Genomic DNA, 136,394 nt, shown 5'->3' with positions numbered 1-136,394 from the left:
AACGTCCACTCAGCACAAACCAGGTCATTTTGTGACTAACACAATTCAATTTTATTTCAATAATTTTCTTGCGTTCAGGGGTCTTTAGCATTGGGAGGACCTGGAGAAAACCCACAAGGTTGGACAGGCAACCCTACTCCTTGTCACGTAAAACCAGGGAATCGAAACCACGTACGCCAGTTGACACAATGACAGACCTTATGATACAACGTGCACACGCTAACCATTCGGCCATCCAACACCCCCCCCCCCGAATGTTACAGAGTCATTCCTATGTGCGCACAGAAAGACTGCTGGGGTGAATAATATTCGCCTGTGTACAATATATCAGGAGAATTTCATAAACCCGAGTATCACGAATAAAACAGACTTTTTTATGCTAGATTCCCTATGTCGTGCGATGCGTTGCGATAGGACTGTCTCTATCTAGTCCACGATCTTGTACATGTAGATACGTTCGGATACATTTCAATACAATCAACACGACTGACCACAATATATGATAAGACCTGATAGGATCATCACAATTACTCCACGATTAAAACTACGATTTCATTGCAGCACGAATCGTGATAGTCAGAAACCTAGCATAAGATAGTACACGATAAAAGAGAACGAGAAATGGGGTTTAACGCCAACTCAACACAAACTAGGTCATTTCGGGACTAACACATGGTTCAAATTTATTTCAATAATTCGCTTGCTCATAGGGGTCTTTAGCAGTGGGAGGAAACAGGAGGACCTGGAGAAAACCCACGAGGTTGGACAGGCGACCCTACTCCTTGTGTACATGATAAAATAGATCTACTTGCTTGTATAATTTCGATATGGCCATCATCTCACAATGTATTGGTATTTCCTGTAATAAAAACATGTCACCGTTATTTTATGTATCTTACACAGAATATAAATCAATGTTTAAAGGAGAAGTTCAGCCAATGTTTATATTACATTTATTAGACAAGTTATAAAAAGATGTCTATAAATTATCAAATTAAAGGGAGATTATGGGAGATTAGATAAAGGGTTGACTGTTCTCACTATAATAGTTAAAAAAAATAGATAACGTAAATAGAATATGCGGAAAATTTCAGTCAAATTGCTTTATTCTAAACCGAGATATTAGCTTTTGAATTTTAAGTTTAGCCTCGATCATCATTACTGAAGTCAGTACGATAAATAACAGTCTTGATTATCCATTTTTGGATTTAATCATCAATGAGCGTTGAGCAGCGGATCGGATTCAAATCCAGTGAAAATCTGACACATAAGATGATTATGGTCTTGTTTTGTTAATAAATGTCTAATAATTATGGAAGCCTATAACTACCATTCATAATTTCTACTTTTCGCCTCTTCAGAACACGAAAGTCGAAAAGTCGAAAAGTAGAAGTTACGACAAAATGTGAGGCGACAAGACGGTATACAAGCCAAAATCAACTCGAAAATAGGAAATTAAGAAATAACACACCGCGATAATAGCGCCCCCCGTTTTTTCTTAGGTCGCTAATAGCGCAGTGTGTTAATTTCCTAATTTCTACTTTTCGAGTTACATTTTGGCTTGTATAGCGTGTTGGCGCCTTCTTACTGACATCAATAAATACAAAAATATGACCAAGTCGAAAGTCGACAAGACGGTATACAAGCCAAAATGCAAGTCGAAAAGTAGAAATTAAGAAAAAATGGGGGGCGCTATTATCGCGGTGTGTTATTTCTTAATTTCCTATTTTCGAGTTGATTTTGGCTTGCATACCGTCTTGTCGCCTCACATTTTGTTGTAACTTCTACTTTTCGACTTTCGTGTTCTGAAGAGGCGAAAAGTAGAAATTATGAATGGTAGTTATAGGCTTCCATAAATAATAGTTTAGATAACATTTCAGGCCTAAAGAAAGATCAGCTGCAATTGGCAGATTTAGCTCTGGAATAATGTATGTTGAAGATGCTGAATGTAAAGTGGCTACAATTGGTAGTCACTGATGCTTTGCACAACTAGAAATAGCCTCAAATGAAAACTATTCAACATATATAATTTGTATTGTAATAAATGCTTTAATCATAATGTTTAAAACAACAACCAAATAGTCTATCTTCGTGGCATTTTACATGTTCGAAGCAGAGTGAGAGAGTGAAATGACTGGTGAAGTCTGAATCTTTGTTTTACTTACTGTAAGAAATTCGTCTCTATGACTACATAAATATTCTAAACATTTCTTCTGTACTACTGTATGGTAGGTTTGAGTAAAATACACCTAAAAATATAGAACATTTCAATAAATGAACCAAGTCTTTAACTCGATATCATCCACAGTCTTCGGCATTGCAACCTTGACATATTGATGTTATCTTACCGTGAAAAGATGGGTTTCTGATTTCTAATATTAAAGACAAATGAAAATTTTAAAATTAGCATACGAATTATGTGCCAGAATGCTTTCAGGTGCAAGTGGTATGAAGCGACTCGGTGAACAAGGCTATCCATATCCCATGTGAATACTACCGGTGTAGACTGAAATAACCAGAAGCTAGAGATTGCCACATGATTGAGATTCTGCCGTATTTCGCCGAACATAACTGATTAGAAATTACAGTATAACAGAGACAATTGAATGTAAATCAGTTTATATACATTCATATTACATTATTATATGCAAAACTATACAGTTATATGGGACAACAATCACTGGTTTATTGTACACAGGCACGACGTTTCGATAAGTATTCTCTTATCGTTATCAAGCACAATGATAACGATAAGAGAATACTTATCGAAACGTCGTGCCTGTGTATAATAAACCAGTGATTGTTGTCCCATATAACTGTATAGTTTTGTTATGTTTCCAATTGCTAAATGCCACTAAAGGATTATTATATGCGTTGCAACCTATAATTGTGTCCATGTCTAGGTACCAAAGAATAGCAATTTAGCTCCTTTAACCAATAAATTAACTAGAACTCTGAAAAATGGGTGATAGTCTACGAAACAGAAAAGGCAGCATTTAGAAAATACAATTTTTATACGGCCATATTAAAGTGTGGGCGTATTATGCCATCACTCAGTCTGTTCGTCAACAATTGTCTTGTCAACGTGACAAGAGTTCCATTTTTCAATGGATTTTTTTTTTTCAAATTTCGTGTGAAGCATTGTGGTCATGAGAGGACAATTAACTAATTCAATATTCAGCATTCAATCTAGAGTTATGCCTCCTTTTCCCAAAATTTGATGTAAATCATTGGGGTCAAGACAGGGCAAAATGAAATGAAATGGGGTTTAACGTCCTACTGTTCTGCTTCAAACTGGGCTAATGAAGACGGGCATACGTCATATAGTGTGCATGAGGGAAATTTTGCCCTGACAGCGGCACTACGGCCTACTCTTATATCGAATTCCAACTGTCAAGGGATCTTTTACGTGCACGCCAATGTGTACACGGGACCTCGTTTTTTTGTCCCATATGCACGACTAGACAGCTGTCCTTGTCATGCCCTTCTTCCTGCATCACTGACAAGGGGGAACCACGCCAGAAAATCTGGATGAAAATCTCGGCCAATGCATGGATCGAACACCTGACCTCCAGGCTACAGAGCCAGCGTCTTACCCATTTAGCCGAAAGACAGGACAAACTCAACCAATATTAAACATAAATGGGATAAGGGCTACAATTTTTTTTTTTTTTTTTTCAAATCTTATGTGAAGCACTGCATGGGTTCAGATTCAGAAGCTGAACTCCATTGTTATTTAGTGTTCTGCAATCTTCACTTACAAAGTTATGCCCCCTTTATGAAACCCGTGTAACAATTATTTTCAAACTGTGTGTGATAAATTGAGGTCACGAGAGGATGAAACCTATCCATGTTCACCTGTTCCACCACCTTCTGTTCAGTAGTTACCTGCATTTTTAGAAACCTTGTGAACATGATAGAAGTTGCATTTTTTAACAGATTTTTTCTAGTTTTTGTCAATGCTAAATTATTGGAGACATGCGAGGACAAACTCTATTGATGTACAGCTTTCCACAACCTACTGTATTCAACAACTAAATATTTGAAGGAAGTCTGAAAACACTTGCTCAGTAATTACAATTTATCATCAATCAATAGCAACTTATAATGAACCATTCTGCACACAGCGATCCATCTACTTCATACTTCGAGAATAGATCTCTGCTCTGAATTGTGGCCATGTCTAAAAATTAGTATATTATTTTGTAATGCGGTTTTACTACGTTTCACATCTGACATACAAAGACTAAATAAATCCTTTCAATTCCATTAAATGGAAGCAGAATAAATACTTCTCAAAATTCTCGAAGTATACTTAATGTTTTCAACTAAAATCGTTGATTTAGGAATTAAAATGTCGGTCAACTAGCTTAGTGTCTGTTCTCAAGAGGAGCTAACTGTAGACAGACAGCCTACGTTTAGTGTGCTAATGAACAGGCTAACTTTTACGTGCAAAAGGCGAGGGAGTGCTTCCCCCCCCCCCCCAAGAAAAAAAAATTGGTACATGGGAGTTATTAAATCCAATACGGTATTGTTTTTTTTAATATGGGGTTTAATGTCCTACTTCACTGAACCATCTAGGCTAATGAAAATGGATATGCACCATGCATTGTTCTACAAGGAACATTTTGCCTGTACGATATTTCCATCTACTTATCATCAAATTCCAACTGTCAGCGGTTCTTTAACAGCACATCAACAATGGCACCTTGGTTTTTCCTTCCATCCGAACAAGCAACTGTTGCGTTTGCGTGCCAGGCCCTTCATTCTGCATCACTAACAAGGAGAGATCTTGGCTCCCAGTTGTAGCCTACAAACTGGATTGTGATAGATCCAGTACGACCCAGAAACAATAGCCATAATGTACCAGTATACCAATTGTGAAATGAAATAAAATGAAATAGGGTTTAACGTCCTACTGTTCTGCTCCTATGCTGGGCTAATGAAGGCAGGCATACGCCATACAGTGTGCTATGAGGGAAATTTTGCCCGGGCAGTGGCACTATCGCCTACTCTTATATCGAATTCCAACTGCCAAGGGATCTTTTACGGGACCTCGGTTTTTCGTATCATCTGAAGGACTAGACTGCTGTCCTTGTCAAGCCCTACGTCAGGACAAGGGAGAACCACGCCGGAAAATCTGGATTAACTTTCTCGGCCAATGCAGGGATCGAACACCAGACCTCCAGACTAGTGAGCCAGCGTCTTACCCAGATACCAATTGTATCGGGGGTGTTCCAGAAACAATAGCCATAATGTACCAGTATATCAATTGTATCTGGGTGTTCCAGAAACAATAGCCATAATGTTCAAGTATACTATTCAAAAAAAGTAGGGGATATTTGATTTTGGGGGCATAATACTAAAATATGCAAATGACTACGAAAAAAGTCACTATAGAACCTAACAGAAGAAACATTTCCAGTTACATGTGACGCCCAAACGCACCAATAGCTACCGCATGGAATGCAGGTGATGCTTGGGATCATCATGGGGGTCCAACCCAAGATTTGCACGACTCTGACTTTGAATGTTACAGTCATTGTGGCATTGAATTCCAGGGTGGAAACATCAGTTTAATTGTTTTAGTGACCAGAAAACAAATTTTGATATGCGTCGGCTTACCCAAAATGAAAGGTTACATGCCCTTGGCATGCTACAGATCGGCACAACACAGGCGGTTGTGGCGCGGACGATGAATAATTCTCAGTCTGTCATAAGCAGGCTATGGTCCAGATACCGTGATACACAATCTGTACAGGACAGACCACGCTCAGGTCGACCAAGGGCGACAACTCAAGCCCAGGATCGATTTGAGAAATCACAGCAAATCAGATCAGCGCTCGTCTTCAAACAGACACTGATGTGAGAGTGAGTGGCCAGACGATTCGGAATCGACTGCATAGGGGTCACCTTCGCGCCCGACGTCCTCGCGTGATCCCTTGTTTGAGAGATCATCACATTCAGGCAAGACGTCGTTGGTGTAGGGATCGTCAACACTGGGATAATCGACGCTGGAGCAATGTGATGTTTTCAGATGAGTCAAGGTTCACTGTTGATTTTTTGAACAGACGTAGGAGGGTGTGGCGTCGTCGAAACGAGCGCTTCCAAGACGTTAACGTCATCAGACATGATCGATTTGGGGGTGGTTCTGTTATGGTGTGGGGAGGCATCACTGTTGCTGGAAGAACGGCTTTACATGTTGTTGCAGGGCGTGTTACAGGCCAGTACTACCGGGACAACATCTTGGCAGTCCATGTTGTGCCGTTCGCACGACGTCATGGCCGCCGTTTCATCTTCCAGGATGACAACGCAAGATGTCACAGGGCCAGGATCGTTACAGGTTACCTCCAACAACAGAACATCACCACATTACCTTGGCCAGCACTGAGTCCCGACCTCTCCCCCATCGAGCATGTCTGGGACATGCTTGGACAGAGGTTACGTCAACGTCAACAACGTCCTGCCAATGTCCAAGAACTTGCTGCTGCGTTGCAACAGGAATGGGACAATCTGGACCAAAATGACCTTAGACGTCATTAGGAGTATGCACGTCGGATCAATGCTTGTTTGGCAAACAGAGGAGGATTTACCCGTTACTGACTTGGTTGTGATGCTGTGGTAACTTTGCTGTTTGACCCGGGTATCATTTTACCCTTATAATGGTCAGTCTGTGCCTTACTTAGTCTAACGATCATTTGGAATAAATCGATGAATGTGAACTTCATTTCATTTTGTCATTTGTTTCTTCGTCAGTTTCATTAGGTGACTTTAATAACACTTAAAAATCAAATATCCCCTACTTTTTTTGAATAGTATATAATAATTGTATCTGGGTGTTCCAGAAACAATAGCCATAATGTACCGGTATACTAGTCACTTTAGACAGTAACAGATTGTTATCAGCTCGCTCTTTATCCGAGCAAAGTCGAGATAAGAATCCGTTACTAAAGTAACTACCGGTATACCTACCAAGAAATATACACCATCTACAAAGATGTGACAAATCGTATCTGGGTGTTCCAGAAAGCAGCCTGAATATATACTGGTAAATTCTGGTAATTATCACTTGCACCTGTGTGCACATAGCACAATGACATAATATGCTAGCAAACAAATGCTTCAAGAGTTCAGGTTCTATGTAAAATACTTTTTCTTGAAAACTGTTATCATGTTACAAATGATAGCCATTTGTCAAGTTTTAAGTGTGACTGTGAGGCTACTGATGATTGCGGACCGAGTCAGATAAGAATCCGTTACATAATAACTACTGAGTGAGAGACATAAAAAATTATATAATTCACTGTTCATTGTATGAATAACCGTGTCGTACAGTTAAGAGTTAGGCCCATTTCAGTTCTGACACGTAATTAACAGTTACCATTCATTGGTGTTAGTTTCCCACTCAGAACCAACAATTGTGCTCACCCGTGATTTGACAGCGAGATAACACGTGAAATGGACACCTACCTGCTCAGAAACTATACGGAATAAACAAGAACTGTCTCGGACAATTGTTTTTCGACAAAAGCCAAGTCGCAATAAATAGTCGTCCATATTTGCTGTAAATTTGGAACAATTGTGCATTTTGAATCTTTCTCTTGGCAGTAACATAATAAGCTTATCGTTGTCGCTAATGAAGTACTGGGACGCTGCATGTGGAATCTCCCTTCGCACGTGCGTAACCCCGCGAATTGTCTCGGCTGTTCTGATTGGTTTTAAGTTCACGTTCAGACCGCCCATAAACTGTAAACTGACGAAGATAATTAAACAATGTAACATTTTCCTTTCATTAGTGAATAAATGCCGCAAAACTGAATCAAACAGCGTGTAAATATTTTGAAACATTGTCCAAACTTTCGAAAAGTAGAGTTTATGAATGACATAATTTACTACAAATAAATACAATGATTATAAACCAACGACTGTGGTTATTGTAACAATGACTAGATAAATAAATAATTACAGATATAGCTCAGATAAAAACATTTTTTAATTCATAAATTAAAAACAAAAAAGAATTTAGTTAGGCTACCTAAATGTCATTGATTTATTGCCATTGCCCTCGTCAATTTATTTGTCAGTTCTCTGATAAACTTGTAATATCTCTATTTTTTTTAATTATCCTTCATTGGGGTTTTCGTAATACTACACTTGTCTAACAGAACTTTCGGAACAGTGTTGTTTTATTTGGGTTTGGGAGATAATAAAAAAGACGTGTCGAAAAATTAACATGTCAAGCTTTCAAACATGTTTAAATTGTGCTTTTATAAACTACTTTTGCTCGACCTGCAGTTTGGACATACGCAATATGCAATTAATTATTACTGATTATAAAATATCAAACGGCACAATCAAATGCAAATTCAAAATCAAAAGAACTGGAAATTGTTCATAACGTTGGAATCCGATGAAATTTCCTACTAGAGAATATAATGGGTGTGCGTGTGTGGCTATGTGCCCTTCCTTCCGAATGTGCCCTCTCTTCTGAAAAAAATTCTTAGAATTTCGAAACAGTTACCTCAAATACTCAAGGAAATACCCACGTCAATGTCTTTATTTTCCCATTGCCTTAATGACATTGTATGCCCCTTTCCTGTCGCTCTTGTATACCAAACACATCCAGAGATACTAAAAACCAATCGCGGTCAATGTACGTACGTGCACCATCGATCAATCCTCCTTGTTTTGTTGGCTCTCAGCCTCAGTGTGACAGGAATCGAGTTACCGTAGCCTTTGATCGACTGATTGTGGCTGGTATCTCTTCTATACGTTCTCTGATTTGCGGTTCGATTTTTTAAAAAAAACTTTGCCGTGCGAAACAATTTATAATTTTTGGGAGACAACGATGAGGGCTAATATTTTGAGAGATTTTTTAAAAATTTTATAACAGTGCTGACCGGCCAAATAAATCTATCTATCAATAAAAACTGACAGAAAAACTTTAACAACAATTCATGAAACCAGGATAACAAGATCAAATGGGATGATATTCGAAGACGTTTGGGAATGATGATGTCTCTGCATCGCATCAGGAAAATAAGGTTACACTTTACATATTTATCCTCCAATCTGTTCACTGTATTGATAGAGGATACTGCCTTGAGTTGTGATAGTTTTTGTGTGTGTTACTGTATTAGTTTGATAACGTCGAGAGAATAGAGAGAGAGAGAAATGGGGTTTAACGTCCACTCGACACAAACTAGGTCATTTCGGGACTAACATTTGGTTTAATTTTATTTACATAATTCGCTTGCGCGTAGGGGTCTTTAGCAGTGGGAGGAAACCGGAGTACCCGGAGAAAACCCACGAGGTTGGACAGGCGACCCTACTCCTTGCCACGTACAACCGGGGATTCGAAACCACGCCAGTCGACTCAATGACAGACTTTATGATACAGCGCGCGCACGCTAACCATTCAGCCATCCAACCCCCCTCGTCGAGAGAATAGTCTTCGAAACGTCGCCTAAATAAATAATTAGCTCTTTTTCCGAAGTATGTGTTATATATTAAAGTCACCAGAGTGGGGGATTGGATTAGTAGCATGCAGGGGTTTTGGTGATGCCTGGGGTCAATTCCTTGATTGTATATTATGCCAACAAGACTCAAGTATAGGACAAAGTACTCAACTCATAAATGAAATGAAATGAAATGGGGATTAACGTCCTACTGTCCTGCTCCTAACCTGGGCTAATGAAGACGGCCATACGCCATACAGTGTGCGATGAGGGAAATTTTGCCCGGGCAGCGGCGCAACGGCCTACTCTTATATCGAATTCCAACTGCCAATGGATATTTTACGTGCACGCCAATGTGTACGCGGGACCTTGATTTTTCGTCCTATCCGAACGAGTAAACAGCTGTCCTTGTCAGGCCCTCCATCCTGCATCACCGACAAGAGGAAACCACGCCGGAAAATCTGAATGAACTTTCCCGGCCAATGCAGGGATCGAACACCCGACCTCCAGACTAGCGAGCCAGCAATTCATAGATGTGAGAAAGGAAGATATTTTAAATGTCAAACAAATAAAATAAACTTTGTATTCAAATTAAATAACGCAGGTTGTACAACAGAGTTAACAGCTATAATTTCAAATTTCAAACACACTTTTAATATTAAAATCTAATTACAGTTATTGATTGGACGCCCCCTTAAATGGGTGTCCGGGGTCATTGTCCCCTTTGCACCCTCTCTACATGTTACTGTGTGAAATAAACTATGGGGTAGAACGTCTTGTCGACAACAAAGAAAGGTTGTTGGTTCCAACGATTTGGTACCTAAAAGGAGAACTCGAACGTGGATCAGACCCCTCAGCCAATGCAATCAATATTGCTCGATAAACTTATAGATTATTTGAAAATGTCAAACTGAATTTAACACAAAGTTTTACATGTATTTACATGTACTTTATTAAATTAACACAACAATATGTTAGCAACCCATGTAGTCAGGAGAGTAGTGACCTATGATTTTGCATGAGAAACAAATCCTGTCCGGGCTTCAAAAACTATATTTATATGTGTGTGCGGGGGAGGGGTGGGATAGCAGTCCCTCCCAGTGCAATTGGGCTGTGTTCAACATGCTAGTGTCGATTTGTAGTATATCTGACCCATGGTATATGTTTAACACTGGTTGGGCATTATAATTATGATTATAATGTTGAAAACCGCAATGACACCGCGTGTTTTTTTGCCATTTGCAAGGGGGACGCAAAAAAAGCAAACCCAAGACGAAAAGCTCGTCATTGCGTCCCTCTCACTTAGCCCCTGTATGTAATTGAGTTCTAGTTATGTCCACGTTGAATCATACTGGTGGAATTTTCCATACAAAATTTCAATTATTTCTCAGAATTTGATTTTTTAAATAAAAATGAACCATATGTTAGTCCCGAAATTACTTTGTGTCAAGTGGACGTTAAACCCCATCTTTTCAATTCATTTCCGAGAACTTTTACATTGTCACTATGATAAAAGAAAACGAAAAAATTAGAAAAAGTCCGTGCATTAGGCCTACCAATTCAGTGGCGGTGGTTGGAGGGGCAAAGTCCAAGGTTAAGGGGGCAAAGGGACGAGCTTCAACTAGGTGTAGGGGGGCTCCCCCAGAAAATTTTGAAAAACAAGTTGCCGGAAATGCAGCCTGACAGTATTTCAGGAACTGATCGTTGAGGTAAAGTGTCAAACGAACGGACTTGCGAAACTCGACGAAGCCCACTCAGGAGCGTCAAAGTAGGGAGTCTTTACGGAGGGTATGGGGGACCTCCCCAAGAAAATTTTGAAAAACAGACTGCCGAAAATGCTGTCTGACAGTATTCAGTCAGGTACCGATCGTTGAGATAAATAGATCTGACCAGATACCGTCCGTCGCCTGATCACTAGTTTATCCGACCTGAGAACAAAATGTCAAATGAACGGACTTCCGAACCTCAACGAATTCCCCTTGTGAGCGCCAAAGTAGCGAGTCCTTGTGGGGGGTATTGGGGACCTCCCCAAGAAAATGTTGAAAAATAGACTGTCTGAAATGCTCTACAAGATGCAAGTCTATGACTGAGTGGGGATGTGGGATTTAATCACCGTAGAAGGTATTGATTACCGAAACGTATCACAAATACTTTTTTTTATATTCTAAAATTATTGGGGGGGGGGGGGGCAAACAGAGGGCAGACCAGATTTATGTTTTATTAAGTACAGAATGAATAAAAAATAAGGGAATGCACGGGCCTTGTTCTCGTTTTCTCCTATCTAGTGACATATTCCTGTAGCAATTGCCCGAGAAATCCTTCTCTGGCCATTGCTGGATTGACTTCTGATACTTGAGCGTTTGAGGGAGTGTGTCTATTCTTCCCCTTCAATCAAATCTCTCCTAAGTACAACAACATGTATAGTAATATTGGTAGTATTTTGCTTTTTAGATTAATAATAGCATTATGTTGTACCTTTAATTATTATATTCACCCATTGTATAGAAGTCATGTCTCATATTCACTTAAATCAAAATGAGTGAAAGGTTGACATAGAAAAAAGATTTATAAAACGTTAACATAGCTGGTTCCGTGGGAACCAGAATATCATGTTTAACACTGTAACCATCCAATCAAATTCATTACTTGCAGAATCTTAAATCATGACGTAAGCAAATCTGTTTAAAAGCCCAAACCAATGATTTTACCTGTCCATAATATCATATTCATTGTATTAGATGTTAAATCTGTAATAAACAACAACATTTAAGATTTAGATATCATTGGGTTCCGGAGAGACTATGCCATCTGAGTTCCTAGACCCTATGATGTAGCGGTTTCTCGAGTCTAGCCATGCTGGTTAGACTTTTACAAGAGTTGAGGTTGAGAGAAAGATGTTAATTTTAAGTATGCTAATGTAATCTATAATGCATTGTAACCATGTGTATCCAGCTTGACATCAAAATGTAGAACTGAACTGATGCATTGTAATTCCTGGTAAGACAAACGTCTTAACTAATGACAAGATAACCGTTGTAACGGCGGGGATGATAAGAAAATACACAACGTGAGTCCTAGCCAAAGAAGAGAATTACAGATCTATATTTTTATACTTTCGATGGCCTACACTAAATGAAGATCTGACCAGTTGTTTTGGAAGGTCGCGTTAGAGGTCATTCGAGCGGCTTTTGATTAACCAATCAGCATTGATGTTTCTATTGGATTACCCACAGTTCTGTGCACCTCACGCCAAAAGCTCTCCGTAACCGACGGTTTCATTGGCTAATCCCTCACATCATTCAGAACACGTCAATGATAACAACTCTTCCAGATCGTAGTGTAGTAAAGACAAGTAAAATGAAATTTTGAACTATAAAAAACGAAACGAAATTGGACCTGTGTCTTAATCAGATTGAAAGATCATGAAGGGCTGTTCCAAGAAAAGAGTGCACTGGTCATACGTAGGATGTGGCGACCGGATTTGGAGGCCCGCTTTCCATGCCTGACAAAAGACCCAGGGTGCTACATATTTGGTTTGGTTGCCGTAATTTCAGGCTCGACCTTCAAGGGGATCTACATATTTGATCTTGTGTACGCGACCAAAGGATCGAGTACCCAGGAAGAAATCTAGAAGATAAGAAAACCCGTAAAATCAGTAGCCTATCCAAACGAAATCTGGTCGAAAAAATTTGGTCAAAAAGAAATCTGGTGGAAGAAAAAATTTTTGGGAGTGGAAATATTCGCAAATGGGTAAATACGTTTTTTTCTGGAAATTGAACATTTAAACATGCATTATGCAAGAGCTAAATCTGTCTATTGCAGGTCTTTCTTTAGGCCTGAGATGTTATCTAAATTATTAATTAGACATTAATTAACTTATCCAGACCATAATCAACCCTACATGGCATCGCTAGCCTACGATAGATGTTTACTGGATTATGAGCCGATTTACTGCATAACTTTCCTTCACGATTTAACGATGAAATGGATAATCGAAACTAAGCTGTTTATCGTACTGACTTTAGTAATGATGATCAAGGCTAGCCGGAAATTTCAACCGTTTAGTTCTCGGTTCATAGTGGGAGAGAGAGAGAGAGAGAGAGAGAGAGAGAGAGAGAGAGAGAGAAATGGGGTTTAACGTCCACTCGACACAAACTAGGTCATTTCGGGACTAACATATGGTTTTTAATTTTATTTCAATAATTCACTTGCGCATAGGGGTCTTTAGCAGTGGGAGGAAACCGGGGTTCATAGTGGATCAATTTGAATGAAATTTTCAGCAAATTGCTTTTACATTATCTAGTTTTTAACTATTATAGTGAGAACTGACAATTCGTTATCAAATCTCTCATAATGTATCTTAAAAGTTGTTTAACAGATCAAATAATATTAATGTAATATTAAAATTCAATGTTTAAAGAAATAACTGTAGGGAATAAATATAGTCATTAATAAGTTTTGATGGATAGTTTTATAAACAATGTATATTATCAGGTTAACGTGGCCTATAGTAAGTATTGTTAAATTGGAATTAAAGTGGGCCTAGGTGGTAGGATAACTAAGGAATAATAATAAGGAAACAGAAAAGGGAATAAAATTAAGGAATAAATGATTTCACCGGGTTCAGTGGAACGGCAAAGACAAGAATAGGAGTATTCGTTCTTAACTCATAATCCTCTTGACTGGGTCCAATCTCGTGGGTTTCCTCCCACTGCTAAAGACCCCTACGCGCAAGCGAATTATTGAAATAAAATTAAACCATATGTTAGTCCCGAAATGACCTAGTTTGTGTCGAGTGGACGTTAAGCCCCATTTCTCTCTCTCTTCTCTTGACTGGCCTTTAGTACCGAATTCGTTATTTTATGTTATGTGGTGTTTTGCGTTGTTAATTAGGTTTAGCAAAGTAGAGTTAAGTTTATGAGACTTTTAGTTTTTAGTCCAAGTCCAAAATTATAATGTGAGCTAAGTAAGGCTAATATGGCTTTGAAGGTATTAGTCAAAGCTTAAAGTTATAATGAGAGCCAAGTGAAAGCTAAAATAAGTAATTTAACTTTTGAATATAAGGCTAGGTTATGGTAAGATCCCATGTGTTTAAATCTAAGGATTTAAGTATAGTTGAAAAAACTAACACTGACGACTCGTTGAATTTGTGGGATTATCGCAAAGTCAGTAACACAAGTTAAATGTGCCAAGCGTACATTATTAATACTAGTTGCAATATTGGACCCGCGTGATGTATTTCATTGAAATGCACGTGCTGAATAGTGTCTGTATATTAGGTTGTTTAATGGTTTCGTGCAAGACATTGCATAATATATACATAGTGCCAAGGAGTAGGGTCGCCTGTCCAACCTCGTGGGTTTTCTCCGGTTCCACCGGTTTCCTCCCACTGCTAAAGATCCCTACGCGCAAGCGACTTATTGAAATAAAATTGAACCATATGTTAATCCCGAAATGACCTAGTTTGTGTCGAGTGGACGTTACCCCCCCCCCTCTTAAAAACCTTCACCCTTGATCTAAAAAACGCGATCCCAACCAAATTCCGATGACCGTATCTGAACCGTCGTTACGAATCTGCATGTTTAATTTGTTTTCAAATTGTGAAATGCTTTTGCCATAAGACATATTAAATCATTGACGTTTATTATAGCCAATTTTATATAATGCTTATTAATATTTCCGGATAGTCTGTCACAACAGAGCATCGACTGTCTGTAAACGCCTATCTCCCTCTGTGTGTGAAATTCTGAACCAACGGCGTTCAAACTATGATCACCGAACACCTTTTAGTGTTTATTGTTTGTTTCGTGCAGTTGAACACCTTTGTGTATTCTAAAAAGAACACGTGTTGAAAAATTTGGTGTGTGTGTGGGGGGGGGGGGGGTGAACGTATAGTGCAAATTTCTAAAAACAACATCATTTTACGCGTCACGAGTGTTCTAAAATCCAGAGGGAAAGACATTTAAAACTGCACACATTCTGTTCTGAAAGTAAACACATATAAGTGTTCTGAATGAGTAAAGACGCGTCTGACCAATATCTGTTTCGCATAGGGATTGCGAAGACCTCCTTGTAGCGGCCTAGCTAACCTAGCTTCACTGCTATCACTGTGGCGTCTAAAGTGTTCCAAAAGTGTTCCAAAAGTGTTTTAAAATACTGTTCTAAAATGGCGCCTTTAGTGTTCTAAAAGTGGACGCCGATTTTACAGTGACTGAGTCAATTAATATAATTATTATATCAAATGTGTTTCAAAAGTGTTTCAAAATACTAGAAAATAGTGTTCTAAAATGGCGTCTTTAGTGTTCTAAAAGTGGGCGCCGGGGTTACAGTGACTGATCATTGATCAAATATTATGAAACACCAGATGGTATACAAGCACCAGTATTATGTAAATTATAATAAAATCGTTAAAAAGTTTCCGTATCTGAATAAATCAGCAGTTTTTCTTTCTTATCTTTCACACTAACACTATTTATGGAATAACAATTACTGGTTTATTAACATGCAACGTTTCGACGATGATACTCACGTCTTTATTAAGCAACGCTTCGACGATGATATTAAGGTCTTTATCAAGTTGCTTGTCGATGAAACTCTCGTCTTTATCAAGTTGTTTCATCGACAAGCAACTTGTTTGTGTGTTATTGTTCAATTACTAAATGACACTTAAAAAGAAGTTTCTATATCTTTGCTCGACTCAAAGCCCAATATTTATATTGCGTGAATATTAGAATAGAATAGAATTTTATTGCATCGACACGTCCTTTGAGGACAGCATCCATATACAAACAAGTACAAAAAATTTAGACGGGTACAAAAATTCAGACGGGCATAAATTCAGAGCACTCATATACTAGACCTATAAAACCTGCATACGGTACATATGATGAAAGTACGAAACAAAACTTACAAAGTATAAGCGACACCAAGAATATGTCAAAATTGAAATTCCGCTGTTTGGTCGAATTTGTCGTTACTATTTTTATCGGAATATAATCAATAGGAACTAATTAACTAAGAAAGGTAAAAAAAAAAATGTTTGGCCTCTCGATCCGCTCGGCAAGAATCGGATTTGCCCCTATACCCTCCTTGGGAAATTCCTGTATCTGCCTCTGGCTCTAGACTCGTACAGCGCAGGGAAACATAATATATAAATAGATTTATTACTAATATTATTAGAGCCTCAAATCGGGTATTTTGTTCAGCTGTTAGACTGTGTATTAATAAGGTAGTTTTATTGAATAAACTTTCCCTTATTTAGCATCCTAATTAAACTTGTTGGACCGCTTCCCAAAGACCACAGACAAATTAATGGATTTGGGTCGCTTGCTTTACATGTTTAGCCACGCGACACCCGGCCGATTGACCAGAACGCCGTGCTATCCGGCGAAGCAAAAAAATAATGGAGGAAAGATAACTCTTACCAAAAAATCCGGAAGTCGATATTATGTCAAAACAAGAAAACGTGAATACAAATGTTTTAATAGGTATGCATATGAAGCTTTGGTAATATTTGTAATGAGGATAATATTTTCTTGAGATATATCGTCAAATAAAGGTTTGGACACAATCAGCGTCAACAAACACTAGAGTCTGGAGGGAAGAAGTTGCAAGACACTAATTCAAAATTGACTTGAGTCTCTGCTGACTGCTTTCTTTAGATTTTAAATAAATGACTCTTCCTGATTCTGCTTTCCTTTGTTTTAGCATGTTTCTTTAATTTTTAGTCTTATATTGTCAATTGTTATTATTATTAAACTACCGGTATATAAATTGCACAGACATTGCCTGTTCTTTCACCAAGTCCAAGCAAGTAAATAATTTTAATAAGATAGAATTTTATTGAATCAAAATGCCCTCTTCATCAAGAGGCAGCATATATAAATATAGATCTGAAAACATGACTCACATTGTTCTGAAAATACATTGTGTATTCATTTAGTTCTGATGTTATGTATGGTATTAGTTTAGTGAAAACATGATAAATACTGTAATAAAAGTATGGTACATTCAGCAATATACTGGTTAATGTATACTTCTCCAGACATCAAAAAGTGACACAGTTGCAGTTGGCTATATTATAAAAATACTGAAATGGGCCTGATGTGATTTTTGTCTTGGTAGACCCACTCTGTGTATAAGCTTATATATCCAAATTATGAAGACTCACTCATTGTAATTTTCTTAATTTTGTATTTTTTCTATTCACAGCCTTTTGACAGCCTAAAAATAAATTTAAAAGAATGGAAAGCTAACATTCTACAGAATGAAATTAGCTGTTTTACTCCCACGTATATGAGTTCATTGAATATGATTTAAAATTCTTTATCCATTCAGTCTTCTAATGGCTAAAGGCTTAGATCAAATAGTTGAGTATGCTGAAGTGAGTACCGTACTAGTACATACATTGGAACACAAAAATGCATGACATATTCAAAATGCATGACATATTCAAAATGCATGAAAAAAATAAAAATAGATTGCAGTAAATGATCTATTGATATCTTAAGAGTTACAACGGTTGCCATTAAAATCTATACTAGTCCCTGATGATCCAACCTTCGTTCTTCAGGTGATTGTAGCATTTTCAGGATTCCTAAATATAATAAACATTCTGGTGAATATGTTTTCTCCGTCAGAGCAGCTAAAATGTGGAATGATCTTCCAAAAAACTCTTCGAGAGCCCTTTCCATCCAGAGTTTTAAGACTAACCTAAAAACATATTTATTTCAAGAATGTTTTTGTAACCTAAAAACATATTTATTTCAAGAATGTTTTTGAACTGTTTTGTTGTGAATGCGCTTAGAAACAATCATGTGTAATGGAACTCTATATAAATTGAACAATAATATTAATACCCCCGGTAATATATACGTTTAGTTTACCAGATCTTGTTTTTTTATTGTAGGATCATATCACAACTAGCATATTTAGTATTCAAATCCAATCTGATAAAACCCCAGATCTACAGTACATTTCGTTTCATTTTTTTGTATACTTTTGAGGGCCTACACTACATGAAGATCTGACCAATTGTAGTGGGAGGTCGCGTCAGGGTTCATATGAGCAGCTTTTGCTCATATGACGTGATTGACGTCAGACTTTTGATTAACTAATCAGTGTTGATGTTTCTAGTAGGATACCCACAGTTCCGTGCAATGCATGCCAAGAACTCACCGAATCAGACTGTTTCATTGGCTAATCCCTCACATCCATCAACAACTCTTCTACATCCTAGTGTAGTAAAGACAAGTAAAGCGAAATTTTGAACAATAAAAAACAAAACAAAATAGAATCTGTGTTTTAATCAGATTGTATTCGAATCTGAATGGAAATCAAGTATACTATACATGTAACTCTTAGGATAAACACATTCTCATCTAACTAGTAATTTTTAAAAAGATATCTCGATTGCTAGACATTGCAGATTATTAAAAGTATGTTCTGTATTTTTTTTCTAGTACCTGCTCCAGTGTTCTAAGCAGCAGCCATCAAAACTTTTAAAAAGTAAACCTGGTGACACAAGCTCAAGTAAAAGGTGTGGTATAAGATATTTAGTGTAGTGCCATATTTCATCTGTGGTTTCTATATGTTGCCGTGTAACATTTAGAAAATCAAAATAATTTAAAGGGGCATTATGGGAGATTAGATAACGAGCTGACAGTTCTCGCTGCAATAGTTTAAAATAGATAACGTAAAGAGAATATGATGAAAATTTCAATCAAATTGCTCTACTCTGAACTGAGAAATTAGCGATTGAATTTTAGGCCTAGCCTCGATCATCATTACTAAAGTTGGTATGATAAAACAAAGTCTCGATTATCCATTTTTACATTAATTCATCCATCACAAAATGTATTCAAATCCAGAAAACTTTGGAGGCTATAGCGATGGCATCAAGAGCTGTTTATGGTCTGGATATGTTAATTAATGTGTAATTAATAATTTAGATAACATTTCAGGCCTAAAGAAAGACCTGCAAATAGGCAGATTTAGCTCTTGCATAATGTATGTTTAACGGCTAAAAATGATTGATATAATGTTTTATTTATTTGCCAGTAAATCTATACACCAGAAATTGTTAGATTTATATATAGAAGAAACAGAGCGACAGCCAGATGGAAAGGTATGTCAAATTACCTTTGAAGACTCGGAACATTTTCTTTTAATTTGTCCCTTACGTTCAGATGCACGATCTGCAACAATATCAAAACTTCCAAAACATTATCAAAATTTATTATTCGAAACTGAAGACAGAAACAATTCTGAAGAAATTTTTTCGGCAGTACATAACTTCCTCGACATCTCCCAAAGATTTTGAAAATTCGGTATGTAAATTTATGAAATATAAACATTCTGATTGTGGTTTGTACATATCCTGTATATAGTGTATATAGCCATCTTATATTTTAATCGTTTATTTTACTTTTCTTTACTTTACTTTACTTTTCATTATATATTTATGTTTGTACTTTTATGGAGAGGGGGTATATAGGCTTTTGCCTGTTCTCCAATCCAGTTTCTGTGAATAAATATTGTTTAGAAAAACAAAAAAAATTACCATATTAATTATCTACTTCAGAAACAAACATCTTGTATTAAAGGAGCTAAAACCCTAAAATTTGGGACCTAGAAATTGAGACAAATGGGTCGCAACGCATATAATAATGTAATATGAATGTATATAAACTGATTTATATTCAATCGTTTCCGTTTCTACCGTAATTTCAAATCAGTTATGTTCGCGAAATACGCTAGAAGTCTCAATCGAATGGCAAACTTTAGCACCTGGTTATTCCAGTCTACACCAATAGTATTTATTGTATGTGCTCTCCAGATAAGAATATGGCATCCCTTGTTACAAATGGGGCTGAAATGCATTATTGTACACTATTCATGTACGAATGGTAAAATGTTTATTTTGTCTTAAAATATTGGATATCAGAAGCCCATCTTTTCCCGGTAGGACCACAACATCAATGTTGATTTAAATTGACAAATAATTGGTGATTTCAATGTTGAAAACTTTGGTGAATGATATTGAGTTAGACACTTAGCTACTTTAATATTTAATAGATTAGTTGAAAAAATAAAGATCAATCTCATATATATATATCTGTCTCAATGTCAAAGACTTTGGATGATTTGAGTTAGAGACTTAGCTACTTTAAGTGGTCCTACAAAAGACAAACGGCTTGACTGGCTTGTGATAAGTCACTGAATATTATGCAAGTTATAAGACTTTGCTTGTGACTGTAGAATAGGAACTTGGAGTTTGAAATGATCTTTATATATTATAGGAACTGGATTATTCTACACACCTACTGGCGAAGCTGGTTAAAAGAGACAAATTAAATACATTAATCCTTAATCTATACCCAGCTAATGAGGGATATTCTATTATGGTAAAAACTAAAAATGGTGTGGAAACAGAAACTATTAAATTACCATATGAGGTCTGTACATTGGCTCTACTTGTCCTTGGACAATTCTTCCCTGGATAATTCATTCCTGGACAATTCGTCTCCGGACTATTCCGCGTTGGGAATTATTAGTCCCATAGGACAATTCATCCCCAAGGGCTATTCATCCCCAGACTATTTGTCCCCATGGACAATTCGTCCCCTAGGAAGTTTATCCAGGGAAGAATTGTCCAAGGACGAGTTGTCAGGGGATAATTTGGCATGTTTGTCTGCAGATCTTATCTTAGTACATTGTAGTGCAAATGTATTTGTACATGATCAAGAATTTCCTGCATACACGAGATAACAACATCGTAAAAAACATTCATCCATACTCACTGTTTGTTCATACTCTCCTCTTAAAACCTGTCTTCATTAGCCCAGTATAGGAGTAGGACATTAACCCCCATTTCATTTCATTTCGTTTCTCTTCTTAAAATCATTTAAGGGAAACTTCAGTCGTCGATTTTATAATTTTTTGCATTATCTGATAGATACTACAAGGCACAACCAGAAAATTGAACCATTTCGCCATTGATTAACCGGAGAAATTATTTTTAGAAGCCATTTTTGTCACCTAACTTGATTGAGGGAGGATCCATTTTTCAGAATGCATTTTTCATTACTTACTGTCCATTTACCATACATATTGAGGCCTAAGTGAATTCTTGAATTATTTCTGCCAACTGCTTTTTCTGCTGTCTGTTATACGTTTACACCCCTCAGTTTTTCCAAAGCCGGAAAACCCTTTGATCAAGAAATAACGATTGATCCCTATGTCAAGCTGACAGACAATAAGTCGGATTGCCAGTTAGTGATACCCTGACATTTTTGGCGTCTATATATACTTTCCATATATGTATGTTTAAAGATTGAATTTTATTTGAGAGATTTACTTCCGTACTGAATTTGGTAGTCAGCCTTGGAAAATTTTATGCGTATGTTCATAATTTTGTTCTATTTTACAGGAATCTGATTTACTGGAATATGTTGATGATGCACAGGTTAGCTAAGTTTTAATTTATATAAAAAACAATTAGGATTTTATGAATATGATTAATTTTTCATTTGACAAATCATAACTGCTGATCCAAAATTCATGAACCGTTTCTTGGTAGAGAGAAAAAGAGAAATGGGGTTTAACATCCACGCGACACAAACTAGGTAATTTCGGGACTAATAATAGATGGTTCAATTTTATTTCATTATTTGACTTGCGCGTAGGGGTCTTTAGCAGTGGGAGGAAACCGGAGGACCAGGAGAAAACCAACGAAGTTGGACAGGCGACTCAATGATAGACCTTATGATATGACACGGTGGTGCTAACCATTCGGCCATTCCCCCCCCCCCCCCCGCCCATTGATTGAATAGTTGTACAGTTTAGACAGGTTCCAATTCAACTGTAATTTAAAATCTGATTGAATATGGAAGTACAACTTGTTCAGTTGGTATTTGTAAAAGAATTTCACTTATTTATTTTAAATTTTTCAGTTACCACCATTTTTAGTAGATTTGTTAGAAAAAGCACATGTAAGTATCTTGAGTTATTTTTTTTTTTCAAACTTTTAATTAATTGATTTGTAAGGTTTTTGTTTTAATTTAAGTTATATTTTTTGTTTTTGTCTTATTTTTCTAATTTTCTACACTACATAAGATTTAATATACAGTGGAGCCCCTTTTTTTCTGGACTCTTGGAAACTCCAGCTTTTGGAAGAATATTAATGAGAATGAAACTTTACACTCTAATCCAAATAATAAAAATGGGTAACCAAAAATCCCATTGATTTTATTTCACAGACTAGTTAAAAATGGAAGATGAGATTAAGAGCTGGCAGTTCTAACTAAAATAGTTAAAAACTAGATAATATAAAGGGGATTGAAATTTAGGCCTAGACTCGATCATCATTACTAAAGTCGGTACGGTAAAAAACATAGTCTCAGTTATCCATTTTTGGATTTAATCGTCAATGAAAATTGGACACATAAGATGCCATCGAAAGTTGGTTAAGGTCTTTTTATGTTAATAAATGTCTAATTAATAATTTAGATAACATTTCAGACCTAAAGAAAGACCTGCAATTGGCAGATTTAGCTCTTGCATATTGTATGTTTAATAATGTATTCAATATCCAATAAAAAAAAATATTGGATGGGCCGGGGGAGGAGCAGTTGTCCTAGGGGAATTCGAATGGAAGTTATATAGCCATCATACAAGATATTAATATTATTAGAAGCAGTGTTTGTTTTCCCATAGAAAAGCATGAAAATTAAAAGGACGATTTGAACTATATTTCAGTATCGGTCAATATCCATAAATATTAAGTATGAAAATTCAAATGATTATGTGAACTATATAAAGGATGTCAATATCAGTCAATATCTTTTTCTTGATTAAAATATACACAAATTGATTATTTAAAGTAGCTAAGTCTCTAACTTAATATCATTCACAGTCTTTCGACATTGAAAACACAAATTATTGGTCAACTGAAATCAACATTGATGTTGTGATCTTACCAGGAAAAGATGGGCTCCTGATATCCAATATTTAAGACAAAATAAACATTTTACCATTGGTACACGATTTGTGTATCGGAATGCGTTTCGACATCATTTGTAATAAGGAACTCAAAGAATGAGGTGAGACATATTGCACAAGTCAAACGGTAATGCCATACTCGTATCTGGAGAGCATGTGCAAAAAATACTACTGTTTTAGACTGATATAACCAGACGTTAGAGATTGCCATTCGATTGAGACTTCTCACATATTTCGCCGAAAATAGAAATAGATTAGAAATTAGAGTAAAAACAGAAAAGATTGAATGTAAATCAGTTTATATACATTCATATTACATTATTATATGTGTTGTGACCCATTTGTGCCAATTTCTAGTTCCCAAATATTAGCGATTTAGCTCCTTTAACATTATCCGCATCTTTCTAAATTTTAACCGTAATTCAACCATTTTTGAAGATTCAGCTTTCGCAATATTGAATTTTACAAGGGATTCCGAATCCCTGAAATGACGGTCCACAGATTAAATATGTTTTCTATAGTGGTTGTGTTGTTTATATATTACAGATTAATGTTTTCTATAGTGGTTGTGTTATGTTATATATTACAGATTAATGTTTTCTATAGTGGTTGTGTTGTTATATATTACAGATTAATGTTTTCTATAGTGGTTGTGTTATGTTATATATTACAGATTAATGTTTTCTATAGTGGTTGTGTTGTTTATATTTTACAGATTAATGTTTTCTATAGTGGTTATGTTGTTTATATATTACAGATTAATGTTTTCTATAGTGGTTGTGTTGTTTATATATTACAGATTAATGTTTTCTATAGTGGTTGTGTTGTTATTGAAGTACGAGATTATCGTAGATCAACAAGTGGATCACATGATTCCCAGTATGTCCTCCTCAGACCAACATCTCAGGTATGTGTAATGGAACGAATTTCCTTCATTGTTTAGCCTTTTACTCAGTATTTCACGTACTTCTATTGTTGTCTTATCATCGATTTTTAAGCCTTAACCTGTCCTAAACTGCCCTTAAGAATGACCTACGTCATTTGACACTAAGATTGTAAAATAGTGTTATAGTTGTAGTGTTAGAGAGAGAAATAATTTTTGCAAGAAGAACAGCTGAATGTCTGTCTACTCTTCTTCAAATTCCAGCTGTTAAATGATCTTCTATGGTCATATGTTCCTTACCAACATATCAAGTTGTGAATTGAACCTTTTTATCCTAGCAGTCAATAGCAGAAGAAGAAAAAATTAAAATTATTGCAATCTGATTAAAACAGATCCAATTTCGTTTCGTTTTTTTTTAATTGAAAATTTCGTTTTACTTGTCTTTACTACACTAGGATCTGGAAGAGTCGTTATATAACCCACATTCTGGATGCAGTGAAGGATTAGCCAATAAAATGGTCTGTTACGGTGAGAGTTTGGCGTGGGTAACCCACTAGAAACATCAGGGTCAATAGCCGCGTGTACGATCTCTGAAGCAACCTTCCACTACAACCGATCAGATCTTCATGTAGTGTAGGCCATCGAAAGTAAAAAAGACGAAACGAAATATAGATCTGTATTTTAATCAGATTGAAATTATGGGGAAATATTCTAGTCCTGAGCTCTAAGTAAATGACTACCACAATCTGACTACTGACTACTACAGACAGTTAATTATCTGAAGGGGGGCGTTGGAATGCTGAATGGTTAGAACTTGTGCGTTGTATCATAAGGTCTGTCATTGAATCAACTAGTGTAGTTTCAATTCCCCGGTTGTACGTGACAAGGAGTAGGGTCACCTATCCAACCGCTTGAGTTTTCTCCGGGTACTCCGGTTTCCCCCCACTGCAAAAGACACCTACGCGCAAGCGAATTATTGAAATAAAATGGAACTATATGTTAGTCCTGAAATGACCTAGTTTGTGCCAAGTGGATGTTAAACCCCATTTCTCTCTTCCTGAAAATTGTAATGTTTTTTTGTAATTTCAGTCATTGCTTTGTGATATTAATACCATTATTAGTGAGAATAGTACCCTTACTCATGAAGATCATTTTGCTCTTGAGAGTGAGTTGCTATTGGCAACAGAGGAACCATTATGTCTGGACCCCTCACCTGCTGTTTGTCTTATCAATAATAGAGTACAGTTTGAAGAGAAGAAATTATGTAATCCTTCTTTAAAACGGTAGGAAATATTGAATCAAATAAAACGGTAGGAAATATTGAATCAAATAAAACATTTATTAACTTATGTCACTTTAATTGCGTAAATAATCCCACACCAAGAGGAAAATACGAGGTGGCAGAAATCAAGTATCACGAAACTGTGTATATATTGGCGTGCGTGTAAAAGATCCCTTGTCAGTTGAAGTTCAGTATAAGAGTAGGTCATTGTGCCGCTGCCCGGGCAAAATTTCTCTTATTGCACACTGTATGGTGTATGCCCATCTTCATCGGAGCAGAACAGTAGGACATTAAACCCCAGTTCATTTCCTTTCTGTAAGTCCATTCTAAAGAGCTATTTAAGTTTATGAAAAACAAAATATATTGCAGGTCTGTAAAGAAATATACTCAAGCTGCAGTCAACAGGAAACGAAAATTAGCACAAGCTCCAGCACCTAAAGAACTTAAATTATTTGATTTTATAACCAGAAAAAAAGAAAAAAATCGCAATAATCTTCCAGTCAAACAAAATCTTAAAATGGCCAAGTCGGTATGTAAATAATCATTCACTACAACAATAATCAGCGGGGGTCATGGTGGATAAGTGGGTAAGATGCTGGCATGCTGGCCTGGAGGTTGCGTGTTCAATCCCTGCATAGGCCAAGAAAGTTCATCAGGATTTTCCAGCGTGTTTTTCCCTTGTCAGTAGTGCAGAACGGAGGGCCTGACAATGACAGCTGTCTAGACGTTCGGATGGTGTGAAAAACTAAGGTCCCGTGTAAACATTAGCGTGCACGTAAAAGATCCCATGGCAGTTGGAATTCGATATAAGAGTAGGCCACAGTGCCACTGCCCAGGCAAAATTTCCCTCATAACAGTAGGACATTAAAACCCATTTCATTTCTTTAATCAGCAAGAAACATATCTAATTTCTCTGTGGTGTAGTGTATTATATCAGATATTATGAGGTTTATTAATAAAAAAAACTTTGATATAATAGCTAATAGCTTGTATCAACTGTGTATAAATTATATATGGTTGATGAAAGAATATATAGAGTTATTTTTCCCTTGTTTGATGTTATTATGATAGTAATAAAAACATATTTTACTAATTTCACTGTGTGATATTTTCAGTGTGTTGATGTATGGAAACAGAAGAATCCTGTTAATTTAACAGCACCTTCAGTTTTAGAGGTAAATTATTTAACTGGATAGATAGAAGGAAGATTAACCCTTAAACATACATTATGGACTGGCCCTGGATCCATTCACTTGATTTGATATTTGTTTATTTTTTGCAATGTCTTGTCCGCAGGTTTATCTTGCTATTAGACTAAACCTACAATCAAGGCTTACTTTTCTCATCTTCTGACACAAAACTATCAAAATCTACAACACCGATAAAATCTGAATCACTGTTATTCAATATGGATGCTAATCAGCCATTAGTAGAACATTCTCGTGTAGGCCTAGACATATCTTCATTTTTCAAGAGGAAACAGTACGATTTTTAACTGTCAAAACACCAAACACGAAGTAAACAAACAAGTGAAAGTTGTTTGTTTATAGGGGAAGTAACTCTGATTATGCTAGGAATGTTGAATTCGGCTAACTGGGTTTGTCGACACAGTAATGTTATAAGTATCGATCTAACCTTGTGGGTGTTCTCCGGGTCCTCTGGTTTCCTCCCACTGCTAAAGAGCTCTTACGTGCAAGTGAATTATTGATATAAAATTGAATCATATGTTAATCCCAAAATGACCTAGTTTGTGTCTAGTGGATGTTAAACCCCATTTCTCTCTCTGGTCCACATGACATCTATGTTAACTTAATTAGTACCAATACCAACTCTTTGTTCTGTTTAGGCCTGGGGATCACGTGGCTAAGTGTGTAAGATGCTGGCTCGCTAGGCTGGAGGTCGTGTGTTCGATCCCTGCATTGGCCGAGAAAGTTCATCGAGATTTTCCGGGGTGGTTCCCCCTTGTCAGTGATGCAGGATGGAGGGCGTGACAAGGACAGCTGTCTAGTCCTTCAGATGACACGAACAACCGAGGTCCCGTGTATACATTAGAATGCACATAATAGATCCCTTGGCAGTTGGAGTTCGATATAAGAGTAGTCGATAGTGCCGCTGCCCGGGCAAAATTTCCCTCATAGTACACTGTATGGCGTATGCCCGTCTTCATTAGCCCAGCATAGGAGCAGAACAGTAGGACGTTAAACCCCATTTCAATTCATTTCATTTCTGTTTAGGCCTAGAAATAACAATTTTAGTTGTTCCTAGTACCGGATATTTTGAATTTTGAAAATATCATTAAAAACACAGAAAAGATAGTATCTGTTATTGTATAAAATTGAGACAGATATTGGTGATGCTGTAGACCGGTTTAAATCGGTGTCAAGGGCAGTAATATATAATGCACAGAAATTCAAACGATCAAGATGTTAAACTATTTTTTATTTTCAGGTTGATAAATTTACCAAAATATTAGAGAAATTACCACCTGGTGTTGAATATCCTAAGGTAAAATATAAAAATTTATTGATGTAGTAGATAAAAAATTGATAATTAAAACTAAAGACAATACAAAAAAAAAGAGTAAGCAAATGAAATGAAATGGTTTTCAGACGTGGTTTCCCCTTGTCAGTGGTGCAGGACGGAGGGCCTGACAAGGACAGCTGTCTAGTCGTTCGGATGGGACGAAAAACCGAGGTCCTGTGTACACATTGGCGTGTACGTAAAAGATCCCTTAACAGTTGGAATTCGATATAAGAGTAGGCCATAGTGCCACTGCCTGGACAAAATTTCCCACAAAGCACCCCATATGGCATATGCCTGTCTTCATTAGCCCAGTCGGAGTAGGACGTCAAACCCCATTTTTTTTATATTTACAGGTGTTTGTAGAAGAACATACATTAGAACGAGAACCTAATCAAGAGAAACATATGTTAGCTAAGATAACTATTAGTAAAAGATCATCAGATGAGACGTATTTCGGTGAACTGTATTTAGATTATGAATACAGTGTTAATAAAGCTGATGGTGGATGTTCTTGTCAGTAAGTATACAGACGATCTCATTCAAGTCGTTTTTGGGGGGGTTGGATGACTGAATGGTTAGCACGTGCGCACTCTATCATACTGGCATGGTTTCGAATCCCCGGTTGTACGTGACAAGGAGTAGGGTTGCCTGTCCAACCTCGTGGGTTTTCTCCAAGTGAATTATTGAAATAAAATTAAACCATGTGTTAGTCCCAAAATGACCTAGTTTGTGTCGAGTGGATGTTAAACCCCATTTCTTTCTCTCTACAAGTCATTTTTTATATCAATGATTTAAAGGAGCTAAATCACTAATATTTGGAACCTAGAAATTGACACAAATCGGCTACAACACATATAATAATGTAATACGAATGTATATAGACTGATTTACATTTTATTGTTTCTGTTTCACTGTAATTTCAAATCAGTTATGTTTGGCGAAATACGGCAAAAGTCTCAATCGAATGGCAATCTCTAGCGTCTAGTTATTCCAGTCTACACCTATAGTATTTATTGTGTATGCTCTCCAGATAAGAATATGGCGTCACCGTTTGACATGACTTGTGGAATATGTCTAGCCCCGTTCTTCAAGTCCCTTGTTACAAATGGCGCTAAATCCCATCTTTTCCTGGTAAGATCACAACATAAATGTTGATTTAAATGGATTGGGTATGGTCTTCAACACGTGTGCTGGAGCTTTAAAAAGTGATTCAATTGTTATTTCATATCGTGACAAATTAAGTTTAAAAATGGTTAATTTTTTTAAAGGGTACAAGATTAGAAAAACTTTGTTTGAGTATGATTAACAATCATCAATACTAGCATATATATAATTTCTAGAGGATAGTAATTTTTATTTTATATTTCAGGTTTATTTTAGGATGTAGAGATGATGTTGATAAGTAAGTAAATAGTAATCAAAATAAAAATCAATCAAATTACTACATTTATCATAAGATTAACTTGACACCAGTCTAACAGTAAACAAGATAAAAATCAATCAAATTACTACATTTATCATGAGATTAACTTGACACCAGTCTAACAGTAAACAAGATAAAAATCAATCAAATTACTACATTTATCATAAGATTAACTTGAAACCAGTCTAACAGTAAACAAGATAAAAATCAATCAAATTACTACATTTATCATGAGATTAACTTGACACCAGTCTAACAGTAAACAAGATAAAAATCAATCAAATTACTACATTTATCATAAGATTAACTTGACACCAGTCTAACAGTAAACAACTAAACAATAATTACCATTTTTATGCACCCACATTTTCGTCGCCTCTTTCCATCCGTTTGTCCGTTCACATTTTGTTCGTGGACACTCTACAGGTCCCAATTTTTATCCGATTTTAACGAAACTTGAAATATAGGTTTATCTCCCAAAGATCTCAGTTCCTTTCGAAATTGTCATGTATCGGGCCGTCACTTCATGGATTATGGCCCCTGATTGTACGAAAAATCACGTTTTTAGCTTGTGACACTCTAGAGGTCACAATTTTTATCCAATCTTGATGAAACTTCAAATTTTCCTGCATATTGGACTGTAACTTCCTGGATTATGGCCCCTGATTGTACAAAAAATCACATTTTGTGCTAGCTTGTTCTCTATTCATCTCTTTTTCTTCCATTTAATGAAAAGTGTTCTTTAAATAGTAAATTAGACGACTAAAATAAAAACCTATGTGATCTCTATGTTCATGGATAGAAATTAATTACCCTTAAGGACTTCAGTAGCAATAAAGATGGCAGAATGAAATCAATAAAATTAATATCAACTTTAGATGACAATAACTGATGTAATAATTGATTTCCACAATTTCTTGTGGACACTCTACAGACTATATTTATCATCTGATTGTGTTGAAATTGATATATGTTGTTTACATTAGTGAAATGAAGATGTCTATTTAATTTCAATAATTTCCGTTGATTTCGTCTAGAGTTATGGCCCTTGTTTTACTTTTGAACATTCAAATGACAAAAGTTATTATCTGATCTGTACGAATTTATATGCAATATTTAAATTAGTAAAACAAAAAATGATTTTGTCGATTTTCAACAATTTCTGTAAATTACTTCCAGAGTTAAGGCCCTTGTTTCAGTTTGTAGAACCTTTTTAACCCTTAAATGACAAAAATTACAAACTGATCTGTATGAAATTGTCTTGTAAATGGCCCCCCATTACCTACAAAGAATAAATATACCTGCTGTGGGCGTATGTTTTGTAGCCTGGCAACCTATCTTGATATCTTTTAGACCAATATGGTTTATGGTAAGACTACTTAATTGTCCCTTTAAATATGACTGTATTGTATATATTTGTTATTTTAGATATTTAAAGCAGTTTGAACAATTGTTTACTGAGGAAGGTCGTAGATTGGTTAAGATAACAATACAGAAACCAAACTTACCACCTCAAATAAACTATACACAAACTCCACAAGGACTCAATTCTACAAATATTTCTATCGCCCAGGCCTTCTTAAAACAAGCCAATCTTACTGCTACTCTTTCCTCACAGGTATGTTAATTTGATGAACTAAAATTCAAATCAGAGATAATTAGAGAGAGAGAAATGGGGTTTAAGTTCACTTGACACAAACTAGGTCATTTCAGGACTAACATATGGTTCAGTTTTATTTCAATAATTCGCTTGTACGTAGGGGTCTTTAGCAGTGGGAGGAAAATCTCTCTCTCTCTCTCTCCCTCTCTCTCTCTCTTTCTCTGTATTTACTAAGGCATTATGACAACTACAGGTATGTTTTGTTACATACCCTGACATGCAGATGGCGCCAAAACAAGACTTGATTAAGTGATACCGTCTTGTATCTGTTCATTAAGACATAAAATAGTGTCCTGATTTATAGTTTGAAGTACTCTTTAATTTACAAATACTCAATGAACCAAGTAATTTATTGTTGTTTGTTTTATTGTAGAATCAAGGCGAGAGTGGTGGTAGTAATAATTTATCAGTAAAACGTAGTATGCCTATACAGTTATCATTATCTATAGGTCATCCTCTCGTATCACAAGCTAATAATCTCATCAATCAACAAGCTAATATCACTTTACCTAGTAAGTATTTTAATACTTTATTTTACTTTATTATACATGTGAAGTATATGTAATTAATACTTTATTTTAATTTGGAGCCACGGTGGTTAAGTGGGTAAGACGCTGGCTCGCTACTCTGGAGGTTGCGTGTTCGATCCCCACATTGGCCGAGAAAGTTCATAAGGATTTTCTGACGTGGTTTCCCCTTGTCAGTGGTGATGGACGGAGGGTCTGACAAGAACAGCTGTCTAGCCCTTCGGATGGCACGAAAAACTGAGGTCTGGTGTTACATTGGCGTATACGTAAAAGATCCCTTGTCAGTTGGAATACGATATAAGAGTAGGCCATAGTGCCACTGCCCGGGCGTATGCCTGTCTTGAATAGCCCAGTCGGAGCAGAACAGTAGGAGGTTAAATCCTATTTCATTTCATTTCCCTTTATCTTAATTTATTATGCATGTGATGTCATAGTGATTAGGACACATGACTACCAGATAAAAGACATCATCCTGTACAAAAGAATGAGTGTATTTGAAGCTGTTTGAATTATTGCCCTTGTACACTTAAAAACAAATATTACAGATGCTCTACAGGCAAAGAAACATATTGATCTTAAAAAAAAAAAGTAGTAGCAATTTGGTAAAATAATATTGAGAATTTTGCCAAAATTTATACTTGTTTTTTTTTGTTTTTTTTCAGCAACAATTCAACAAACACAGCTTGCTCAGCAGATGCAACTTATACAAGCACAAGCCAACCAATCACAGAAACCCAAACAAACGGTTCATCACACGCCAACTAGGTGTGTGTATATATATATTATACTCTTGTTTTATTGGAACGGGGGGTTGGGTGGCCGAATGGTTGGCCCGTGCACGTTGTATCATTAGGTCTGTCATTCAGTCAACTGGCGTGGTTTTAAAAAAAAAATGTATGAAATATAGGTCAGATTGCCTTGAATTTTTTTTTTCTGTACTAGCTAAGAAAGAACTGATGAGTACACAAAATATGAAGTCTGCCGATTGAACCGGAAGTGCCACCATCTTGAAACATGAAAAATCCATAAGGCTTTTGCAATATTTTACTTACAGACATGGGAGTTACATTTTCTGAATCCTTGCAGGAATGCCTAAATATCTATCGGATCAGAATTATTATATCGGTCAACTGATGGTCATCATCTTGAACTGAATATGAGAAAAAGTGAAAAATCAACGATAACGGACATGAAAATGAAAACAATAGGCCGTAGTTTGGAGAATATGTCTCCTATTTTCAAAATGCGTACATTTCTGGGTAGCCCTGATCAGGGTCGAATTTATGGTACTTGAAAATGTCAAAATTTTGAATTTTGCCTTTGACGTTTTCCGTGCCGACAAAGTTGTTTACGAATGAAAAATCGCATTAACTTCGCGAGTTTTTGATCGATTTTAATGATTATTTTTTCTTGTTCAGATTCTTTATATGACCAATGACATGTAACAGGAAGTGACTGTGAATATGAAAGCTTTCATATCTGCTTCGCAGATCTAGTTATTATTATTATTATATTATTATAGGATACCGAGTGCAAATAAAACACCAAATGATAGTCCAGCTACTACACCAACTCATCAACCAGCAGGTATATACACATGATATTTACAACTTTCTTTCCTTCATCTGTCTAGAAAAAAACATTAAAACAGCTAAATCTGCCTATTGCACGTCTTTCTTTGGGTCTGTTTCCAGCGTGGTTCTTCCTTGTCAGTGATGCAGGACGGAGGGGCTGACAAGGAAAGCTGTCTAGTCGTTCGGATGGGACGAAAAACCGAGGTCCCGTGTACACATTGGCGTGCACGTAAAAGATCCCTTGGCAGTTGGAATTCGATATAAGAGTAGGCCGTAGTGCCGCTGTCCGGGCAAAATTTCCCTCATAGCACACTGTATGGCGTATGCCCGTCTTCATTAGCCCAGGTTAGGAGCAGAACAGTAGGACGTTAAACCCCATTTCATTTCATTTCATTTCTTTGGGTCTGAAATGTTATCTAAATTATTGATTGGACATTAATTAACTTATCCAGACCATAATCAACGCTCGATGCCATTGCTAGCCTGTGATATTTACTGGATTAGAATACAATTTGTGACAGATGATGAAATGTAAAAATGGATAATCGAATGTTTAACGCGTGCACATTGGATCATAAAGTCTGTCACTGAGTCAACTGACGTGGTTTCGATTCCCTGGTTGTACGTGACAAGGAGTAGGGTCACCTATACAACCTTGTGGGTTTTCTCTGGGTCCCCCGGTTTCCTTCCACTGCTAAATATCCTTATGCGCAAGCGAATTATTGAAATAAAATTGAACCGTATGTTAGTCCCAAAATGACCTAGTTTGTATCAAGTGGAGGTTTAGTCCCATTTCTCTCTCTCTCTCCTTGGACCATTATCAATTTGAATAGATTGGTGAAAATGCAGTATTTCTTCATTAATTTTATATAAATGTTAATAGGCCTACATCCAATTGTAACTTTCCTTTCAATAAGGTTTTGGTGGAATTTCAATCACCCCACAAAATCCACCATCTCTTCAAAAAGCACCAACGCCTACATTAACACCTCCACCTAATTCCCGTACACCTACGCCAACGTCATCTGGTAGTGGACGTAAAGTTAACGAGCAGACAACCAACCCTACAACATCTAATATACCAGCCATGAATCTGACGACCTATATTCAAGGTATGTACCAACGTAACTGGCAATTAAAACAGTTTTTAGAATTGATTATTGCTTTTCCCATTCTATTATTTAATTATCACTTGAAATTAATCTTGTTCATAATCTATTATTATACACCCACATTTTGATGTCTAAATGTTCACCTGTGCATAGCATATTTGCCCATAATAATGTTGATGTGTATAAAATATACCTGAAGTTATTAGTCGACAAATAGGTGTTATTTTAAAATATACCTGAATTATTTCCTAGGTCTTGTTTCATCAGCACCAACTTTATCTACTTCTTCTACACAAGGTAAAACTTTTATTAAATTCATTTTCATCTGTGTAATGTATACTTATTCCATTATCAATTGCTATATTAAAATAGAGGGGTTAGATTGCCGAATGTTTAGCTTGTGTGCGTTGTGTTATAAGGACTGTCATTGAGTCAACTGACATGATTTCGATTTCACAGTTGTATGTAACAAGGAGTAGGGTCAGCTGTCCAACCTTGCGAGTTTTCTCCGGGTTGTCCGATTTCCTCCCACTGCTAAAGACCCATATGCGCAAGCGAATTATTGAAATAAAATTGAATCATATCTTAGTCCAAAAATGACCTAGTTTGTGTCGAGTGGACATTAAACTCCATCTCTCTCTTACTCATAGAAGGCAATCTTGATTAAAATACAGATCTATATTTCGGTCCGTTTTTTTATTCTTTCGACCGGTTGTACGAGTGGCTTTGAACCAATCAATGTTGATGTTTCTAGTGGGTTACCCACAGTTCTGTGCAACTCTCCGTAACAGACCGATTCATTGGCTAATCCCTCACATCATTCAGAATGCTGGTTATATAACAACTCTTCCACATCCTAGTGTAGTAAAGACAAGTAAAACGAAATTTTGAACTATAAAAAAACGAAACGAAATAGGATCTGTGTTTTAAAAAACAAAACGAAATAGGATCTGTGTTTTAATCGTATTGTCATAGAAGGCCACTTAACAAGTTACCCTAAACTTTACTTATCAGAGATTGCCTGTTCTTAATGTCAAAGATGAAGCTAACAAAAAAGATGTTGAAATGAATTGATTTTTTTAAACTTTATTAATGATATTTATTGAATGTCATTTCAGCCATACATGCCGAATCAGGACAAAATGTGGGAACTAATATTAACATTACAAATATTGGTGGATTACCACAGAACTTTAATATCCAAGGTCTTGGACTATCAGGAATGAATCTGGCAAATTTACAAGGATTACAGAACATGCAGGTTTCATTAACTGGTGTTCCTAGTGGTGCTATAGCGGTGCCGATATCGATGATAAATAATAATCCTTCCATCTTACAGAATCAGACCGGTTTATTTGTAAGCTCCCTACCTACCTTATCAACATCTACATCATCAGCTGAACACACACCAGTTTCTACAATTCCTTCAGTTTGTCAGGTTTGAGCAAAGAGATTTTTTAATCCCATCCCACTTAACATTGATCGCTAATGGTTAAAGTTTACGGTTAAATTTACGTTACTTTTACGTCAGAATGGTTATGGTTAATTTTACGTGAGAAAATGACTAAAATCTAACGTAAATTTTATAACGGTTTTCTAACCATTTTTTTTTTCGCTTTGAATACTTGTGGATTAAATAACCATACCAGTGTGTCTACATTCTAACAATTAATAAATAGTTGGAATTCAGACATAATAATAACATATGTATTATTGGTTATAACTCGAACGTTAATCTAACATAAATTTTACGTCAGGTTTCTAACCGTTAGTTTATGGTTAGTTTTCATATTCCCTGTCCGTCCTCTGACATATTTCCAATGCTCGACCATTAACTTTGTGTTTATGGATTTTACGTAAATTTGATAGTTATAATTCCTTCATGAGAATTTCACTGCTGAGGCTGCTGAGAATCGGCTTTGACGACAACAATATACTACTAGTTGGTTTCGGAGGAATTGCAGCATAGAATGATTAAGTGGATTGCTTATTGTAATCACAAGTTTCCTATCAACAAAAAAGTAGGAAAACGATCAATCCTCAACAAAAAATGAAATTGTAAGGGGTTCGAGTCAGAAAACCTAGACACTATCTGATCTATCACAGCAAATAAAATCTTTCTGGAAATATTTGTCTAGTATTTGTTCATAATAGTCTTGAATACCTTCTTATTCCAGCTGACAGACCTTCCTTAAATGATGTCTGGTTCAAGAAAGCAATCAGCTCTTCAAAATTGTGCAGGTTTATTGTTTAAGGGACTTAAATACATTTATATTTATTTATTTCAGAATCCATCGTCTGCTGTAACTACGTCATCTGGTGTTGTTGTTTCTATAGTAACAGGTCTACCCACATCATCAACTACATCAGCCATATCATCAACAACAGTTTCACCACAAGTCATTATGTCTACAGGTACATAACACTTTTATCATACCTTTCAAATCTCTTTGTAACTTGGGTTTGGGTTTTCATCAGCTGTTCCTTCAATCTACTGATGAGATCTTGCTTTATTCCAATGAAAGTCTAGTATCTGTTTAATAAGATAATCCCCGATTGCTATAAGTTCAAGAATTACTATATGTACAAGATTAATAAGAGATCGTTAAATCAGTGTAGGATAAAGCACGAGACTGAGGTTATTCTGGGGGAAGAAAGATTGAAGAAAATAACCTGAGAAAAAGAAGAACCAAGGTTTTTTTCTGTAGTCTTTCTTTTCCAGCATAACCGAAGTCGAGGACTTTATCTTGCTTATAAACTGTCTATGTTTACATTAAGTAAAATGAGAATAGGACAGAATTCCAGTAAGAAATACCTTATATCATGTTTTCTTATGAAAAAAAAACACCCTATCTTGGAAGAATAACCCGTTTCAGTTTTAAAAAAAAACTTTCAGAAGAATAACCCCAAATTCCCCTGTATATATTCAAAGCCCCCCCCCCCCCCAACTTTCAGACCGAAAGTTATTCCGGGCATAGAATATATCCCAAAGATCAAAGAGATTTACCTTTATAGGTTTATAAGTGTAATGAAAAAATAGATATCAATCTGCATTAATTACAAAATAAAGTGGCTCAACATTTATTATTGTAGAAATACTATATGTTTCGAAAAATATATTTAAAGTTAAATAAACATGCGATGTCAGTCAAACTTATATTATTCTTATTTACTACTTTATATAATGTGTCGAGGGGTTGGATGGCCATGTGGTTAGCCCGTGCGCGCTGTATTATAAGGTCTGTCATTGAGTCAGCTGGCATGGTTTCGATTCCCCGGTTGTACGTGACAAGAAGTAGGGTCGCCTGTCCAACCTCTTGGATTTTTTCCCGTTCTCCGGTTTCCTCCCACTGCTAAAGACCCCTACGCGTAAGCGAATTATTGAAATAAAATTGAACGATATGTTAGTCCTGAAATGTCCTAGATTATGTCGAGTTGATGTTTAAACCCCATATCTCTCTCTCTCTTATATGATGTGATGAAAAGGGATTTATATGCCTTCATATTATGTTACACCCCATATTTTGTTTAAAGGATTTCTTCCAATTAGATTAATATACAGATCTTTTTTTGATGTTCTCGCACCCCATCTGGGTTTTGTTGGAGGTTATGTCATGTGTCAAGTTGGTGGACTTTGACAGTGACTATATATTTAATGCGCCCAGAGTATTTCATTGGCTAATAAGAACTAGATTTGTAGAAACCTCTTGTAGGTCCCAATGTAGAGAATATGAAATTACCTTAAATTGGTCACAAAATGATATTATGTTGGTGAGACTTTAAAATCCATTTCATTCCATTCCACATATCTAGATTTTAACTATATCAGTAACAAAGAAAATGAAAGTAGGATCTGTGTTTGCAAGCTTAAAGGTCACCTGAAAACCATCATAAATCTTCTAAATAATGCAAGTAATTATGTCAACATATCCTTTCTATACGTTTACCTCGAACCCGAATGTGAATATTACCTGAAACAGGTAAATTTCAACATTAGTAATTTCCACCCTACTCTATGAGTAGTCGTAACTTTCCATCAATAAACAATCTGTGACGTCATTTTAATCCTTCTGCTCATATTCTAGTCTATATTTCTGTGAGCAGAAGGACTAAAATGACGGCGTGGATTATTTATTGACGGAAATTACTAACGTTGAAATTTACCTGTTGCAGGTAATATTGACATTCGGGTTCATGTTATACTTATGAAAAGGATATGTTGACATAATTACTTGCGTTTTTTAAAAAAATTTAAAGCTTTTCTGGTGACTTTTAATTTTTCAAATGATTATGAGAAAGTACATACATACTTATTTATACCTTTCAAACATTTTGTCTTTGCTTCAATTTTTATGTGAAAATTTCCTGGTTTAAATTAAAAGTGAAAAAAAGAGTGGATTCGACTTTCTATCTGTTCCCATAATTGTATTAAACAAGTTTATTAAACATACATTATGCAAGAGCTAAATCTGCCTATTGCAGGTCGTTCTTGAGGCCTGAAATGTTACATAAATTGTTAATTAGACATTTATTAACAAAACAATACCATAATCGATGCCATCTTATGTATCCGATTTTCATCGGATTTGAATCCAATCTGCTGTTCAACGCTCATTAATGATTAAACACAAATATGGTAAATCAAGACTTTGTTTTTTATCGTGCCGACTTTAGGAATGATGATCGAGGTTAGGCCTAAAATTCATTCGCTAATATCTCAGTTCAGAGTGGAGCAATTTGCCTGGAATTTTAAGCATATTCCCTTTACATTATCAAGTTTTTAACTATTGTAGTGAGAACTGCCAGCTCTTTATCTAATCTTCCATAATTTCCCTTTAATTGGTCTACATTAATTTTATAAAATCTACATGTATATAAGAAAGTTTGACTGTCAATGTATGTCTTTATGTGCTAAAGTGCCAGTGATTTTTTTTTTTTTATATTGTGTGGTGCTTGTGGCGCATGTTGTTATGGTTGTCTATCTTTGTCTCCCTCGCAGGACTCACTTCCAACCCTACAACAGTTCTACCACAGTCATCTAGCATGTTGTCGCTGCCGATTGGACTCACACAGTTTATGCCTGTTGGCTCTAAAGGTCAAGCGAGTACGGGACTTCGGGCGTCTGCATCATTGCCACTGCTACAGGTGTGGGTTTATAGCTTTTTGTAATGCTCTATTTGTTAATAAGTACACTCATATTTATTTTTGATTTCTTCAGATATGTTTAAATTAAAACCACTTTGTCAGTTTAGAACTTAAATTATTTTGTGGCCTAGAGCCAAGAATTTAAATTCCTCATAAATTTTTAGGCCTCTGGTTTGATTTTTCGTATCTGAAGAAGATAAATATGAGGTTGTCAGCTAATTTACATACACATTCATTAGGTACAGATACAAAGTACGACCTGCCCTGTCTTCTGAAAATGATCGGCCGAAAGTTAAAGATGATAGAAAATAAAAAAAAATACATATCAGTACATATTGGTAAAAAGTACTGTAAAACAAAAAACCCAAAACCTTTCAAATAACCTTGCATTTTACTTTAGTAGGGTTAATCCCTTTTCAGAAATAGAAGCCATAAATATACTGTTTTTCATGTCTTGCTCACAAGCTGCAACTATTCCAGCGGGATCATGGTGGCTATGTGGGTAAGGTGCTGGCTTACTAGCCTAGAGGTCGGGTGTTTGAACCATTACTTGGCTGAGAAAGTTCATTCAGATTTTCTTGCATGGTCCGCCCTTGTCAGTGACGCAGAATGGAGGGCCTGACAAGGACAGCTGTCTAGTCGTTCGGATGGGACAAAAAATTGAGGTCCTGTGTACACATTGGCATGCACGTAAAAGATCCCTTGACAGTTGGAATTCGAAATAAGAGTAGGCCGTAGTGCCACTGTCCGGGCAAAATTTCCCTCATTGCATACTGTATGGCGTATGCCCGTTTTCATTAGCCCAGTTCGGAGCAGAACAGTAGGACATTTCATTTTTTTTTTTTTTTTCTTTGCAACTGTTCCAAATATAATCAGTCTAAAATCCAGTGTCTGTGAACTTATATAATGTTACTCTTGTTACCGAAGTAGCTGCTGTAAAAATACTCTATTTTATGACATTGTATTATTTTATTGAGATCAAACAAATATTAATTTTTGTGTGGAAATAGGTGACAAGGAGTAGGGTTGTCTGTCCAACCTTGTGGGTTTTCTCTGGGTCCTCCGGTTTCCTCCCACTGCTAAAGACCCCTATGTACAAGCAAACTATTGAAATAAAATTGAACCAATTGGACGTTAAACCCCATTTCACTCTCTCAAACGTAACTTTCACTTCAAATTTTCTCTTTAAATACCACCAGATTTAATATGATTGAGATTACGGCTCATCATAATTTCTTGCTGCAATATTTTCTTGTTTTAAAGTACAAACATTGTAGCATGAGTTGATCGATAGAAGATTTGGGTAATCGGTAGAAGATTTGGATAATCCATAGACGATCGGCCGATTGTACGAAGAACATGAAAGGGATTGTACTTTGGCTGAAGCTGCATGACAATATGCCTATATATATCTATATCTATCTATGTGCTATAATAAATTATACAAATAAAAAGGATAACATTTTAACGATACTTTAAAATAGATTAAGCTTGTTCATCTGCTGTGTGATCCATTTACCATATGTTAAACAAAATCTGAGTAAAATACAGATCTATATTTCGTTTTTTTTATACTTTCGATGGCCTCTACCATTTTGGGCACCAAATGCTTGGAAAATTTGGGCACACAATTGTACTTTTTAAAAGTTGTATAAAAAAATATTGTGTTCTTGAATGTGTCCAATTTAACAGCCAATTTATTATTATTATGTAACATACTAAGAACCTAACTACATTTTTTGGGCACCAACCACCACCGCCCCCCCCCAGTCAAAAATTTCCCCGTACGCCTATGGCCTCTACTACATGAAGATCTGACCAGTTGTAGTGGGAGATTGCATCAGGGGTCATGTGAGTGACTTTTGACCTATGACGTCAGAAATTTGATTAACCAATTAACCAGCATTGATGTTTTTAGTAGGATACCTACAGTTCCGTGCATAGCACGCCAAAACCTTGCTGCAATAGACCATTTCATTGGCTAATTCCTCACATCAACCAGAATGTGGGTTGTATAACAACTCTTCCAGATCCTAGTGTAGTAAAAACAAGTAAAACGAAATTTTGAACTATAAAAAACAAAATGAAATAGGATCTGTGTTTATAACATTTATTGTCAACATTTGAATGAAAAATTTCAGAAACAAATAATTAATCAAGACTTTAGTAAACTATTGGGTTTGTTTTTCAAGTATAATAGATTAAATCATCTTTCATTCAATTAATTTATTAATTTTCATCATTCATGTGTTTGATTTCAGTTGCAATTTGTTTGATGTGGGTTGAATTTCTGGGGTTTTTTTTGGTATTTGATAAAAAAAACAACACCCTGGGGAGAAATACTTGCATGAGGAACACTGGGTTTTTATTTGATGAATTAAATTCTTTCAAAGACTTGAATTCTTTATCCAAATAACATCATTTCGTATCTCTTATAAAAAGTCGATTGTGATGTTATTTCACTAATACATGTAATCATCTTTTTAGCCTTTCCAGGACACGTTTCTTAGATAAAATATTTGTTAACACTTCTCTTGAAGGCAGTATTTTGTTCGTATTTATGTGAAACTGGTTATTTTGTTCTAAATCATATAATTTTATAACACAAGGTACAATTTTATAGATACACAATACTAAGCGACGTTTTGAGGAGGATACTCTTGTCTTTACCAAGCAACGTATAACCACAAAGTATTATTAATTTGTTTGATAATGACGAGAGTATCATCGTCGAAAAGTCGCTTAGTATTAAACTCAGTAATTGTGTATCCATAAAATTGTACCTTGTGTTAATATGTTCAATCACTAAATGCCAATCAAAGAAGATATAATTTTATAGATCGATGTTTCCTTTCTCAAAGTATTTATAAAACTTGCATACATTTAAATCAGTTGTTATACAACTCTATTGAACAATATCAAACTTGCATATATGGAAGTTTTCAAATGTTTCATGAAACGTGTCCAAATGTTTCTATTATGTTTGAAATTTGAACAAGTGACAAAAGAATCTTTAGGAAAATAAAACCAGATCATGCATTTAACACAATCTTTTAAATGTTTAAAAAGTTCCAAACAAACTTTTATAATTTTCAACTCGGCAGCATTTAAAATGATTTTATATGTGATTTATATGTGACTTTTTCTACAGCTACCAGGCCAACAATCTATACAACATTTAATCCTGCCACAGCAGAGAGCTCAACTCAAAAATCCTGTAAGTCAAGGTCATCTGAACGTTGGTAGAGGTCAAACCACATCTGGTACATCAGCAGTTCCTATATCTACAGGTAAGATTCCATACAGGATCAGCTCCTGTAGAATGAGAAGCAATGTTTGGTCCATGTATTTTTGTGTAAGAAGTTAAATTTGCAGACAGAATTACCTGTTAATATCCTTTGTGGCTAAATCTATTAAGACCAGCTCTATTTTTGTTAAGGTCGTTTAGATGTAAATAAGGTTAGGGCATGTCATTGTTGGCGAGATGCAGGTTAGGGTTAGGGTAAGCGTTGGGGCTAGGTCTAGGGTTAGGGTTAGGGTTGGGATTAGCACTAGGCCTCGCTAGGCCTGTTTACATCTCATGACCTATGACAAAAAATTGAGCTGGCCTTGTCATTTAGTACTAACCATCATTTGTCAAGTATAACTTCAAATTGACAATTGTAAGGGAATGAGAATTTGTTATATTTCATTGTGTAACATTAATCGATGACCTCAATAAATTAGAGTAATTGAAATTGACTTTCTTTTTCAGTTTTAACTCAGAGTCAAGTAGCAGCACTTTCTTCACTCAAGCACGGACAAGCTACACAAGGTACTATCACAGCTCAACAATTTATGCAACTAACTGGTCAATCAGGTGCCACCATACAGCAATCACCACAGCATCCTACCACACAGCTAACATTTCAAAAACCTCAACAAAATCAGCCATTACAGTTTCATCATTTACAAGTCAAACCCAATACAACCATACCAACACAAAATGTCAAACCAAAAACAAAGAAAAGAACGACACCAACTCCGCCGAAATAATGTAGAACATTTTCTGTAGATCGTGTATCCGATAGTCTCTATCATCCAGAAAAATATTCTACGAATATTAGTCTGGATGCGTTGTCAACATTTGAGAATAATAGGTCATTGACTAGATTAAATGGTCTTTTACATTATCATAAACAAAGTCTAAGGGAGGTAACTAGTCCTAAACAAAGATGTTGATGCCCATGAAATTAATTTAAAAATGCCATTAATTTGATTGCATTGTCAGTTCAGTATCCATCACTCTTAATTTTATTTTTTTTGTAAAATTTCTCTTCATGGGCCATATCTATGTTTTTTAATTAACCCTAACTCTTTGTCACGATTCATGTTTGTTTATAATAATGCAAGAATTGTGAGATTTATTGTGGGAAGGGGCGCAAATCTTATTTGACTTGGCGAAAAATACTGGATGGGCATGGGCAATAAAACTTTTCGTCAAATATTGACAACGGTCCCAGACTCTCCGTACCGATTTAATTCTCTCAATCTTATGAATGGTGACATTCTGAGAAACCTATGCCATGTGAATACAATCATATCTCGATCATCAAGTCCATAACTGAAACAAGTTTCCATGTGTGATTGTGTCATAATTTTAGTTAATCCTTGGGATGGTGAATAGAACCAATCTGATTAAAACAGAGATCCTATTTTATTCCATTTTTTATTATTCTGGTTGAAGTTAGGGATTAGCCAATGAAACGGTCTGTTACTGCGAGTTCTTGATGTACGATCCACGGAACTGTGGGTAAACCACTAGAAATGTCAACGTTGATTGTTTAATCAAAGCCTGACGCCATAGGGTCAAAAGCCCCTGACACGACCTTACACTACAACCAGTCAGAACTTCATGTAGTGTAGGCCATCAAAAGTATAAAAAAAACGAAACAAAATATAGATCTGTATTGTAATCAGATTGATTCAGAATGTTCTGGCTCAAAACTCAGAATCAAGAAATCCCCATCTTCGCTGATTTGGTATCATGAATTGTTTGAATCTGATTAAATTGAGGCAGTGGTGATTTTAAAGGAGCTAAATCGCTAATATTTGGGACTTAGAAATTGACACAAATGGTTCGCACCTCATATAATAATGTAATATGAATGTATATAAACTGATTTACATTCAGTCATTTCTGTTTTTACTCTAATTTATAATCAGTTATGTTCGGTGAAATGCACCTAAGTCTGAATTAAATGACAATCTTTAGCGTCTGGTTATTCCAGTCTACACCGATGGTATTTATTGCGCATGCTCTCCAGATAAGAATATAGCGTCACCATTTGACATGACTTGTGTAATATATGTCTAGCCTTGGTCTTTGAGTCCCTTGTTCCAAATGGTGCTAAAATGCATTATGGTACACGATTCGTGTACCAATGGTAAAATGTTTATTTTGTCTTGAATATTGGATATCAGAAGCCCATCTTTTCCCTGTAAGATCACAAGACCAATGTTGATTTGAATTGACAAATAATTCGTGTTTTCTACTTTAAATAGGCAATTACATTTTGTTTTTCCCTTTTATAGATACATGAATATTGATAGAATATAGCATGTCTTCCATTTGATTGAGGCAGGTCAAACATTCAATGAATGGGGTTTATCATCCTACGTAAGGCCTAATGAAGACAGCCATATGCCATACAATGTGCTATGACTACTATGAGGGAAATTTGTACGCAGGACCTCGGTTTTTCATCCCATTGGATCGACTAGGCACTGTCCGTGTCAGGCCCTCCGTCCTGGATCACTGACACCGGAAAATCCTGAAGAACTATCTCGGTCAACACCGGGATGGAACCCAGGACCTCTAGGTTAGCGAGCCAACATCTTACTCACTGATTGAGAAATTATTTGTTTTTTTAATCAAAATATTTATCAGTAAAAGTTGATAAATATTTTCTGTTCCTGAGTGCCCATATAACACAAAGTATTTATTTAACAAATAAATGAAAATATTTAAATCATTGAAGCTGCTATGTGTTACTTAATAAAAAGTCATTTCCATAGAAATTTAATGGAGTTATTAGATATATAGTCATAATATACAATAATGTTTTTTTACGTATACAGTAAATAAATGTATTTGATGTTTTGATGAATAGATTGATGTGTTTATTTAATGACAAGGATTCTGTATGACATGTAATAAACTATTATATTTTTGAAATGTTAAAGATTATGTGTGAATTAATTGTAAATAATGTTTTAATAATAATGTTAGTATGTAGACTATACATACATACTTAGATTATCACTTCTTTTGTATAAATAATTATATCATTTCTGATCATTTTACCTATTTTATCTAGTAAATAATGATATTATTTTAGTTCACTATGTATATATATATATATATTATGTTTTTTATTGTATAAAGAGTTATTCATTAAATGGCATTTAGTAATTGGAATAGAATCAAATAACTCAGTAATTATGGATAACAATTACTATGGTTTATTTCACTGTGATGTTTCAACAAGATTTCACAAGTCGTTATCAAGCATGTACACAAATAGATAAATAAAGGAGAAAGATATGAATATATATATACAAACATCAGTGCGAACTATCCAGTGGAATGCTAGGATACAAAACCATAGTAATTGTTATTCCATAAAAGTGTCTTATTTGATTATAAAGAGTCATAACAAACCATAATACGCAAAACTACCAGTCAATAACATCATGTCTCTATACATTTTGGAATTGCGCAGAATAATTTTGTTTGTTTTTTTGTAGCTTCCATGTTCATTATTTCTCAGACAAAATGGAAAATTCTTAATCCATATTGAATTTTCCATGCTGGAAAAGCACTAAAGTATTGAAATACAAGTCATAAAACACATGTAAAGGAAACACATTTTTATATGCCCACATTGAAATATGGTTGTATATTTTCTTTGCCCTGTAGGTCCATCCTTCAGTCCGTCCGACACATTAAGTTCTTGAGAAGAAGAAACCTATTGATATTTAACGATTTCAATTAAATACTGTTAGAGTTATGGCCCTTGATCAATTTGAAAAGTTTTGTGGACTCTCTAGTGGCTATGGTTATCAGACAATTTACTGAAATTTATACAAAGGGTTTATTATGTTCATTCAGTCAAAAATCCTATTGATTTTCAACAATAGTTACGAGCAGATATATGGCCCTTCACAATATGAAAACTCTTGTGGACGACTTGGCTACTGTGGGCTTATATGCCCACATTGAAATATGGTTGTATATTGTCTTTGCCCCGTAGGTCCATCCTTCAGTCCGTCCGACACATTAAGTTCTTGAGAAGAAGAAACCTATTGATTTTTAACGATTTCAATTAAATACTGTTAGAGTTATGGCCCTTGATCAATTTGAAAAGTTTTGTGGACTCTCTAGTGGCTATGGTTATCAGACAATTTACTGAAATTTATACAAAGGGTTTATTATGTCAATAAGTCAAAAAGCCTATTGATTTTCAACAATAGTTACAAGCAGATATATGGCCCTTTATAATATGAAAACTCTTGTGGACGACTTGGCTACTGTGGGCTTATGATTCATTTTCAAATAATAATAATCTTTATTCAGATCTTACAATGAGACATGTGAATACATTTTGGTTTATACTTGTACAGAAAAGAATAAAGAAACATATCTAATAAAAGTTGTTAGTTTTCTTTTTTAAAATTATACTGTTCCTTGAATATGTATTATTGGCTGAAGATTTTATTCAGACAGACTGGCAGTGGAAACAAAAAAACAACAGCTTGAGCAAGTAAAAATAATGTAACTTAAATTAAACATACATTTTGCAAGAGCTAAATCTGCCTATGCAGGTCTTTCTTTGGGCCTGAAATGTTAATTAATTAGACATTAATTAACTTATCCAGACCATAATCAACTTTCGATGTCATTGCTAGCCTGCTATATTTAACTAATTGGAAAACATTTTCTGAAAAATAAACGTAAAAATGGATAATCGAGACTTTGTTTTGTATTGTACCGACTTTAGTAATGGTGATCAAGGCTAGGTCTAAAATTCAAAAGCTAATATCTTGGTTCAGAGTGGAGCAGTTCTATTTATGTTATCTATTTTTTAACTATTATAGCGAGAACTGTTAACTCTTTATCTAATCTCCCATGATGCCCCTTTAAACCCTTTGAATCGATACCCTGTATGGCTAATTCTGTGTGTACAGGGCATTAGTGAAACCTATTTTGTAATGGCTGAGAATTGATTTATTAATTGGCTCCATGTTTTGTTTCATTGTCTTTATGAAACACTCAACAAGAGTTCTTTTCATCAATTGTGTATTATTATGATAAATATCTGATTTAGAGTTATATTGATTTCTGGCAATATTCATTTAAAATCGAAGTCTTGGATACATTTTAGAGAATAATAGACCTGTTGCTTAATAGCCTCTTAGAAACATTTGTCCTAACTAGACCAGTGAAACTATCTAACGCTATATGATAGACCTACTTTTTTACGGGTTCTAAAAATCTTTGTAGGCCAGGGCACTCGGATAACGATGTATATATTTGCCGAATTTATAGTGGCCTATTGCAGGTCTTTTTTTTTTAGGCTTCAAATGTTATATAAACTATTATTTAGACATTTGACAAGCCTACAATCAACTCTCTGACATTTAAATGGATTGAAACATGCCATTTAATAATTTAATTTAAAACTGGATAATCTAGACTTAGTCTTGATTGTCAAGTAGGCCAACTGTTACAGTTGCTACGATAGTAATCAAATCACCATTACATCTTCAAACACTTGATAACTTTGCTCAGAATAAAGTAATTTGAAAACATTTTTCAATATATTCATTTTCTATTTATTAATTACTATTGTGGAAGAAGCGTGATATTATGACAAGAAGGGCCAGCTCTTATCTAAATCTTACATAATCTTTAAGGAAATCTAATGATTAATGACTAAATATTTTAATTTAAAGGAAAATGGGTTATTTCTTCGCATATTGACTATGATTTACATACCGGTAAACAAATAGACTTTTATTTATGGTTTCCTGAGAAATATGGGACTGTCTCTTTAAACTTCAAAATTCAAAATTAGGCTACCGCCGTAGGCCTGTACACCTTTATTTAAAACCTGTGGTAAAACTAATAGATAATAGACTGGGTTAGATGCATTTCATATTGTGGGCTGCAGAATTGAGATTGTGGAGTTGACGTATTAACCCGTGTTACTTTAATTTTTGTCTCCAATTAATTTATCACGCTAACGTAACCAAGGAAACATTTTAGAATCCCGTGTCGCTACTTTCGATTGAATGTCAGCGGAACAATTATTTCTACCAATGAGAAATCAGATTTTTCGAGTCTCCTATCTGGCGCATGCGCACAATGAAATTCCTGAGTATTTTGTTTTACTTAGAAACATTACTATTATCGTGCATGATATTGTGATAAATTTGTAAATAATTCAAATCGATCAAACTTTGAACGGGAGAATATCACGCAGTATGGGGTGCTTTTTTTCGAGCTGTAATTTTGGCGGACGCGAACATTTGGAAGAAAACTTCGAAGATGCAAATGAACAGCAAAAAGTCTACTCGTGGGATAAACGAGATAAAGTGAACGTGCAAGACTTCATTATAGATGGCATAAAAAACGACACAGTTGGACGGTTACCTGGTGATGTCCATGGTCAACAAATAGTTATACAAAACTGTGAAAATTGTAATATTTATATATTTGACCATACAGTGACATTAACTGTAGATGATTGTTCTGACTGTAATATATTTTTAGGTCCAGTTAAAACCAGTGTTTTTATAAGAGATTGTAAAAACTGTAATATTGCAGTTGCATGTCAGCAGTTCAGGACAAGAGATTGCAGTAAAATAAATGTGTATTTATGTTGCGATACACAGCCTATTATTGAATCTTCTAGAGGAATGAAATTTGGATGTTTTCAATATTTTTATCCAGAATTAGAGGGCCAATTCAAAGCAGCAGGTTTAAGTGTCTATAACAACAATTGGAGTAAAATTCACGACTTTACTCCGGTACCAGGAGAAAATAATTACAGTTTGCTAACATGGGAGGCAAATTTAGAAGATGTGTCTTTGTTAGTGCCATCTGTCTCAGCCGAAAAATTTTCAGGCATTCAAAGTCAAATATCAACAGAAAACAATAAAAGTGTAGTACCGTATACGTTGGGTAGTCGCAGAAAGACGTCGAACGAGTCTTGTCTTGTCGTGTTATTTCCTGACCGGGTTTCATGTGTCAGAGCAGCGACATTCATTGAATGTCTTAGAACGAATGGCATGTTCACACTAGCACAGACTAAAGAGGTTGCTATGCTGCCTGAAGATTCTGTGAGAGTATTTGGTTCGGATATGTATTCAAATGCAGTGAAACAAGGCAAAGTTATAGGATTCGAAGTAAATGGCATTGGATGTATTCAGTTTTGTCAAGAGACTGTCAAAGATCTTCTACAGGGATCTACAGGAGTCGCGTTTGTCAGTCAAAGTCAAGAAGAAGCTACTCAGAATATTGACAATTTTTATAATTTTGCAGACATGCAGATGGGTGTGTGATAATAATAATAGGCCAAAGCACTGGCATCTGAAAATAGACATTTTTTACTTTTATGTCACAAATTGACGCAAAAAACATAAATTCGCATAATTATTGTATATTGAATGATTTAATTTATCAGTTACAAATCCATCCAATTATTTTTAATAAACTTGTAAATGTGAACTATGGTGTTAATGAGTAAATGACAGCATTTTAGCAGGTGTTTACTTCTCAGGTGTGGTACACACCCATAATCTTAAAAAGAGCCATTGTTTATTGCATAATATTTTAAAGTTCTCTGTAACTTTGATGTTGGTAAATAATATTGACATGAGTTATATAAATATTATTTCATTCTCGTTTTATTTCATTCTCGTTACCAGATGAGTTATGTTATTTCATGCTTGTTGTCAGATGAGTTATGTAATTTCATTCTCGTTACCGGATGAGTATATCAATACATCACCTTTATTTTGTCAACACCAAGGTCAGCTTTTGTATAATTCATTGGCTGTGTCGTATTCATGACATAATTGTTTGATATGGTTATTCATTTTGATTCCCAAAGCACACTATGAGGTTAATTACAAGGGTAGGAGCCTAATTAAATATATATTGTGGGAGATTAAAGAGCTGGCAGTTCTGACTGTAATAGTTAATAACTAGATAATGTAAAGGGAATTTGCTGAAAATTTCAGTCACATTGATCCACTCTGAGTCTGAACCAAGAATTTAGTAAATGTCACAGGCTAGCGATGAGATCGATGCCATAGAGAGTTGATTATGGTCTGGATAGGTTAATTAATGTCTGATCAATAATTTAGATAGCATTTTAGGCCTAAAGAAAGACCTGCAATAGCCAGATTTAGTTCTTGCATAATGAGAAGCCACTGATATCAGGGATGGTCACTTGGGCTTTTATTCTAATGAATTCTTGTGTAGTAGGCTGTTGTCATTGAACTTGTTTTATTAATGTATTTGGTGAATTCTGTTTTGTTCATGTTTTTGTTTTGATTGGTTTATAAATACATGTACTATAATTGCTTGCTTCACACCTTTTTGTCAGTGTCAATTTATATTGGTGACTCCACAAACTGTTGTAGCAGCAGCTTGAGATTTAATTGGAGATAACATACGTTTTGCTTGGATGGAGTTAAACCCCAAATTTCTTTTCCCAATGACACAGTCTTCGTACATTTCATCCTTATATTGCAGGGCGGATGGATGGCCGAATAGTTAGCACGTGCACGTTGTGTCATAAGGTCTGTCATTGAGTCAACTGGCATGGTTTCGTTTTCCCGGTTGTATGTGACAAGGAGTAGTGTCGCCTGTCCAACCTTGTGGGTTTTCTATGGTTCCTCCGGTTTCCTTCCACTGCTAAAGACCCTATGCGCAAGCTAATTATTGAAATAAAATTGAACCATGTGTTGGTCCCAAAATGACCTAGTTTGTGTCGAGTTGACGTTAATTCCCATTTCTCTGACTCTCCCTTTTATTGCAATATCATGGTAATTAATTTTTTTATTAGAAAAAATAGATAAATTCATCCAACTATTAAGAAAACATATACGATCGTACTATGGACCAGGAATTGATCAAGTTGTTGGATGAAATTCAAAAATCTAATTCGCCAGATCATTGCAGAATTGATCAAATAAGAAACATGCCAATTTTCATGTCGATTGGACTTGAATTGACGGAGCGTTAGGCTTTTCGAAGAGCATCACCCCAAGAACAAGGAGGAGATGGGAGTAGCAGTTAGCGACCAGTTCCTGGTCCCAAGAAAAAAAAAAAAAAAGATTTTTCAAATTCTCTGCAGAGGCTTCCAGAAAGATTGAGAGGTATGGGGAATACTCACTAGTCCGCGGGTAAAGTAAGTCCACCGATATCTATTATTAGGGTTACGGTTGGGTTAGGTTTAGGGTTCATTAATGATTAGTCTACCAATATCTATTATTAGTACCAACTGATCCATTGCAGAATTCGTAACAACAAAAGTAATTTAAACTTCCATAAATTCCTTATGAATATTAGTGATAACCCAATGTGCCCATGTGGCCATCAAATAGAGAGTCCCGAACAGTATTTTCTGTACTGTAATAATTATTCAGCCATCCGCAATGCAACTATTAATAAACCGCCATATGACAAACGGGCTAAGGTAACAATGATCTTGGTGATGATGTAAACGAAAATATATTATAGTTCACGATTATTTAAAACTAACAAAACGTTTTGACACATAGAAAATCATTTTTGCGAACGACTGGAATACGTCTTTAAATAAATAAGTAATAAATAATTAATCTTCAACATTAACTGTATATCTAATGTAATTTAATTAGTTGGCTTGGTGGTTAGAACGGTTTGTTACTCATTTATTTATCTTATTAATTTACATTGTTGAATTGAACTTTCGTCGTCAAGATACAAATATATTATCATATTCTTGAAATATCAAAAGTAAATAACATAATGAAGCAAATTTATATAAGCTTTTAGCTTGTTTTTGTATCATCTTTAAAACTGTAATGTATTAATATTGTTTAAACCATATCTATTATTAGGGTTAGGGTTAGGCTGATTGATTTATAGTATTTCTTATAGTGCCGGACTGGTGAAACCCTCTCGGGGATACAGTGCAATCAAGTAATAAAGCCCTAAACAATCTAATATTAACAAGTCTAAATTACAGAATGTCAGTTATGACAAGAACTTTAGAAAATTACGTTGGATGACCGTTTGTTTAATGAATGGGGGGGGGGGGTAAACTAACTTACTTCAGGCTTGTTCTGTATATATGGTGGCATAATAATTTTTATTGATATATTTAGAGATATTTATTATTTTTATCGTGGAGCACCCTACCCTGGGGGCTGGGATACGGGTAAAGTGAACGCAGCTACACAAGTATGATTGGGATTCAGGTCGACAATATTCAGTAAAGAAATATTGTACCACTTCTAGAAGGTGTTGTACTCCTGGGCTCGAATAGCAGGAAACCGCGCTATCTAATTTTAGATATTTTCTCGGGGAGCCCTACCATAGCTGACAAAAGCAGTCTGCACCCACAGCGCTCTTTATCTAGACACCGGTTTCGCAGATCGATACTCCGTGTACTCTTAAACGAGAATGTTTTCGGCATTTCATTTATGGTCCTCTCCTCCAAAATCCAGATGGGTATAAGGTGAGATTTCGGTTGCAAGACAGACAACATGAATAAGGCTGCGTATTGGGCAACTTTAATATATTGTATACTTTCGGCCTCGAAGAGTATGGAAAAGCGCTCAACTTTGGTTTGAATCATTGGCTTCATGAGAGGACGACCCCTATCGATATTCAGCGTTCCATTGTCTTAAAATCACCCCCGCACCCCCAAACAGAACAGTTCTTAGTCAAATTAACAATTGCCAGATTTTTGGTACAGCTTCAGAAATATTGCAAGACGAAATTGACTTCTTATTTGTTTTTTTATCACCCTGCATGTAAAAACGTTTGGTGAGCCTCATTCCCTGTTACATCTTATACACCCGAAAGACCAGTGAAACACACAAAATAATGAAACTTGCGCAAAGTTTTATTCAAATTTATAATTTGTAAACAATCAACAATTAAAATAGTATTTATACATTATGGTTATATCAGCATTCATTACAGTTACATGGTATGCATCGTCATCATTTCCCAAATCCTGAAAAAAATTAAAGATACATTATAGAAAATTAGATAAAGAGCTGGCAGTTCCCACTATAATAGTTGAAAACTAGATAATGTAAAGGGAATTTGCTGAAATTTCAGTCCAGTTGCTTCACTCTGAACTGAGATACTAACGTTTGAATTTTGGGCCCAGCCTCAATCATCATTATTAAAATCGGTACGATAAAAAATATAGTCTCGATTATCCACTTTTGGATTTAATCATGAATGAGCGTTAGGCAGCAAATCGGATTCAAATCCAGTGCAAATCCCACACATAAGATGGCATCGAGAGTTGATTATGGTCTGGTTAAGTTTATTAATGTCTAATTAATAATTTAGATAACATTTCAGGCCTAAAGAAAGACTTGCAATAGGCAGATTTAGCTCTTGAATAATGCATGTTTTAAAATAAATAGAAGACAATTTAATGTGAGAGTTGAAAATCATAAACATGTACTTTCTTTAGTACTATTGAATCTCTTGCAAACTACAATATTGTCAACGGTTAATTCCTAATATGAATATACGTCCAAAAAAGCGGTTCAGACCTTTAGAAAAGTATGTCATTTCTAAGTTTATATTAATGTATTATTCACAAATAACTTATTTTTCTTTAAATTAGAACAATGTAAAATATGGAGAGGAATCAACGGCATAATTCTAACTGCTAATCTATATCTAAGAAAAGAAGATCTAATAAGTGGGCTTCTAGACACGATTATCTAGATACTACTGCAATTATCAGTTTGGCGCCTTAGACAATCTAATAGAACTTCAAAAACGTATATAATTATCACAGAGCTTTGGATAGTTTCAAGAAACCGGAATAATTGTTCACACTTAAAGGCTCAATACCACTCTTGTTGTAACTGAATTATATGTCCCAATCTTTATTCTGGTCAACAAATTGTACTATTTTACAATATTCAAATTAATTGATGATACAAATTTCATCTTAACACACCTAATTTAAAAAATTGGAAAAATTCAACTAAATGATTTGAAAAGCCTGACGTAAAGCTTTTCAAATGTGACTTGGATTTAAAAATATTTTTGAACCCTCTGGACAAGTAAAATAGGATTTAATGGATAATTTACACAACAGGTAGGACACTAACACATCTAGTACTTAGAATAAGGCTATTTTTTATTTTCTGGAGCTGTCAAGCCAGCAAGAGTGTTATTGTCCCTTTAAGTATTCACTTGTTTTACAAAACTATGTCTAAGACAGGTCCTTTAAGGCAAACCTTATTTAAATAGATAATTAGACAGAAAACAGGCAGGGCTGGACTAAAATAGTGAACAGAAAACAATGGAAACTTCGGGCAATGCGCTGTGATCAGATTGAAAATTTATCCACAATTAGAACTTTTATCTAAAATATCACTGATTGTTCCCATAGATTCTATTGCCTGTTTAACTTGGCCTTTCCGGTGTTTCGTTATAGATAGGGTAGCTAACTCTCACGGACCCAACGAAAGGCCAAAATGAGTTTCTGTGGAGCTTTATTTATTACTATGTATACAAAAATGATTTACCACGGATACACGTGCAGGCGTTACAGTTACAGGCTCGTGAAATAAACGGATGTCTACATTTGAAAGTTCCACATCTACCAAGACAGTAACATTTTTCAACATCTGCAAGAACAAATAAGTACAAAATTACATTAGTAGAATAATCAGTGGCTGACGCAGGATATGTGTTTGGAGCGGGGCGGGGCTTGTCTTTCACTCGCCCGAGAAAAATTGGTTATGACTTTGTAATGCAATGTGGTATACAGCGACAATTCCGCCGACACATTTTCGAACTCATCTGCCAAGATCTGTTTTACGTAAAGAAGATCCCTTGGTGGTTGAAATTCGAAAAAGGCTGGGCAGAGGCGTGCTGGGTCTCTGACGGAGAGCAGGCAGACCAAACTTAGGTCACTTCTGAGGGCAGCGCCAGGAAACCTTTGTTTCTGTGGCACATGCTTAAATCGATTTGATGTATATTTAACATATATTTGAGCCATAAAGTACCATATATTGACACTTGGTTGGGGTGGGGGGGGTATGATTAAGTCCTGAAGATCTGAACATGAACATAGTTAGCAATAATCAAGAACTAAACGACCTACGAGTAAAGAAAAACAAGCATCAAAAGGGATTGGTATTCCTTACAAAGCGCACCTACCAAGTTTCATTCGATATCGTTCGCTATTGAAGGAGGAGTAGCACTTATATTAGAGTAAACAGTAAACACTCCATTACAAGAAAGAGAAGATGACCAAGATTTAGACACCGCCCGCGGCACACCGGTGTAAATGTTAACTTAATAAGCCTGGCCAAAAAAGTTACTAATCCTAATGACAGTATGACAAAATTGTCCACAGACCTTTTGAAAAGACTTTTGATTCCTCAGAACATAGTGCAATTTAATCATCTAGATATGACTAGAGTTGGAAAGAAGAGGAAGGGGGGGGGGGGGGTCAAAAAAGGTCTCGCCCCAATACTTTTTTTGTCCTCTCAAGGTCCCTGTCGACGACACATTTAACCCAAAACGTTTCCCTTCTAAGATAGTACATATATATACAAAATAGAAAAGTATGAAGTATGAAATTTATAATTACGGTATTATAACTTACGCGCTTCTGTTACTTGAGACACAATCAACAAAGCAACAACCAATACAACAATAACTGTAGCAGACTTCATCTTGATTATTAGCTATGTGTGTTATTATGGCTTATGTAACTTGCCTATGATTGTCAACAAGCCTATGTGTTTGCTATGTGAAACAATTCTTGTATTTATACTCTAGCGATACTGGAAATATAACGGTAAACACACACAAAAACCGTATCCGGGACATATGTAATGTTTGATATACCATTTGAAACAAAACATCCTGTTTTCGAAGAGAACTGAAATTTCCTCCTCTTTTTTTTTTTTTTTTTTTCGAGGTAGAATTATAATGTCAGTTGGTCTGAGTAATATGCAATTACGCATTTATAATTTGTGTGATTATTATAACTTTATTATAAATGCAGAAAACATAACTTATTTAAGTATCCTATATAATCGTATATTATTATAACGAGTATTATGGATAGACATCTGTTAAATCATTAAATTTTAATATCTAATGATCATTATTATGGAAACAGTTTTATGGTTTAATGGTCGAGAGCGAGACATTAAAGATACATTATGTAAGATTTAGATAAAGAGCTGACCATTCTTGCTATAATAGCTCAAAAATAGATAATGTAAAATGAAAATATTGAAAATTTCATTCAAATTACTTCATTCTGGGCCAAGTTATCACTGTTTGTAGTTTTGACAAGATGTGTTCATTGTGGTAACCAGACCTAACCTCGCTTTCCCATTTTTAAATTAAATTTTTAAATGGCGAACCATTCTAATCTAATTAAAATCTCGGGTAGCCGATGTCATAGAGATTTGATTATGGTCTTGTTTTGTTAATAAGTGTCTAATTAAAAGTTTATATAACATTTCAGGTCTAAAGAAAGACCTGCAACAGGCAGGTTTAGCTCTTGTTTTAAAAATAATATATTGAAACAACACGAAGTACGAAAATGCACACCACGATTGTTATGGACGATCGACGACGAATGGGCTTGATTGGATTTAAAGATGGGTTAACCGTTGTCCAGGGATTAAGCAAAATACTGCACACGAATGGGTTAGATTCAATTTGATATATTGGATTAGGCGTTATCATCTCATTAAGGAAACTGTTGATCAATCTACCGTGATTGATCCCGAACTTTTACGTTAGTGGATTATGTTAATCCATTTATTTATTTACTTACAAACAATATTACCTTGGAGACACGTGACATGGTGTATATGTATATAAGTTAACTTTGAATCTATCATTAACAATCACTTTCTGTCTTCTACAGTTGTCTTCACAGTTAACCCTTTAAACTTTCAACATGAGAGAAATCGTTCATATGCAAACTGGCCAATGTGGCAACCAGATCGGAGCTAAGGTAAGTTTTATTCATACTGCATTATTTGATTACATTTCAGATAAAAACAGACAACAGAATTGTTTAGATATTATACATGAAAAAATCTAAATATTAAATAAAATTACCGTAGAAGAGAAGAGGATTATCTTTTAACGTGTCTATTATCTTATTTTCAGTTCTGGGAAGTAATCTCTGATGAACATGGTATCGACCCAACTGGAACTTATCACGGTGATTCTGATCTTCAGTTGGAGAGAATCAACGTTTATTATAATGAAGCTACAGGAGGAAAATATGTACCCAGAGCTGTTCTCGTCGATTTGGAACCCGGTACCATGGATTCTGTACGATCAGGACCTTTTGGTCAGATCTTCCGTCCAGATAATTTTGTCTTTGGTCAGAGTGGTGCCGGTAATAACTGGGCTAAAGGTCATTATACAGAAGGTGCCGAGTTGGTTGATTCTGTTCTAGATGTGGTCCGTAAGGAAGCTGAAAGCTGTGACTGTCTACAGGGATTCCAGTTGACCCATTCCCTGGGTGGTGGAACTGGTTCTGGTATGGGAACTCTCCTCATTAGTAAAATCCGTGAAGAATATCCAGATAGAATCATGAACACCTTCTCTGTCTGTCCTTCACCTAAGGTAAGAATATTTTACATTCTACATCAATTACTGCAATATTATTTGTACCGATATATAAATATTCCAAATGCCATTATTAACGACGAGGTATTTAGGCCATTTCTTTAGCAGATAAAATACATAAATCTTTAACTGTTTTAACTATTCTAAAATACGTTTTTATTTGTATATATCTTCAGGTATCAGATACAGTTGTTGAACCGTACAACGCTACTCTCTCAGTTCATCAACTTGTAGAAAATACAGACGAGACCTACTGTATTGATAACGAGGCTCTCTATGATATCTGTTTCCGTACCCTCAAACTGACCACACCTACATACGGTGACCTCAATCATCTCGTGTCAGCCACCATGTCTGGAGTAACCACCTGTCTACGATTCCCTGGTCAACTGAATGCTGATCTACGTAAACTGGCTGTCAACATGGTACCTTTCCCACGTCTACATTTCTTTATGCCTGGTTTTGCTCCCCTCACCTCTCGTGGATCCCAGCAGTACCGAGCTCTCACTGTACCCGAACTCACCCAGCAGATGTTTGATGCCAAGAACATGATGGCTGCCTGCGATCCTCGTCACGGACGTTACCTAACAGTAGCTACCATGTTCAGAGGTCGTATGTCCATGAAGGAGGTGGATGAACAGATGTTGAACGTTCAGAATAAAAACAGTAGCTACTTTGTTGAATGGATTCCCAACAACGTAAAAACAGCTGTCTGTGATATTCCACCAAGAGGTCTGAAGATGTCAGGAACATTTATTGGTAACAGTACAGCTATTCAGGAACTGTTTAAGAGAATATCTGAACAGTTTACAGCCATGTTCAGAAGAAAGGCTTTCCTCCATTGGTATACTGGTGAAGGTATGGATGAGATGGAATTTACGGAAGCTGAATCTAACATGAATGATCTGGTATCTGAATATCAACAATACCAGGATGCCACGGCTGAAGAGGAAGGAGAATTTGATGAAGAAGAAGGCGAAGAAGAAGGTTAAATATCAGATACACAAATCTAATTAGTAGAAACATTTAAATTATTATAAATTGTTTAATCATTGTTATGTTTATTCTGTATTTATGTAAATCAGGATTAAATAAGTTAAAATATAATTTTTATTATCAATGAAGCGGTGTAGCTTGCTGCTACAAATTCAGGGTAAAAGAGTTGGTCAAGAGCTGACCGATGTCTTAGAGACAGAACCCCGGGAAACTTTACAACCACTGTATAATTGGATCCCCAAATCCCATGTCCCCCATCAGGAGGTGATATCGCATATAATACTACGTTGTTGTTAGTTAGTTGTATTTTACGTCCGCTTCCATATAATACGGATTCAAGTACAGTTAAATACCACCACCTTTGTAAGGGAGATAACTGCGTAAATATTTAAATTTTTTGCAAATTATCGAATATTCAAAGCCATTAAAAACGCAATGTCTAATTCGTGAAATTCTGGTAAACGTTTTCTTGAGCTTTCCTATCTTATGGCATATAGGTAAAACTTGTGATGGGTCTCTTTTGTGGAGTTATGGGTTTAAACCCGATATCAGTTCTCGGTAGTGAACTTTGTTCTTACAAACGCAACACTTGTCTTTTTTCACGATTTTAAGCAGTCCCATGCCACACGTTTTGCACGTATATTCCCTGAACTCTGGCCCTTTAAATACAGATCAAAATTTCAACATTCATCACATCTGAAAATACCACGCCTTACACAAGAAAACAGGAACAGAGCTATTGGCATGCTGGATCAGGGGACTTCACAGGTAGCCGTCGCCAGACATTTGAATGTCCACCCATCGACCATTGCTTGCCTCAGACAACGCTTCCACGCCACTGGAAGAGTTGCCGATCGACCCCGACCTGGTGGACCACCTATAACAACCGCTGCTCAAGATCGTCACATCCGACTACAGCATCTGCGCAACAGATTCCAGTCTGGTACTGCCAGGGGAACTGTTGGAACACGGCAACGTCAGATCAGCCCTCAAACAGTCCGATTACGCTGCCATCGACCTGACCAAGGTCAAATCCTTTTGCATCGTCATCGACTTGCCAGACAGCAATGGGCCGCAAATGAGGGGTATCTGCACAACACACCATGGCTAAATGTCATCTACTCGTATCAATCCCGATTCCAATTTTCCTGATGGACGTCACCTTGACCCATGATTTTGTATGAGGAACAAGATCATGTCCTGCCCCCCCCCCCCCCAAAAAAAAACCCCCAACAATATTTATATGTCCCAGTGCCATTTGGTTATATTGGACTGTGTGGAACATGCTAGAGTAGATTTGTAGCATATCTGGCCCACGGTATATGTTTGACATTGGTTGGGCATTATGATTATGCAAAGCTCGTCATTGTGTCCCTCTCACTTAATAGTCTCTGAACGGAATGCCCCCAATACTCAGACATGGTGTTCATATAGGCGTACAAGCCCGATGAATTGGTGGAGGAGGGGGGCAGAAATTAAATGCCCAAAAGCATTTCCGGTCACCAGCGAGCGCCTACGGATCGAAGTTCCAGGCCGTGAGTACAACAGCTTGAAAGTGGTCCAATATAGCCTTATTTATGTGGTTTTGCAATCGAAATGCACCCTGTACTCACCCCGATTCCAGATTTGAGAGGAGAGGGACATAAATGAAGTGCCTAAAATATTCGTGTTTAGAGTCAATGGATCTGCGACCTGCCAGATCGGGGGGTATGAGAGACTCCCTGTTAGAAATTTGAAGGTCCGGTAAAGCTCAATATAATTAAAACACAGATGCTATTTCGTTTTGTTTTATAGCTCAAAATTTCATTTTACTTGTCTTTACTGGGCTAGGATCTGGAAGAGTTGTTGTATAACCAGCGTTCTGGGTGATGTGAGGGATTAGTCAATGAAACGGTCTGTTACGGCGAGTTTTTGGCGTGAGGTGCACGGATCTTTGGGTAAACAACCAGAAACTTCAAAATTGATTGATTAATCAATGTCTGACGTTATAACGTCGTATGGCACCTGACGCGACCTTCCACTACAACAAGTCAGATCTTCATGTAGTGTAAGTCATCGAAAGTATAAAAAAAAGAAACGAAATATAGATCTGTATTTTATTCAGATTGGTTATCACTGCTTCTTTAAACTCGGCGACTTTGTAGACCCGTTGCGACATACATTATCGTACTAGAAAGCTCGATACCACACGCCAAGTGACCACTGGACGGATCGAATTATAAAACCACAATTGTCTTATAACTGTTTGGGGTTAGGTAGTTGGCCACACAATCAGATCACCAATATCCCTGTTAACATGTGTATGTGGGGGCCATATGGGGCGGGGCGGGGCGGGGCGGGAGGGGGGGCGGGGCGGGAGGGGGGGGGGGGCGGGTAGATTACGCCCAGATGATATAGTATGGTCTCCATCTTGATCTTATTTTATTTTCAAATTGTGACAAAGTATGTTTTATTTAGTACAAAATTATTTTTTTTAGAACTAACTGGAGTCCCCTTTAATTTTATGGCCCCTGACTGCAGCCCAGTCAGCTACCCCTTTAATCCGGCCCTGGTTCCTACCACAATATAATCACGTTGAAAGAAACGATTTTGTATCTTAATTCGAATATTTCACAGGGTAGTTATCTTTCACACAAATTTGAAGTTTTGTTCATGAAGCACAACCATCAAATTGGATTCAATTCAGTATTTACTGTTCCATCGGGTCGACTGTTAAACAGGAATGAAATGGTGGCCTATTGAGTGACACGAGGATTGGACATTCTGTTTGGGGATTCTATATACAGTCGTTGTACAGTTTCCCTGAGTTCTGTCATACTTGGCTAGCTCTTTCTGGCTTACTTTGCAACAACAAGCTACAGCGCTTCATTGATAAGAAAATTATATTTTAACTTATTTATTCCCGATTTACATAATTACAGAATAAATATAACAATGATTAAACAATTTATAATAATTTAAATATTTCTAGTATCTAGATTTGCGTATCTGATATTTAAGCTTCTTCTTCGCCTTCTTCTTCATCAAATTCTCCTTCCTCTTCAGCTGTAGCATCCTGGTATTGTTGATATTCAGATACCAGATCATTCATGTTAGATTCAGCTTCCGTAAATTCCATCTCATCCATACCTTCACCAGTATACCAATGGAGGAAAGCCTTTCTTCGGAACATAGCTGTAAACTGTTCAGATATTCTCTTAAACAGTTCTTGAATAGCTGTACTGTTGCCAATAAATGTTCCTGACATCTTCAGACCTCTTGGTGGAATATCACAGACAGCTGTTTTTACGTTGTTGGGAATCCATTCAACAAAGTAGCTGCTGTTTTTATTCTGAACGTTCAACATCTGTTCATCTACCTCCTTCATGGACATACGACCTCTGAACATGGTAGCTACCGTCAGGTAACGACCGTGACGAGGATCGCAGGCAGCCATCATGTTCTTGGCATCAAACATCTGCTGGGTGAGTTCGGGTACAGTGAGAGCTCGGTACTGCTGGGAACCACGAGATGTGAGGGGAGCAAAACCTGGCATAAAGAAATGTAGACGTGGGAAAGGTACCATGTTGACAGCCAGTTTACGTAGATCAGCATTCAGTTGACCAGGGAATCGTAGGCAGGTGGTCACGCCAGACATGGTGGCTGACACCAGATGGTTGAGGTCACCATAAGTGGGTGTGGTCAGTTTGAGGGTACGGAAACAGATATCATAGAGAGCCTCGTTATCAATACAGTAGGTCTCGTCTGTATTTTCTACAAGTTGATGAACTGAGAGTGTAGCGTTGTACGGTTCAACAACTGTATCTGATACCTGAAGATATATACAAACAAAAACGTATCTTAGAATAGTTAAAACAGTTAAAGATTTATGTATTTTATCTGCTAAAGAAATGGCCTAAATACCTCGTCGGTAATAATGGCATTTGGAATATTTATATATCGGTACAAATAATATTGCAGTAATTGATGTAGAATGTAAAATATTCTTACCTTAGGTGAAGGACAGACAGAGAAGGTGTTCATGATTCTATCTGGATATTCTTCACGGATTTTACTGATGAGGAGAGTTCCCATACCAGAACCGGTTCCACCACCAAGGGAATGGGTCAACTGGAATCCCTGTAGACAATCACAGCTTTCAGCTTCTTTACGGACCACATCTAGAACAGAATCAACCAACTCGGCACCTTCTGTATAATGACCTTTAGCCCAGTTATTACCAGCACCACTCTGACCAAAGACAAAATTATCTGGACGGAAGATCTGACCAAAGGGTCCTGATCGTACCGAATCCATGGTACCGGGTTCCAAATCAACGAGAACAGCTCTGGGTACATATTTTCCTCCTGTAGCTTCATTATAATAAACGTTGATTCTCTCCAACTGAAGATCAGAATCACCGTGATAAGTTCCAGTTGGGTCGATACCATGTTCATCAGAGATTACTTCCCAGAACTGAAAATAAAATACAAATGTGTTTAGCTTAATAATAGCATCGATTGTCGATTCAAACGATTGGCGATTTCGATTTTAATACAATATTGGCTAAAACCTACAGCACGACAGTTTATATAATTTAAAAGTAGGGCGTTAAACCCCATTTCATTTCATTAAAATATTTAAACTTACCTTAGCTCCGATCTGGTTGCCACATTGGCCAGTTTGCATATGAACGATTTCTCTCATGTTGAAAGTTTAAAGGGTTAACTGTGAAGACAACTGTAGAAGACAGAAAGTGAATGTTAATGATAGACTCAGCGTTAACTTATATACATATAGACAATGTCACGTGTCTCCAAGGTAATATTGTTTGTAAATAAATAAATGGATCAACATAATCCCCTAACGTAATGAGTCGGAATCAATCACGGTAGATTGATCAACATTTTGCTTAATGAGACGACAAAGGGTAATCCAATGCATTTAAATTCAATTCAGTTCATGGGTGGGCGGGGGGGGGGGGGGGGGGGGGCTAGTAGTCTAGAATATTGAATTGGCGGATAAGTGTGTGATGATAAAATATAATAACACAGTCCCGCATAGACATCTAACACGTGTTACGGAAATGAAATGAAATGAAATGGGGTTTAACGTCCTACTGTTCTGCTCCTATACTGGGCTAATGAAGACGGACATACGCCATACAGTGTGCTATGAGGGAAATTTTGCCCGGGCAGCGGCACTATCGCCTACTCTTATATCGAATTCCAACTGCCAAGGGGTCTTTTACGTACACGCCAATGTGTACACGGGATCTCGGTTTTTCGTCTCATCCGAAGGACTAGACAGCTGTCCTTGTCAGGTCCTCCGTCCTGCATCACTGACAAGGGGAAACCACGCCGGAAAATCCCGATAAACTTGTTCGGCCAATGCAGGGATCGAACACGTGACCTCCAGGCGAGCCAGCGCCTAACCCACCTAGCCACCGTGACTCCCACGTGTTACGGACAATGTGTTGTCATTGATGATTTCAAATCAAAGAAGGCTGAACTGATTCAAGGAATACGACAGGGATCTGTTTTAGATCCAATTCTTTTAAGTCTGTTTACTAAACCACTCGATTCAATTGTCAACAAATATGGCCTTCTGTTCCATCTGTATGCAGATCGCATGCATTTATACTGTTCTTAGGGGGTTGGATGGTCGAATGGTTAGCGCGTGTGCGTTGTAGCATAAGGTCTGTAATTGAGCAAGCTGGCGTGGTTTCGATTCCCCGACCCTACGTGACAAGGAGTAGGTTCGCCTGTCCAACCTCATGGAGTTTCTCCGGGTTCTCCCACTGCTAAAACAGACCCCTACGTGCAAGTGAATTATTGAAATAAAAAATTGAATCGAAATGACCTGGTTTGTGTCGAGTGCACGTTAAAATCTCTCTCTCTCTCTCTCACTCTCTCTCTCTCTCTCTCTCTTCCCTGTTCTTTCAAACTTGTTATAATATAACTTGGACCATTCAAGATACAACATTGAAAGCTGTATATCGGAAATAAAATCATGGATGACATAAAATTTGGTGAAGTTAAATTCTGATAAAATATTGGCTAGATACAAAAGAAAATGAAATCCTTATACGGCATTTAGTAACTGAACATATGTTATAAAACACAAATTTATATGTAAAACAATCAGTGACTTTATTTCACGCTACGTTTCAACAAGTTCCTCTTGTCGTTCTCAAGAGGAACTTGTTGAAACGTAGTGTGAAATAAACCCAGTGATTGTTTTCCATATAAATTTGTGTTTTATATAAAAGAAAATGACCTACAGATAGTTTATTTCCGGGGGGGGGGGGGGGGGGCGGTGAACTAGTGGTGTAGAGTGTCGCGCTTCGAGTCCTAGCTGTCCGATCACCTTTGGCTTGCGATCTAGGTTTCGACCCCTGGTGTGAGCGTCTTTGGCTTGGAGTTTGGGTGCCTTTTGAATCTCGTGGGTTTAGTCCGGGTACCCCGGTTTCCTCCAATAGGCAAGACCGCTGCGCGTGCACTAATATAATACAACTGATAATAAGACAACTTATCTGCGATATCACTCTCGGTGGAAGCGGATATTAAACACTAAGAACAACAATAGTTGATTTATGTATGAGTATGGAAGCACAGACAAACAATATCCGTAAAATGTGTTACTATCATACACGGAGAATTAGTCAGATTACAAAACCGGAGGCCCCGGAGAAAACCCACGAGGTTGGACAGGCGACCCTACTCCTTGCCACGTACAACCGGGGATTCGAAACCACGACAGTCGACTCAATGACAGACTTTATGATACAGCGCGTGCACGCTAACCATTCAGCCATCCAACCCCCCCACAAACAATGGAGCAAAAGCTTTAATTTGTATGTCACGTCAAGATTAGATAATTTCAATTTTCCCCAGGAATTGATTTATAAACCGCAAAAACTTCTGCAGCTAAATTAATAAACCAAACTATCGACACATATTACTCGCATATTGTATAACCTATTTCCTCTAGAGTTAAGTTCAAAATATTCCCTCTAACTTATAAAGGCTTAAATAATCCCCGTCCTTCATAATTATTTGTTTGAACCCCTTGAAATTATTTTCTAAATATAAATCTTATATCGATCTTCACCGAACACATACTTGTTATTAGAACTTTCTGCAAACTTATTTTATATGGTAATCGTTCATTCTATGTTCAAGCCTCTCTTCTGTTTAACAAACTATTCGCCGGGGTTATTTAAGAAAGAAATAAAAACCCACTGATTTTAGAGGCTTTTAATTAATGCATAACGGTATATAATATACGCATACTGATACACAATTGATTGTGAAAAAATAAAAAAAACCCAAACGAATAAATAAATACAAAATAATAGATAAATGATAACAAAAATAAAACCCCAAATAAAGAACCCTAATCCAGCAATAAGAAAACCCCACAATAAAACACCCAAACCCAAAATACTGCACACCACGATTGTTTTTGACATGATCAATTTGATATATTGGATTAGGCGTTATCATCTCATTAAGGAAACTGTTGATTAATCTACCGTGATTGATCTCGGCTCATTACGTTAGTGGATTATGTTAATCCATTTATTTATTTATTTACAAACAATATTACCTTGGAGACACGTGACATGGTGTATATGTATATAAGTTATCACTGGGTCTATCATTAACATTCACTTTCTGTCTTCTACAGTTGTCTTCACAGTTAACCCTTTAAACTTTCAACATGAGAGAAATCGTTCATATGCAAACTGGCCAATGTGGTAACCAGATCGGAGCTAAGGTAAGTTTAAATATTTTCACCCACCTAAACGTGCTAGTAATCAGAGAAGTAAAAACACTTTGTGTCATTTAACATCTGATACCACTTCTCATTTAAGGATTTTATATAGTTATAAACCTTTATATAGTCATAAACTTTTATATAGTTGTAAACTTGTTTAATATAAACCCTTATATAGTTATAAACCTTTATATAGTTAGTTATTAACCTGTTAAATATAAACTGTTGTATTTAAAAATAAAATGTCTGTGCCTTCAAAATTGAAATAAAAACATGAACCAAAAATACACACTTAATAACACGAAGACGGGCATACGCCGTACAGTGTGCTGTGGGGAAAATTTTGCTCTGGCAACGGCACTATGACCAACTCTTATATCGAATTCCAACTGCCAATGAATACACGGAACCTAAGTTGTGCGTCCCATCCGAACGACTAGACAACTGTCCTTGTCAGGACCTCCGACTTGCACGACTGACAAGGGGAAACCACTTCGAAAAATCCCGATGAACTTTCTCGACCAATGTAAACCCACTGGGTTGAATACTAACATAATAATACTGTTATTTTTATTTTTTCAGTTCTGGGAAGTAATCTCTGATGAACATGGTATCGACCCAACTGGAACTTACCACGGTGATTCTGATCTTCAGTTGGAGAGAATCAACGTTTATTATAATGAAGCTACAGGGGGAAAATATGTACCCAGAGCTGTTCTCGTCGATTTGGAACCCGGTACCATGGATTCTGTACGATCAGGACCTTTTGGTCAGATCTTCCGTCCAGATAATTTTGTCTTTGGTCAGAGTGGTGCTGGTAATAACTGGGCTAAAGGTCATTATACAGAAGGTGCCGAGTTAGTTGATTCTGTCCTAGATGTGGTCCGTAAAGAAGCTGAAAGCTGTGACTGTCTACAGGGATTCCAGTTGACCCATTCCCTGGGTGGTGGAACTGGTTCTGGTATGGGAACTCTCCTCATCAGTAAAATCCGTGAAGAATATCCAGATAGAATCATGAACACCTTCTCTGTCTGTCCTTCACCTAAGGTAAGAATATGTTGACATATTATAATAGCGATATTGTAATACTGAATAAAAAGACAGCTGAATAATTACCACAGAGTTCAAGGCAAATTGCGAATAGGTGTTAATATGTGTTGCCCTTTTATGTTAACAATTCTAATATTTGTCTATAATTTCAGGTATCAGATACAGTTGTTGAACCGTACAACGCAACCCTCTCAATTCATCAACTGGTAGAAAATACAGACGAGACCTACTGCATTGATAACGAGGCTCTCTATGATATCTGTTTCCGTACCCTCAAACTGACCACGCCTACATACGGTGACCTCAATCATCTGGTGTCAGCCACCATGTCTGGGGTGACCACCTGTCTACGATTCCCTGGTCAACTGAATGCTGATCTACGTAAACTGGCTGTCAACATGGTACCTTTCCCACGTCTACATTTCTTTATGCCAGGTTTTGCTCCCCTCACATCTCGTGGTTCCCAGCAGTACCGAGCTCTCACTGTACCCGAACTCACCCAGCAGATGTTTGATGCCAAGAACATGATGGCTGCCTGCGATCCTCGTCACGGACGTTACCTAACAGTAGCTACCATGTTCAGAGGTCGTATGTCCATGAAGGAGGTAGATGAACAGATGTTAAACGTTCAGAATAAAAACAGCAGCTACTTTGTTGAATGGATTCCCAACAACATAAAAACAGCTGTCTGTGATATTCCACCAAGAGGTCTGAAGATGTCAGGAACATTTATTGGCAACAGTACAGCTATCCAAGAACTGTTTAAGAGAATATCTGAACAGTTTACAGCTATGTTCAGAAGAAAGGCTTTCCTCCATTGGTATACTGGTGAAGGTATGGATGAGATGGAATTTACGGAAGCTGAATCTAACATGAATGATCTTGTATCTGAATATCAACAATACCAGGATGCTACAGCTGAAGAGGAAGGAGAATTTGATGAAGAAGAAGGCGAAGAAGAAGCTTAAATATCAGATACACAAATTTAATTAGTAGAAATATTTAAATTATTATAAATTATTTTAATCATTGTTATGTTTATTCTGTATTATATAAATCAGGAATAAATATGTTAAAATATATACAGTATCTTCATATAAAGTGATCATTTCCAAGAAATCTGGTGGGGAAACCCCATCTTGTATAGTCCCTTGGTGTGTTAGAAGAGTTGATGAAGTATGTTAGAAGGTCTTGTAGTTATACTCCCGATATTTGACAAGACCTTATCAGATTTTAAATTCAATGTCTTACAGTGTTAATTAATCGCCTTTGATGACGATGGTTCTACCAGATAACCCATCCCTGATAAATCATCGGGGTTAATAGAATATATTTTCAAATGTACACTCTAAGGCGTGCTGGGGCCTCCGAGAGAAAGTAGGCAGACTAAACATAAGGCACTTTAGGGGGCAGCTCCAGGAATTGTGTGCTTCTGTGGCACATGCTAGAATCGATTTGACATATACCTGAGCCATGATATAACATACATTAAAACTTGGTTGAGGGATTGTTATTAAGAACTAAACGAAATTAAGGCACTGTTTCGATAAGGGAGGCACTTTTTCAGAATGGAAGGCACTTTTTTCCAAAAGGAAGAGCACACATCCCTATACCCTGGTAGGAAATCTAATCGAATTCGAACATTATCAACCATTTCCAGTTTCTTCTTTTTTTGACTACCCGCCCAGCACGCCTCTGTGCAAGCTTTTATAAATGTGACGAGATACGGTGTGGTCTGTGTGTCTTTCCTTGCAGATTGTCAGTAACTGCTGATGCTTGTTGTGTACAGCCCATACGATGTTGTAAATACATTGGGTTTGGGTACCAGTAGGGCATTAAACCCCATTTCATTTCATTTCAATTTTGGGTACATCATTTTCATACTTTGGAAAAACGTGATCTGAAAAAGTTTGTGCTCAAGAGTGGGTGAGGTTGATAAATCCTCGGTTTAAAGTGCTGAATGTCATAGGGGATAACTTAACTTATCGTATGAAACTTGTCTTGGTGCTGCAGGTGAAATAATGCAGCTATTATTTTCACCCAACATAATTATGACATCTTTATTAAGACCAGATACCTACAAGATTATTCTTATATAAAGCTATATTACTAACAATTGCATCCAGAAGTGTGATGACAGGAGCAGGGGACTCAAAAGGTCACACCCTCACTCTCTCAGCAACCTTTTTCTGCTTGAAGGCACAATGCATGACACCCCCGCCCCCCTCTTCATTGGCCCGCCCCCCCCCTCTTCATTGGCCCGCCCCTACATAGACCTCGAATTGTAATTAATAAAACAATATTAAAAGCAAAACGGGTTCAAAATTGAGCTCCATACAGGGGCGGATCCAGGAGTTTTTGCAGGAGGGGGTTTGCCAGGTTCCTGTTAAGGAAATTTGACCGTTGAAAATGCATGATACCGTCATCGTCTCCAAATCACTTAGGCGTGCATACGCACTGAGCTTTTTACAGAGAGAAATCTAACACCCCATTTGACGTCAATTTTTGTAATGAATTAATGGGATCATACTGTGATTCAATTTGATTGATGCAAAGCATTAATTGCATTAATTGTTATATCACATATGTCTAAACCATTATCTCGCATTGCTGGGGGGGGGGGGGGTCAGGATCCGCCTTGCCATACCCTAAACAAAAACATCTCTACAAATCCGGAGATAGGCGACCCTGCTTCTTGTCAATAAAAAGCCCAGATCTAACGATCGATCATTCGACCAATCATATGCATAAGACTTTGAAGTTAGTCTGGCATAGTATATTAATATTTTTACATCCTTATAAATCATTTTCTTTACTTTCTCCGTTGCTAGGCACATGATGGGGTTGGGGGGGCACGAGACGCTGGCTCGCTAGTATGGAGGCCACGTGTTTGATCCCTGCATTGACCGAGAAAGTTCATCGGGATTTTCCGGCGTGGTTTCCTGACAAGGACAGCTGTCTAGTCATTCGAATGGGACGAAAAACCGAGGTCCCGTGTATACATAGGCGTGCACTTAAAAGATCCCTTGGCAGTTGGAATTCGATATATAAGAGTAAACCATAGTGCCGCTGCCCGGGCAAAATTTCCATCACCATGTCATGGACCCGGGTAATGTTTTCATGAATGGTTGCTGTTGATGGCCTTCCAGGACGTCGGTCATCGTCAAGGCTCTCTCTGCCACGCTTAAATTCCGCAGCCCACTTCTTTATTGTCTGCGATATCACCTCGGTGGAAGCGGACGTTAAATAAAGCTATTTCACACACTCTTTATTGTGGAAAAGGACGGGTGTCATCCTCTAAGGTGGAGACCATGTCGGCATATATCTGTGTTTGGGTTAGCCCTTTCAATTGCAGGTACTTGATGACTGCCCTGTAGCCAGTTTTGTCACTTTCTGGTGTTTTCAGTGGATCTGGTACGAAGACAATAATAACACTACGGTTGTAGTTCTTTTGTCTATGATTCATTGAATGGCTGTACTTGTTGGTGGTAAAAGATTGTTTCAACCCAATTGATCTATCCTTTTCGGGCAAAGAACTTTTCAGTCAGCCCTCGTACGTTTGCGCCCTTTCGCCCCGCCCTTCTGGACCCTTTATCGCATTTAAATGATTTAACATATGTCAACCATCAAGCTGTGACTAAACTATGTTTAAAGTCTGTTACATCTATGTTTGTAAGCGAGATTATCAAATAACTGGTCTGATTCCGATTTCTAACTCTGAGGCAAATAACTCGTCTGAAACCGATTCTCGTTCTCTTTTAGTCATAGCTTGATGTTATTATTGGAATATTAACCATGCTACAGTCGCCTGTGATATCAACTTGCCTATTTTAGGATGCGCAATTATCTGTTATTTATGCTTCCAATGTCAGAATACGAGCATATATTGAAAACAAAACAACCATTAATTAAATTGTCTTAAGTTTTAATGTTGAATTACTCGAGGAAAACTTTAATAAAGTAATAAATAGTAATAAATATTATGGGAAAATTAACCACCACGTCTTAAATTAAGCATCTTCTTATATTTAACCTTCTTCTTCACCTTCCTCTTCATCAAATTCTCCTTCCTCTTCAGCTGTAGCATCCTGGTATTGTTGATATTCAGATACCAGATCATTCATGTTAGATTCAGCTTCCGTAAATTCCATCTCATCCATACCTTCACCAGTATACCAATGGAGGAAAGCCTTTCTTCTGAACATAGCTGTAAACTGTTCAGATATTCTCTTAAACAGTTCTTGGATAGCTGTACTGTTACCAATAAATGTTCCTGACATTTTCAGACCTCTTGGTGGAATATCACAGACAGCTGTTTTTACGTTGTTGGGAATCCATTCAACAAAGTAGCTGCTGTTTTTATTCTGAACGTTCAACATCTGTTCATCTACCTCCTTCATGGACATACGACCTCTGAACATGGTAGCTACTGTTAGGTAACGTCCGTGACGAGGATCGCAGGCAGCCATCATGTTCTTGGCATCAAACATCTGCTGGGTCAGTTCGGGTACAGTGAGAGCTCGGTACTGCTGGGATCCACGAGAGGTGAGGGGAGCAAAACCTGGCATAAAGAAATGTAGACGTGGGAAAGGTACCATGTTTACAGCCAGTTTACGTAGATCAGCATTCAATTGACCAGGGAATCGCAGACAGGTGGTCACTCCAGACATGGTGGCTGACACCAGATGATTGAGGTCACCGTATGTAGGGGTGGTCAGTTTGAGGGTACGGAAACAGATATCATAGAGAGCCTCGTTATCAATACAGTAGGTCTCGTCTGTATTTTCTACAAGTTGATGAACTGAGAGAGTAGCGTTGTACGGTTCTACAACTGTATCAGATACCTGAAATTATACACAAATAAAAACAACTATTAAACACAATAAAACACTTATTAAGATGGTTCTAGATTTCGAAAGATCTGTAAAAGATAAATCTTTACGTTAGAGCCACAATCCCATTGGTTTAAATATAAATATAAAATAAAAACTTGTAAACTGTTCAAATGAGAGAGAGAGATAGAGAGAGAGGGTGTTTAACGTCCGCTCGACACAAACAAGGTCATTTCGGGACTAACATATGGTTCAATTTTATTTCAATAATTCGCTTTCGCGTAGGGGTCTTTAGCAGTGGGAGGAAAACGGAGGACCCGGAGAAAACCCACGAGGTTGGACAGGCGATCCTACGCCTTGTGATGTACAACCGGGGCAACTGCTCCAATTAGACGTGGCATTTGACTTTCTAAAAGGATTAAGTTCAAAGTAATAATAATGTGAAATATTCTTACCTTAGGTGAAGGACAGACAGAGAAGGTGTTCATGATTCTGTCTGGATATTCTTCACGGATTTTACTGATGAGGAGGGTTCCCATACCAGAACCAGTTCCACCACCAAGGGAATGGGTCAACTGGAATCCCTGTAGACAATCACAGCTTTCAGCTTCTTTACGGACCACATCTAGAACAGAATCAACCAACTCGGCACCTTCTGTATAATGACCTTTAGCCCAGTTATTACCAGCACCACTCTGACCAAAGACAAAATTATCTGGACGGAAGATCTGACCAAAAGGACCTGATCGTACAGAATCCATGGTACCAGGTTCCAAATCGACAAGAACAGCTCTGGGTACATATTTTCCTCCTGTAGCTTCATTATAATAAACGTTGATTCTCTCCAACTGAAGATCAGAATCACCGTGGTAAGCTCCAGTTGGGTCGATACCATGTTCATCAGAGATTACTTCCCAGAACTGAAAAATAAACAAATTAGATTAATTGAAACATTACGCAATCTGAAAAAAGATTTTTAATAAACATAAACTTACAAAAACATGCAAAATAAAGAAGAGAATTAAGACGGGGTTGAGAAATAAATCTCAAGATTGACGAAGATGACCCTAAGAAAAATATCTGAGAATTATTCCAGTGAATGCAAGAATCTTGAAATTTTATCCCTATTTGCAACTATTTTACAGGAGAAAATATCGAAAATATACAGATATTGAGTGTTGACTCTGTGCGGCAACAATCGCAATATCAACAAACTAAAGCCGTTATTCTAAACGTATTGACAATAAAATATTTGAAATATTTCTAACACTGAATTAATCAGACTCAAAGATTGCAACCTTATAAAAACCTACCTTAGCTCCGATCTGGTTGCCACATTGGCCAGTTTGCATATGAACGATTTCTCTCATGTTGAAAGTTTAAAGGGTTAACAGTGAAGATACCCGGAGAAAAACACGACGAATGAAAGTGAATGTTGAAACTTGAAATTTCTCTGACTTATATACCTTGTCCTCGTGTCACCAAGGTTATGAGTAATGTTTATACATACTAGTATATTGATTACGCGACAGATGTTGGTAATAGTTACATACATATAATTACATAACAGAGGTTTATTAATTTGCCTGTAACGGCTACCAACAGCGTAGATCGAATTAACAACCGTTAACTACCATTGGTCCATTGTTTATTAATCCGTCTAAGTGGATTATATTTAACAAGTTTATTATATAATCTGTGACGATCGACATGAAAATTGGTAACATTAAGATGGATAGAGGTCTGAATGTATTAATAATGGTTTTGACTTCTTTAGAATCTCAGGGTGGGGGGTGTTCAATAGATTGCTGTGTTTGCACGGACATACTGTGTCGTTCACTCCACCCGGATCCAAAGGTGGGGTTTGCGGAGTACCCCTCCCCCCCCCCCCCCCCCGCCTGCTCAGCTACGCTTTTGAAATCGATGGAGATTATATGGGTGCAACGTCGCTGTCCGCGCAGATTTCCCTCGTGGCGCCTTCAATAGCAAGTTTGGTGCAGGAAAATACGTTAAACCTCTTTTAAATTCATTTTGTTTTGTTTGACAAAGAGAAGTAATACCAAATTTTGAACTATAATAAACGAAACGAAATAGGATCTGTCTTTGAATCAGATGGGACATTTATGACAAACAAATTGTCAGTTTCATATAACCCTGAATCAGGGGTGTGGTGACTCATAATTTTACATGAGGAACAAGACCCTGTCTGTACCCCGAAAAACAATATTTATATGGTGTGCAAGGGGGAAAGGGTGGGGTGGCAGTTCCTCCCAGTGCCACTGGGTAATATTGGTCTGCGTGGAACATGCTATAGTTGATTTGTAGCATATCTGACCCAGGGTATATGTTTGATAGTTATGATTATGATTATCATGTTGAAAACTGCATGATTTTTGGCAATTTGCGAGGGGGCGCAAAAGCTCATTGCGTCCCTCTCACTTAGCCCCTGCCCTGAATCAATGAAAATGAAATGGGATTTAATGTCCTACTGTTCTGATGGATGTCTTGAGAGCATTTGAATTTTAACTGTCATGGACTCTTTTATGTGCACACCAAGGTGTACACAGGACCTTTTTTTCGTCCCATTGGAACAACTAGATGCTGTCCTTACCCGGCCCTCAGTCCTGTATCACGCCAAATAATACTGGGAAACTTTTGTGATCCCCACAGGGATTGAACCTAGGACCTTAAGGTTACTGAGCTAGCGTCTTACCCCCGAGCCATCGTCCCTTCCAGTCAAATAACCACAATGATGAGATGAAATGGAGTTTAACGTACTACTGTTCTGCTATGACTGGGCTAACAAAGACGGGCATACGCCCTACAGTGTGCTATGAGGGAAATTTTGCCAGGGCAGATGCACTATGGCCTACTCTTATATCGAATTCCAACTGTTAAGGGATCTTTTATGTACACACCAATGTGTACACCGGACCTCAGTTTTTGGCCCATCCGAATGAATAGACAGCTGTCCTTGTCAGCCACTCCGTCCTGCATCACTGACAAATGAAATGAAATGAAATGGAGTTTAACGTCCTACTGTTCTGCTCCTAACCTGGGCTAATGAAGACGGGCATACACCATACAGTGTGCTATGAGGGAAATTTTGCCTGGACAGCGGCACTACGGCCTACTATTATATCGAATTCCAACTGCCAAGGGATCTTTTACGTGCACGCCAATGTGTACACGGGACCTCGGTTTTTCGTCCCATCCGAACGACTAGACAGCTTTCCTTGTCAGCCACTCCGTCCTGCATCACTGACAAGGGAGAACCACGCCGGTAAATCTGGATGAACTTTCTCGGCCAATGCAGGGATCGAACACCCGACCTCCAGGCTAGCGAGCTAGCGTCTTACCCACTTAGCCACGTGATCCCCGCACCACCGACAAGGAGAAATCACGTCGAAAAATCCTGATGAACTTTCTCGGACAAAAACCACAATGACAATATAATTATAAGATAAATTTAATAAGATAAAAGTTAAATCATGTACAATACAATGATTAACAAATAATATATATATATATATATATTTTATATACAATTTCACATATTAAATATATCAGAAAATTGCACAAATACATCAGAACTTATCACATAATAATAATAATATAAAAACAGGTTTCTTTCTTTCATGGTTAAATTTAAAGAAATAGGTCATTTCGGGATTAACATATCGTTTAATTTTATTTCAATAGTTCACTTGCATGTAGAGGTCTTTAGCAGTGGGCGGAAACCGGAGGACCTGGAGAAAACCCACGAGGTTGGACAGGTGCCCTACTCCTTGTCACGTACAATCAGGGAATATTTAAAAATGTAGACATCATCACAATCTTAAAGAGGAATTAATACTTTCAACAATTAATTTTATATACTATAATATGCGAAATAAACCTAGGCATTGCTAATTTTATAAAAACTGGCATATTTAAGAGCTGGCATTGTTCACGAGCATACCCACCAACTAATGAAAACACCTCTCACAGAATGGTGGATTTGCAGATTAGGACTCAAATTTTACATGCAATCTATTTAATATTAACAAATCACTAAAAGGCGTAATTTATTTTTTAGCGATTTGTTGAAGGACTTGAAAGTACTAACGACTCTTTAAATCTATTAAGGCAATATAAAGTGTGATATCCTATCAAGTAGAATGAGCAAAATACGAACATGACAGAAGAACAAATAAATATAAGACACTTAACAATAATAAGATATTCACATAATTTGGTACAAACGATAGGCCAATTTTAACATGCACATTTAAAAACGTTGCCCGCGCTCGTTCTTGTGTATGTTTTAGCTCTTTGCTTTAACGAAAGATTTTTTAGCAATAAAAAGATAAAGCACTTTAACGTTTCAACACTTAATTACGAGAATAATAAAAACACATAACATTTTTGTTTTTCATTCCATAAACTGACCATAAAATAGTCAGACTGCTTTTATCGTGTTAAATATAAAATTGTGAGTTTTAATTTATTGGGTTTTATTTGTTGATTTGTTTAGTGGTGTGACAATCTGTTTCTGATAAAAATTTCAATGTTAAGATATAACTGATTTTGTGTGAGTAAAAAATGAAACTAAAATGAATAAACCAGCCTACTTCTGTATACAACCTAATTCAATACCAATCTGATTAACATACAGATCTATATTTCGTTTCATTCTTTTTTTTTTTACTTTCGATGGCCTCCACTGCATAAAGATAAAGACATGACCGGTTGTAGTGGAAGGTTGTGTCAGGGATCAAACAAACAGCTTTTGACCCTATGACACCAGACATTTGATTAACCAATCAGCGTTGATGTTTATAGCGGCTCAGTTCTTGCACCGCACATCAAGAACTCGCGTAACACACCATTTCATTGGCTAATCCCTCGCATCAACCAGAACGCAGGTTACGTAACAACTCTTCCAGATCCAAGTGTAGTAAAGACAAGTAAAACGAAATTTTGAACTATAAAAAATGAAACGAAATAGGATCTGTGTTTTAGTCATTCAATACCTTATTTTGAAACAAATCCAAGAGATTTAATACCTTATAATAATAACGGAAGCATTGACAAACAAATGGCAGTCAGTATTATTTGTCTTTACAATTTAAAACTTTTATTTATTTTTCTAAACTAACGAACAGTTTGTCAGGATAACATACAGAATTTTTCTTTATTTTCTGTTCTCTGAAAAATACGATAAATAAATACATTATGTAAGAACAAAATGCAAAGAAATCTTAGATTAAATTTATACAGTAAACCTCGTATAAGCAGGGCTGTCGGTAATTTTTCACAGTTGATTAGCAGCACTGCTAATCAAAAAGTCCAATTTTGCCAAATTTGATTAGCAAATTTAAAAATTGATTAGCAGTTTTTCAGTTTGAACATAAAACACCTAAATAACAAGATATTACTTTAGTTCATAACAAATATGATTAGATTCCATTCTTACTATTCTTAGATTTTTTTTAGTACTGCCACAAGTACTTGTGACAGTTTGTGAATGTGATGTAGACATTTAGTTAGGTCTTTATGTCTAAAGCCAATTCTTAACAGTGACTTCCGAAGCCCCAATCATTTTAATTGTTATTTTTTGTTACGTTAGAAATCTTCGTTAGAAAACAATTTCGTCTGCTTTTTATCGTGTATTGCTACTTTTGTTAAATCGGGCGCACTTCGATTAACTAGACACACGTGATATTTTATGGGAATTTTTACTTTGATTTATCATTTTACAATACGTTAACATATATTTATTTTTTTATATTTTATTTACAAAACGTGGGGGATACACTGGATTTATTTCTTTCAAAATGAATATGATATAATTACTTGATGTCTCGCAACGTGAGTGGTACTACCTGATTCCCTATTTCCGGTTTAATAGTCCTTATTCATAGAGTTATGTCCCTGTATTATATAGTACCGTATAATTATTATTATTATTATTGTTCGATTTATATAGCGCTTCATTACACATGAGTGTTTCTAAGCGCATTCACAACAAAACAGTTCAAAAACATTTTTGAAATAAGTAGGTTTTTAAGTTAGTCTTAAAGCTCTGGATGGAAGAGGACTCTCTAAGAGTTTTTGGAAGATCATTCCACATTTTTGCTGCTTTGACGGAGAAAGCATATTCACCAGAACGCTTATTATATTTGGGGATCCTCAATATGCTACGATCACTTGAAGAACGAAGGTTGGATCGCTGGGGAGTATAGAAATCAATTGTGTCTGGGTAATTCGAGTAGAAAATGTCACTCGGAGAATTCAGTTTTGTTTATAAAATTTTATTCAACATTTTATACACGTTGAAAGTGTTGAAAAAGCCTTCTAGTCTTCAAATGCGGATTATCCTTGTGTCAATATCCAAAATGACAGGCATATTAATGATTCGCAGTTACTGCGAATCAAAAACTTTAGAGTTTAATTTTTGATTAGCAACGGACAAAATATGTATCGCAAATTGCGCTGCGATACTTGTTGTTGGCAGCCCTGCGTATAAGTCAGATCTTTGCTCAGCTCGGATAGAATCGTTTAGACCCTTTGATCCTGTACGTTTTTCTTATTAAACTTCTGCCCGTAAGTCGGATTTCCTAAGTCAGATCTTTGCTCAACTCGGATCAAAATGTTCGGTCCATTTGATCTAATTCAGGCTTTTTTCCTACGTCGAAGTTGGATTGGCAGTATGTTCAGATTTTTGACTTTTAGTTTCCTGCCAATGGTCTAAAACGCGGTTAGGTATTCCATGCAAAAAGCCCCAAAATACTTTACTCTATCATTTGGACTCAAATCAGCTTATTTGACACGACACAATAGAATTTTCACAGAAAATTTGAAAACTCGCTGTCTGCTGTACGAGACACTTTCTGGGAAAATTTGTGACATTTTTTAATGATGGTGACAAAATGACAGTTATCCACTCACACCAAAACAGAATTTATCTACTGGCACATACGAACAAAAGCTTGAAATGTGCCTTTGAATCAATTATTATCCGGCCCTTGCAGTTTATTTCTAATCGGTCTTGCATAATGTATGTTTAAGGAAAAAAATATTGACACGAACATTTATTTATTTATTATCAACATTTATTACGATGTAGAGCTAGTTTTATTATCCTACCTGTGTCTGATTCCTGGCTTCTTGTTCACTTTCTTGTAAGGCTCGGGCTAGCATGAGATCTTCTTCTTCTTGACTTAAACTACTACAAATAACAAATCAAACCACTATAAACTACAAATGAAACTACTACAAATAACAAATCAAACTACTATAAACTACAAATCAAACTACTACAAATAACAAATCAAACCACTATAAACTACAAATCAAACTACTACAAATAACAAATCAAACTACTATAAACTACAAATCAAACTACTACAAATAACAAATCAAACCACTATAAACTACAAATCAAACTACTACAAATAACAAATCAAACTACTATAAACTACAAATCAAACTACTACAAATAACAAATCAAACCACTATAAACTACAAATCAAACTACTACAAATAACAAATCAAACTACTACAAACTACAAATCAAACCCTAGGAGCATTTACACGACACGGATATCAATTTTATACAGTTCACAAGGTTCAACAAAGTGAAACAAGGGTCATAACTCTAGAAGTCATTAATGGGAATTGATGAAATTCAATAGGATTATTTGCTAATTTAAATAATGCACATTTATTTAATACAGACCGGCTGATAACTTTTGTCATTTGAGCATTCACAAGATTAATTTATTGTGTCCCAAAAAGTGTGATGGATAGACAGGCGGACGAATCCATTTTAATAGTCCCCTGCTTTCTTCGAAAGGCGGGGGACTACAAAGTGAAACAAGGGCCATAACTCTAGCAGTTCCGAATTGTTGAAATTAAATTGACTTTTTTGTCTCACTAATGTAAACATATATGCATTTCAAAAAGATCAGATAATAAATGTAGTCTGTAGAGTGTTCACAAGAAATTGTGGACGACGGATGGATGTATGGGAGCGACGACAGTATACAACATTTCCATGTGGGCGTATGAAAATCACAAATCTTATTCTTACCCAGTTTGATTGGAAGTTGGTTGTGTTTTTGTCCCTGATGATTCGGCCATAGACATCTGGAGAGCACGAGCCAATGCCTCATCTTCTGACTAAAATTGACAAGATTTTAAAATGACAAGATTTTAAACTTTACATAAGGTGTCCATACTAATACTATATGATTGCTAATCAATAATCATTACTGCATTTGATGAGTTGAATAGAGGGAGATAACTCTAACTTCTTCAGAAAATGGATGCACCATGTTGCTTATATTATTATATAGATTAGTTTTAAAATGATTAGATTACTGCTTAAAATAAGGTTGATTTAAATTTAAATGTTTTTTCTACACTCAAATATTTGTGAGCAGTTTAGCAGCTAAATAGGGAGAGGGAGAAAAAAAAGGGTTTAACGTCCACTCAACACAAGCCTGGTCATTTTGGGACTAACATATGAAATCACTTGCGCATAGTTAGCTGTCTTTAGCAGTGAGAGGAAACTGTGAACTAGGGAGTACATTAGAAAGCAAAATTACAATAAAGAATTATTGTTTATGTCATAAAATGGATATTATGGTTTAAACAGTCTATCATCATTTTAATCATCATTAGGAAATACAAACCTGCTAGTTTTTAACAATAACTTTCACTGAAGTGATATCATAGGAGGCATCAACATATAACTGGGTATATTTACAGTATCATATTAACATTTTTGGACCTGACAATTAATACACACTATTCTATTTATTCGTTTGTTCCTGGAGTTTTAAATCCACTTCCAACAAGGGTGATATCGTAAACAATCATCACAATGGTAGCCTTTAAATACCGTGTCACATAATCAATAAAAATAGTTATTATAAACATGTCTCACCATTCCAGCTTGAGTTGTCATCGGTACTCCTCTTTGTTGACGAGACTGTCTCTCTCTATAAATATACAATAATTAAAGATTAGATAAAGAGCTGGCAGTTCTCACTATAATAGTTGAAAACTAGATAATGTAAAGGCAATTTGCTGAAAATTTCAGTCAAACTGATCCACTCTGAACCCAGATTTTAGCAATTGTATTTTTAATCTAGCCACGATCATCATTACTAAAGTCTGTACGATAAAAAACATAGTCTCTATTATCCATTTTTGATTTAATTATCAGTGAGCATTAAGCAGCAGATAGGATTCTAATTCAGAAAATATTGCATGCTAGCAATGCCATCGAGAGTTGATTATGGTCTGATTAATAATTTATATAACATTTCAGGCCTAAAGTAAGACCTGTAATAGACAGATTTAGCTCTTGCATAATATATGTTTAAAATAAAGTTTATGTGCACTACAGATGTCTCTATTGTAGAAAGATAGAGAGATAGAAAGGGGGTTAACGTCCACTCAACACAAACTGGGTCATTTCGGGATTAACATATAATAGTTCATTTTATTTCAATAATTCCCTTGCGCGTAGAGATCTTTAGTAGTGGGAGGAAACAAGAGGACCCGGAGAAAACCCACAAGGTTGGACAGGCAATCCTACACCATGGCACGTACAACCGGGGAATCGAAACCACACCAGTTGACTCAATGACAGATCTTATGATATAACATGCACTCACTAATCATCTGGCCATCCAACCCCTCTTAATTGTAGAAAACAAGATTGGCTCAAAGACAAAGTCAGTTTGATCTAAATGAATGATGAAAAGTTAGTATCCTAATATTTTGCCATATATTTGCTATTTTTTAAAACAGGAACAGGGTGTATACACTCGGTAATCTACTTGGGGCGCTGCTCTTCAAAAATAAAAAAAAGCCCAGGTCCCAGTTTCACAAAACTAAAAGTTTTTGTTGTTTTATTGTATCAAATATCACAATAAGAAACTATGTGCAAATTTTTGTGTTTTTGGATCCAAGATATTTCTTATAAAATAGTGATTTAAGCCTGATAATGATTTGTGAAACATGGGCCAGGGTTTCACCAATTTTATCGGCATGAAACTTGTTCTATGGAAACTTGTACATTGATTGATGGACTTCCATTTTTGATATATTGTCACAATTCCAAGCCGGCTACGATGACGACATGCTCCTACTTGTTGCAATAACTATTATATTATGTGTAACAAGAACACTGTAGACTGATAGATATAAGACTTTACCTGTTTAAATCTCGGCCAATATTACTGAGTGAAGATTGTTGCGGTTTTGAATTGGTTTTAGTTTTTGTGTTTGTATTTGAGCTACTGAAGAAATTAAACCGGGATAAAGCCGCTGCCCTATGGTGAAAAAAAAACAACATAACACAATTAAAATGTTTCAAATAACAGGAAATACACAGTATACAATTCTATGGAACACAAATACTTTCGACAAGTGGAAAGGACAGAAACACGACTAAAGGTAAATTCCATACACAAATAAATGAAGTTTATGAAAACACCTAGAAATTATTTTAATGAAATGAAATGGGATTTAACATCCAACTGTTCTTCTCTGATTTGGCTAATGAAGAAGAGCATACGCCATGCAGTGTGCTATGAAGGAAATTTTGCCCGAGCAGTGGCACTACAGCCTACTCTTATATCGAATTCCTACTGCCAAGGAATCTTTTATGTGCACGCCAATGTGTTATTCATGAGGAGGACTAAAACACTTTTAATAATGTTAAAATATATATATACATACCCTGAATTCGACACAGATTTGCCACTCCCTTCAAAACCTTTACATGAATGATCGAGTTCATGTCGATGACGAAGGCAAAAATTCTTCCGACATTTTTCACATATCACTGGAATGAGCTACAAAATACCAACGTAATTTTAATTTGATTTAAACTTAAGACTTGACAATAAAATAAATTTGCACATCAAAATAAACCCAAGTTTTTAGGGCTAATGATTTTCCGTTTCAAAACACTGCCTAATTCAAATTCTGTTTTGGACAGGAGAATTCTGTTTTGACCGAATTTAGTGGTCCTTTCATAATCCATATGAACAATTCCATGATTTCTGCCTAATTTCAGCTGAAAATCACCAGCCGAAACAGTTGTGTTATTTTTTTTCTTCTTTAACTTCTTTTCATACAGCAATCTAAAACACATTGCAGTCAAATTTATAATTGAAATAGTTACCATACCTCTTTATTTTTACATCCTTTAGCAGAACATTTATTGGTATAAACCTGAAAAATAAATAAAACATTACATAACAAAAATTGACAATTTAATGTTTTCATTGTAATATCATTACAAGATTTCTGTCAACTAAGCAATTCTATTCCTGATTATGCAATTCTAGTCTACATGTAGATTATGCAGTTCTAGTCTAGATTAAGCAGGTTTAGTCTAGATTATGCAGGTCTAGTCTAGATTATGCACTTCTAAAATTATTAGGCATCAACACCAGATGGGATAAAAATGTCCACCCTTTCACTGCGGAGAACGCTAGAACAGAAACAGTCCTACACATGACGTCATGTGTGGATTGTACGTTAGGGTTAGGGTTAAGGTTAAGGGTTAGACTTGGTCCAGGGATAGGGTTAGTGCTAGTCTTGTTTACATCTCAAGACTTTGACGAAATCTGCAAGTCCTACCCCTCACCCTAACCCACAATCCAAATGACGTCACACGTGCTAAAATGTGCAGGACCATCTCTGATTGTGACTAGCCTAAAATTCTATGGCTAATACCTCGATTCAAAGGGAAGCAATTTGATTGAAATATTCAGCATATTCTATTTACATTATCTATTTTTTAACTATTATAGTGAAAAATGTCAGTTCTTTATCAAATCTTACCTAATACCCCTTTAATGCTTACTGAATTTTATGCAAGGGAGGTAACTTTCATACAAAAATTGTTTTAAGAAAGGAATTTAAACGGCGTTAGGTCAAACATGACAACATTAGTTGGTTACATAAAAGGGACAGTGGTTTCTTACCTGTCTTTTTTCTTTAGCTGGATCTGATTGACAATCTGTATCAATATGTCGCCCAACTACAATATCAGGTGTTTCACCTGGTTTCACAGGTATTGGTGCACTACATAACGGACATGCTGGTACTTGATTATCCTAAATATATAAAATACCATCTTTAATAATCTCACTTAGATTCAGTCCCCCTGCACTTAATAATAGAGAGAGAGAGAGACCATATGAAAGTCCCTAAATGACCTGGTTTGTGTCAAATGGACGTTAAGCCCCATTTCTCTCTCTTTCTCTGTATCCTGAATATGAATATCATAAAAGAACAATATATATTACACAGTGAAGTGAAATGGTCTCAAGTTTCTTATGATTTTGTTTTTATTAATAAATGACGGCACCAACACATAACTGACTGAAAACCCACAAACAAGGACATTGTTGACCGAAGTTCTGATCCGGTAAATATTTTTATTTCTCTTACCTTTTTATAGGATTCTGTACAGTTGTGACTAGAGTAGGTTACATGATCTCCACTATAAAATAAAAACAGAATTTTAATCAAGCATGTTATGAAAATTTTTATTTTTTCATCAAACAAACTTCTTGTCTCTAAGTTTTCTAGGCATTTTGGAGATCCACACAATCAAATAGTTGACCACAGTTAGTAAGCAAAACTAGAGAACTTGTACAATGTAATAAAATACTACTTATGTCATAGGATACTACTTACCAAAATGTTTTTTGACAAGCATCACAGGTCATTGGTAAAAAATCTGAAATAAAGGATAGGTTTAAAATTTTTGGATCACATGTTAAAAATACAAAACAATCCAAACCATGTATGGCATTCTGACTTATTATTAGCCTACAGGACATAGGCCTACAGTTATTTCATTTGACTAAACAATGCGTAGAGTGAGTCCAGGCCTACAGTTATTTCATTTGACTAATCTACAAATAATTACTATGGTGAGTGTTTGTGTTGTGTGTGCGAAGGCTGTGTGTCCCTGACAAGCATTGGAATGCGATGGTTGTGACCGCTGGCAACATTGTATTTGAGATGGGAGACATCGTCTGATTGTTCGTGGAGAGTTGGAGGGGGTGCAGTTTTATTGTCAGGATCTCGAAGGTGATGTAGAGATAAAAGAGGAAGAGGTTAAGGTAAATGTGAGGGGGGGGGGGGGAGAAGAGACGAAACGAGATATTGATTCCGTTTTCACACATTCATCTACTATTACAACTATTATACAAAGTTAAAGCGTCGGCGGAGAAAGAAATTTGACATAATTCAGGGTAAAATATTAAAAATATAATATGGGAATTGTATGAACTGGGAGAAAAAAGTGTATCGGGACTGTTAAAAGAGGTTTAGTGGCTGTGTAATACTGTAATACCATTTTTGGTGAATATTATTGCTTATTAATGAAATTGTTTTTGAATATTTATTGAATAAAAAGATTTATTTTGTGGTTGGTTATTTATTAAAACCATGACTAAATTCAGTATTAAAAACGACGATAAAATCATCACAATAATGAAGTAAGTGCAGGAGATCTGCACTATACACAAAACGAAATATCAATAATCAAGTAAAATCGTGAAAAAGCCCTTTTATCTACTTGTATCTATACACTGTAAATTTTTGGGCCGCTACAACCAAATTTAGGGGTCGTTAGGACCAAATTCTTTGGCCATTATTATCATGATTATGACCATTTATTTTGACTGTATTTGGCGTAATGGTAAGTATTATTATTATTATTAACCCATTCTACAAGCCGTTGTATTTGCCAACCCTTTATTATCAGAGAATGAGACTGTCTATGGCATGAAGGACAGTCAAAAAATATAACATGATACGTAAACAGTCGATACACGACTGTCAATGTGAATGTCAACAATTACTTTTAAAAAATAGGCCTATTATTAATTAGCCTAGCTGTTTAATTAATCAATTAGAACGTTTACCTAGTCTTTTACAACTGGAATCTGAACAATGTTCACCAAGATGTGGTAACTCCATTTCTCTTTCTTATTCTCTCAAAACTGTTTTGTCATCTAAAATGCGACTGACTCCTTTGAGAACATAAATATTAGAATGATTGTGCGGATTCCCAGTTCTTTAAATAGATAATACTACGTCATTTCCTGTAGACTAAATTAATTAGTCACATTAGTCACTACATAATTTTATCCACGAATCTAATATTCAGTATGTGAACAAAACTAAATAGTTTTTGTAATACTAATAATTAAAAATCAAAAACCTTTCAAAACTATGACATCAATCAACATATATTTATAAAGCGAAAATGTACAAAAAAAATCGACTCATAAATCAAAATATTAAAACTCTTCAGACTCACGGAAAACCCCAGAAGAACAAGTAAATATTTGAGACTGGATAAACGAAATACCAGCATGCAATGGGGAATCCCTGAAACACGTGTTGTTGACTGTGTTCTATGTGAATAAGTTCTGAATAGGCTGAAATAATTGATAGAATATTCCTGAATATTCTTTACTCCCCATATTGTATAGTATAGTGTCTACAAAATGCCGTCTGGTATCAAAATTAACAAAAAAGACGTTCTAAAGGCCGTGGAAGGCCTGTTTTCTTTAAATCAGAAAAAATTAGACATTGTTGATGTGCCTGAGAAAATTAATTTGACGGTAACTTTCAAGAAAGTACCAAGTGCTGGAAAAAAGATAAAAGCAACAACCGTTGAATTAAATTTACCTAAGTCAACAAGCCACGACAATCAAACAGTTTGTCTTTTTGTAAAAGATTTGGATAAAGATGACCGAGAATATGAGAAAACAAAGTATCACTATCAAGACTTGTTGAAAAAAGCTGGATTGAAAGAGATACCCGACATCATTCCTCTCAAAAGTCTTCTTCTTGAATACAAACCATTTGAGGCCAAGAGAAATCTTTCAAACATGTATGATATATTTCTAGCAGATAGTAGAGTAACTAAAGTACTGCCTAGAATTTTAGGCAAACATTTTTATGGAAGGAAAAAGATACCAAAACGTGTCATAATGTCTGCAGATTCTCTGAAAGATGAAGTAAACGGCGCCATCAACCGATGTAATTATGTAATGTCCATGAAAGGATCAAGCTCTATGGTTGCAGTAGCTCACAATAAAATGAAAATAAATGACATTGTAGCCAACATTATGGCAGCAGTAAAGCAAATTAGTGATGTGATACCAGGTGGTTCTGACAACATCAGAAACCTTCACATAAGAACAGTTGACTCAGTAGCTATCCCATTATATGTTTCTTTAGACTGTGCTAACTCTGTAGAACTACCAGATGTTGAAGAAGAGGAAGAAATTGAAGAAGAGGAACCTGAAGAACTGACAACATTAGATGATGGTCAAAAAGTGAAAGTCACAAAATCTGGAGATGTTTTGATCTACAGTAAAGAAGGAAAATTATTATCAGTATCGGCCCAAAATAAATTATTAAAAGAACTTGATAGTTATGGAGAATCTAATAAAAAGAGAAAAGCTGGTAAAATTGAGAAAGAAGAAACGAGTGAGCGTGTTGTTCCAGCAAAAAGAATGAAGAAGGCAAAATGAACACATAAAATAAAGTGCATGAAAATTTTAAATCTTTTCTTTCTCAGAAGATAGCACACCAAAGGCTTTCTAAATAACACTGGATATTGGAAGATTTAAAATAATTTACAAATGATGAACAATTGTTAGTAACAAAACATGGTACCAGTCCAGTTCTAAAAGTTATAAAAACAATTGATATATTAAATTTATTTTAGACTAGCATAAAAAAATCTAGTTTATTTTGTAGTATTCAAATTGGAGGTTGGATGGCGATGTATCATAAGATCTGTCATTGAGTCAATTGGTGCAATTTGGATTCCCTGGTTGTACGTGACAAAGAGTAGGGACGCCTGTCCAACCACATTGGTTTTCTCCGGGTCCCTCAGTTTCCTTCCACTGCTTAAGACCCCTACACGCAAGCGGATTATTAAATAAAATTGAACCATATGATAGTCCCAAAATGACCTTATAGTTTGTGTCGAGTGGACGTTAAACCCAATTTCTCACTCTCTGTGTAATTAAATTGACTATGTAATGTATTGAACTAAATAGGATTGATAATGATATAAAAGTTTTTGAAATGGATGTTAAGCTTTGGTATAATGATTGATTTAAATGAATAGAAATTGACTCTGGAATCAAATCGATGTTGATTGAAATAAATGATAGACATGATTATATCTGAGACAGGATGCGCATACATATTATAGACTATCTCTCAGACACACTAAAGTATCATGCACATTATTCATGATTCATAAGTACAAATTTCTGACATTTATGGTACCTCACCACTCTGTAGATAATCTGATTTAATAGCTGTTTTAAGACAGACATTGGTGGTGTCTTGACCCCCCACCCACCCCCCAAATACCAAAATAAAAAATATAATGCTTTTAAAAGTCAATATAAGTTCTAATGTACTGTATTTATTCTTCTCTTGAATTTGCTTAATTAATTAGATCTACATAATAAATACAGACTTTACAGTAAAACAGTACATATATATGTATGTACAAAATAATTGTAAAAAAACGTGAAGAAAGGACTAAGCAGACAGAAACGACTGTCGTTCAATTTGGACTGTTCATGTATTTCACCAAACATAATTGATTAGAATTTAAATTACAAAGTTAAAAAAAACCAATCTGGTTAAAACACAGATCCTATTTCGTTTCGTATTTATAGTTCAAAATTTCGTTTTACTTGTCTTTACTACACTTGGATCTGGAAGAGTTGTTATTTAACTCGAGTTCTGAATGGTGTCAGGGATAAGCCAATGAAACGGTCTGTTACAGCGAGCTTTAGGCGTGTTTTTCACGGAACTGTGGGTAATCCACTGATTGGTTAATCAAATGTCTGACGTCATAGGGTCATAAGTCGGTCTTTTGACCCCTGACGTGACCTATCACTATAACTTGTCAGATCTTCATGTAGTGTAGGCCATCGAAAGTATAAAAAAACAAAACGATAGATAGATCTGTATTTTAATCAGATTGAAAAAAATAAAATAAAATGAATATAATATACATTCATGTTACATTAAAGACACATTGTCTGAAATATCTGATTGTTGGAGTCAATTTAATGGTTGTGCACAAAATGTTATCAACAACAATGTGTCACCAGCTTACTCACCTTGAGCTTAGTTTCAGGAGTCCCCCAAGGATCTATTCTGGGTAGTAGGACTAATCTTTATACCAAACCCGGCGGGTCATATACATGTAGTCGGAATACCTGCATTATCATTTCACCTATACGGTGACGACACCCAACTCTACATTTTTTTTAAACCCACCGAGTGTGATATTAACCTCTCGAAATTCAACATTAAAGCTTGCTTTCAGGATATCAAGACTTGGATGAGCAACAATTTTGTAAATCTAAATGCCGATAAGACTGGGTGCCTTGTGGAATTTTCGACAAATCTGAAAAAAAATTAAACTGTGATCTCTGTCTCACCATCAAAATTAGCAAGAAACATCGGTGTAATCTGATTTGGCTTGCATGGAGCCTGAAGAACTGACAACATTAGATGATGGTCCAAAAGTGGAAGTCGCCCTCTGAGATAATTTTGAAATTTAGAGTCAATTTTCTGGCAATTGAGGTGATTGCTGGGAACAAATTTTTGTGAACGAGAGGAACAGAAATGGGACAGAATCTTGAGACCTACCTGTCAATTCTGCCTGGTTTGTGAGATTTGACAGGATATTTGTACAGTCTGTCGCCTCACGACCCATCCTAGTGATACTACTAACTGGACGGTTAACTATATGTAATAAAACCACAGCCGGGTGGAAAAATGATGACATGGGATCGAGTGCCATAGGCGCCAAAAAAAAAAAAAAAAAAAAATCAGATATGAACGACGCGCAATACGCAATATACTGAACTTTTATCTTTTTGGGACTGGGCCTGAGAGGAGGGGGCGGAGTGCTGTCGCCGTGAAGCCCCCGCCCCCCATAAGGTCGCTTTCTTTGTCTCGCGCTCACTGGGGCGCGTTTATGTCTCATCCACGCCTGGGTATTCTAAATCGCAGAAACTACAAAATTCGACAGCTCGGCTTTGAAAACATCAAGCAGCATATAAAGTGTAGTACAATGCGTTAGCGGTTAGATGTGGAAAGCCCAAACTCATAAAAACTCCCCACATCCAACGTGTGACGCATACTCTGCTACAGATTTTATTAGCCCCGTGTTGTGATCGTCTCTGGTTATATTTGTAATTCTCTTCTTTTGGCTTGGATCCCCTTTTCACGTTGTGTATTTTCTTTTTACTATCTCAATCGTTAAGACGATTATCTACCAGGAATAACAATGCAACAGTTCGTTTCTACATATTATATCAAGCAGTGGATACATTGGTTACAAGCATAAATTACAATAAAAGCCATTCTCAACAATCTCAATTCCACTATTTCGCATAACCAGTTTTCTGGCGGCTATGGACATCATACGGCTCTCCTACGACTAAACGGGGCATTCAATCCAGATGGCGTCTCTTGAACCTCAGCGGTCTCTCCAACGAATCTACATTATATGAGCCTGCTCTAATCTAGCAGCTGTCTAGTGTAGTGTCTACCGATCGCCCAGAGCCCAGATGGTTTTCTGCCCTTGGGTTTCGGCTTTCAAATTTTCTAATTGGTCAAATATGATGTAATTAATTATAACGATTGCTTACTAAGCCAAATGATCCAATAATAATGTTCCTATCATAAGTGATCTGCTGATATTTTGTTTTCACACAGAACCAGCTATGTTTACCAAATTATAAATCTTTTTATGTGTCAACCCATCACTCATTCATTTGAGTGCGCGAGATGTGTGACTTCTTTACAAAATGTGAACCCAATAATTAGCTAAAGATATATGGTTGCAGAGACAATAGATCACAACTCCAGTCTTGTATAAATTACACTGGCTGAGAAATCTACTATTATTGTTAGATGATTTTAGAATTTGATAATCATTTTTGATCAGTCCATTAATGATATTTCAGAATTGCCTTGGTTACATTGTCGTTTTCAATACTGTCTTTCATAAGTAGGCATATGTTTCAACAGTTTCGAATGTTGGTATCATTTTTGATTGATTTACATATTTGTAAATAAATAGGCCCTACCACTCTCTGTGCGCAAGTTATAACTTTTAATACAGCCTAAATGCAAGTATGGCCTATAAGGAATGTTAGGACCACGATTTCTTTGATAGCCGCTAAATGATTTAATATGCGAGTGTCATTTCTAAATGGTTCAAGATCGAAGTTTTTAATCCAATTTCAAATCCTTGTAAATGAAATCACTGCACCACAACCCACTCCTAAAATCAAACAAAAAAATAATGATTCCCTAGATCAATCAAATTGACACTAAGGAGCTGAATTTCCGTAAAATAAAAGATAGATTTGTTTGGGGCGGGAATAACAAATGATTTCTTTCAGTTCTTTCATTGATTAAATAAACTATAAAGTTAATTCATGTATTGTTGATTGTCAAAAAGAAAAGCAATACATCACTTGAGAGATTAATCTCAGCCTGGATGATTGAGTCTCTGCTCAAAACGCATGCAACTTCCGCCGGCTTCAAACAAACAAAACAGAAACACGCTGTAGTTGAGCATTTATTACGTTACTGTGTTATTAATTGGAACGAACATACCTTATTAGAATATCATTGTCCAATATTGTTTGGAATCTCTACTATCAACATGTCTGAGAACCCTAAAGTATTTTTCGACATAGCAATCGGAGGAGAGAGTGGTAAGATTTTTTCGTCCTGACTAACAAGTGGCCTACAAATTCACAAACAAGTGTTGTCGCACCGAGAAGGGACAATTTCAGTACTGCGACATCTTTCGAAGATGGAAATATCCGCGTTACATCAACAAGCTTATATCTTTTGTTTCTTGCATATACGCGTACAGATTTTATTGGCCCCCCTCCCCTTTCCATGAAAGATTTTGCTGGTTAAAACAAGTGTCTAATCTGTTCTGCGCTCGGTGCTAGCTTTGTATTTGCAATCTTCTTAAGACACTGATGATGATGATATTGTGTGGATCATTCTAGCCCGTAGTAGTAGTAATCAAAAGACGATTCTACATGGAAATGACAATTAAATTATTTGCAGATTTTTATGGTTTCAAAAATACCTTACTCAAATATATTTTTTTTACTTTGAATTTGATTGATTATTATTCAGTCTTTATATGAAGCTGTAGTTTGACTGTATTTGAATAAAATTATGCATCCAAAATTGGCAAAAAACAGTTTATGTCTGGGCTCCTAGATTACCCCTTGTTGTCGACAATGTTTTTCGTGCGATGACAGGGGTTATTTATAAACCAGGTTACATACATGAACCAATATAAAACCATTTTCTTTTTTAGTGGGAAGAATTCTATTTGAACTGTTCAAAGACAAGGTACCCAAGACAACTGAGAATTTCCGAGCCTTATGTACTGGTGAAAAAGGAAATGGAAAATCAGAAAAACCACTTCATTTTAAAAACTGTCCTTTCCATAGAAGTGAGTTTAATTTAGTTAGAAGTGGGAGCTTTAGTTGAATGGTACACCACTTGGGGGAGGGGTGATGATGTGAATGGTCTAACACAAGCACTTTAGATCACATTACAACACTTGCCTTTAGTCAAGTAACATGGTTTTGATTTCCAGCTTGTAGGTACCAAGGACTTTGTTGTCTGTTCAGGTTGAAGAAGTAGGATCATCTGCCCAACTTTGTGAATTTTCTTTAATGTTGTGGGTTGGGGTGGGGTGGATGGTCGAATGGTTATCATGTGTGCGTAGTATCATATAGTCTGGTTTTGATTCCCCAGAGTATGATTGCCTGCCCAACCTCATGGGTTTTCTCCATTCCTCCAGTTTCCTCCCACTGCTAAAGACCCCTACGCGCAAGCAAATTATTGAAATAAAAATTGAACCATATGTTAGTCCCGAAATGTTGAGTGGATATTACCCCCCCTCTCTCTCTCTCTCTCTCTCTCTAATGTTATGTGTTATGGAGTTGTGTTTTTTTTTTAAGTTTCTGTTTATTATCTATTTTTTTACAGTCATAAAGAGTTTTATGATACAAGGTGGAGATTTTACAGCTGAAAATGGAACTGGTGGTGAAAGTATTTATGGAGAAAAATTTGATGATGAAAATTTAGAACTCAAAGTATGCACTTGAGACATAAAAAATCATAATTTATTACGGCCATTTCATTTTCTTGCATTTCACCTGTATGGTATGCAGTGAAAACTTTTAAGTGCATTTTTAAAAGTTGGATTTTAAGACTTCTTTTCACTGAAAATGGGAGAAAAAGGTGACTCGAAATGGACTGTGACACACCGTTTCTCCATCTTTCTTGGTGATCAACCAGCAATTTCCCTGAAATTACGAGATCTCAAAACTAGCAATAATTTGATAAACAAGACATCTAATATAACTGGATAACAGAGACTAAAGATATCTAATATACCATTAATCAGGATAACTGAGACTAGATAGATAGCTAGTAAACCAATTAGACGTACATTTTCAACATAAAAATCTGGTCTTCTTTGGACCAGTAGTAGTTGGTGTAGAAATGTAGGACGTTAAATTCATTTCATTTCATGGATGTGAAAAAAGTCAGGTTAGGGCATTTCCATTGACATGTCTGAAAGCATCTTGGACCTGGCTTCATTTTCATCACTAGAAAGTTGCTGAACCGTATCGGCCCAAACTGGGAGCTGTCTTTTAACCCTTGGTGAAAGCACTACTAATGTTGTTCCCCAATCAGTGCTACAACTAAGCAAAGATGAATATTAAAGAAGGTTACATAACTAAATGTTACACATGTTTTGTTTTTGTAGCATGACAGACCTGGATTACTTAGTATGGCCAATTCAGGTCCAAATACAAATGGTTCACAGTTTTTTATAACAACAGTTGAAACACCACATCTAGATGGTAAACATGTGGTATTTGGTAAAGTTTTAAAGGGTATGAGTGTAGTAAGACAATTAGAAAACCAGGAAACAGGTGAAAATGACAAACCAGTAAAGGTAAAATCAATTTCTACAGTCATATACTCAAGGTCAATTTCTATACTCAAGGCCAGTTTCTATACTCAAGGCCAATTTCTATACTCAAGGCCAATTAAAATGAATTACAATTGTACATCACTAATTTAAATAGATTGAAATTTATTATATATTTTAGATAAGCAAATAATTGAACTGTAAAGTACACAATTTTTAACATTGTATATTATAAAAATGTTCTTATTTTGTATCGTCAATGTGAGTTACTGTTAAAATGATATAAAGACTTTGGTACATTGTATGTTATAAAACATTGGGGGTGGTGGAATGGTTCATGCATGCGTATTGTATCACAAGGTCTGTCATTGAGTCAACTGGCGTGGTTTTGATTCCCAAGTTGTACGTGACAAGGAGTAGGGTCGCCTGTCCAACCTCGTGGGTTTTCTCCGGGTCCTCTAGTTTCCTCCCACTGCTAAAGACCCCCTACACGCAGGCGAATTATTGAAATAAAATTGAACCATATGTTAGTCCCAAAATGAACTAGTTTGTGTGTCTCTCTCATGTAAATATTGTTTATTTTTATAGGACTGTGTAATAAGTGATTGTGGTGAAATTTTACCAGGTGAGTCAGATGGTATTAATCTAGATGATGGTACTGGTGATATGTATCCTGACTGGCCCGAAGATGCTGAAGTAGATTTTAAAAACGTATGTCATATTTTGACAATTTTTAACTAATATTTATACACCCACATTTAACCCTTTCAATGCTAGACGTAAATCCACTGCCTGTGCTAGACCCTTTTTTGAGGAAAAAAGGGAGGTTGGAACTGAATGCCAAGCAGTACTTATGGAAGCTTTTATGAAAAATCTTTTTGTCTGTTGGGATGGGCATGAGGTTGGGCTAAGAGGAAAAAATAGAATTTTGGAAATTTGCATAATAATGTAGTCACGTGACGTCATGGCGGCCATTTTGGATTTCTCATTTCACACTAAAGCTAACACGAAAACGAATTTTTCTCCATGAAATACTTAAAAGATATTGTTTTTTTTACTGGATTTTGATAAAGATATATAAAATGAACAAAAATATCAATAGCAGCCATGAGCAATGCCGCCGCGAACACGCGCATCACGTCTCCCGCTGCCATGACCACGTGCGGATTGCAATACCTTGTTTTTACTTTCACTTTCACTTTCATCCCCAAGTCCCATATCATTATCAATATAGTCAGTCAATAGATCTACACGTTCGGGAATCAGGAATTACCTACGTATTTTACGATCCAGCAGGCCAGCATTATTATCAACATCAGAATTATTGTCAGAATCTACTGCAGACACAGGGCTATCGTGTTCACATTGGGCTTGTTCATCATGCACAGGAGACATAGCTAGCCATGGGCGGAACGTCGCGCAACAAATCACACACTTCATAATACCAATCACTGTCCTGACTACTATCATTATCAAGTAACTGGAAACGAATTATGTGTATCACCCGCCTCGAAATTGTCCACATGTTGGTCAGCAAGACGTCATTCACGACTTCGTCGAGAGTGCATCGTCTACGTTGTCACGATGCACTCCGCCATTTTACGGTTTGCTGCTTTGAAACACGTGGAAATATGTTCTAGTGTATAGAAAATACAATAGATGGCACTTGCAGTTACGGTACTAATTTTAGCGAGGGCTTTACTGAGTACACGGTAATACCGGGTACGGGCATTTTACCGACATTTTATTATACCCGGTACTACCGGGTATACGCAGTGAAAGGGTTAATGCAATCTGATTAAAATACATATCGTTATTTCCTTTCGTCATGGGCCATATGAGCGGCTTTTGACCCTATGAAGTCAGACATTGATTAATCAATCAGCGTTGATGTTTCTAGTGGGGTTACCCACAGTTCTGTGCACCTCACGCCAAAAACTCGCCGTAACAGACTGTTTTATTGGTTAATTCCTCACATCAACCAGAACGCGGGTTATATAACAACTCTTCCAGATCCCAGTGTAGTAAAGACAAGTAAAACGAAATTTTGAACTATAAAAAACAAAACAAAATAGGGTCTGTGTTTTAATCAGATTGTATTAAATGTGGACATATATTGTAATCACCTGTGTCTGTTGATTTGTTAAGATTTACAGGGATTATTCATTTAGTTGTAAAAAAATATCAAAAATTGCTGATTTCAGAGTTATCTCCCCATTTACATTAAACTAATGAAAATTTGTGAACACGCTACAAGACAAGCCTGTTGAAACTTGGTGTATAGTTTCATTACATCAGTACCTTGACTAAGTTCAATAATGGGCATTTTCTGATCATGGGAAGCAGAGCGAGACGTTGGTGCTCAATAAATTTAATTCTAATTGAGTGAGAGTGGTGAAACATCGTGTATGGTTTCATTACATCAATACCATGACTAATTTCAATAATGAGCTTTTTCTATTCTAAATGAAATTCAGAATATGTTGGTGGTGTTATTTGGAGTTGTTCCCCCTCCTATGGTTTTTGTGAAATCTTTTGATCAGTATTATTCAGCTGAGTTCTCAATCTCGACAGAATTTTTAAAACTAAGAGATTTGCTTTTGTGTTTGAACTTTGGGCCTACATGGATCCTAGCTGGTTTTAATTCAACATTTCAAACCCTGCCATAAAGTTGATTTTTCTTTTACAGAAAGAAGAGAAAGAAAAAATATTTCAAATAGTAGATGCTATAAAAGGAATAGGAACTGAACAGGTTAAAAAACAGAATTATGAGCTAGCAAAGAAAAAATATGATAAAGCATTAAAGTAGGTATTGATGTGTTTGACTCACTGATTCTGGGACATCCATATATGGCAGGATTAATTCCAATTTGATTAAAACACAGATTTTATTTCGTTTTGTTTTTGATAGTTCAAAATTTTGTTTTATTTGTTTGTACTACACTAGGATCTGGAAGAAGCCAATCAAACGGTCTGTTACGGCAAGTTCTTGGCGTTTGATGCACGGAACGAGTCAAAAGCTGCTCGTACGACCTCTGACGCTACTTTCCAGTACAACTGGTCAGATCTTCATTCGGAGATCAAACATTAACTGTAATATTTAAAGGGGCATTATGGAAGATTAAAGTGCTGGTAGTTCTCACTATAATTGTTAAAAACTAGATAATGTAAAGGGAATATGCTGAAAATTTTGGTCAAATTACTCCACTCTGAACCGAGATATTAGCGATTGAATTTTAGGCCTAGCCTCGATCATCATTACTAAAGTCTGTATGATAAAAAACCCATAGTCTTGATTATCCAGTTTTGGATTTATCGTAATCATCAATGAGTGTTAAGCAGCAGATCGGATTCAAATCCAGTGAAAAGCGAACACATAAGATGGCATTGATAGTTGATTAAGGTCTTTTCATGTTAATAAATGTCTAATGAATAGTTTATATAACATTCCAAGCCTAAAGATAGACCTGCAATAGGCAGATTTAGGTCTTGCATAATGTATGTTTAAGATTTTTCGCAAATGAATAAAACTTTAGTGCTGAAGGGAATATATAAATGTTTGTTTTAGATATATACACACTATTATGGATCAGATGAATTTATCAGAAGAAGAAGAAAATGAGATGGGAAGAAGCCATGTCTTGTCTTTATTATTAAATCTGTAAGTTATATTCTATTTCATTTCTAGCGGGGTTGGATGGCCGAATGGTTATGGTTAGCGCGTGCGTGTTGCATCATAAGGTCTGTCATTTAGTCAACTGGCGTGGTTTCGATTCCCCAGTTGTGCGTGACAAGGAGTAGGGTCACCTGTTCAACCGTGTGGATTTTCTCTGGATCTATCAACTATTACAGCCGTAAAAAATTTATTGTTGACGATTTTGAATAGCAGTAAAATTAAGCTTCTTGGTTATTACAGCAGATTTAGAAATTACGTTCGTTTCATTTTTTAAATCGCTTTATCATTAACTGTACCGTTAAGAGCGGCATCTTTTGGTTTAGTACAAATAATATCTCTGAATCACTCGGGTTAGACAGGAACATGATACTAGCAGTAGTTTCATTTTACTTTTACAAGCTTCTTAAAACGATTGTTGAGCTACCTAACCTGCTTATTTCTAAATTCAATTTCTTGTTCTAGCTTTCTGTTATGTTTCGTAAAAAAGTAGTCTTGATTATCCCGACCTGTCAATCAGACGTAGAATGGTCGATAGACTGGTTAAGCGAGACTAATTTCAAAACAAGGGCACGTAACCTATCTTTTACTCAAAAGTGTCGGGATGTTATGGACGACTCTTGGAACCAGTTTTCAGTCTATTATTTATACATGATTAATGGTTATAGCTTATTAAGTACAACATGATCGTTTATTTAGTGACTATAATTTTGTGAAACTGATTTGAGGCTTGGCATATATATAAATATTGTGGCGTAATTGTCGAGATATATGGAGATATTTATTTATGGTGGGTCACCCTAATCATGTATACTTTTCTCTGTACATATCACTTGTTGATAACACATGCTACATACTTTGAATTTATTAAAATAATGCTTAAGTTTTGGATACTTGGAAATTATTTTTAAAAACTGTGTATTTTCAGAGCTTTATGTTGTTTGAAGTTGAAAAAATACGACGAAGCCAATGAAAATTGTCTTGAGGTTAGAATACGATTATTATACTGATCACATTGGAATAATACAATGGAATTTTAAAACCAGAGTTTAACTCTTTAACTGACCCATGTTGACCTTTTGTTGACACTTACTAGAACAGTAGGACGTTAAACCCCCATTTCATTTTTATAACGTTAACTTAAGTATCCACAGCAACTTTTGTTGACAAACCTGGTTAGCTGAATGCAATGTTCCTAGCATAATAAAAGTTACTTCCCTTGTTTGTTTACTTCCTGTTTTATATCTTGACAGTTAAAAATCAGACTGTTTCTTCTTGAAAAATTATATTAAAATGGTGAAATTTCTAGGCTTATTGAATGACAGTGATACTTTCGATGGCCTCTACTACACAAAGATCGAACCAGTTGTGAGGGGGGGGGGGATCTTTTTGTGACTTTTGACCCTATGACATCAGAAATTTGATTAACCAATCAGTGTTGATGTTTCTAGTAGGTTACACACAGTTCTGTGCATTTCACACCAAGAACTCACTACAATAGACCGTTTCATTGGCTAATCCCTCACATCATCCAGAACGCGGGTTATATAACAACTTTTCCAGATCCTAGTGCAGTAAAGACAAGTGAAACAAAATTTTGAACTATAAAAAATGAAACGAAATAGGATCTGTGTTTTAATCAGATTGCTTTCTTATATTTGTGCCATTACAAAACTCTTCCCCTTTCTCAGTAATGCAGGACAGAGGGCCTGGCAAGGGACAACGTATAGTCGTTCATATGGGGTTGAAAATCAAGGTCCCGTGTACACATTGGTGTGCACGTAAAACATCCCTTGAGAGTAGGAATTCGATATAAGAGTAAGCCGTAGTGCCGTTGTCCAGGCAAAATTTTCCTCATAGCACACTGTTTTCATATGCCCATTTCCATTAACCCAGTTTGGAGCAGAACAGAAGGACGTTAATTAAACCCCGTTTCATTTCATTTAACAAAACTGTTTGATCTCTGTTTGTGTTTTTATCAGGCTTTAGAAATCGATGCTACTAATGCTAAAGCATTATTTAGAAGAGCTCAGGCTTGTAGTGCTATACAGAACTGGGATGAAGCCATTGTAAGTTTATGTTAATTATAGTCTTTAAAAATCATTTTATTTTGTCAGCTCATTTCATTTCATTGATGCAGTTCTTGTCCTTACTTTGGAAATCTTGAGGACAAACTAGTGATTTGAAAGAATTTGATGAAACTGTAGGGATTTAGACTCCCAGAGTATGCCCCATTCAATATTTTTAGAATCTGAATGATTATTTTTTAAAATAACTTGCAAATTGTGTATACTCCCCCCATCCCAGAAATCCACTCACAATTGCAATGTAATTCTTGTTGCCATTAAAGATACATTATGTAAGATTTAGATAAAGAGCTGACCATTCTTGCTATAATAGCTCAAAAATAGATAATGCAAAATGAAAATTTCATTCAGATTACTTCACTCTGAGCCAAGTTACCACTGTTTGTAGTTTTGACAAGATGTGTGCATTATGATAACCAGGGCACTGGTACATGTATATTCGAGACTTAGCCTCGCTTTCCCATTTTTAAATTATATTTTTAAACGGCGAACCGTTCTAATCTAGTTAAAATCTCGAGTATCCAATGACATCGAGAGTTGATTATGGCCAGGATCAGTTAATTAATGTCTAATTAATAGTTTATAAAACATTTAAGGCCTAAAGAAAGATCTGCAATAGGCAGATTTACCTCTTGCATAATGTCTTTTTAAGTTATTTACTTTATAATTACATTTTCTCTTACAGATTCATTTAAATGCTGCTTTAAAGTCTGAACCTAATGATGCAGGTTAGTTGAACAACTTATTCCTTTAAATCTACCTGGAAGAATATACCTGTCTAGTTTATTGTAATAAATTACTAGATGAAAGATCTTACTTTGTGGGTGAAAAGTTCTTAATTAACTGTAATACTAATAATTGAGAATAAGTTTATGAAATGTTGATAAACAGTCAAAGATTCTACAAGAGGAGAGTTCAAGATAAGATAACTCAATGATTTCAATATTTATAAAAAGTATTTCACATTTCACTTAATAATGTGTTTTTGTTGATGCTCATTTCATTTACCTCAGAGGACCTGACACGGACAGCTAGGGCAGCTGTCTAGTTGTTTGGATGGGATGGAAAACTGAGGTCCCATGTATACTTTGGCGTGAATGTAAAAGATCCCTTGACAGTTGGAGTTCGATATAAGAGTAGGTCATAGTTCCGCTGCCCAGGCAAAATTACCCTCATAGCACACTGTATGGCGTATGCCTGTCTTTAATAGCCCTGTCGGAGAAGAACAGTAGGACGTTAAACCCCATTTCATTTCATTTACTTCAGGTATCAAAAAAGAAATACATAGAGTCCATGCAGAAAAGAAGGCATACAAAGAAAACCAGAAGAAAATGTATTCGAAAATGTTTGCATAACATTGTACTTGGATGATTTTATTGTCAATTTACAATCTCATTTTAGAACAAATACTATTATGTGTTAAGTGTTGAAAAGGATGATATATTTTGACTATTATTATATGTTGTTTATATATAAGATCTCAATCTCAAGGTTCACATTATCACCATCTTTACCTCTCATCATATCTGAATACTCTAATTCCCCGGTTGTACGTGACAAGGAGTAGGGTCACCTGTCCAATCTCGTGGTATTTCTCAGGATCCTTCGGTTTCCTCCCACTTCTAAAGACCCATACGTGCAAGCAAATTATTGAAATAAAATTGAACAATATGTTATTCCCAAAATGACCTAGTTTGTGTCAAGTGGACTGTGGACGTTAAACCCCACCCAACCTCTCTCGGAATACTCTAAACTAAAATCTTGAAAAGTAGCGTACGTCCATCCTGCTTTCGATGGAGAGAGAGAAATGGGGTTTAAGATCCACTCGACACTTCGGGACTAACATATGGTTTAATTTTATTTCAACAATTCGCTTGCACGTAGGGGTCTTAAGCAGTGGGAGGAAACCAGCGGACCCGGGAAAAAACCATGAGGTTGGACCCTACTCCTTGTCACGTACAACTGTGGAATCGAAACCACGCCAGTTGACTCAGTGACAGACCTTATGATACAGCGCACACGTACTAACCATTCGGCCATCCAAGCCCTTGCTTTAGATGGATTATGTAAGAGCTAAATCTGCATATTGCAGGCCCCAAGTTCACAAAGCATTCTCAGACTTGCGTACAGAATTTACTCAGAATTGTTCGCCTTATTTTAACTAAAGTATAGCCCTTTATAAAACTTTTGTTGTTTTAATGTATCAAATACATCAATAAGTTTTGTGTTTCTGGATCAAAGATATTTCTCATAAACAATGATTGAAAGTTGTGTAAATTCTTAACTTAAGTCTGAGAATGCTTTGTGAACTTGGCCAGGTTTTTTATTTTGGTGTCAAATGTTATATATATTATTATTTATACATGACAAGCCTATAATCAACTCTCTAGACCATCGCATGACTGAGATTTAATTGGATTAGAAAACCTAAGAAATTAAAAACATTTATGACAAATGGATAATTGAATCCAACACTCATAACTTAGTGATTTGAGGGAATTTTTCATTATCTATTTTTGAACTGTTATAGCAAGAACCCACATCTCTTTATCTAAATCTTACATAATGCATCTTTAATTGTAGCCCAAAATGGATTCTGATTGGTCGAAATCACTATTGATAGTATTTCTTGGTTTACTGGATCTTTCATGAGACATTGATTTTACTGGTTCACATTCCTTAAAGTTAAAATTTCATATTTTCTAAGAAAGTCAAAACATAATTATTTCTATGTCTTTTGCTCAATAGGTTGTCAACTTACTATTATACGATCATAGGTGTCATTCTGACACTTAAAACTCATTTACCGGTACACCGGAAATAATAACACAATTACCTCCCAATTACCTCCCTTGTTTTCTATTCTCCACCATGGAGTAGCTATCCGCAAACGTTTAAATTTGAAGTTGAAAATGATAATTTTGCCATTTCTCAAAAAAAGGACAATAGTGAATTATAGGATTAATAGGATTATTCTTTAACAAGGTAGGACTGTTTATAGATACCATCTATTTTAAGGCTTTATTTTAATAAATTTTAAAAATATAACGTATAAATATGAAATTGTAGCTTTAAACTGTCTTGTGGTCTGTACTTTCAATATGATAAAGGTTTTGTGCTAAATGTTTTTGTTAAATTGTTAGTTATGTATATATCTGTAAACGTGTATCATGAATATTGAATAAATTTAGTAATAAATTGGTTATTTGGTCATAATTTATTTTGACATGTATTGACGTAAATATACTCTTCATAAAAAGTAGGGGATATTCAGAAACAATACAAAACTGCCGAAATACACTGCTGTTTTTATTAGAGGTAACCAGTGTATGTTAATAACAGGCCAATTGCCTACACATGAACATAAACATGTTGTCGCGCATGCAAATGGGCTGCATTTGTAACTCGAATTCCTGTAACTTGGTACAAGTTTACAGAAAGCTGATTGGCCGTTTTTCCTCAATTTCGCAGGACCTGTGTACGAATGTATCGATTCTGGGTTTGTGTAGTGGGTCTAGGACGACCTGAACAAGGTCTATCATCAGCATTGTGTGTTTGTTGGTACCGGTTCCACAGTATGCTGTTCAGACTGTGACACATTAAGCATGTTGACTACGTACTGCTCGCTGTGTAGAACCGATTTGAAGCATGCCAATAGCACGTAGACGTTCATCATGTTGAAGGCGTCTCATTGCAAATTAAACGTAACACACTAAAGCAAAGATATGCTAAACAGTAAATCTTATGCAAGAACCGATAGGAAAGCAAACATGGATAGGATAAACCAGGAAGCGGCAGTTTTCATCAACCCTTCCTTGTGTCAAATTTGATAATGAACCCCTCCCACGTGTAGGCCTATGGCGCTATTCCGTGTCGCACGGGCAGCTCAGTGGTTCTGTTGGGGCGATAAGTTCTTCATCTGTGAACATACTCTCAAAGCATGTCAAGTGTCCATGACTATTTATCATATCACAACCTGCATAGGTATTTGCATTTCAATATCCCCTACTTTTTTTTAAAGAGTATATATTGTTGTCATCTTCATCTATTAATGCCCGAGAAGTTCTCAAGATTTTTCTTTTTTTCATATGTTCATAAGATACAAACTCGAATGATTCAAAGTTATGGTTTGATTTCTTGAATTTTATTAAAGATTCATTATGGGAGATATTTATGACCCACATGCAGTAGTCTAGACCCTATTTGGTTGGTTGTTGATTACTAATAAGGATGACATCGATGCGACTTAATGAGCCCCAAATATTAACCTTAAATTCTAAAATATTTTTTTTTTTATGTATTACAAAAATAAATAAGACGTTTGAAGTATTTGGAGGTAAAAATTATTTCTGAGTGTAAATGGGTGTTAAAATGAGTAAAAGGCACCATTCTGCCCGAACCAGGAGAAACGTCTTATATACTATTCAAAAAAAGTAGGGGATATTTGATTTTGGGGGCATAATACTAAAATATGCAAATGACTACGAAAAAAGTCACTATAGAACCTAACAGAAGAAACATTTCCAGTTACATGTTACGCCCAAACGCACCAATAGCTACCGCATGGAATGCAGGTGATGCTTGGGATCATCATGGAGGTCCAACCCAAGATTTGCACGACTCTGACTTTGAATGTTACAGTCATTGTGGCATTGAATTCCAGGGTGGAAACATCAGTTTAATTGTTTTAGTGACCAGAAAACAAATTTTGATATGCGTCGGCTTACCCAAAATGAAAGGTTACGTGCCCTTGGCATGCTACAGATCGGCACAACACAGGCGGTTGTGGCGCGGACGATGAATGTTTCTCAGTCTGTCATAAGCAGGCTATGGTCCAGATACCGTGATACACAATCTGTACAGGACAGACCACGCTCAGGTCGACCAAGGGCGACAACTCAAGCCCAGGATCGATTTATCCGTACCTTGGCCTTGAGAAATCGTGTCATCACAGCAAATCAGATCAGCGCTCGTCTTCAAACAGACACTGGTGTGAGAGTGAGTGGCCAGACGATTCGGAATCGACTGCATAGGGGTCACCTTCGCGCCCGACGTCCTCGCGTGATCCCTTGTTTGAGAGATCATCACATTCAGGCAAGACGTCGTTGGTGTAGGGATCTTCAACACTGGGATAATCGACGCTGGAGCAATGTGATGTTTTCAGATGAGTCAAGGTTCACTGTTGATTTTTTGGACAGACGTAGGAGGGTGTGGCGTCGTCGAAACGAGCGCTTCCAAGACGTTAACGTCATCAGACATGATCGATTTGGGGGTGGTTCTGTTATGGTGTGGGGAGGCATTACTGTTGCTGGAAGAACGGCTTTACATGTTGTTGCAGGGCGTGTTACAGGCCAGTACTACCGGGACAACATCTTGGCAGTCCATGTTGTGCCGTTCGCACGACGTCATGGCCGCCGTTTCATCTTCCAGGATGACAACGCAAGATGTCACAGGGCCAGGATCGTTACAGGTTACCTCCAACAACAGAACATCACCACATTACCTTGGCCAGCACTGAGTCCCGACCTCTCCTCCATCGAGCATGTCTGGGACATGCTTGGACAGAGGTTACGTCAACGTCAACAACGTCCTGCCAATGTCCAAGAACTTGCTGCTGCGTTGCAACAGGAATGGGACAATCTGGACCAAAATGACCTTAGACGTCTCATTAGGAGTATGCCACGTCGGATCAATGCTTGGTTGGCAAACAGAGGAGGATTTACCCGTTACTGACTTGGTTGTGATGCTGTGGTAACTTTGCTGTTTGACCCCGGGTATCATTTTACCCTTATAATGGTCAGTCTGTGCCTTACTTAGTCTAACGATCATTTGGAATAAATCGATGAATGTGAACTTCATTTCATTTTGTCATTTGTTTCTTCGTCAGTTTCATTAGGTGACTTTAATAACACTTAAAAATCAAATATCCCCTACTTTTTTTGAATAGTATATGTAAACAGTGCACGGCGTGCCATTGAGTCAATGATTGACGTCATGTGTTGGAAGACAGTCATCTTTTACAGAGATGAGACTTTCGTAATCCTCTGTGAAACAGAGATTGAATATATTTTTACTCTGTGTTAGTGCTACTCTTGAAAGTTTCGTATTTGAATGACGTCACCTTATAACTACGTCAGTGCATATTTGACGTCAATGGGTACTCCGCCATGTTTGTTCTGCGTCCACCCAGTAAAATGAAAGAAAGAGTATTAAGTTAAGAGATGATATCAAGTTGTATTTATATATTAGGCCTGTATATTTATATATTTCCACAATATGTAGGTGAGCTAATTAATGGACTCTTCGCTTTTGGCATCTTTTCTAAAGCTTGAAGATAAAATAGACCGAAAAACGTATTGTTTGATTGACGACCCTTTTCATTAGGTAAACTGGGTAGGGTTTATTTACTTCACTGTATGCCGATTTACGAACCACACTCGGTTGCAATCGACAGTGCACTGTAGAGGAAGAATCCTGCGATCTTGCTGCAGATGAGCTGTATAGAGTGATCGATCAACTCCAGCATAGAATTTGGAAACTGATCACTGATCAGCGATTTTCGCTTTCAAAGTTTCATTTCGCTTTCGCTTTCATCGCATTTTTCATTTTAATTTTAGAACGTTACTAAGCCCCCCGTCCTGCATCACTCATTCACTGACAAGGAGGAACCACGCCGGAAACCTGGATGAACTTTCTCGGCCAATGCAGGGATCGAACACCCGACCTCCAGGCTAGCAAGCCAGAGTCATTCCCACTTAGACCCCCCCCCCCCCAAAGCTTTTTTTTCCTAAAAAATTGTCCCCTTTCCGTTAACAGTGCATAATAAGGCCAGTCCTTATATTTTGCACTGTAGTATTAAGGATTGTATGAAAGCTCACACTGATTCACATGAACAGGTTTTGACGACCACACATCCTCATTGGTCATGTAAAAGTAGGCCTAGTACCCAATAATTTTAAAAAAATATAATAAAGTATTTGTTATATGTTTCGGTAATCAATACTTCTACGGTGATTAAATCCCCCACTCACTCATACTCATAGACTTGCATGTTGTAGAGTCCGAGTGATTTCTTACCATAGACTTGCATGTTGTAGAGTCCGAGTGATTTCTTACCGAACCCATCCTGCTGGAAGTAGTTGCTTGGGATTGTAAAGTGTGTAGCACCATGGGCCTTTCGTCAGACGTGGAGAGCGGGCGTGGGAAAACCGGTCGCCACATCCTACGTACGACCCATGCATCTTTTCTTACTACATATTTCTGTAGCTTTGTGATCGTCTAGAATTTGCCTCTAGCTGTCTTTACTTCTGCTTCACGTTGTGTATTTACTTACTGTTTTCTTAAGACGTTTGTCTTTCCAGGAATAATAATGCTACAGTTCGTTTTTACATCTTATATATCATATAACTGCTTACATATGGCACAATGCATAATAGAATAAAGTCATTCTCTCAAACCTCATTCAGCCAGACTCGTTGGGCGAGTCTGCTGATAGAAACTGCACTCAGATGGTAATCTCTCCGGAAAATAATGAAAGTCTGACTTAAAAGTTTACTATGATTTCTTTTATAGAGCTCATGCATATCACGCACAGAAAGCCTGTTCATGGCCCTGAACCTGTGCAATTTCTGATATGATTGGTTAAATTAAGCCAAATGATGCAATTAGAATATTTCCACTCGCGTGTAATCTCGTGGTATTTTATTGACACATACAGCGAGCTACGTTTTGGTTCTGTAACTCTTTTTATGTGTCAACTGTCACTCACTAAGTTGATTTTAGTACAATTCTACATATATGTGAATTTAATAACTTGCCACCAAAGATATTAATTAATGAAATATACTGCTCCCCTTAATTTCAAGAGCAAAAATTCTAGCAATATTATTACAAATGGACGTAAGCCCCATTTAATTCATCCATTCTCACTTCAGAAGGAAGCCACGAAGGTGTGTTAATAAACAACTTGTTTCAAAATTACACACCCACAGCTCGACCAAGAATGAATAGTTCAGAAAGTGTTGGCGTTACATTAGATTTCTTTTTGACACGTCTTGATGAATTGGTAAGTACTTAGTAGTTTAAACATAAGTATGGGGATCTCAACTTTTTGGTTACGGGTCGGAGTACGGGGCAAAAGGGTGGGTTTTCTCAATTTGTTACACAGGTATAGACACAAATAACAATTTCTAATATAAGGTATTTATATCAAACGAACATGTTGGGCGTTCCCAGGGCCGGATTTAGGTCCACAGAGGCCCTAAGCACTTCAACGATTTCTTTGCCCCCATATATATATGTAATAATGTATGTATACATACTTCAAAACAATATTAAATAAACAACCACCAAGCTCATGGTTGGAGTTTGTCTAGGTTTTCATACACGTCAGTATTAATTGCGACAAAACAGGTAACAGTAAGAAAAGACAAAAACAATGAAAAACTAATTAAAAGTTCTAAATTAATTGTAACAAAGCAGAAATTCTGTGGTGCCCCCATTTCCATGAATGATGCCCTAAGCACGAACATATTTTGCTCACTGGTTAATCCAACCCTGGACGTTCCATCCCCGCAAGTCGTACTTTAAAAGACTAAAGTGGCAAGTGTTCTAGGATTCTCTGTAACAAACAGAGACCAAACAGGGGAGTGTTCCAGGATTCTCTGTAACAAACAGAAACCAGACAGGAAAGCACCAATAACCTGTACTCGGCAGTTGACACACCAGGAGACGATAACACATATCAGCAATGCCTCTTTCCTCAATTTAAACTGAGGATTTGCAAACATGTCATTAATTTTGTTTATTTTAATTTTAATGCCGTGGCTGCGAACATGCCATCGTAGCGAAACAAAATGGTGTACCTTTACGGAAGAATTATTGGGTGCTGGTGGCTATTTTTATCGCCAATGCACTTCCAGAATGACAACAATAGTAAAAATATTTAATCTTTTGAATTTAATTTTTTTGAAGATTTGTACTTTTTGCTTTTCTTTTATTATGTTCTCTTTCGCAGAATCTCCGTAAGCAGTCATTAACAGTAACAGGTTGGCTTTATGCGGTATGTATAGATATCAAATCTACTTCTACCAATAGATGTTTAGGACGTCCACTTTCAACTTAATAATAATTCAACACCTATGCTTTGATCTTTAAAGTCTATAGCGATCTACACGACAATAATACCGCAGTCAATTTCATGTCCGATCGTTGATACCATCATTGCCCGGTTTGAAATTCGGGAAGTGCATCCATTTACATTGCATGTCTTTAGCATTGAGAGGAAACCAGAGGACCCGGAGAAAACCCACGAGGTTGGACATGCAACCCTACCCCTTGTCACGTACAAACGGGAAATCAAAACCACGCCAGTTGACTCAATGACAGACCTAATGATACAACGCGCTAACCATTCGGCCATCCACCCCACCCCCCTACCTAAAAGGGCATGCCCATATCTCCTTGGACTGTATATTATTAAAACTTTCTTTCGTGTTAAGTTCACACAAAACCATCCCGCGGTTGGTCTTTACTGTCTAAATTACTCGGCCGGGTCGATTTGTTGATTTATAGGCTATGATTGTTGTTAATTGAAAGTGATATTATTAACCATGTTGACTGTGCATTAATTTAAATAATAACTTACCTATTTACAGGAATGGATCGACGATTTTTTGAAGTGGGATCCTGATGATTATAATAATGTATCTAGTATAGTTATTCCAGCTAATAGAGTGTGGATTCCAGACATCTCATTAGGAAACAGGTACCAATATAAGCTTATTCTACTTCAATATTATAAAATGAAATGAAATGAAATGGGGTTTAACGTCCTACTGTTCTGCTCCTAAACTGGGCTAATGAAGACGGGCATACGCCATACAGTGTGCTATGAGGGAAATTTTGCCCGGGATCTGCGCTACGGCCAACTCTTATATCGAATTCCAACTGCCAAGGGAACTTTTACGTGCACGCCAATGTGTACACGGGACCTCGGTTTTCCGTCCCATCCGAACGACTAGACAGCTGTCCTTATCAGGCCCTCCGTCCTGTTTCACTGACAAGGGGAGACCACGCCGGAAAATCTGGATGAACTTTCTCGGCCAATGCAGGGATCGAACACCCGACCTCCAAGCTAGCGAGCCAGTGTCTTACCCTCTTAGCCACGTGACACCCCCTATTATAAGCCAGGTTCGTAGAAATGAGCTGGGTTGGATGGCCGAATAGTTAGCGCGTGCGCGGTGTATCATAAGGTCTGTCATTGAGTCAACTGGCATGGTTTCGATTCCCCGGTTGTACATGATAAGGAGTAGGGTAGGGTCGCCTGTCCAACCTCGTGGGTTTTCTCCAGGCCCACCGGTTTCCTCCCACTGCTAAAGACCCCACGCGCAAGCGAATTATTGAAATAAAATTAAACCATCTCTCTCTATCTCCCTCTCGAAATCTAATAAAGGAGATTTGTAATGTTTGGTGAAATGCCCACAAAATATTTAGCTTTATAATTACAAATTACATGTAGTATTTGCAGATACTATCGAAAAGGCATATAATGAACAAGCTCTAGCGTATTAATAAAAGCATTGAAATAATGCTACTACCTTGATTGTCGGACCTGTTTATTGCGCTGTATAACTATAACATTTTTAACAAATGTTTTTTTTTATATTTTTTTAGTGTCGATGATATTTTCAAGAGTGAGTTTGTCGAATTATTTCGCGTGTCTATCTACAGTAATGGTAGAGTTGTTTGGGAACCAGGTGGTGTCTTCAGTATAGCCTGTCCAATAGATATCACATATTACCCGTTTGACCACCAGACCTGTGAACTAAGTTTCGGTAACTGGCAATACACTAAAGACCAAGTATTATTAAGAAACCGAAGTCACGTGGTTGCTTTAGAAAACTATTCAAAAAATGGCGAATGGACGATTGAATACACTAAGGTTTATTCGTCTGCCTTTGTCTATCAGTGCTGTCCAGAATTGTCCTATCCAGAAGTGAATTTTAAACTCCATATCCGTCGTAAATTTATGTACTATTTTATCAACATTATGATACCGTGTTTAATGATGTCTATTCTGGTGTTGATGGTGTTCTATTTGCCTCCCGATGCCGGCGAAAAGATTTCTCTTGGCGTAACTGTGTTGCTGTCATTTTCCGTGTTTCAACTGATGATAGCTGAGGAGATGCCCACATCGTCTAATGCAACACCTTTGTTAGGTAAGTTTAATTTGGCACTTGCCTCCTTGTAATGTTTAGCGGTGGACCGAATCACACAGAGAAGTTTAATTTGGGGGTAACATACGCTATGTCTGTGTCTTATCATATTTAGATCATCTTTTTGCAGGATGTTATTATCAATTGAGTCTTCTGTTCAATGGAAGCCGGGGGTGTTGGATGGCCGAATGGTTAGCGCGTGCGCGTTGTATTTTAAGGTCTGTCATTTAGTCAACTAGCGTGGTTTCAATTCCCCGGTTGTACGTGACAAGGAGTATGAACCATATGCTGTTCGCGAAATGACCTACTTTATGTCTAGTGGACGTTAAACCTCATCTCTCCCCCCTCTCTCATTGTAAGCCTGTACTTTCAACACTCACTAAATTGCCGTGCGCCAGTTTTCGGTGTAAGGATACTATGTTCCTGTTTATTGTAGAGTAATCTCATTCAATGTTTACTTTATATGAAGGCGCGCTAAATTTGCTTGTGCAAAGGTTCGAACACATGCTTAATGCTTAAATTCAGGGCCCGTGAGAGGGGGAACAGCTGGGAAACGTGTCCAGGTGCCCGGAGCTCATAGGAGCCCGGAGTTATGCCCATTAATGTTTTAAAAGAAAATTGTTGGTAAAATTAATAAAAAGAATACAATGTTACTTGATCGTAAAGTAGATAAAACCGGTGACTTTTCTGAATGTGGGTACCTAGTGGGGTCGTAGGATTAGAATCGCAATCTGTCAGTTCACCTTTTTGGGAAAGATTGGTGAATTAAAACTGTAAGCCACCTGCGCCATAGAGCCGCGGGGCCCCGGGTCGTCCGCATTTCTTTTAACGCTATCGTCACCACCAGGGTATCCGGACCCCGACAGGTAATCAGTGCCTAGTCCAAACCTGTACAATGCTACAATGATAATGAGCCCGGCCAATGATCATGCACGCCGTATCGACACCCCACCCCCGCCTCTCCTGGGCCTTCCTTCGCCAAGTTCCTTGTCCCAGGGCTCGGATGGCTCTGTCGCGGGCCCTGCTTTAATTTATATCGTTTGTGTTTTTATGGCTGCCGTGCGTGCCTCGACATTTCACACACACGGCAGCATAATATTAACATGTTTCACGCTCGGCTCTGTTCTGAGATGGATTAAAATACACAACTGTACTTGCGATTATTTCTCATAAGCAGCGGGATTTTTTAGTTTAATCGGAGTTCTAAATATTTTTAATTGAACAGTTCTAGCGTTTTTGGAAATATTTTAAACGGGTTAATCTTGTTTTTTTTTCTTGTTACAGAAATCTACATGTTATGTTTTATGGGAGCTTCAACATTTTCTGTTACTGTTTCTGTGTTTGTGCTAAATTTACATCACCGAACTGAATATAACAAGCCTCCTGATTGGTTGAGATATATATGTTTACAATTGTTAGCGCCATGGCTGTGCCTAGAACAGAAACGTGTAAAAAGGGTGAACTCCATTACCCCCGAATATGAATGTGGCGCCGATCCCAATGCAGAAACGACTGAATCCAGGGAAAGAGTGGAAATTAAAGTGGAAATTGAAGACGAAACTAAAGACATTAAACAAGAATCCCGTTGTTCTTTACCGTTACAAGTCAATCAGTCGTTTAGCCTTCCGTTAAAAACTGACAGTCGAGAGCTGTCAGATAATCCGATTTGTCCAACAATCAAACTATGCGATTCGGTAGAGAGTCGGGATTCAAGACCAACCACATCGTCAGCGCATCTCATGAATGTACGTACCGCGAAGAGTACGGTAAAACTAATGAAAAGCATTGCTAACTTGGATAATAGCTCGAGTCTGCATTCGAGGAGAGAATTTCTGAATGCAGTACAAGATGTCTATGCCGAAGTCTGTCAATCCAGAAGAGACGAAGAATTAGGACAGGCTTTAGAAAATGAATGGAAATTAATTGCCAGGGTTGTGGATAGATGTTTCTTTATTGTGTGTACCTCCATGTTAATCATTTCATCTAGCGTCATATTTGGTATTATGCCGTATCATCACGCGGAGGAAATAACAGTCTAGTCTCTCTTTATATCTAAATGGTTAGATCTATTTGATAAGGCTAACTTCAAGTTTGGTCAAAGGTAACGGGATGTAAACAGGGCTAGCGCCAATCCCAACCCTAACCCCAATGCTTACCCTAACCCTAACCTACAATCTCGCCAAGAATCACGTGCCCTAATCTATTTTACATCTCAGCGACCTTGACGAAAATTGAGCTGGCATTAACAAATAGATTTAGCCAGGCCCGTAGCCAGCTTGCTAGCTTCGGAGGGGCAGTGAAGTTTTTAGGGGGGGGGGGCACAGTCTACAGTAGGTATTTTAGAGCTATGATCGGCAATTTTTTTTTCGGGGGGGGGGGGGGGGGGGGCAAAACATTTTTTCGGGGGGCATTGCCCCCCCCTGGCCCCCCTCTGGCTACGGGCCTGGATTTAGCCATATCTAAATATGTATCATTTATATTGTTATAAAAGACAGAAAACACTTGATCAATTTACAAACTTTATTCATTATCACATATCATAAAAGCTTCTTCATGGAAATATAGGCCTAAATACAGTAAAACTCTTCTAATCTGAAGCTACACATGGAGCCAAAAGGGTCCTTTAGACGAATTGTGTGTGGATGTTATTGGTACTATTGTTATGTTAATAATTATAAAATGTCCCCGATATTGGCTCACAATTCATCTTTGGGGTAATCAATTCCATATTCTCTCTTAAAACCGATTAACACTTTGAATGGACGATCTGAAAAATATATTTGAAGCGATCGAATAATGTCTCGCCTTGGCACGTCAAATTCCGGTCTAGTTATGGCTGATTCGTAAAACTTGACTGTATCTACTAAAGCTGTTTTCCACGGTGTGGGGTCCCAGTTCAACTTTTCCCGCGCTTTTGAGATATTAATCGGACCAAGAGTGACGGACGGAAACAAACGAAATGCATCAGGGTCGTCGTCTTCCTTTATATCTAAGTCGGTTATGTTCAGTGTACTTTTTATGTCGAGTAAAAATTGTCTTAATGTAAAGGTTTCTCTGAAAGCAAGATTATAAGCTTGGTCAATGATATCGGGGTCGACATCACTACTGACTAATTTTTCTATCAACTTGGCCACGTCGTGGTTATAAACAAAACTTAATAGGTGATTGGAAAGATAGGACGGAATGGAAACTTTCTTGTCCAGATATTCTTGTAATCTCATCCATGATTGATACAGCCACCATCGATATGTATTGTCACGTGGTCCCACTACATCTGGCAGACGTAACGCAATAAATGGAATACCGCCATCTTTTCGTTGGTGTTTTAATAGTTCCTCAATTTCTAATTTCCTATGTCCATAATCATCGATATTTGCCAATCTTTGTCTCTTTTTCTCATCGGTTGGTCGAACGGAATCCGATTCCACAGAGGGGTTCGAATGGTTCTTTAAAGAGACTTCATAAACGGAATCGGAACTTATAAAAATATACAGCTGGGCATGATCTTTCAATACTGATAACGCCTCCTCTACAGCAAATTCATGATAAGCACTAAAATCAATCACCGCATCAAATGTTTCGTTATTTTGTAGTAATTCTATTAATGGAGAGCATTTAGCTATTTTTTGCATACGATCAAACTTAATGTGTCTAACGTATGGTCTGATCTTGGTCCAGGAATCCCAATACCAATTCCCTCTGTTGATTAAAGTACAGTTATGGCCGGCGGCCAACAGCCTATTAACTACCGGCGATCCTATGAAGCCATTTCCACCAAAAACCAAAATATTCTTACGTTCTGCTACAGGCATCTGTGGTTTGCATTTTGCTAAGTAGATATAACTTAACCACAGCACAAAAAACTTAAATGTATATCTGACCAAACACATGGACATCTTCGCTTCAAGAGTTCTCAAACTTCCACCATTATTCTTCCACGTTGGCAAGATGTCTGCCACTGTTGTGAAATGTGATATGTCTTAAATCGGCCTTTGGTTACACAGATGCCTTGACAAAATGGAAAACCAGTAAGCCTACAATATAATATCCTTAGTGCACTAGTATTATATAAAGCACTTTTAGTCTCTGTAAACGGCTGTTATAATATTCTAAATGTGAAGTAGCCTAAATCCCTTCTCACACAATGAATGAGACAGATTTCGAATAACTCAGCAAAACTATTTCCAGTGAGAGGAAATATCTTTCCTCTGTTACTATACTGTAGTTATAGGTTAGTAGAGTCTAATAATAGATTACACGTATTTCATGAAAAACCAGTGTAACAACCCTTGAAATGGAAAGAACATGAAATACGGTATACATGCATCTAGCTAGTAATAGCGCATGCACTAAATTATTTGTCGAATAAACGGCGATATGTTTAAGTCAGCAAACACAAAATTTTAAAGCCATACCGTGGCAAACCGGTACATAATTGTCATAAGAATCTTTCATCAGAACTTGTCTGCGATATCACTTCGGTGGAAGCGGACGTTAAATAAAGCTATTTCACACACTTTCACCAGAACTCTATAGAGAAACACCCATCTTCTGTTGGGGATCGCCAATATATAGGCCTACATTTTCTCAACATTATTCTAAAGTATCAAACATTTAATATCTATAATCCTTGAGTGGCATTTAGCGTTTGGGCACATTAAAAAACACAACATATGTACTTGATAACGATAAGAGAATACTTGTCGAAACGTCGTGCAATATGTGTATAAACCAGTGATTGTATTTCATATGAATTGTGTTGTCAGTTAATTAAATAATTAATACTCGTATTAATGGACAACGCATTAAAGTGACAATAGATAGACAAAAGAAGATAATTGATACACATGTTTTGTTTAATTATAAACAACAGCGTTATATAACAACTGCTTATATAATACTCTGTTTATTTTATGTTTTAGTTGGCAGCATGGATAAATTAACACATAATAGTAATTCTCTTGCTGTATATATATATAGTATTATTATTACAAACATTTGTTATAGCCCCTCTTTCACATTCACGTGTTCAGAGGTGCTTTTAATGGTACAAATATAAAAAATTATAAAATCATGAAAATTAACAATAAAATACTAAGACAACACAAGAATAAGTATAAATTGAAAGATATATACATTTAAAAAGTTTGAAGAAATAAATGGGTTTTAAGTTTTTTCTTAAAAGTATTGACATTATTACAGGACCTGATAGCATACCGTAACGTATTCCATAAAGCTGATGCTTTAACACTAAACAGAGGCGGATTTTCGACAGTGCCCTTTTTTACTGCTGAAAGTGCCCCTGCTAAACGATCTTTGACCCAAAAGTTAACAGTTTTGAATATTTGGGCTTTAAAAGAAGATGATCATCCGAAGTTGTGGACAGCTATCACAAATTATAAAGAACACATCAATAAACTTAGTAGCTGTTTTCCGTTATATAGTTTATTGCTCTTTCAGTTACTAAATGCCTCCAAAAGGTTATAAAAAAAAATTGTTAGAATTACCATATCGACCAAATAAAAGATGATTCACAAACTATGTCGGCTAGGAAATGACATTGGGTGATTTAGTGGCATAGTGTGTACTGTAATTGGTGTGTGTGGTGGGAGAAAAAACATTCAAACCACATCCAGGGTGTGTTAAATTCTCAAAATATTAATGTTTCCCCTTGAAAATGTCCACCTTCCAACTCTCCATTTTGTATAATTTTATATTGACACCTTTATAAAGGCCCGATCGAGTATTCCGTATTGAAACATGCTTTAGTGTAACATCTGGTATGTTACAATTAAAAGTGAAGGTATGTTACAACTTCTGAGCCGAATTTGTTTTTTGTTGAAAATGCCGACAATAAATTCACGGTTATTCATATTGATGTCAAATATTGTCGGTAAAGTCAATGGATTTTTTTTGTATCCTTAAATATCGACATGTGTGGACAAGAAATGACTTGATACTTTTTTTTAATATGAAATACTTTCCTCTTGGTTGGTTTATCGATAACGCTTTGGACAATTTTATAGGATAAAGGTGAAAGATAGACCAAAGGGGGTTGTAGTTATGGGAATTGAAACTGGACGGAGACGTCTACCATTATTGAACAATTTCATCCAATTGTCCAGAGGTACATTTAAAAAAAAATATTTCTTTTAGGAATTCTATACTTAAAAAAAGAAAAAGAAATTGATTTGACATGCTCGGGTTTATACATTGGTAACTTGAAACTTTCGCTTTTCAAATATCCAAAATACACTTCTTTCATTGTAACAATCATGATTCAGGAATCGGGTATGTAATTCAAGATGATTATAAACCTATAACGGTAAATCTCTTTGATCTTTAGGGTATATTCTATGGTTGGAATAACTTGCGGTCTGAAAGTTGGGGGCGGCCTTGAATATATACCGGGGAATTTGGGGTTATTCTTCTGAAAGTTTTTCATTAAATCTGTAACGTGTTATTTTTCCAGGGTAGGGTTGGGGTTTTTTCATAAGAAAACATGATATAAGTGTTTTCTTACGGGAATTCTGGGATATTCTCATTTTACGTGCATGAAAACATAGACGGCTTATAAGCAACATATAAAGCCCTTGAAAGGAAAACCTCAGCCTGCTGGTCTTGATTTTTTCTTTTTCGCGGGTTATTTTCTTCAATCTTTGGTTCCCCACCCTAACTTAAGTCTGGTGCTTTATCCTACACTTAAAGAGAGAGATGGGGTTTAACGTCTACTCGACACAAACTAGGTCATTTCGGGACTAACATATGGTTTGATTTTATTTTCACAATTCGCTTGCGGGTAGGGGTCTTTAGCAATGGGAGGAAACCAAAGGACCCGAAGAAAACCCACGAGGTTGGACAGTTGACCCTACTCCTTGTCACGTACAACTTGGGAATCGAAACCACGCCAGTTGACTCAATGACAGACTCTATGATACAGCGCGCACGTGCTAATCATTCCGTCATCCACCCCCCCCCCATCCTACACTTAAACCAGATGGGTCCATATTTTCGTCTTATGTAGCCTACATACAGTTTCATAAACAATATGTAAAATTGCTTGTAACTTAAAATCTTAAATTTAAGAAGGCAGCTCCCTCTCTGATTTTAAGTTATAGACTGAAGTGATTTAAATTTTCGCAATAAGTTTCTTGGATTAGCAATACATATTTTTCTACCCATTATACTGGTCATTACAGGGTCCACTGAAAGAATGCTTATAATAGGAAGTGGTGTATTCTAAAGGCAGATTTATATTTTTAAAATCACATTTATTCCACCATAATTATTACATACATACAAATGATATCTATCTATGAAAAAACTACATGTCTTGAAAGATGAAGTCAGTGCTCACATACAATTAAATGTTTTATATATTTCCATCCAAAAATACTTTGTAAACAATCATCTGACATTCTACTTCTTGTAATCTGGAACATACCTTGACACAAATACAATCTGATTACAACACAGATCCTATTTTGTTTTGTTTTTTATAGTTCAAAATTTCGTTCTATTTGTCATTACTACACTAGGATCTAGAAGAGTTGTTATATAACCCGCCTTTTAGATGATGTGAAGGATTAGCCAATGAAAAGGTCTGTTACAGACGGATTTTGGTGTGAGGTGCAGGGAACTGTGGGAACCCACTAGAAACATCAATGCTGACTGGTTAATCAAAGGGTCAAAAGCCACTCGTATGACCCCTGATGCGACCTTCCACTACAACCGGTCAGATCTTCATGTAGTGTAGGCCATCGAAAGTATAAAAAAACGAAACGAAATATAGATGTGTATTTTAATGAGTATTTCGTCAAACATATGGTGTCTTACCGGAGACAGTGGCTTGTAAAGAAAAGACCATATCAGTCCAGATTATCAAACATACCATATTTAAGTAAAGAAGATTATAGTTTTAAAAAGTAGTCCATGTAATTTATGCCTCGTGATGTACAAGTAACTATAATATTAGTTTGTACAAACAAACAAAAAAAAAACATTCCTAAAATGCAGTGAATATGAAGGATTGGAAAAAGGGAATTTTTAAAATGTGAAAATTTAAAAAAATGATGATGAAAAGCAAACTCACATGTTCACAAGATCTACATAAATACCAGTTTTATTCATTCATCATTGCACGACAATATTTAACTCAAATCTTCGAAAAAATATCATTAAAAAACATTATGCAAGTGATAACTTTGATAGACAGCTCTGTTTTAACATATTATTTAAGAGTTTTTATTATTCTTAAAAATACCATTCAATATATACACACATCTAATATAGAACTACATGTACAAAATTATAAATAAACAATAATTATTTATCCAATATCAGAAGAGATCCTGATCAATGTCTATAAATCCTGATAGATGCCAAGACTGGTAAGTTCAGTCCAATAATTTAATGTACATTTTAATCAAACTGAAATAAAATCCTTTATGCTAATATGTTGTTTGACCAATCTGTTTCACAGAGGATTACTAAAGTCTTCTAATATCTCTGTAAAAGATGACTGTCTTCAACACGTGACATCGCATCACTTGGTGTCAATCATTGGCTCAATGGCGTGTGCATTGTTTACATACGACGTTACTGGTTCAGGCAGAATGCTGCCTTTTACTCATTTTAATACACATTTACACTAAATAGGAAATAATTTTTACCTACATATACTTCAAACGTCTTTATTTTTCTAATACATAAATTTTTTTTTTAGAATTTAATTTGACGGAGGAAAAAAGTTAATATTTGGGGCCCATTATGTTGCATCAATGTCATCCTTATCAGTGACTGTAGCAGCCTAGCGATTATTCACTGCTGATCAGTATGTTGTTTGACAACTATCTCATTTTTGACAGTTAAAAAAACTTTCATTGACATTTGCCCGATCTTACAATTTTCTAGTGTCAAAGATTGATAAAATTATACTGTTTAAATGCTGCTAAAATTTGTACAACACTGAATAAGTGAATTCTGTAATTAAAATTTTTTTTTTTTTTAAAGGTAAACATTTCGAATATACAACCATCAGCAACATTTTGAAAGTTGGCTATTTAGTTATCAGAACAGGGGCAATAACTACACATAGAATTGATGAACTCTTATGGATTTCTCTTTCGTGACAGGGGCAATAACTCGGTTGAATATTTAAGCACAACGCAAGCATAAATTCTCCAGATGAATAATTGGCCTGTATAGCGTTTACAAAGTTGAAGTGAGAAGGGCAATAACTTGGTGTATATAATTGACTGTGAAACTATAAAATTTGATATGGTTTTGACTTTTGACTACTGATTACCCAAACAATCCCTGCAAGTTTAAAAAATTAATCTCAGTAATTCAGCATTCAGAAAGCAATTTTTGCACAACTCTGTGTTTCGATAGGGTTGCTCCCTAGGACTTGTCGGAACAATCCCAATAAATTTGATAATCTATGACCTGTAAAGCGTTTTCAGGGTCAGTAACTCAGCAACCATTTTGCACAACTCTGCATTTCGATAGGGTTGCTCCCTAGGACTTGTCGGAACAATCCCAATAAATTTGATAATCTCTGACCTGTAGAGCGTTTACAAGAATTTTGGACGGACTGACCGACAACAATATACCCTCCAACAATGAAACGTGGGTGTTAAAAAAATTCCTGCCACTTAAATTCCAAACCTGTACTTACTTTAGCACAACCACAGTACAATCAATAGTTGAAACTTTACTAAGCTTTTATACCCTTATATGGCAATATTTTAGCTAGTCTAGATCACCAAGACGTCTTATAGAATCCTACCATACACAAATATATGGTGCTTATATAATAATTCTAAAATCAGATGGAGCTAGTGATAGTTACATCACCTTGGGGATACTCAATTGAATGTTCCGGAATCAAATTCTCTCAATTCCAAAAATAGTGTCAATCGAGTGAAAAGGAGAATTTCGGATTACAACGCATGTGCCGACTGCATAAAAAATATCTCAACCAATCATGACAGCTGAAACATATTTGTTACTCAAAATACATCACGATTCTACTCACACCACCTCAGCTGTTGGGACTGGCAGAACTGTGACATGGCTGAATTCTGTATCACTTGATTGCAATTCTGTCAATTCGAGACTCCGGACTGACAATTGAGCACCCCCAATGTGTATATATGATAGTATAAATGTACATTTTGGTGACAATGATGTCTTGGTGATTTAGACGCATTCATGCCTACTTGATGGAAATGATTACTGAGCAGTATCAGGTTGCGGTGCCAGTCTTGCAACCAAGGCAATACATTTATACAACCCAGTCTTAACAATTTCGGGACATTGGGGCTTCGCACACAAATATTCTATGGTTAGTTTTAATTCAGAAAACAATGTCCTGTAAATATAAAAAATAAAATTAAACATAAACTTATGCAAATAGATAAAATTTGGAATTTGTGTCCATAAGTTTAACGGCATTGACACAAGGTAGGCAGATAACTTTTGAAATAGAGAGAGAGATGGGGTTTAACATCCACTCGACACAAACTAGGTCATTTCGGGACAAACCAGGTTATTTTGGGACTAACAAATGATTCAATTTGATTTCAATAATTCGCTTGCGCATAGGGGTCTTTAGCAGTGGGAGGAAACTGGAAAAAACCCAAGAGGTTGAACAGGCGATCCTACTCCTAACCGGGGAATTGAAACCACGCCAGCTGACTCAATGACAGACATTCAGCCATCCAACCCCCTCCCCTCCAAAGTACTTAGAAGGATGGCTTTTCCATTTCTGAGAGACAAGGGAAATAACTATGCATAAAATTGATGGCCACTTCGATAGGGTTCCTCCTGAGGACTAATCAATCAATCCCAGAAAGTTTGAAAAAACCTCCAGACTCTGAACTGTATTTACAAGTTTTTGGTGACGGGTATTAACTTTGTAAAAATCATTTCATTGTTGTGCTACTAGTTTCAAAACAGCGGGAAAACTTATCAATGAAACACTGGGCATATCAACATTTAAATTCATTACACAAATTGAAACTATTTTACCACCAATGCTACCTGGTCCAGCAGAGTCTAGTTACCTCTTGTCATTTTGGAATAATAATAAATTGTCCTAGTATTTATATTTAGAAATGATATCTTATAATACTATGTGTAAAGTTATTTTACCTGCAATATGGGTTTCTTCTGGATGCATATCTCATTGATAAGAAACGATAATATACAAATGGCATAAATAAACTAGCTTTTCCTCTGAAACAAATAAAACAAAATCAAATCAAATGAGGTTTAACGAACGTCCTACTGGGCTAATGAAGACAGGCATATGCCATACAGTATGCTATGAGGGAAATTTTGCCCAGACAGCGGCACTACGGCCTAATCTTATATCAAATTAAGTTCCAAGTGCCAAGAGTTATTTTATGTGCACGCCAATGTATAAACGGGAAACCGGTTTTCGGTTCCATTCGAACGACTGGACAGCTGTCCTTGTCAATCCTTCGTCCTGCACCACTGAAACCATGCCGGAAGATTATTGCAAGGGCAGTGGCATTTACACATGACAATCATTCTTATGCATAAAGACATGCTAAATCATCCATAAACCCTGAAATTACGATACTATGGCTGGTAAATCAAGTCAAAAAACTTACGTGAAGGTCAGTATAATAATAGCTGGCATTAAAAAGATCTCATTACAGGCAATAAATCGGAGTACATTAAGTTGTTGCTGTTCTAACTTGGCGATCATATTACGCAAAAACATCATTGACTGTGGTCCCATTAACTACAATACAGAAACAAAATCAACATTCTGTCCTGTTATAATCCAATTTGTTTCCATTTAAAGACAAAAATTACTAAATCCAACAAATTTATAATCAGCAGCATAACTACTATAATAGATTGATCTGTGTATAACTACTATAATAGATTGATCTGTGTATAACTACTATAATAGATTGATCTGTGTATAACTACTATAATAGATTTATCTGTGTATAAGAGAGAGAGAGAGAGAGAAATGGAGTGGGAGGAAACCAGAGGACCTGGAGAAAACCCATGAGGTTGGACAGACGACTCTACTCCTTGTCACGTACAACCGGAAAACTGAAAGGAATTAAACTTACATTTAAAATGGTTTTTGTGTAGCTACACGCATGAAGAAGAGCAAACAAAAATGCTGGAATCAAAGCCACTGAATCTTGTTAAGGTAGACAAAATAATAATTATGCATGTTTTTAAATAGGAATGCATGAAATAGAAATAGATGTAATTAAATGGGACACAATTCTATTATGCTAGTTTCCCCCTATCACGATTCGTGCTGCGATTGATATCGTGGTTTTAATCATGGTGATCCTATCACGTCTTATCATATATTGAGGACATTCATAAAAATTGTGTTAATCGGATCAAAACGTATCCGATACGTCATCGTGGACTCAATAGGGACAATCCTATTGCAACGCATCGCATGACAGTGGGAAGCTAGTTGTTGTTATATATATATGGTAATTCAACAATTAGTAGTTTATATTTTCATGTAGTTAAAAGGATACTAGTGATAGGGTATATATTTATAAATAAAATGGCATAAACCAAATAATGACAACTATCTTCTAAAAATAGTCGTCCTAGAAATTCTCTACTAAGCTGGAAATTTGGAATTCTCTGATGTAATCTTAAAGCACTAGAGGCAGCACAGCTGATTAAAGCTCTCTGATAAAAACTGTAAGGATCACCCCTGAAAAAAATAACAACTTACAATAATTAACTAAATTTCATTTCACATTAATTATAGAATAAAGAGAGCGAGAGAGAAATGGGGTTTAACATTTTGGGACTAACATATAGTTCAATTTTATTTCAATAATTTGCTTGCGCATAGGAGTCTTTAGCAGTGGGAGGAAACCGGAGGACCAGGAGAAAACCCATGAGGCTGGACATGCGACCCTACTCCTTGTCATGTTCAACCGGTGAATTGACACACCAGTTGACTCAATGACAGGCCTTATGATATAATGTGCACACGCTACCCATTCAACCACCCAACCCCCCACCCCCCCTGGGTGGAGGACGGAGGAGGAAATAGCAAGGGACAAGCATAGTTGTCTGAATGGGACAGAAAACTAAGGTCCTGTGTACTCATTGGTGTACATGCAAAATAATCGTTGACAGTTTGAATTTGATATAAGAGTTGGCAGTAGTGCCGCTGTCTGGGCAAAATTTCCCTCATAGCACACTCCCACGTCTTCATTAGCCGAGTTGGTGCAGCACAGTAGGATGTTATAAACCCCATTTCATTTTCTATTTAGTTTTATAAACTTGTGGGAATTTCAGAATGTAATTTACACAATGGTAGGGTGGCCCATTGATCACCTCAAAAGTAAATGAACACATTTTTTTCAAAATAAACTTAATCACTAGTGCTGACCAACTTAATCGACTAATTGCACCAAATAGTGGTCACAAGACCTTGCTTGACGAGTAATATGTTACCGTTTTCATCTTTAGTGGAAATAAACTGGTAATTATAATGCAAAAAAATATCAAAGCTTTCGATACACATACAGATATCGTTATCAAGCAAATAATGATATTTAACAAAAATGTGGTGCAATATATAGATAACAATTGGAAACATATAACAGCTTATTTGCTTGATAACGATATCTGTATGTGTATCGAACCATAGAGCATGTTAGTAAATTCAGAAGTAGTATATCCATATAAGTGTTTTTACTTCTATGTGTCGTACATGTAATTATTTTATTCAAAACTTACCCTAATAAAGGTAAAATAAACAATATGGTGAAAACAACTGTTATTAATCTGGTTAACCACAAGCCTGCATCAACTTTATTTGCCATCATGTGTTGCTAAAATAACAAAATCATCCATTACAGAGAAAAGAAATGAAATGAAATGGAGTTTAACGTCCTACTGTTCTGCTCCTAACCTGGGCTAATGAAGACGGGCATACGCCATACAGTGTGCTATGAGGGAAATTTTGCCCAGGCAGCGGCACTACGGCCTACTCTTATATCGAATTCCAACTGCCAAGGGATCTTTTACGTGCACGCCAATGTGTACACGGGACCTCGGTTTTTCGTCCCATCCGAATGACTAGACGGCTGTCCTTGTCAGGCCCTCCGTCCTGCATCACTGACAAGGGGAAACCGCGCCGGAAAATCGTGATGAACTTTCTCGGCCAATGCAGGGATCGAACACCCGACCTCCAGGCTAGCGAGCCAGCGTCTTACCCATTTAGCCACGTGATCCCCTCCATTAAAGAGGTTTAATGTCCACTTGATACAAACTAGGTCATTTTGGGACTAACATGGTTCAATTTTCAATCAATAACTTGAATAAGAAGTCTTTAGCAGTGGGAAGAAACCGGAGGACCCGGAGAAAACTCATAAGGTTGGACAGGCGACCCTATCCTTGTCACGTACAACCTGGGAATCGAAACCATGCCAGTTGACTCAATGACAGACCTTAGGATACGGCGTGCACGCTCTAACCATTTGGCCATCCAACCTCACCAAATTTATAGAAGACGGACAAACAGTACAATACTTACAATAACTGATGTGCCTTGAGGTCCAGTAGGTGGGGGAGCTGTATTATTCGTCCCAGCATTACTGTTGGTATTTTCATTATCTGTAGTAGTATCAGCCATATTTATTTGGTATTAACTTTAATAGAACCTAAAAGTAAAACAAGGACCATGATTTTAGTAGTAGTAACAGTGAATAGTATACCGGTAACTATTTAAAAATATGTTGATAATTACATGATCTTTAATCTGGTTAAAACACAGATCCTATTTCGTTTCGTTTTTCATACTTCAAAATTTCGTTTTACTTGTCTTTACTACACTAGGATCTGACCGAGTTGTTATATAACCTGCATTTCGGTTCATGTAAGGGATTACCCAATGAACAGTCTGTTGCAGCAACTTCTTGCCGTGCGATGCATGGAACTGTGGGTAAACAACTAGAAACATCAACGCTGATTGATTAATCAATGTCTGACGTCATATTGTCAAAAGCCACTCGTATGACCCCTGACACAACCATAGCGTACAACCGGTTAGATCGTCATGTAGTGTAGGCCATCGAAAGTATAAAAAACGAAACGAAATATAGATCTGTAGTTTAATCAGATAAATTATTTCAAGTCTGTATCGCAAAACTAAAGTCGCAAAACGAATCAAATAAAATAAACTAATGGATTGACCATGCAGGTACATGTAGGCCTATAGTTGACCATATCATATTATTCGCCGTAGCTATCCTTACAACGGGTTATAAGAATTATTCATGGACTATTCTTATGCCATGGTAGTTCAGCTCTGAACGTAGGTCTCATTATATTCGGCCTCTATGTTCAGGGACTCTTCTATTGAATCCTTGTCGACAAGATTTGGGTTCATAGTCAATTTTACTGGGCAACTTTTTACAGCCAAACGGTCGCGTGTCAGTCCCTGTGAACGCATGAACAATATAAATGAACATCTTAGTGAGAAAATAAGACCTTGCTTACCTCGCTAGAGTTAGTATGAGCGACACAACACGCTGTTAAAAAATATGTCTCCGTCTTCTAACCGACTTGGCGGACATCATTGAAAGGGTAACGCACAAATTTAAGAACTCGCCCATATAAGATGTAACAAAATTTAGGTAAAGTTGAGAATCATCAGTGATTTATTGCTTTGCCTAGCTAAATTACAATAATTTACAATCAAATTCTTTCAAAAATCCCAATTTTTTCGCCCCAGGCTTACCTCAATTTCGTTTCATCTTATAAGGCTGAGTTCTTAAATTTGTGCGTTTGTGGAAGTTCCGGTAGCACTTGCGCAACTTACAAAATGTTGGACTTGTGTCATTTTTCTGTTTGCAAGAGGGGATGTCATAAGAATAGGCAATGCGTAAATATCTTTAGGACGAGATCAAGTTCAACATTCTGTGACTTGCACATGTGCTACCGGAACTTTGACCATGTCGTAAGAATAGTCCATCAATAATTCTTGTCCTAAGAAACGCCATGGCGTAATCGGGCCCGTATCTACAGGGGGCGCGGGGGGTCCATGTGAAATGCTCGCCCCCCCCCCCCCCCCCCGCTCAGAAATTGCTAACAATCATTAAAGTATACACAGTTCCTTATATTAACCTAAAAAAAACTACGCTTCCCTAAGAAGGAGGAGGTATAATTCAGGCGACTATGCGCATATTAATCCCACGGTATCTTATTACTTTATAAACCATTTTTTTTGTACTAATCTAAAATAGTTTTAAATAAATTTAAAAAATCACGATTTTTTTTTTGTTTGAATACTTATTTTAAAATGCTTATTAGACGCCTAGGTAACTACATAGCATGATGATTACAACAGTCTGTTAGAATGACCTTTCCGAAAATTTCCTCAAAATGTTCGCCCCCCTACCGAAAGGTAATGTCCCCCCCCCCCCCGCTTTAATGGTGTCTAGATACGGGCCCGGGCGAAATGTATTCTGATTTTCGTTCTCAAGGTTCATAAAAAAATTTATGCCTGTGATGGAGCTTTAAAAATTATCAGATTTTCATAACTGGATCAGTTATACATATTGGTATACATCTAGGTAATTGTGAGGATGATGGTAATAATGGATGAAATATTCTATGATCATATGAATGGCCTATTCTCGTAACAATGCATTAATACACATACTAGTAATCATGTAACGACTGCGACGTGATGATTGCCTGCAGCCTGTGATGATGGCGATGTTATAAATGACGTGGTCGATGAACGGGTCAGGAAATTAAAACTTACACAATTCTATAAAATACAAGATGAACAATAAATAATACCCGAATCTTCGTAAAAATATCTTCCTTCTAACTCTTCTAGACACGATTTTTCTGGATTCTTCAGATCTAATGAAATTTTCCTAAAGAACTGGGAAGTATATCACTGGTTAGATATTCGATTGTTGTTCTTACATTATACCAATGACGTGTGATTCCAATCAAATCGACTATATTAGGCCTAACCCAACTAATGTTAATTCGACTCTATATGTTGTACCAATTTTTGTAAACAAAGAAAGTATTGAGATGTTGTTTTACAAAGCCATATCGCAAAATCTCATAGAAAGGTTATTATCGAATCTATATCTAACTTCAATAAGGAAGTAGACTCTTTGTGATTTCATTTGAAGAGTTTTACCGTACTTACCCCCCTTTAACCACAAATAGACTCATGTACACGTATAATTTTTACAGCCTTCAAGCAACTATCATAGATTAAAATTATGTCATATAATTGCACCTTGTGTCACAGGAGAAAGATTATTGCAACTGATAAATTGACGTTATGTTTGCCTAATCTGCAGAACCAACTGTATTTCTTAGATCTTACAACTAATTTTTTGTCAAATTTACAAATTTAAATAGCAAAAGAGAAACGACCACATTGGTATAAAAATATAATTTTCACCTGCTCTGGGTGCATTTAGATATTTTACAATTAGAAGGGACCTCATATGTATAGTTTATATCGAGCCAGAATCCTTTCGAGAATACTACCGGTGTTGAGTGGAATAACCAGACGCCAAAGTATGCCATTCAATTTGAACTCTTCGCGTATTTCGCCGAACATAACTGATTAGAAATTAGAGTAAAGACAGAAACGATGGAATGTAAATCAGTTTATATACATTCATATTACATTATTATATGCGCGTTACGACACATTTGTGTCCATTTCTAAGTTGCAAAGACTAGCGATTTAGCTCCTTTAATTAGACCTACCCAAATCAACTTCAATTAGGCCTACCCGCAACTTTAATTAGGCCTACCCCAAAACAACCTGTATTTTTCTTTCTTTTCAAACTTATAGGTGATTAATATTCCCTGCACTTTTATACGCCAACATTGAAATGTGATCGTATATTGTCGTCGCCCCCGAAAAAATGTCGCACAAAGCCGAGTGACTCTAGACAAAATGTTTTAATCCATAGCCAATTCAGTACAAATTCGCTATATTCAATTAATAGAAAGTAAAATAGATTTCGGGCATTTTATTTTGCCATCTAGATCTGTGTTAATTTTTACCCGACTACCCGAAAAGTAAGATTGCACGACATTTAGTGGGGCAGCTGCCTTTGATGAATATCATATCTGATGTCAATCTGTCATCTGGATTCATGAAAAGGGGTATTTGAGTCAGACAGATCTTTGTGGAAAGGCTGTCATATTTTTGTCCTTTTTATTGCATTGCAATATAAAGAAAAACCTTATTGCTACTACTTGACATTTCAAATAGGAGTTGCCTCCCTTGAATCGGTTTCAAACCAAACCCCGCTCTTGAATATGCCGAAAGCATAAGAGTGTGCGTTGTTAAACAATTAGTGTTAATTTGTATTGTGATATGGAGTTATACTGTCCATGATGTTCTCACGCGTTGACATTTCCAAGCCAAAGAAGAAACTAAAATTTGTAACATGCGATTACCACTTAATCTTCCGAAAAAAAAACAACAACCAAATAGGCCTAATGTTTCCTTACTGTAAGCTTGGACAATACAATGCTATTGTGTTGGGTAAAATAAACATAGTATCCTTACTGCTAAACAAAACAAAGAATAAACTTTATTATTATGATTACTGCACATATTATCCAAAATGGCAAAGGAAATTAAGATGTTACCGATATTTTTATTCAGGATGAGTGAATGGAATTGGAGAACAGGCTTAGTCCCCTAGTAGATAATATATATATATATATATATATATATATATATATATATAATATTAATACAAAGGAACAAATGGGGCAGGGACAGAACCCCCTCCACCCCCTGTTCAGCTACATAAAAAAAATTGTAAAACATTACTTTTTAAGAGAAAGGTGTCACGGTCGTGTGCTTTATCCTTTATCATCAGATGGTTCTACTATGGCGGATGGTCATGCAGCTAGATATCGATGACATTATCGAACGGTTCATCAAAAAATATCTACGCCGCTTATTCTCGCCATTATATTGGGAGTCATAATAATTGTGCAAAACTCTATTTTAGATTCTTGCGAAGTTATCTGTGCCTTGCGTATTTGCCCCCCCCCCACCACACACACACACACACACACAAAACAAACAAAATAAACGAATAGTTTATGTGATGAATTTTCTTGTTATTTTGGTGTTTGATACAGTCGCGGTCGGTTTTTGTTATTCTATTTTTACTTCCTTAAAGTTTTGCTGTCAAAATCGCTCAGAACTGTTTCTATTGCATCTCAGTAAAACTAAAACGTAGCGTAGTATGTACATGTATTTAGTATGTTTTTATGTAAAATCCTGTTTCAGATATACACCAAAGTGACGATAGAAAACCTGTATTTCTCCAAAATATTCAAGGCCGAAGGGAGAGAATTCATCCAGTCAGTTAGCTTTTATTTTTGAAAATTGAAGGGTCGGTTCCGATGAACACAAAATCCCAGTATGAGATTAAAATGTTTCTCTGTCATAATGTTTCTTCCAGCCATTTCGTACCCAATCGAAGACATGCTATCATTCGAGGTACGCGAAATGATTTGATATACAAACAAACCATGTTCCACACCCACTCCAAATATGTATATTTCGCCTGGATTCATTTTGTCATTCAGTTTGTTCCGGCACTTCATTGGCTGTTTTATTTACGTGGGGGCTGGGTGGCATTGTATCATAAGGTCTGTCATTGAGTCAACTGGCGTGGTTTCGATTCCACGGTTGAACGTGACAATGAATAGGTGTCTGTCCAACCTCGTGGATTTTCTCCGGTTCCTCCGGTTCCCGCCCACCGCTAAAGACCCCTACGCGCAAGCGAATTATTGAAAAAAAATTGAACCATATGACCTAGTTTGTGTCGAGTGGACGTTAAACCCCATTTCAATAATTTACTAAAATCATCAGATAAAATGGGCCGTCTGCTTATTAATACCAATAAATTGAGCACGTGCAGTAAGAGGCATAACTGTGATAAAAGTGGACAGAAATCCAGACCATGGCGGTAAAAAGTCTGATAAAGCACATAGGGTGTGAATTAAAACTCTTATAACGTTAATTAGATTTGAATTCATTTCGTCAAGAGATATCCGAATGCACTTATTCCTCTATTTAACAATTGTTTTCCATTATATGGCATCAGAGTCGAGTTAAATAAATCTTTTTAGTACGTGCTGAATGTATCGACATCATTGTAGGGCGTTTGTAAAAATATTAATAGGGGTGTCTGACCTTTCATTATCACAAAGTCGTAAATTATTTCATTATGTGAAATTTAATCCACAATTTGTCCAGCATGCTAATTTTCACTAAAACAAAAGTACATGTATAATTACTCTTTCCAATATTTTTACAATATTTTTTCGCATTTCGGAGACTCAAGTTTTTCCTTTTCTATCTATATAAAACTTGATTTATTTGAACTCAAGTTACGTGCGCCAATTTAGTATAAAACAGTTCGTTCTTCAACCACTGCCGGGTTTGTTTACAATAACTTAAAGATACACTATGTAAGAGTCGAATCTGTCCATTGTAGGTCTCTTTTTTGGCTTCAAATGTTATACATTATTATTTCTACATTTATTTACAAGCCCATAATCAACTTTCTAGGCCACCCGATGGCTGTGATATTAATTGTATTAGAACAGATGCACCATTTAATCGGTTAACGCTAAAATGGAAAGACTTTGTTTATCATCGTGGCAAGGACAATCGAGACTACGCTATTATTGTCAAAACTTCAAACATGCATAACTTCGCCCAGAATAATTTAATTGAAATTTCAATATATTCATTTTTCATTATCTATTTTTGAACTATTATAGCAAGAACTGCCAGCTCTTTATCTAAATCTTACATAATGTATCTTTAATAAATTAACTGCACCCCCCCCCCCCCCCACACACACACACATAATTTTTTGTCAATCTGTATTTTGACGTTTAGGGTTCAATTTTCGAACGTTAGAACGTTGCTAATCTTTTAAGAAATGTATAAATTATATCTCGCTCCAATCGTAAACTCGGTATCTGATACCATCTCTCGCTCCAATCGTAAACTCGGTATCTGATACCATCTCTCGCTCCAATCGTAAACTCGGTATCTGATACCATCTCTCGCTCCAATCGTAAACTCGGTATCTGATACCATCTCTCGCTCCAATCGTAAAAACGGTATCTGATTTAGAAGGCTAACTGCATTATTTTCAATGCAATTCTTAAACCATTATTGATGTATACAAGTTTAGTTAAAATCTGCGTAATTATAAACTATTCCTAGACTAATGTTTATAGAGGAACCCATGATTTGTTATTTACGTCTGTATCTAAACCCAAATAATTTTGTCCAGGAAAGTCCTTCACCTTTTCAATATGAATAAGATAATAAGATACATATTATTTTTTAGTACCGGTATGTGTTTTTACTACCGGTATGTGTTTTTGGTATGTGTTTTTACTACCGGTATGTGTTTTTGGTATGTGTTTTAGTACCGGTATGTGTTTTTGGTATGTGTTTTAGTACCGGTATGTGTTTTTGGTATGTGTTTTAGTACCGGTATGTGTTTTTAGTACCGGTATGTGTTTTTGGTATGTGTTTTTAGTACCGGTATGTGTTTTTAGTACCGGTATGTGTTTTTAGTACCGGTATGTGTTTTTGGTACCGGTATGTGTTTTTAGTACCGGTGTGTGTTTTTGGTATGTGTTTTTAGTACCGGTATGTGTTTTTAGTACCGGTATGTGTTTTTGGTATGTGTTTTTAGTACCGGTATGTGTTTTTAGTACTGGTATGTGTTTGTAGAAGAGACTGTCGATTGTAGATAAGTTGCTGATCTCTGAAATAAAAAACAAAGATTTTATGCAATCTCCGAAAATCATCCACGGTCTTGTCTGATATCATACAAACAAAAAATTATAACCATTTAGGAGTAAATCGATTCTATATTCGAGAAGCTATAACTCTCCGGTAAAGGGCCTTTTTTAAATATCGTGAATAGTGAGATTAGTATACGGTTTTTACCATAACCACTGCTAGATCGATGTTTAATCACTCCGATCAAAATACAGATCTATATTTCGTTTCGTTTTTCTTATACTTCCGATGGCTTCTCCTACATTAAGATCTGAACGGTTGTAGTGGAAGGTCGCGTCAGAGGTCATACAGCGTTGATGTCTGTGGGTTACCCACAGTTCCGTGCACCTCACGCCAAAAACTCGCCGTAACAGACCTCTTCATTGGCTAATCCCTCACATCACCCAGAACGTGGGTTATATAACAACTCTTCCCGATCCTAGTGTAGCAAAGACAAGTAAAACGAAATTTTGAACTAAAAAAAAAAAAAATACCGAAATAGGATCTGTGTTATAATCAGATTAATGTTTAATCCAACCTATTATTATCATACACTGTTAAAATTTTTGTAATTTTACTCTTTTTAAACGGACAGAAAATTTCCAATCGTTATAACTGTATTGTAATAATTTATTGCATGTTATATCGCAGTCTGAGATGTAACTTTACCTCTAGCTATTATACATCCAAGGCAAATTTACATATCAGATCTGTAAACGGAGTACATGTAGAATTTACATAAAGTTAATTTACATAATTGGTAAAATAACATTGTAAAAAACAAAACAAAACAAGCTGTGTAATTTGACAGAGGTTATGTAATTATACCCCATTACAAATGGCAATATTTCTGCAAATAAATTTGCCATTTCAAATAACATTTCTGTTAATATACATCTCACATAATGTAAACTGACATATAGTTGTATTTCTATATTACGTTTGATGTAATCTTACATAACCTTTATATTCATATGCATTTACATCGTTTTAAATGTTAATTAACAAACTATGTGATATTACAAATCGGACACTGTATTTTAATTATACTTATAGAGAGAGAGAGAAATGGGGTTTAACGTCCGCTCGACACAAACTAGGTCATTTCGGGACTAACATATGGTTTTAATTTTTTATTTCAATAATTCGCTTGCGCATAGGGGTCTTTAGCAGTGGGAGGAAACCGGAGGACCCGGAGAAAACCCACGAGGTTGGACCGTATGATACAGCGCTCGCGTGCTAACCTTTCGGCCATCCAACCCCCCCAAGTATACTTATAACTGTAAATTGTAAATATATATATAATTTCAACAGTGTATCAAATTATTTATATTTTTTAAATTAAAAAGATATATATTATTCCCGAAATTTGTTTTTCAGATATTTTTATTAATATTGTAAAATATAGTTTAATGTTTGAGATAAAGTTACCACCATCTGTTATATAATACGCCACTGTTTCGTATCACGACTAAATCATCTAAGGCTGGTTATTATATTATTCTTCAATCTAAAGGTCAAATTGTATCATGCAATTATCAGTTATATGGAAGGGCAAAACAGACTATTTTTTGCTTTTAAAATATTATTCTTTTATGAATATAATAATATATTCTATTTTACAGTAATCAGTGACGGTAAATCTAAGATATGTTAATAAGGCTTTAACAGTTGTCCAAGATAAACGGAAGCCAGTTGCAATAATTTTTGTTTAGTGGAGTACATGATTGGATTCTATACTATCAAGATTTGTGATTTTACAGAGATACTTGTAAATTGTAAATTATATCAAATTATAATTATGACTAAATTTTTATTTTCCTGTTTATTAGAATGGTAATGTTTCGCTCTTTGGTTAGGAAGTTATTGGCGTGTATTTATTAAAGAGAGAGTGAGAGAGAGAGAGGGGGGGGGTAACGTCCACTCGACACAAATTAGGTCATTTCGGGACTAATTTATTAAAGGGACTAGATCCCTAACCCAATATCATCCATAATATTCAAAATTAAAAACACAAATTACAATTGAATATTAGTCTATTTGATTTAATATTGATGCTATCTTACTGTGAAAATATGGGATCCAAATATCCAATATTTTAGGCGCATTAAACATATTAAAATCAGTACACGACTAGTGTACTCCATGGTTTCGGGTGTCATTTGTAATCTACAAAGAACAACATATCTCACAAAAAATGTGGAAGTAATTAAAAGTGACTGATTCACAAACAAATAAAAAATTTTTTTTATAAAACATGTAGAATGGACATTTTTAATTTGGACTGTTCACGTATTTCAACGAACATATTTGATTAAAAAATAGCACA

The 136,394-nt window shown here is 36.3% G+C and overlaps 10 protein-coding genes, 1 long non-coding RNA gene and 2 pseudogenes across 14 annotated transcripts; 7 read left to right on the top strand and 6 right to left on the bottom strand.

The window, feature by feature from the left end:
- Positions 1–16,814: 16,814 nt before the first annotated feature.
- On the top strand, positions 16,815–47,276 carry LOC126829798 (transcription factor SPT20 homolog). Of its 2 annotated transcripts, XM_056102965.1 has the most exons (25): positions 16,815–16,945; positions 17,670–17,841; positions 18,920–18,996; positions 19,518–19,584; positions 20,759–20,914; positions 21,889–21,924; positions 22,412–22,450; positions 24,259–24,366; positions 25,432–25,625; positions 25,994–26,153; positions 26,740–26,799; positions 28,073–28,129; positions 28,501–28,664; positions 29,517–29,549; positions 30,999–31,188; positions 31,604–31,742; positions 32,420–32,522; positions 33,280–33,344; positions 34,249–34,443; positions 34,696–34,740; positions 35,562–35,881; positions 36,732–36,858; positions 39,443–39,588; positions 42,740–42,878; positions 43,343–47,276. In XM_056102965.1, the coding sequence occupies exons 2-25, from the start codon at positions 17,803–17,805 to the stop codon at positions 43,621–43,623; spliced, it is 2,940 nt and encodes a 979-aa protein (XP_055958940.1). In that variant the 5' UTR covers positions 16,815–16,945; positions 17,670–17,802; the 3' UTR covers positions 43,624–47,276. The 2 variants fall into 2 exon arrangements, with proteins under 2 accessions (XP_055958940.1, XP_055958941.1); XM_056102966.1 differs by lacking the exon at positions 39,443–39,588 and having other exon boundaries at positions 43,343–43,478.
- A 1,729-nt stretch (positions 47,277–49,005) lies between these two features.
- LOC126830199 (protein XRP2) lies at positions 49,006–51,225 on the top strand. Its single transcript, XM_050560533.2, has one exon. The coding sequence runs from the start codon at positions 49,117–49,119 to the stop codon at positions 50,194–50,196; it is 1,080 nt and encodes a 359-aa protein (XP_050416490.1). The 5' UTR covers positions 49,006–49,116; the 3' UTR covers positions 50,197–51,225.
- Positions 51,226–53,738: 2,513 nt separating this feature from the next.
- On the bottom strand, positions 53,739–56,661 carry LOC126830251 (uncharacterized). The gene is made up of 3 exons (XR_007683777.2): positions 56,505–56,661; positions 55,417–55,518; positions 53,739–53,870 (listed from the first exon to the last, which is right to left on the bottom strand). It is a non-coding gene; the product is annotated as an uncharacterized LOC126830251 (long non-coding RNA).
- A 1,160-nt stretch (positions 56,662–57,821) lies between these two features.
- LOC126830240 (tubulin beta chain-like) lies at positions 57,822–59,595 on the top strand (annotated as a pseudogene).
- Positions 59,596–62,495: 2,900 nt separating this feature from the next.
- Positions 62,496–64,186, bottom strand: LOC126830242 (tubulin beta chain). Its single transcript, XM_056102901.1, has 3 exons — positions 64,130–64,186; positions 63,656–63,955; positions 62,496–62,618 (listed from the first exon to the last, which is right to left on the bottom strand). Exons 1-3 carry the CDS (start codon positions 64,184–64,186, stop codon positions 62,496–62,498), a joined length of 480 nt encoding a protein of 159 aa, XP_055958876.1.
- A 3,018-nt stretch (positions 64,187–67,204) lies between these two features.
- On the top strand, positions 67,205–68,593 carry LOC126830239 (tubulin beta chain-like; annotated as a pseudogene).
- Positions 68,594–72,896: 4,303 nt separating this feature from the next.
- On the bottom strand, positions 72,897–74,656 carry LOC126830238 (tubulin beta-4 chain). The gene is given in 4 exon segments (XM_050560592.2): positions 72,897–73,097; positions 73,099–73,155; positions 73,599–74,063; positions 74,457–74,656. Coding segments are annotated over 4 exon segments (651 nt in total). The 5' UTR covers positions 74,514–74,656; the 3' UTR covers positions 72,897–73,025.
- A 1,938-nt stretch (positions 74,657–76,594) lies between these two features.
- LOC126830249 (AN1-type zinc finger protein 2A) lies at positions 76,595–87,236 on the bottom strand. Its single transcript, XM_056103039.1, has 11 exons — positions 87,096–87,236; positions 85,858–85,900; positions 85,609–85,660; positions 85,140–85,271; positions 84,337–84,381; positions 83,884–83,999; positions 83,358–83,474; positions 82,079–82,133; positions 81,221–81,309; positions 80,275–80,356; positions 76,595–78,333 (listed from the first exon to the last, which is right to left on the bottom strand). Exons 1-11 carry the CDS (start codon positions 87,148–87,150, stop codon positions 78,295–78,297), a joined length of 825 nt encoding a protein of 274 aa, XP_055959014.1. The 5' UTR covers positions 87,151–87,236; the 3' UTR covers positions 76,595–78,294.
- A 305-nt stretch (positions 87,237–87,541) lies between these two features.
- On the top strand, positions 87,542–90,265 carry LOC126830247 (ribosomal L1 domain-containing protein 1). The gene has a single exon (XM_050560600.2). The coding sequence runs from the start codon at positions 87,684–87,686 to the stop codon at positions 88,716–88,718; it is 1,035 nt and encodes a 344-aa protein (XP_050416557.2). The 5' UTR covers positions 87,542–87,683; the 3' UTR covers positions 88,719–90,265.
- Positions 90,266–92,722: 2,457 nt separating this feature from the next.
- Positions 92,723–104,179, top strand: LOC126830246 (peptidyl-prolyl cis-trans isomerase D). The gene is made up of 11 exons (XM_050560599.2): positions 92,723–92,957; positions 93,584–93,721; positions 94,264–94,370; positions 95,051–95,242; positions 95,807–95,929; positions 97,908–98,023; positions 98,787–98,879; positions 99,820–99,877; positions 100,874–100,960; positions 101,664–101,706; positions 102,245–104,179. Exons 1-11 carry the CDS (start codon positions 92,738–92,740, stop codon positions 102,331–102,333), a joined length of 1,266 nt encoding a protein of 421 aa, XP_050416556.2. The 5' UTR covers positions 92,723–92,737; the 3' UTR covers positions 102,334–104,179.
- Positions 104,180–108,938: 4,759 nt separating this feature from the next.
- On the top strand, positions 108,939–114,233 carry LOC130014056 (neuronal acetylcholine receptor subunit alpha-2-like; the record flags this gene model as incomplete). The annotated part of the gene is made up of 6 exons (XM_056102900.1): positions 108,939–109,043; positions 109,995–110,039; positions 110,635–110,744; positions 111,653–112,197; positions 113,479–113,608; positions 113,999–114,233. Coding segments are annotated over 6 exons (1,170 nt in total), but the record flags the coding sequence as incomplete, so codon positions are not given.
- Positions 114,234–114,700: 467 nt separating this feature from the next.
- On the bottom strand, positions 114,701–116,419 carry LOC126830243 (uncharacterized). The gene has a single exon (XM_050560597.2). The coding sequence runs from the start codon at positions 116,088–116,090 to the stop codon at positions 114,891–114,893; it is 1,200 nt and encodes a 399-aa protein (XP_050416554.2). The 5' UTR covers positions 116,091–116,419; the 3' UTR covers positions 114,701–114,890.
- A 3,025-nt stretch (positions 116,420–119,444) lies between these two features.
- On the bottom strand, positions 119,445–129,194 carry LOC126830248 (transmembrane protein 33). 3 transcript variants are annotated; one of them, XM_056103095.1, is made up of 8 exons: positions 129,005–129,194; positions 126,770–126,896; positions 125,971–126,065; positions 124,746–124,930; positions 124,314–124,381; positions 123,837–123,970; positions 123,352–123,435; positions 119,445–122,569 (listed from the first exon to the last, which is right to left on the bottom strand). In XM_056103095.1, the coding sequence occupies exons 2-8, from the start codon at positions 126,866–126,868 to the stop codon at positions 122,431–122,433; spliced, it is 804 nt and encodes a 267-aa protein (XP_055959070.1). In that variant the 5' UTR covers positions 126,869–126,896; positions 129,005–129,194; the 3' UTR covers positions 119,445–122,430. The 3 variants fall into 3 exon arrangements, with proteins under 3 accessions (XP_055959070.1, XP_055959071.1, XP_055959072.1); XM_056103096.1 differs by having other exon boundaries at positions 129,043–129,183; XM_056103097.1 differs by lacking the exon at positions 129,005–129,194 and adding an exon at positions 128,900–128,918.
- Between the last annotated feature and the right edge of the window lie 7,200 nt (positions 129,195–136,394).

The sequence above is a fragment of the Patella vulgata genome, chromosome 8 (genome assembly GCF_932274485.2).
Source record: "Patella vulgata chromosome 8, xgPatVulg1.2, whole genome shotgun sequence".
In the NCBI taxonomy this organism is placed as follows: domain Eukaryota; kingdom Metazoa; phylum Mollusca; class Gastropoda; family Patellidae; genus Patella; species Patella vulgata.
Note: the sequence above shows the minus strand (reverse complement) of the source record. Positions and strands in the feature narration are given on the sequence as shown.

Excerpts from the sequence above, each read along its gene's own strand:
- LOC126830246 (XM_050560599.2), top strand. The coding sequence starts at position 92,738 with ATGATTGAGTCTCTGCTCAAAACGCATGCAACTTCCGCCGGCTTCAAA. Across the intron at positions 98,880-99,819 it reads TTGTCTTTATTATTAAATCT|AGCTTTATGTTGTTTGAAGT; the intron begins GTAAGTTATATT and ends GTGTATTTTCAG. Across the intron at positions 100,961-101,663 it reads AGAACTGGGATGAAGCCATT|ATTCATTTAAATGCTGCTTT; the intron begins GTAAGTTTATGT and ends TTTCTCTTACAG.
- LOC126830242 (XM_056102901.1), bottom strand. The coding sequence starts at position 64,186 with ATGAGAGAAATCGTTCATATGCAAACTGGCCAATGTGGCAACCAGATC. Across the intron at positions 63,956-64,129 it reads GCAACCAGATCGGAGCTAAG|TTCTGGGAAGTAATCTCTGA; the intron begins GTAAGTTTAAAT and ends TTTTATTTTCAG. Across the intron at positions 62,619-63,655 it reads TTGATTCTGTTCTAGATGTG|ATGGAATTTACGGAAGCTGA; the intron begins GTCCGTAAAGAA and ends GGTATGGATGAG.
- LOC126830243 (XM_050560597.2), bottom strand. The coding sequence starts at position 116,090 with ATGTCCATGTGTTTGGTCAGATATACATTTAAGTTTTTTGTGCTGTGG.
- LOC126829798 (XM_056102965.1), top strand. The coding sequence starts at position 17,803 with ATGGCTAAAGGCTTAGATCAAATAGTTGAGTATGCTGAA. Across the intron at positions 25,626-25,993 it reads TGTAATCCTTCTTTAAAACG|GTCTGTAAAGAAATATACTC; the intron begins GTAGGAAATATT and ends AATATATTGCAG. Across the intron at positions 26,800-28,072 it reads CAGCACCTTCAGTTTTAGAG|GTTGATAAATTTACCAAAAT; the intron begins GTAAATTATTTA and ends TTTTATTTTCAG.
- LOC126830199 (XM_050560533.2), top strand. The coding sequence starts at position 49,117 with ATGGGGTGCTTTTTTTCGAGCTGTAATTTTGGCGGACGCGAACATTTG.
- LOC126830248 (XM_056103095.1), bottom strand. The coding sequence starts at position 126,868 with ATGGCTGATACTACTACAGATAATGAAAATACCAACAGTAATGCTGGG. Across the intron at positions 124,382-124,745 it reads AAATATATACCCTATCACTA|TGGCTTTGATTCCAGCATTT; the intron begins GTATCCTTTTAA and ends AACAAGATTCAG. Across the intron at positions 123,971-124,313 it reads ACACAAAAACCATTTTAAAT|TTAATGGGACCACAGTCAAT; the intron begins GTAAGTTTAATT and ends TCTGTATTGTAG.
- LOC126830247 (XM_050560600.2), top strand. The coding sequence starts at position 87,684 with ATGCCGTCTGGTATCAAAATTAACAAAAAAGACGTTCTAAAGGCCGTG.
- LOC126830249 (XM_056103039.1), bottom strand. The coding sequence starts at position 87,150 with ATGGAGTTACCACATCTTGGTGAACATTGTTCAGATTCCAGTTGTAAA. Across the intron at positions 85,661-85,857 it reads GCTTGTCAAAAAACATTTTG|TGGAGATCATGTAACCTACT; the intron begins GTAAGTAGTATC and ends TTTATTTTATAG. Across the intron at positions 84,000-84,336 it reads AAGGATGTAAAAATAAAGAG|CTCATTCCAGTGATATGTGA; the intron begins GTATGGTAACTA and ends GGTATTTTGTAG.